We start from the raw sequence: 144,179 nt of genomic DNA on the forward strand, positions 1-144,179 counted from the left end.
CCAGCACGTGGTGCTTGTAATATGTAGTACTCTTGTACTTTGTGCAATATTATGATGGGATGCAAAAGAAAAACTGCTCTCAATAAGGCAAAAGCAATAATGCATATACATAGACTATGAAAATTTTAAAAATTTACGGTATGCTACTACTTATTTTATGTGCTATGAAACCTGTGCCAGTGTGAATATTTAGAAGCAATTTCCATCAGTTTTATTTTTTAAAGATTTTATTTATTTGATAGAGAAAGACAGCAAGAGAAGGCACACAAAAGGGTGGAGTGGAAGGGGGAGAAGCAGACTTCTGGCAGAGCAGGAGCGCACGCAATGGGGGCTCGATTGCAGAACCCTGGGATCATGACCTGACCCCAAGGCAGAGGCTTAAGGACCAAGCCATCCAGGCGCCCCTCCATCACTGTTTTAATATAGAGTTGGCTGTGGACTGTGCCTGAGCCTAACATCACAACCTTCTAATTATTGAGTAAATTATTGAGGACGACATTTTGTTTTCTATGAGGTATAGAATGAACCGTAAGAGATTACCTAGGTCAACAGCTTATTCCAACTGGCTTAGGGGGCATGTACCCTTGAAAAGATATTGCAAAAATACAAAAAGGATTTTAAATATTAGATGAGTGGGCCAGGTCCTCCAAGCTTGAAGTCGATAGAGAAGTCTATATGGAAAAGGGGAAATTCCAGTCCAGTTTTGAAGAATTAGGATTTGAAGCGTTCCTAGAGGAAGCTTTAGTACGTTCCTGGTCGGAGGACCAATGCGAACTTATTTTAGCGCAACCTGCTGCTCAGCACAGCAGAGTTACCCACACCGGCTCCTCATACCTCCGCATTTCAACCAGAAAGTACCTCCCGGCGGGCGTTGCCCCTCCAGGCTCAACGCATCCGCGCGAGGAACCCCGAGACAGCGTCCACCTCGCCCAGCTTCCGCTTCCGGCTCTTCAGGCTCCGCCTCAGCGGAAAAGGCGGTGTGCGGGAGGGGGCAGAGAGGTGGGAAACTGTACGTATCGCGCAGGCGCACCGTGGGCGACAGCAATGGCGATGTCGTGCCCATTGAATAGGTATCTGCTGCTCATGGCGCAAGAGCACCTGGAGTTCCGCTTGCCGGTGAGTCCGCAGCGCCCTCCACAACTTCTTGACGGGAGAGGACGGCACAGTGGGGGTTGGTGTGCGGGCGGCGGAGATCTCAGCTTGAGCAAGCAGGGATCCGGGGGTGTTTGCTTGTCGGAGGTATCACGCGTCCCTGGTCCCTCGGACCCTGGGAAGGATCCTAGCTCGGCGGAGGGTGTGTGAGAGAGAAGTCCAAGACAGACTCTCACAGACTTGCCAAGCATTTTCATTCATTCTTCTGCCCATGCGTCAAGTATTGGAGTTAGGCCGGTGGATATGACCCGTCGTCTCGCTCCAGGAGCTCTTCCCCCAGCAGAGAATAGAGTCAGCTAACGGAAATGCTCAGTGCAGTGTTTTAAGTGGCAAATATGCAGGTCAAAGCCCGTGGAGGAGGGTGGGATTTCTGGAGGTGGTGGTTGGTGGCAGGGGTTAGATGATGGAGAAGTTGGGGAAAGTGTTTCATTCATTCCAGAACATTTTCAGAGTGCTTGTAATTGCATGTGCTGGGCGCTGGGGATATGGAAATGGTAAAGACGGTTTCTGTCTTCAAGGAGCTTACTGTTTAGGCTAAGGTCCGAGCAGATGTATGAACATTTTAAGAAATAACATTTGTAAGTGCAGTGGTAGATATGTAGGGCGATACGAGAGCATAGAAGAGGAATCTGATCCACCTGAAGTGTGGGGCATGTTGGCCTTTAAGAGGGCATGCATGAGGATATGACACTTCAACAATAACTAAAGTATGAGTAGGAGTTAGCCAGGCCAAGGATAAATAAATTAGAATTACAATTCAGTATTGAAATATGAAATATTGTAGCTGAGAGTGACAGAAAAAAAAGAGCAGGAGATGTAGATAGGGGCCAGAAAATGCAAAGCCTTGAGTACGCTGGAAGGGAAGAGAAAATTTATTTGCTTGTAAGGGAAACTTACTGAAGAGTTTTGAGCAAAGAAGATTTTTTAAGAAAAAATCACTTTGGCAGCAATAATGAGGACAGATTTGAGAGGAATAAGTCTGGAAGCAGAGACCAGTTAGGAGCTTGTTGAAATAGTTTTGTTAGTAGAATAAGAGGCCTGAATTAAGGCAGGGGTAAAATCATGGGATAGATGGAACATACTTAGGTGATGAAATCATCATCACTTGATGATTGAATATGGGGGGGACAGGGGCCAGTCAAGGATGACTCCTGGGTTGCATCTCCACTTAAAATGTAGAACACAGGCAGATGGAAGATTTAAATTTTGGTTATGCTGAATTTGATGTGTTTCTGTAATATCAAGTGGAGATGACCAGGGATGGCGGGGGAGGCATTGAATTTAGGACTATGCATGGAGTACAATAGAGTGGTGTGGACTGGTAGTAGATGTTTGGAAGCTTCTGCATATGAACATCGGGGGAGGAAGTGAAATTATTCATAGAAGGCATAATGTTGACAGAGTGGGGGGGGCAAATACAGGAGCTTGGAATTATTGATAGTGGGGGGAAGTGAGAAAAGAGGCGGTAATGAAGAGGTTTGGCAGGTGTCAGAATAGAAAGACTTTGCGGGCACAGAAATCAGGAGGGTAAATTTCTAGGAATTTTGCTAATAACTGTTGTGTAGAGTTTTGGAGTGGGGTGGTGAGCTAGATTGCTTGATTTAATGGTCACTGGAAAATGAGGAAGGGGAGATAGACTGCTCTTAACTAGAGCGTAAGAAGGGAAAGTTGAGATTGGTTAACAGTTTGAGGAAGGCCTAGGGTTAAGCAGAGTTCACAGGCTGAACAGGGGAGAATGGATATAGGGGCACAGTGGGAGGTGTTGGCCTTTCACTAGAAGGGGGGAGTGGGCAAGGAGAGTTAAGCTGGAAATGAGGTAGCTGCCTGAGGGTCTGTTTTCTAGGTTATGAATGAGTCAAGGTTGTTTCTTGAGAGATCAGGGACCAAGCAGTTGAGTGGATACATTGGGGAAAAATAGTTAAATTTGAAATAGTCATTGAGAGTAAAAGAGGGAGTTGACAAGTTAAACATTGAGAACACAGGTATTAGAGCAATGCTGGAAATCCAGCTAGGGCTATGATCATGTCTTTGTAATTGTGCTGAGATTCTCTAGTTTTCTTCAGTTGTGTGCGATTCACTGGCCTTAGGAGCAGTGAAGGAAGACTGTGGCATTGATTCAGGATTAATGTTTTGCTGAGCAGGTACACTGGCAAGATAGTGGCATAAAGGCATAGAATTTCATGGAGGAGGTAATATTTTAATAGATCTTAATTGATGAAGAGCTATTTTGTGGATAAAGAGGATTGGAAAGCACACTTCAGTAAGAAACAAAAACAAGTGGAAGGAGTTGATTATGGTGGTTTGGGGTGTGGGATGTGGGGAGTGAGGATGAAGTAATGGGCAGTGGCGGTAGAGAGGTGGGTAGGATCCAGAGTTTGGAATGTTTTGAAACCATTGCAAGGAATTGGTATTTTATTTTAGATTTAACGGGGGAGCCATTGACTCTTTAAGCCAGGAAGTGACAATTTTTTTTCTTTCTACACCAGTAAGTGACTAGTAATCATTTGTGTTTTAGAAGGAGAATTGTGGAGCACCAGAGAAGGAGTACTGGAGTGGAAAAAGAGGCCAAGGAGGTTGTGTGCCTTAGTCCAGCAATGCAGTGAGAATGGAGTGGTTAGGCTGCAGTCTTCAAAATAGCATCCCTAGTACTTGGACATTTTACCTGTTTCTTTGTCTTAAATTATTCTTAGTGTCTTACCCTGGTGTCAGTTTAATCTCCCAAAAAGCTCATTTCTCTTTTTAAAATTAATTAATGAATTAATTTGGCAGAAATCATAAGTAGGCAGAGAGGGAGGCAGAAGAGGGGTTGGGGAGTGGGGAGCAGACTCCCTGCTGAGCAGAGAGCTAGATGCAGGGCTTGATCCCAGGACTCTGGGATCATGACCTGAGCCGAAGGCAGAGGCCCAACCCACTGAGCCACCCAGATGCCCCTCATTTCTCTTTTCCACCCTCATTGTCCCAAGGCTGAAACTTCCTAGTCTGGCATTAGCCCACTGTTGCATGTTCTTTGTCTCCCCCCACTCCCACCTCAGTGCAGCCAAGAGAGAATCCCCATCATTCCCTGAATGATGCTCTCAGTTTTCATGCTTTGGCCTGTGCTTCCTTTTGTCTAGTTGGGTCTTCCCTATTTCAGTCTTCAATCTATTGATTTTATGTAGTCAATCTTCATTGAGATTTACCCACATATTTATTTTAGGTTTATTTTTTTACTTGATTTCTTTTTCAACTCTGCAGTTTCCTTTTTAATAGATTTTTAGTTTTTGCCTAAATTCTTAATTATGTCTTTTATCCCCTTGAATATAAAAAGCACAGTTATGTTAAGTCTGACAAACTATAGAAAACATGTATTAAATATGATAAAAGTAGTCCTGTGGGCCCCTTGCTTCTGTGTACTGTTTCTCTTGGTTCTTTTTCATATGTGTGCTGGCTTATTTTTTAAATCTGCACTAGATATATTTGGAAAGTTATCTGAAGAAATAACATGAGGCCTAGGGTGATGTAAATCCCCCTGAAGTAGAAGCATTAATGATCTAGGATGCCTTAAACTCATTTCCAGGTATTAAGTTTTGTTTCTATTCTGATTTATACATGTTCCTCTGGTATGTAGCTTTTGGAGATCCCAGTCCAAACTGGGTGGTCTATCAAGCTATCTTTCTTTTATATGGATGGCACAATATTCTTTTTGTTCTTCTGGCTCCATTAAGCTGTCAAAAGGACCATCTAGCCCCACAGGTGCTTTTGGAATTGGTCAATGTCCTGGGAAGCAAGTGGCTGCACCTTGGGATTTCTGGCTTCTCCTGAAGTTTAGTTTGGTAATTCTTGTAATTGCTCCATGCGTCCAAGCAGATGCCAGGTTTTTCTAGTTCTTCTCAGCAGAAGGCTTAATCTGAATTACCTAGTTTGCCATCGCTAGAAGGGGAAGTCCTCTTTCGTCTGTGCAGATTCTCTCTGTATTCCAGGGCTTAAGTCAGTTTCCATGAAAACTTTTCTTCTGAAACTTAAGTGATCTTTTCTCCTTTGAACTCTAATGTAATACCTTTTTGATTTTACTTTTTTAAGAGCACTCACTGTTTTACAGCTCACATTTCAATTAACTAAGTTGAATGTTCTTTTTTTTTTTTTTTTTAAAGATTTTATTTATTTATTTGACAGAGATCACAAGTAGGCAGAGAGGCAGGCAGAGAGAGATAGGAGGAAGCAGGCTCTCCGCCGAGCAGAGAGCCCGATGCGGGGCTCGATCCCAGGACCCTGGGATCATGACCTGAGCCGAAGGCAGAGGCCTTAACCCACTGAGCCACCCAGGCGCCCCTAAGTTGAATGTTCTATTAGACCATAAGCTCCCTGAAGATAAATATGTATTTATCTTTACATAGCTCAGTGCCTTGTACATATTAGTTTCATAGTAAGTATTGAGTGAGAGGATCCCTTTGAGAAAGGCAATCAAGAGGACAGTCTACACTTTTGAGTACATCTGCTGTTTTAGAACTGCTAAGCAGAAAAAGAATGAGTAGCTGCATTTATGATTTAAAATGAGAGATTAGGAATATAATGTGGCCCTGTTTTACCTTTGTAGAGTTAATCAAGGCCCGTTTTAGTTGGCACCTGCCTTTTTGTACTAGAGTTCAGATACCTGGGTTTTATTGCTGGCTCTGAAACAAACTAAATAGATGAAAAAGTGAGTGGCTAAAAGAAATGAAAAGCTCATGTGAATTAATGCATGAGACATGCCCCAGATCATGCTGTATTTTTAGATCCAGTAAATTCTTTTGTTCCTAATATAGGAAGATTCTCAACTAGAAAGTGAATTTGCTGTAAGAGCAAAGATTTTGTGTTTTGCTTTTTCCAGGTAAATTGATGGCATAGTATAATACAAGTTTTTCTCATAAATTTAAAACTTGGGTTATCACATTTATTTTAAATTTTAAAACGTTGCTTAAGTTTGGGGTAGTGGAGCTAATGCTATGCTATAAGACTTCAATAATCCTTCGTGTTTTTTTTTTTTTTTTTAAAAAGCTCATAGAGCCTTTGTGGTTTGTTTTGGCCTGTTACTAATTTTTAACAAGGTATCTCAGGACCAGCAAATTTTGCAGTCAGATGCTCTGCCACTGAGCTTTACCCTTGGAGCAGCAAATGTTGATGTTTTAAATGTGAAGCTATGAATGAACAGTAATATTCTAGGCCAAAGTAACAATCTATAACTTCATTTTTTTTTTGTTTTAAGAATGATAAGTTGGTCAGTCTTGCTTGATTTCTTGAGCCACTGGACTTCAGGTTCATCATCCTCTTGATTCCTTTACTTAACACCCTAGGTTTTGTGCCCTGTTGTCACAGACCTCTTTCCTTCATGAGGTAGCTATGATTCCTGTTTTCCAGATGAGAGAAGTGCCTTGTATAAAACCACATGGCCACTATTAGGAAGAGGTGAAAGTAAAATTGTGATTCATCTAATTCCCAAGTCCCATGATGCCTTCTATTTAAATATATGTCATGTGTGTTTCAAAATGACTTTGGGGTTACCTTCAGTATTTACTGATAGACTATGCAAGTTCTTGCTTTGTTCATATAATTCAACTGAATTTAGCCCCTTGTAAATCCAGGGATTAAAGAAAAAAAATTTGTTGCATAGTCAAAAGGAAAAATAGAAAAAGTATGAATTGCTCAAACCTTCTATTCCTTTTTGTCTTGAGGTAGAGAATGGGGTGGTCTGGGTATACTGTCTCATGGTGGCTGTGGCTCATGATGAGCTTGGTGTTAAAGTCCGCTTCTCCTAGTTGGGATGAAAGGGGACTGTAGGCACCCAGCAGAGAGGATGCATCTCTGATTGAGTTACCTCCTCCGTGAGACCTACAGAGAGGTGTGGGATTCTACCTGCTTTATGGTAGAGCTCTAAGACTAAATTTGTTAGAATGTTATTTGAGGAGACTTTATTTGTTAGTATATATTGTAAAATTTATATAGTCATCTTGTATTTATCAGTGCAAAGTGATTGTTTCACAGAATGTAGTATTATCTGAACATATTTCAACTTTGCATTCCTGATGTTTTTAAAGTAGCTATTGTGTTCTCTTTCTAGTTCTGTAACTTGAGCCAGAAAGAAGAGGCTAACTTACTGTAACTTCTGTTTAATGAATCAACAGTGAGGCTTCCTGGTTAATCACTTATTTCTTGTCTAAATATCCTCAGCTTATCTGTTTAATAATTCATGTATTTTTATTGATCAGTTGTCAGATTTACTTGCCCATAGTTTTATCATCTGTTTTTTTCCAAAATCAGGGCATTTTCTGAGCAAGTCTTTTGGCAGCCTTCTTGTTATGTAAAATTTCTCAGAAATTACTTAACTGTGGTTGTGACTGTAAAATTTTTTCAGAACATAGAGTTGTAATTTGCCTGGTGCTGAAATTTAAATGCCCCAGGTAGGTCACTTAACCACTCTTAAAAAAATCTTACTATACCTATATCTGTTAATAGACTTTGAGTTCCCTGTGTTAAAATGTGTTCTTTCTATAATATTTTCAATGTAGGAAATAAAGTCTTTGCTTTCACTTTTTGGAGGTCAGTTCATCAGTAGTCAGGAAACTTATGGAAAGGTAAGTTGAATTTATATTTTTCATTAGACCATGTGCAGTATATTTATAAGAATCTTGGGTTTGAAGAGAAGAACTGCAAACGTTTATATTTATATAGCTACTTGTTTCTGTTTCTAGGGGCAATTGAATAAAAAGCATATTTTTGGAAAAGTTGTGGTTTTGGAACGTCATTTAAGTTTATTTCCAGTATTCATTTAGTTTACTCGTTTTTAATTTTTAACTCAACACTTGTACTGTACTTGGTATCTTAGTTGAAAAAAAAAGGACAGTTTTCTGTTGATGAGGTATGATTAAAATTAGAATTTAGAATCTAGCGGAATTTCAGATTTAATTTGGAATTATTTAAACATTTGAAATTATGCATGTATAAGATTGTGAATTTATGAGCTTTATATTTTGTATTTGATAGTTTATCAGTGTATTAGAGAAGTTTGGGAAATAAAAAAAGTCATTCCTGGGCACCTGGGTGGCTCAGGGGGTTAAAGCCTCTGCCTTGGGCTCAGGTCATGATCCCAGAGTCCTGGGATTGAGCCCTGCATCAGGCTCTCTGCTTAGCAGGGAGCCTACTGCCTCCCCTCTCTCTCTGCCTGCCTCTCTGCCTACTTGTGATCTCTGTCTGTCAAATAAATAAATAATCTTAAAAAAGAAAAAAAAAGTCATTCCTAATTCTTCTTCCTTCATGTGACTTATAATTTGAGGGCAGGGCCTTCCAGTCTTTTTTCATATGCTTTTTTTCCCCTTTAGTTCAATTTTTTAAAAAAATCATGATTCACCTTTTTTTTTTTTCCCTCCAAAGATTTTCTTTATTTATTTGACAGAGCACAAGTAGGCAGAGTAGCAGGCAGAGGGATAGGGAGAAGCAGGCTCTCCGCTGAGCAGGGAGCCCGATGCGGAGCTCAATCCCAAGACCCCGGGATCATGACCTGAGCAGAAGGCAGCTGCTTAACCATCTGAGCCACCTAGCTGCTCCTTCCCTTTAGTTCTAATACTACTTATGAACTTCTTCAGTCTCTTTTTCACTTGATAGTATTAATATAGGTCCGTGTTGCTACATAGCCTTCATTACTAACAGGGTCATATAATATTTTCTATTGATTAGTTCTGTCATTTATCTAATTACATTCAGATTGCTTTTACGTTTTTCTAATAAAAATAATATTGAGATAACCATCTTTTTTCTGTTTGGATTATTTTGAATTTTTCTGTAGAGTAGTTATAAATATTGGAAGAAGAAAGAATGGCAGGGAGGATTTCTTCCAGAAGATTAGAGAACTTAGTTGAAAGTCTGCTAAAGTTGGACTTCTATTTCTAATTGATTTTCACGTACTGAGGGAGGAGGAAGAAAGGGCGAGTATAGATATAATTGGGTAAGCATGTTGAACTGAAGTCAGGGTTCTGCTTTGTTTTTCTGTATTCTGGCAAGGGGTCATCAGGGTGGAGATGAAAAGTGCCTGTAATCGGGGCTCCTGGATGGCTCAGTTGATTAAGCAACCAACTCTTGATTTCTGCTCAAGTCATAATCTCAGAGTTGGGAGATCAAGCCCCACGTTAAGTTCCAGGCTTAAAGTGGAGCTTGCTTAGGTCTCTCTCTTTCCCCCTCTCCCTTCTACTCCCATGTACACCCATGCATGCTCTATCTCTGAAAATAAGATAAAATAAAATAAATTTTTAAAAAGTGCCTATAATCTTGATGGTTGAGACAGAGGATTGATAAACACTTCTGATGCACCTGACACTTTTCCTTAGATAAAATAATAAGAATTAATGATAATATACCCTATGATTTTCATCATAGTTATTTCTACCCCTCAGGTGGCCACAGCTACTTAAAAGAGGGATCATTCAAAGAAATACATTATGTAGAAGTTAAAAGTAAAATAGCTATATTATCAGGAATGATCGACAATAAAAAATTCTGAGATTTTACTTTGGGGTAAAATATGCATTAATTACTTCGGTCAAAATACATAATACAAAATACATGCAAAATTGATCTTAAGTTTAACCTTATATTTGCTGATATTTGCATTTATGGTCATTTATAAAAGTGTTCTGATGTTGTACTATATTATCCTAACAGGTTACCTATTAAAATAAGTTTACTTTTTTACTATTGGAGTAATTTTTATTTTGGTTAGAGTATTCTTACATAAAAGTAACAAGTAGGAATCTCTCATTGACTTCTTGGCTAGAGAAGCATATGAGGCCATAAAACCAGTTACAAGTTGTATATTGTTATTTTTTTCAGTCTCCTTTTTGGATTCTTAGCATTCCCTCAGAAGATATTGCCAGAAACTTAATGAAACGAACAGTGTGTGCCAAGTAAGAGAAACTTATACTGTTTTCCTGCAGATTGTATAACGTACTTCTCATACTACTCTGTCCTTCTTGCCGCTCTGTTGGCGGAGAATTAGGGGTTTGTTGTGGGGAGCTCTCTTTAGCTTGCAGATACATGAATTTGCCACTGGGTGGTGATGGTAGAACAGGGAGTTTTCTGCTGAAACTGATGGTGAGGGAATGTTAGTGGTGAAATGCATGAACACTTGTTTTTGGGGTAATTTTTTTAAACTTCTGTATTAAGCAGGAATATAGTTTAAGATGTAAAGGCTTATTTCATAGGTTAAATGCCACATTTAATTATAATCAAAGTATTGAAAATCTAAATATTTTTTCTTATATATGGCTTTTAGTTGGGTCAGCAGATAAGTCTGAAATGACAAAAAGTGAGGACTGCTGTGAAATGTTTTGCTGCTTTATTTGTTAGAGAGCGAAGTCCTGATTATCTTATCTTGTGTGGATTACTATAATGATGTTGTTTATAGTTTATCCTATCTGTTTTCTAGATTTTATCTTTGGTGTCTGATCTTTTTTCCCATTTCTTCCTTCCTTCCCTCCCTCCTTCCTTCCCAATCTTTTTTTTTTTTTTTAAAGATTTTATTTATTTATTTGACAGAGAGAGATCACAAGTAGACAGAAAGGCAGGCAGAGAGAGAGAGAGAGAGAGGGAAGCAGGCTCCCTGCCGAGCAGAGAGCCCGATGCGGGACTCAATCCCAGGACCCTGAGATCATGACCTGAGCCGAAGGCAGCGGCTTAACCCACTGAGCCACCCAGGCGCCCCCTTCCCAGTCTTTTAAGTTGAAACTTGCTAATGGGTTTTACTATTCAGTAAAAATGACCAGTAGACAGAAACATAACTAAAAAAAATATCTTCTGAACAATTATTACTTTTGATTAACATATTAAAATTTATGGTTCTAAGAGTTGCTTGATTTCAGTAGATAAGTCTTATTAGGTTTGAAATAGCTGCTTGAGGACCAGGTACTTATATACTTCCTTCAAAGCTTTTATCTTCTCCTGAATTTACTTAATGGTAAAATTAGTAATTATGTAATGATTGTATAATATTATATAATAATTTCCTTGCCTACTTTCTATTCTCTATATATTTTGAATAGCTGAGGTTGGGTATACCTTCAGTGATAGCTAAGTAAGGGTGGTATTACTATAGAGGTCCTCTGTCTATAAATTCAATAGAAAGCAAAGGAGGAGTTCATTTTCAAATGATAAAATTCACAGTCCTAATTGTAGCATTAATTGTTCTGGAAATAAAATAGACTATTATAAGCATGGATTGAAAATTAACTTAAATTTAAGGGTTTTTTTTGTGGTAGACTAGGGATTGAAAGTTAATTTTGTTTTGTTGATTTATTTTTAACATGGAATATTTTGAGCATATTACAAAAAGGATGAAAAATATAATAAACACCCAGGTATCTACCTTGTTAGATCTCAAATTTTGAGATACTTGCCACAGCTTTCTTAAAAAAAAAAAAAAAGTGGTTTACAGAAACTGTTGACTCTGTGCACCTTTCCCAATTCTACTCCCCTCCTTCCCTCAAAGGATAGTTTCTTAAATTTTGTCAGAAAGATTCATTATTACTTCCATAATCACTAAAATATTTGAGATTATTGGGGCACCTGGGTGACTTAATTGTTAAGCGTCTGCCTTCAACTCAGGTCATGATCCCAGGGTCCTAGGATCGAGCCCTGCATTGGGCTCCCTGCTAGGTGAGAGGCCTGCTTCTCCCTCTCCCATTCCCCCTCTCGTGTTCCCTCTCTTGCTGTGTTTCTGTCAAATAAATGAAAACTTTTAAAGGAAAATATACTTGAAATTATTGTATTAGTAAGTTGATATCCATGCTTATTTATATATCACCTATCAGAAGTGTGGCAGCCTATATAAGCTTTGTAATCACTAAAGTATGGATCACAGTAGTTAAATCATATATATATCAAAACTGTTTACTCTGAAAATCTAAATCATTAAAGGTATTATTATAAATTAGTGTTCCAATTATAGCTGAAGCTTTTGGTGTTATGTGCCTAATCTTTATTTTGACTATTTAAAATATAAATTTATTATATATAAATTCTTTCTAAAAAAGAGGATATGGAGTCCTATTTTGTTGATTCTAGGTTATTGTTATAAGCATTAATTTCTACGTTATACGGTATAATAGCTCCTTAGGGGTAATTATAATCCATGAAACTGCCTTTCCCTGAATTGGGTTGGGATTTTTTTTTTTTTTAAAGTTTTTGAGGAGCAGTGTATTATAGTGCATGTAGACATGTGTGTAGTCTAGAGTCTGATGGATTGAAATCCTAGCTTCTTTAATTGCTATATGACCTGAAAGAGTCATCCTTGTCCCTCAGTTTCCTCATGAGTTCAATGGGTGATGATACTGGAAGCTACCTCATAGGCCTCCTATGAGGAACAGTTACAAATCCATATTAAATGGCCTTAGAACAGGCCCTTGTACTTTGAGTTATATTATATGTTAGCTTTTATTATTTTTTATTGTTCTTGTTTTTCAAGGTTTTCCCTTTCCAGAGGTTGAATTACATATGCTTCCCCTCAGTTTATGCTTCCAGAAGTCTTCTCCCTTGGGTTTCATGAAGGCAGTGAGCTTTGTTCTGTTGTGTCTTCATGCACAGAACAATTCCTGGTATATAATAATACTTAATAAATATTTGCTGAATAAATGAATTGATTTAGCTTATTATAATCTCTTAACATTAAGAAAAAATCCTGAATACATGGAATTTGGGGACATCTATTCTGAATAATTGTGTTTGCTGCTTTTTACTCCTTGTATGTTTGTATAGCTGAGGTCACCCCTTTAGTGATGGCTAAGTAAGAGAAGGATTACTGTAGAGGCCCTCTTTCAATAAATTCAATAGAAAGGAAATGAAGTTTATTTTCAAAGGATAATATTCTCCATCCTAATGGCAGCATTAATTACATTTATAAAGTAGTTTGAATCTAAATGCACAAAACTATGCTACTATGTAGATTTGAGTTCCATTACAACGAATTCTTGTTTGTAATGAAATTTGCTTGTAATTGTTTACATGTTCCTTGAAATTGGTGGAAGCATGAAGATTTTTTTTTACAGTAAGAATTTTCTTTTTGTAGTGGTTAGAAAAGTAACTAACAGTTATTAAATATTAGTAAGTAATAGCTAAATATTAATTGTAACATTTTTAACTGGTCATTTTTATTTTATGGAGCAGACACTGCAAAAAATTGGATTTGCTGCAACTTTTCACCTGTTTCACTAAAATAAATGATGTTGCTACATCATTTGTATTCCAATATAAAAATATAGTGATGAAAACTTGGAAAAATCTTGACTTAAGTTTCCTTCTTCTGTGTAGAGTTAAACTTCTTTGTGTGATTTGGACTTAATGTTTATTAACATTAAGTTACATTTATTAACTTAATGTTTATTAACACATTTCTCATTTATAGCTTAGAAAATATAGGCAATATTTGTATTAGTGGAACAAGCATAAAGAACGAGGGAAGTAATTATTCCATATTACTGCATGAACTGATTTTGTTACTGAGGTTAATAGTAATCATTTATTTCCTAGGTCCATATTTGAGCTATGGGGTCATGGAAAATCTCCAGAGGAGCTGTATAGTTCTCTTAAAAACTACCCTGTGGAGAAGATGGTACGTAGTGAAATTTTTATATAGGTGTATCTACAGATACTGTAGAATTATGAAGCTTTAAATAAATTATTTGCTTTTATTTTAGGTTCCGTTTCTACATTCAGATTCTACGTATAAAATAAAAATTCACACATTTAATAAAACATTGACACAAGAAGAAAAAGTCAAACGAATAGATGTAAGTGAATTTAGCAATAATGAAAAAAGCCTATGAGAATAATGTGGTCTGTTGCTGTTGATATGTAATAATTCTCAATTCTGTTAAGTGCTTATTTTGTGGCACACTGTGTGCTGATTCTCATGTTTTGTCTTAATGCTGATACCAAACTTACAAGATCGGTAGGACTATACAAGCACCATTTCTCCTTTAAAATTCTAATAGGACATGAAAATCACTTTTATTTTTTAGGCACTTGAGTTTCTGCCATTTGAAGGGAAAGTGAATTTAAAGAAGCCACAGCATATATTCTCTGTTTTGGAGGATTATGGTTTGGACCCAAACTGCATCCCTGAGAATCCACATAATATCTATTTTGGTAGATGGGTAAGGAGGTGTTCTTTTTACGTATTTGAGGTTGTTTCTTTAAAAGCTTAATGTTTGGGGCGCCTAGGTGGCTCAGTGGGTTAAGCCGCTGCCTTCGGCTCAGGTCATGATCTCAGAGTCCTGGGATCGAGCCCCGCATCGGGCTCTCTGCTCAGCAGGGAGCCTGCTTCCTCCTCTCTCTCTGACTGCCTCTCTGCCTGCTTATGATCTCTGTCTGTCAAACAAATAAATAAAATCTTTAAAAAAAAAAAATAAATAAAAAAATAAAAGCTTAATGTTAGACCTTTGTATAGGATTCTGTATGTAGAATTTTAAAACAACTGAAGACTCAGAATTACTGTATGAATTAAAATGAGTGGAAAATATGTGTTTATGTTGTTTTGTTTGTTTTTCCAGAGATTCCTGGGAAGTGCACGAGGCTTGTTTTATATAGGGCCTAGAGATGGTGTACCAGGAAAAAATAACATGAGACTTGTCAGAAAGTCTGGATTGCTTTTTAAGCAGAGAAAATGTAGTGTGCTGTGGTAACTGAGGGATCTCATTTGTGGAGTTCTCAAATCTAAGCTCAAATTCCGAAAAGAAATAAAATTACTATAGAGCAGTTCTGCTCCCTTCCCTAAGGGTAATGGAAGCTGGGGCTTATGTTACAGATTATTGTTTTTAGGAGAAAAAAGAGGTGGGTAAAATTTACTCACTACCAACCCCTGGAATTAATTACATTCAAATTCAATTCAAATTTAGTTCAGAAAGTCACAGTAAATTGCAACATGCTAAAAAATACAAGGTATTTGTCCATAATTACCTCAACCACATTTTTTAAATGAACAAGTTTAGAGCAATGGTAAGTGGAAAGAAGTTTTTATCATTAAGATACTCTGGTTTTATTGTGAATGGTTAATTTCAATCTGTTTTATACAGTTAAACTAATCTGAAGAATCTCTGATCTAGATTGCAGATGGGCAGAGAGAGCTTATTGAGTCATACAGTGTCAAAAAGAGACACTTTATTGGAAATACAAGCATGGATGCTGGTTTATCATTTATCATGGTCAACCATGGAAAAGTGAAAGAGAACGATATTGTCTTTGATCCATTTGTTGGAACAGGTATTTTTACTTAACTGTTAAACTAGTGCGTAGATATTACTTGTTTATATTAGTCAAGCTCATAGTAATGTTTTGCTAAAACATTAGTAAATTTGTACAAAATAATCTTAACTATCATGAGATGCTGACTAAGAGATGACCACATATTTGTGTAATAGCCCAGTATGCAACATTTGAGCCATCTCAAGAATGATAGGATTTAATTTTGTGGGCTTTTTCCGCAAGTTAACCACTAGGTGGAGGGGCATACCACACATTGCAATACTGTGTACTGTGGAAATGTAAAGCTATAGTTTATCTAAATAGGGAAACTTGAGTGGAAAAAAAAAAACTTGAGTGACAAGATAAAAAAAAAGTGTTCATTATTTAACATTGATAACTATATACTTACATGGAAAAAATGGGTACTGTGTCTGATCTTTGATTTGGTTTGTAGAGGTTTATAAGTAAGTATGAAAATAAGGAAAGTGACTTAATTATTAACGGGCTTGAGTCTGGCTGCTGAGACTGCAGTCTGTGTTCTGTCCTCGTAATTAACTTTGTGTAGAAGTCCTAAAATTCCGCATTAACCTTCTCTGATTCCGTGAGGAAATTTTCCCACTTTGGCCTATTTTTTGCTGGCTCTTACTCATATGTAGGGAGCACTCATATTTAGATCTGTCTGGCTAAATTCATTGTGATTCAGATTGTCTTGGAACAAATTATGTTTGTGGTTGGAGTTCCTCCCTGTAGCTGTCTTTCCCCATCAGAAACTTGGGAAGGAGCTCTGCCACAATAGCTAACATTGTTGAACTAAAAAGAAAAAAAACTTCCTGAGGGGATTATGGCACAGAGAGAGGTTATGTGACTTGGCCAAGGTTATACAGTGTGTAAATTTCATGAGGTTCAAACTCAAGCAGTCTAACTCCAGAGCTCATGCTCTTAACTACTACACCAGAGCTATCTCTTTCGGCATTAAGATCTGTTCACCAGCTATTACACCATAACCCAACTTGAGGAATGTGACCACATGCGATAAGGAAGAAATAGTATCAAAGTCAAGAGATTTCTAACTGTTGGAATGAATTTCTGTGTTTGTTGTTGAATTAATCTCTTGGTGAGTTTCACTTCTCCATTCCACCGGTGTCTCCATATATCCCCCACCTAGCATTAGACCTATTTGTTTCTTTCCTATCTTCATTATCCTTAGTGCCTCCCCCGACTTTTTAAACTCTTATTGGAAATAATGTCAAACTTATAGTAAAGATACAAGAATGAAAATAGAGAACAAACACTTGCACATACTTGATTCAGATTAAACTATTGTTAACATTTGGTCTCATTTGCTTTATCATTTCTTTTTTATGTTTATTTACATAATTTTGTTTTCTTTACAGTTTGAAATTGCATCCATCCAGTCCCTTTACCTCTCAAATACTTAAATATACATATCTTAAGAATGAGAATATTCTCTTACGTAACCATGGTATAGTTTTCAATGTTAGCAAATGTACTGCTGATGCAGTACTTTAATGTTCATATGACATTTTTGCTAATTGACCCACTGATGTTCTATATACTATATTTTTTCCTTTTCAGTCTATCATCAAGTATTGTATTTTGTCACTGATGTCTCTTTGATCCATTTGGTATGGAACAAGTCCATAGTCTTTCTTTTTCTTTTGTGAAATTTGCACTTTTGAAGAACACTGTCCCTCCTCTCTTTGTTTTTTATTTAGAATATACTTCACTTGGGTCATTTATTTCTGCATGAGTTCTGCAAGTTTTACATTCCTGGTCAGACTACTGCAACAGTGATTTTGTGCCCTTCTCAGGGCATCTGCATGATGGTTGTCTGCCCCTCATTGGTAATATTAATTTTGAGCAGCTGGTTAAGGTAGAGGGTGATTTTTCCATTGTATGTTAAGACCCATGTAAGTATCCTTTTCTGCATCTAAATTCCTCCTCACCCCTGTCAAGTGGTCAGGTTTTGCATTCACTGATGATTCTTGCCTGAACCGGTTTTAACTTTGGTCACAAAGTTAACTTGTGGTCACGAAGGGATGATTTTTCCAGTAATGGTACTCCCTCCACAATTACCACTCAACACTCATTCTATTATAACCAAGAGCCCTTTCTTCTTTCCTATGTATTTATTATTATTATTATTTTTTAAGATTTTATTTATTTGTTAGAGAGAGAGAGCATGAGCACAGGCAGACAGAGTGGTAGGCAGAGGCAGAGGGAGAAGCAGGCTCCCCGCTGAGCAAGGAGCCCGATGTGGGACTTGATCCCAGGACGCTGGGATCATGACCTGAGCCGAAGGCAGCTGCCTAACCAACTGAGCCACCCAGGCGTCCCTCCTATGTATTTATTATTAATATAAGCTGTGGATTCCCCTTAGTGGTCTATAATTTGTTAACTTATTTTGTTGCTCAAATTATCCCACGTTTGCCAAGTGGAGCCCTTTTGTACTGTATCTGTCTTTGTGACCTGTACCCTGTCTTTTTTATTTTTGGGTACGTCTTACTTTCTGGCTCACCTTTTACCTGCCCAAACCCTGGAATCAGCCATTTCTCCAAGTAACTGTTGTTTCTTTTAGTGGGGAATGGTATAAGAGACCAAGATCTGGGTGCTAGGTATCTTCATTTCTCCACCCATTCAGCAGATAAGCTAGGACATTTAGGTGTGTATGTGTACAATATGCATATAAATATGTATGCAAATACACATATCCTTGTTTATGTACTGTGTGTGCATGTGGATAGACACATATATTGTAGAAATTGTGAATTTTCTTTCTTTTTTTTTTTTAAGATTTTATTTTTTATTTATTTGACAGACAGCGATCCCAAGTAGGCAGAGAGGCAGGCAGAGAGAGAGGAAGAAGCAGGCCCTTGGCGGAGCAAAGAGCCTGACGTGGGGCTCGATCCCAGAACCCTGGGATCATGACCTGAGCTGAAGGCAGAGGCTTTAACCCACTGAGCCACCTAGGTGCCCCAAAATTGTGAATTTTCTTATATACTACAAATTCTAGTCTATCCCAACAGATTTCTTTCTTGCCTATCCCCATTCCATTTTTACATGTGCCTTCCTCCACAGTGAGAATCCTGTTTTCTTTCACCATTTACACATTTTTTTTTGCTCATTGCTATAATGTATCTAAAGTAGTTTCAAAATTGCTTTACCCTTACCACTAAAAGAAAAGCAAAAAAAAAAAAAAAATACAAAAACCCTATTAAAAGGTTATATGTTTTTAGGCTATGTATTCTGTTCTTTACCACACCTAAAGGGCAGTAAAATCAAATATTGTGCTTTCTTCTTTTCCCCTTCATTTCAAAATCAGTTTGGAGTTCATTTTTTTTTCAGCTTGCCCTCAGTTTTAGATTTTTTTTTACCTCCTTCCAACCTTGTTGATTTATTTTTAAATATGCAGAAAATCAGTTTACTTTCAGAAGTCAACTATGTAAGAGATATACTCAGACAAGTATCACTTCTTTCTGTATCTCTTCATTCTCCTCCCTCATTCCGTGTAGATAACCAACTTCTTTTCTTTTTTAGTTGATTCTTCTTATTTGTGTTTCTTTTTGTAATGATAGGCAGGTATATGTACATTTTATTTCTACTTCTTTCTTACACCACATTGCTTTTCTCACTTAACAGTTTTTCCTGAAAATCACTTTCTGTTAGTTCATAGGAATTGTCTTCATTCTTTTTATACTTGTACTCCATGGGTGTATGTACTGTAATTTATTCAAACAGTCTCCTATATATACTTGGACATGAGTAGTGTCCAGTATTTTAGAGTTACAAATAATGCCTGCAATGAATAATCTTTTGTATATATACTTGCATAATGTTGGAGATATGGCTCTAGGGTAAATTCTTAAAAGTAGAATTGCTGGATGAAGAACGTATGTATATTTTAAACCTTGTTTCACCAGCAGAGTTTATTGTCAAGGTCTTAAAATGTTGCCAGTCTGTTGGATGAAAACATTATCTCAGTTTAGTGTTATTTTGTATTTCTCTTATTATGAGTGAAGTCTAATAACCTTTTATATATATATTTAACATATAATGTATTATTTGTTTCAGGAGTACAGGTCTGTAATTCATGAGTCTTATATAATACCCAGTGCTTGTTACAATAATATCCTCCCCAGTGTCCATCACCCAGTTTCCCTATCCCTCCACCCACTACGCCTGCAGCAACCCTCAGTTTGTTTCCTGTGATTAATAAGAGTCTCATATGGTTGGTTTCCCTCACTGGTTTTGTCTTGTTTTATTTTTTTCTTTCCTCCCCTATGATTCTCTGCCTTGTTTCTTAAATTCTGCATATTGGTGAGATCATATGATAATTATCTTTCTCTGATTGACTTATTTCACTTAGCGTAATACCCTCTAGTTCTGTCCATGTTGTTGCAACCTTTTATGTTTTAAGGGCCATTTTGATAATTTCTTTGGAAATATTTTTCATGTCTTTTGCTCATTTTTATATAGACATTTCTTTATTTTTGAATGTACTTTGTATGTTAGGGAATTAGCCCTCCCTCTTTTTTCCTGTTTTTTTATATGTAAGTAAAGATGTATACATATGGGTATTGCGTGCGTGCGTGTATGTGTGTATACACACAACCAAACATTTTCTCCCAGTTTGCCATTTATTTTTTGACTTTGCAAACAGTTGCCTGTTGCCATGCAAAAGTTTTTCCTATATCTATATTATAGAGGTATCTAGCTATGTTTCTTTTCGTAGTACATTTATAGTTTTAGTTTAATTTCTTTAGGTCTCTGATCTATTTGGAGTTTTTCTTATATGCTGTGAGGAATGGATCTATAAATTTCTTTTTTTTTTCCAAATGCTAAACCTTTTATTAATCTTTAATTTGTTCTTGGACTTTAAAAACTTTCTGGGAAGTGAGAATTCTTTGACATATGTACATGTACATAATGCTTAATGTGTATGCATACATGTAGATAATACTATAAAGTCTAAAAATAGAGCTCCTAGTATAGGTAAAATTTCTTTCCCTTGATGTCTATGAGGTTGGGTATATTATGAAATGCTAATTTCTGCCACAGCAATCAAAATACTGATTATCTTCAATGTGAGTAAGCGGCAAGGAGACCTACCCCTAATTTGCTTTAGAGCAGCTTCTTAGAATGGGTAGTAGATCTTGGTCTGTCACTGTTTACATAGGACAATTAATTGAAAATTACAAAGAGGAAGATTTTTGCAAAGATGCTGCTACAATATATTTTTTAAATTTGTGTTCGTGATTTAAGCATAGCTTTAGAATCTAGTTTTTGGTGCTTTTGTTTTGAAATTGGTGATGTAATTGTGAATAGACACAATTCTTAAGTATAGTTTGTCCTTTTTCTTGGGCCTTTTGTCTCACTGATGGGTAGTACCTTCTGAAGGACTGGGGAAATACTAACCCTGTGCCCTCCTCCATGGCCATAGTTTTTCACAAATATTTTTGATAGTATTTTTCCTTGTTTCCTTTTCTAATATTTAAAAAACAAAGTAAAGTGGATCCAATCCTTTTCCATTTTAAAGGCACAAAATTGAAATATATTCGTTTCCCAAATGTTTTATCCACTGACTTCTCATAACCTGTGATTTTTCTCAAGGTTATAGGATAGAGTAGAAAGCTTCTGGGAAACCAAAAGGAGAGATATAATCTTTTCCTGCCTAAATGCCTTTCCTTTTTCTTTAGACAGTGTGATGTTGTCTAGAATGACATTATAAGTTGTAGAAACATACTTTCCTTTCCATTTTAGTGAGTATGTTGCTTTTCATTTTAATAAGTTTTTTAAAAAAAGTTGCTTATCTCCATCTTTTTCCGAGGGAGAAGATCACTTCTCATTGGGCCAGCTCTTCGTAGTTAGGAAGTCCTTTTGCTCTAATATGAGCAAGGATTGATGAGCATGATATGTTGAATACCTATAATGGTACAGGCCCACCTGTGATATACGAGAGTTGTGAATGGTATACAACTCTTACTAATTGAGTATGCAGCTTTACTTAATAACAGACTTTACTTTTATCTAATTGGTATGCTAAGTGTATATTTGTTTTAATTGGTGCTGACCCCAAAGGAGAGAAAATGGTATAGAGAAAAGAGCAAATAGAGTGAGTTTTAAATCCTTAATCTATTAGTTATTATATCACTTAGGGCAATATTCTCAACTTGTCTGGGCCTCAGTTCCAGCATTAATAAAATGGTAATATTAATATATTGTGAGGATTAAGTGAGGTAATACATGTATATGAAATTCTTAAGAAGTTGCCTGACACATGGTAGGCTTTCAGTCGACTATAATGGTTATCATTATTATTTTTAAATTATTATTTTGTTAGGAACTTAGATGCCTTTCTGGTAAAAGATGTTAGATATAGCCAGTATTGAATGGTGATGATGAACATTTTGGCCATGAATTCATTTTCTAGTCCCTTCTTTGGCTGATTTCCAAGGTACTCATAATTTGCAACTGTTGGCAAATTGTGACAGCAGGCAAGGAAATTGAGGGCTAAAATTGTAAACATCTAATTCATTGGTTATAATGAAAATAACTGGTACAGGTAGACACACAGCCAGTTGCTATGATTTTATGACAGAGGTCCCTAGATATTTCTTTTCTCCTTCCCCTCTCTCAAGTGATTCAGCTATTTTACTAATTGAGAGTATACCCAGGAGACCATTGGGCACTCCTTGGCTGCTTCTACCTTCAGATGAGCCATAGTGTAAGGAGTGGAGTACAACTCCTTTTGAATTTTATCATTGCAGAATGATAGATGCATATGACAGGTGTTGGGAAACTGACAGCCCTGGTAAAAGGGAGTAAAAGGGACAATTAGGAGAGAGGTAATTGATCTCTGTAGGTCTGTGGATTAGTCTCTGTGTCATTCCCATTTTTGTCCACAACTCTTTATAGTCTCCTTTTCCTGAGTTTCATAGTTTATCTGGTAAAGTTTCTATTTTCTAGCAATATCCTTTACTCAGGCTGCTAGTGTAACTTACCTGAGTTCATTTTGAAAAAGGATAAAGTAGATACAGTAGTATTCCATTTTTCCTTCTTTTCTCCTTTCCTTTCAGCAAAACTAAAGCCCAGTCTCTCAATTCTGCACTTTTGTAAGGCTTTTCACTTAAATCTCTAATGATAAAAATTGTAAAATAGTTTCTGTATTATAAATAAATTTCTCTTATTATGTCCTTTTGCCAATAAGATATTGCCCTAACCTTAAAGTGGTTACTATTTAAGTAAGGAGAAATTAGAAGACTGAGTTTGTGGTATTTGTATACTTGGTAGCATAAGAAATTGGGTGAGTCACATTACCTCCCCCCTCATCACTTCACCCCTCCTTTATTACCCCTTCTTCCACCAGAAGGTTCAGGGAAACTCCAACTAAGGTATAACTAAATGTAAAAAGTGCTTCAATTTAATTGAGAAAACAACAAGATGATTAACAGCGATTACATGGTGACCAGTTCAGAGAAGCTAATTTATAATAACTTTATTTAAAACTTTGAAAGCTTAAAGAGCACAAAGTTAACTAACAGATTCAGTCTAACAGATTATTCATCTCCTTTCAGCAGTGTACTCTAAATTGGGTCTTCTCAAAACTCACTCTAACCAAATGGATAAGGTTCTGTTTAAGGAAGCACAGGAAAGCTTTTCTGTTCCCCTTGACAACTAGTTCTTCTAGGTGAGTATCTGCCTTAATTGGCAGAATTGTAGTAATTCCTCATAATTTGGGTGAAGTGATTTTGTGAGTATTCCAGGTCATCACAATACAGTATCTTTCCTAAATATGGATGGTTCCATTTATAGAACAAGACTAATGAGGTCTTACTTAACTTCCCTCTCACACAAATGCTTCTTGTATTTAGTATGAGGGAACTTAGGTTTTGGTTTCTGCTCTACTTTTTTTAGTTCTCCATTCTCTTCTTCTTGGGCTCTCGTAGTAGTAGTTACAGCATTTTTCACAAGCAAAGTCTATTTATTGAAGTGCACGTTCCCGGACTGTGTTTTAAATGGCTATGGAAGGAACACCATTACTTTATAGATCTTGACCCTCTGGAGGCACTACCCATCTTAATTTTAGAAATTACCTTTGAAAAGGATATAAGGGAAAATAGGTAATTATTTTTCCCCTGTCTGAGTCTGTGCATAGTTTAGGAATATATTTCTGATGTCCATTTGACAGACCTTTCTACGGTGCGGTATAGCTATTAGGAATTTTTTTTTTTTTTTAAGATTTTATTTATTTATTTGACAGAGAGAAATCACAAGTAGGCAGAGAGGCAGGCAGAGAGAGAGGAGGAAGCAGGCTCCCTGCTGAGCAGAAAGCCCGATGCGGGGCTTGAACCCAGGACCTGGGATCATGACCTGAGCCGAAGGCAGAGGCTTAACCCACTGAGCCACCCAGGCGCCCCGCTATTAGGAATTTTTAATTTAGATGATGAAAAAAAGTAAAATTCAATGGAAAGCACAGTTATTAAAATAACTGATTTTTTCCCCCTTAAACAATTTAAAAATATTCCCTTTTATTTTAAAAGGTTTCATTAATAAAGAAAAATCTTTATTAGGATTTTTCTTTGTATGTGAGCTAGGCACAGCTACCAAGTTCTTTAGTCCAGTCAGATTGTATTGGAACTTTTGTTCTTACTTTGATCACAGCACTAAGTAAACAGAGAAGTCATTGTATTGTTATTTTTGTTGTTATTTTTGTGTATGCTTGATGATAATTATTCAGAAATTCATATTTACAGTTTAAAATGAGGTAATTGCTTCACTGGTTACAGAAATAACTTTATTGTACTGATATTTTAATTTTTATGGGGATTAACATCTTAAATATTAATTATGCCCCCTTAGGTTGTTTGAAACTCAGGCTTCCATGGGAATTGAGCCTAGTTGTCAGAATTTAGAATTTATTTATTGCTAACTCTTTTATATAGGAGTTTTATATTCTCGTTTGTAAGTAAGGAGCAAGATGCTTTGTATAGACCTCTCAAAATCAGATGGAAATGTCTAAATGTACATTATTTTATTTATTTTTTAAACTTTTTTTTTTAAAGATTTTATTTATTTATTTGACAGACAGATAGATCACAAGTAGGCAGAGAGGAAGGCAGAGAGAGAGAGAGAGGAGGAAGCAGGCTCCCTGCTGAGCAGACAGCCCCATGCGGGGCTCGATCCCAGGATGCTGAGATCATGACCTGAGCCGAAGGCAGAGGCTTAACCCACTGAGCCACCCAAGCACCCCTAAACTATTTTTTAAAAGATTTTATTTATTTATTTGAGGGGGGGAGGGACAGACAGAGAAGCAGACTCCCTGCTGAGCAGGGAGCCCGATATGGGACTTGATCCCAGGACCCTGGGATCATGACCTGAGCTGAAGGCAGTCGCTTAACCAACTGAGCCACCCAGGTGCCCCTAAATATACATTATTTTAATTAAAAAAAAAAAAAATTTTCCCTAAGCAGTATGTTCAAAGTAATGATGACAGTACATACATTAATTCCCTACATGGTGACCAGTATAGTGAGCACAATTTAGCGTTTAATTCTGAGGCTTGTAAAATGTGGTCAGGACCAGTGTTATTCTCCGGTACTCTGCCTACAGCTATTTTTTAAGACTCTGGATCAGACTAAATAGGGGAAGAAATAAGAGTCTAGGACTTTCTGGTTAACAGACTATAACTGTGTGATTTTTCAGGTGGCCTTCTGATAGCATCTGCTCATTTTGGTGCTTATGTATATGGGACAGACATAGACTACAATACAGTTCATGGCTTAGGTGAGTAGAGGTTCTGGACTGTTACAGGCTTTGTTCTTGTATCAGATGTGCTTTCAAAGTAATTAAATGGGTTTATATGGCATTATGCATCTATCTCTTGTGTTAAGATACAGAGTTGTGGTATAATGTAGTTTTACTTATTCTTACAAATGATAAGATTTTGTTGGATATCTGCTTTTTATGAAGTGATTCAGTATGTGCAAAGCGATCTTGTGGGGGATAACAAAGGTGAAAAAGAAAAAGCTCTCTGCACTGTCTTAGTAAGAGATTTTTAAAAAGTTGGCAAACTCTAAGGTTGTGAACTTTAGGCTTGGGAAGGAGGTAGGAGAGAGACTAGCCATCTTCTAATTAGCATGTCCATGTTAATAACACATACAGTTTCTATTTAAAGATTATCACTATTTTTTATTCATAATCATACTCTTGCATGAGTACTGGATTAATTGCTAGTCCTTGAGTACTGAATTGGTTTTAATTCCATAACCAACCAAAATATCTTTGAAGTGGTTAAAATTACAGTAACTTAGAAGATTCTGCATTGGACTCAGGTTAACTCAAGACAAACATTTGCTTGCTTTTGAGGCAATTTTGGAAACTATTTTAAAATCTAGACGCTTTGCTAATGATACATGGTTGGTTGGAACTGAATTATACTGAAGAAAGTATTCTCATATACCTGAATGGTACTAAAAATGTCAAGTTTCATTGATGTTTTTGAAATTCTGTTTATGGTGGTATTCCATTATTTTAACTAGAATCAGCCCTTTGAACATCCTTTTTCTTTTTACTGCCCAGTTTTTCTCAAGTAACTGTATTGGTGAGAATTTATTATACTCTTTTTTTTTTTTTCCTGAAACAATTTGACATATTGTGCTTGATGACCCTCTTTTTTCCTACCTTGACTCTAAGGAATTTAGTAATATTTATCATAATAAGGAGAATTGGTTATATTTTATCAAGTTCACCTAAATGGGCTTACCAGAAAAGATATTCTTGGTGATATGTTAGGGCAAAGTGCTAAGAAGAATTATTCCAGTTTGCTTTTAGTAGAAGTCATATGTTTGCTTTAAGGAGATTGTCCTATATAATTTATTAGAATTCTTATTTATAAAAGTTACATTATAACCTTTCAGTCTACTTGAGCAGAATTCTCATTGAGGTAGAATTTTCTCAGAGCTTACCCAAGATGTTCTTAAATATGCACTGTGTTTCCTATGCTTGTAATTTCTTTCTGTACTCTCAAATATTCTCAAAATTTCCTATTTTAAAAATATAAAACCTTTCCTATCAGTCCTGTCGGGGCCCTTTAATTGCCACTTTTTTTTCCTCTTCCTTTTGCCAAAGTACATCTCGAAAACTAGTATTTACTTGCTGTCTCCTCTTCATCTCTCACTGTCTTCTGTCCATTATTTTCTAGCTTTCACGCCTACTGAAAACTCTCACTAGTGCTACAGATCTTAGCATTTGGCAGTGTTGACTTTCATAAAGCCTCCCTTGGTTTCCTGGATCCCACGTGGCCTCATTGGGTGGTACTTCTACTTCTTTGGTTATTCCACCTCTGTCTTCTTAAGGCCCTGTGGATTTCTTTGACCTGTGCTAACATGTTGCTTTCTCTGGGCTTCTCTCTTTGACCACTTTTCCTCTCACAACGCATACTATGCAGAGTCATGCCATTCTTCTCCTTTTGATTTTTTAAGTTTTGTTTTTATTGTAAAGTAGATCAAGATACAGAAGAGTGCATAAAAATAGAATAATTATAGAACAAACACATAACTGCCACCTAGGTTAATAAAAAATGTCATTCATCCTTACGGTTTTAAGTTAAGTGCATATACTGATAATCTCCTCAGTGTATTTATTCTGGCTTCCAACTACCCACTGAATAGTTCTTTCTGAATGTTTTGTGGGTAGCTGACAAGCATGATCAGTACATCTCAAATCTCATTTTTTCCCCTAAGCTTGTTTTTCCTCTTTCTTTGATTTTTTTTTTTTTTTTTGAGAGGAAGCAGGTGGGACAAGGGGAGAGGGAGAGGGAGAATCTTAAGCAGGCTCCATGCCAAGCATGGAGACCAGTGGTGGGCTCAGTTTCATGTCCCTGAGATCATGACTTGAGCTGAAATCAAGAGTTAGATGCTAGAGGCACCTGGCTGACTCAGTTGGTTACATGGCTGCCTTTGGCTCAGGTCATGATCCCAGAGTCCTGGGATCAAGCCCCGCATCAGGCTCCCAGCTCAATGGGGAACCTGCCTCTCCGCCTGATTCTGCTTGCTGCTCTGTCTGCTTGTGTTCTCTCTGTATCTCTCTGTCAAATAAATAAAATCTTAAAAAAAAAAAAAAGAGTTGGATGCTTAACCAACTGAACCACCCAGCCACCCTGGTTTCTCCGATCTTAATCAATCCACGGTATGATCATCCATTGTGTCTCCTAATACTAGAACTTTTGAATTTCTTCCTTCAACCTCCACTTTAACTTTTCATCTGTAATGTCTCTGCAAGGGCTCCATGGTCATAGCATTCCTTCATTTCCCAAGTTAGCTCTCTTCATTTCTGTTTCATTTATAAGGGACCATGCTCTATAGAGCTTTGTATCTTAACTTGTATATGCTTTCAATTCAGTAAGTATTTAATGAGTGTTTAAGGCAGTTTTACTTGAAAGGTGATAGAAAAAGATCAGTTAGACAGTACATTTTACTGGTCAAAATACATTTTTGTAGTAAGTTGAAATAAAAATAACTATGTAAATAAAGTTAAGATTTTAAGTGAAAGCAAGTTTTATTTGAATAAACGTAGGTTTAGATGAGTTAAACATTATTTTAGCTGAACGATAAAGAGGAATGCTCTATTTGATTTAGTAGTTTCTGTATTCCTTTTTCTTTCCCTTTAGGAAAGGCTAGTAGGAAAAACCAAAAGTGGAGAGGACCAGATGAAAACATTAGGGCAAATCTTCGTCAGTATGGTTTAGAGAAGTATTACCTTGATGTCCTGGTTTCAGATGCGTCTAAACCTTCCTGGAGGAAGGGCACATATTTTGATGCAATCATCACTGATCGTAAGTTTATTTTTATACAAAAGTAGGAGTAGGATTAGTTTCCTAAAGTCATTTACACTTGAAGTAGAAAATGTATCAACACACAGAAAAATATCAGCTTGTACTAGTATTCTCCCCCTTCTGCCCCCTGACTTCTTCACATAGTGAGAAGGAAAAAACTGTGAATATAAGGCAGTATACCAATTTAACTAAGTAGTTAAGAGTTTACTGTTTTGGTTTTTTAAATTATATGTGTTGACTTGTCTTTCCTTTTTTCTCTTAAGTTTATTTTTTGGAGCATATATTTATTTTAAATTTTTGACTGTAATTGATTATTAGTATAACAACTGGAGCCAAAATGTCATTTGCAATTAGAGTGTTAGGTGTCAAAGAAGAGAGTTTTATTTTTTGATTTTTTTTTTTTTAAAGATTTGTTTATTTGAGAGAGAGAGATCATGTGCCCCACCCCCGCTCCTCTTGAGTTGGGGGAGGGGCAGAGGGAGAGAATCTTAAGGCAGATTACTCGCTGAACCTGGAGCCCAGTGTGGGGCTCAGTCCCACAACCATGAGATCATGACCTGAGCCGAAACCAGGAGTCAGATGCCCCAAAGAAAAGAGTTCTTTTCCCCCCAAAGAAAAGAGTTTTAGATAACACGTAATTCTCCATGTGTAAGCTTTGGTGTTTTGTTTTGTTTTGTTTTGTTTTTGTAGCACATGTTTTGACTGACTTCTCTTTTCTAGAGTTACAAGAAATTTGGAATTTTGTGAGCCAATAGGCTTGTGAACCCACTGAGCTTCAGGAATGTGAATAAGAACTTGTTTTCCTGTGCCTCATGAGTTCTGGGCTTTGCAGACATACTATCTAAGAATAGGCTGGCCTTTTCTACCATATTTTGCAATAAATAAATCTGTAAATAGTAGCAAGGGTATCTCTACCCTTCTGTCTCAGCTCCCTTCAATTCTTTGGTAACTTAGGTGCTCCTAGATCTAACAAGAGAAAAATTACCAAGGCATTATTACACTGTTAGTATGAATCGGCTTTATAAAAATTGGGTGACTTTTTACTTAGAATCTAACTTATTGGGTGACTTTTTACTTAGAATCTAACTTATTGTTTGTTCTCATTCTGTTTGTGTATTTATATAAAGTATGTAACTTTTTTTAATCCGTTGAAAGTGAGTTGGCTACACTGTAGGCTTTTACCTCTAATACTTCATTGTGTATTTCCCAAGAGTAGGGATAGTCTCTTAGGTAGCCAGAGTATAGTTATCAGTTTCAATAAGTCAGTGCAATTATTGAATTTTATTTTGTCACCTACTTTTGTTGTCACCCAGTAATATCCCTTTATTTATTTCTTTGCTTTCCTGTCTGGGACAGTATCCAACCTGGTATCAGGTATTGCATTTGGTAATATCTCTTTTAGGCCTCTTTTAGTTGTCACACTGTCATAGCCTTTCTCTTTTTTTAAGACATTGACATTTTTTAAGAAGGCAGTGGCCTGCTGTCCCTCCCAGTGTTTTAAATAGAACGTTCTTGTGTTATGTGTTCTTGCTTGGAATATTTCATAGGTGGTGATGTGTTCCTCTCTGAGTGTCCCATCTGGAGGCCCATGATATCCATTTATGCCTAACTGGTGATTAGGTGACTTTTGACTATCCATATTATTTGTGTTTTCTGTCTAGCTCCATATGGTATCAGAGAATCTACGAGAAAAACAGGTTCTCAGAAGGAAATACCAAAGGGGATGGAAAAATGGTAAGTAAAAGTTAAATATAATATGATACTATTTTGAGAAGAAGCATGTTACTCTTTTTAATTAGCTAAGTTTAACAGTCTTAAGGTTTTTCATTGATTTTGAAATTCTGTTTTCTTTTTCTAGTCCAGAAAGCCATGTTCCTGTTTCCTTGAGTTATCATCTGAGTGATATGTTTTTTGACCTGTTAAACTTCGCAGCTGAGACCCTTGTATTAGGTGGAAGACTAGTCTATTGGTTACCAGTGTATACACCAGAGTATGTAATGCTAAATAATTTTATTTTTAATTTCATTTTTGTTATGGTATTTGTATAACATTTTCCCCATATTTTTAATTGGATTTAGAGTAAATATCTTTGTGTTTAATGTTTATAATCATCTTTGTTTACCTACATATGTGTATAAAACAGTACCCTTCCTCTTATTGATTGAATTGCTTTGACCTTTTCATTTTACATCAGGAGTTGGCAAACTATAGCCTGTGGGCCAGATATGGTCCTCACCTGTTTTTATAAGGCATTCGAATTAAGATGGGTTGGACTAAGATGGGTTTTTACATTTTTAAAGAGTAGTTAAAAAAGAAAAAAAGCAAAGAACATGTGACAGAAATATATGTGGCCCACTAAGGCTAAAATATTTACTGTCTGGTCCTTTAGAGGGAAAGTTTGCCAAATCTAGTTGTGTGCCATCATTAGTTCGGGGTCTGATATATCATAGCTGCTGGTAACTGTTTTGTTAGGCCACAAACATAGGTAATTTTTAACAACTTATTTGAGGGATTCATCTGCCACAAGCTAGCTTTAATATATATTGGCTATTATGATTGCCTTAAATGCAGTAAATCCTTTTTAAAAGCTAACACTGAAATAAAAACTGTGCTTATATTTAAAGCTTTGATTATGTTCCACATGATTGGTTTGGGCTTTATTATTCAGTAATTATTATCTATAAACAGAGCTGTGTACATCAACAATGGAGCAAATGATGTCTTGAATAAGACAGAATCTTTAAATTTGAAAGATAATTTAATATCAAGCTCAAAATTTAGCTGTTTCTCTAATCTGCCATAGTAATCTTTTTTTTTTTAAGATTTTATTTATTTATTTGACAGACAGAGATCACAAGTAGGCAGAGCAGCAGGCAGAGAGAGCGGGGGAAGCAGGCTCCCTGCCGAGCAGAGAGCCCGATGCGGGGCTCGATCCCAGGACCCCGAGACCATGCCATAGTAATCTTTTGAAAAAATTGTTTTAGTTCTTATGTTTACTATACGTAATTTTACAGAAAGCATTTTAGAACAGTGTTAACTTGTCTGTCTTTTCAGTATGGCAGATGGTCCTCAGCAGTTGGAAGCTGTGCTGTTTTTTGTTTTAAAAATGTTGTATTGGAAGTTACTGTGGACTGACTTTAGTCACATTTTTATTTATCAGCTGATAAGACTGTACACTGTACACGTTCATGTCCATGGCCATTAATGATGGCCTTATGTTTTGCTGCCAGTGATAATCTCATGTAATATTTTCACTTTAGAAATAAGGAAAATTAATTCCAAGGAGTGAAGTGACTAGTCTATAGTTAGTAGCTAGCTAAGCTATTTGGTTCCCTTATTCCTGTGGCTATGTTTGCTTAATTCAACAGACTACCAGATCTCATGTACCTGATATGGGAAGCAATAGATGGAGTTTTACTAGTATTTTTGGAGAAAATCACTTTTGTTTGTTTCTATACAGAATGGTTCCTGCCTTAGACAAGCTGAATTCTAGCAGCAGTTTTTTAAAAGATTTATTTATCTGGGAGAGAAAGCCTGCATGTGTACTGGCGCATGCAGAGTCAGGGAGGGGTGAGGGGAGGGAGGGTGAGAATCCCAAGCAGACTCCCCACTGAGCTTGGAGCATGATGCAGGGCTGGACCCCATGACCCCAGGATCACAGAGCTAAAACCAAGAGTCGGACACTCAACTAACTGAGCCACCCATTGGCCCCCCACTTTTTTTTTTTATAGATTTATTTATTTATTATCGAGAGAAAAGCTTCCTGTTTTAATTTAAGTTTCAGGACGAAATTTTTAAAAACTTTATTTTGAGATAATCTCAGACTTACATAAAAGTTTCAAATGTAACACAAAAAACTCTCCTCATCCAGATTTTTCCAACTATTAATGTACACCTATTGTATCTTCTTTCCTCACCCGTTACATTAGTCACATATTCATTATCATTCTTCTTTTTTGGAATGATTTACAAAGTTGCAGATAATGATGTCCTCTAACCCCTACATAATTCATTGTATTTCTCTGAAATAAGAACATTCTTGTGAAACCACAGTCAGCCCTCCAAGTTTGGAAATCAGCATTGATAACACTGGTCCATTTTATGGACCCTATTCAAATTTTACCAGTTGCAGTCCATCTGAAAAAATGGGCTCTGTTAAGCCATCAAGTCATTCTCCTCCAGTCTAGAATATGTCCCCATTCTTTCTTATTTTTTGTGTCCTTGACAGTTTTGTAGAGTATATAGCTTATATTAAAGGTCGGCCCTCAACGAGGGTCCAACTGGTGGTGTTTTGTTTTGTTTTTTTTTTTAGAGAGAAAGAGGTGGCAGGGTGGGGCAGAGGGAGAATTGATGTTTCTTTTCTGACCAGATTCAGGTAGTGCCCTTGGTAGGAACACCACAAAAATTATACTGTGTTTTGTGTGTTGCATTGGGGGGCATATGGAGTTAATCCCTACTAGAGCTCTTTGATTTGATCATCTGATTATTTTGTTCTCTCAGGGTTCTCCACTGTGAGCCATCATTTTCTCCTCTGATTAGTATTTCATGGGGGGAGATATCCCAAGATTATATCAATATCTTGTTCTTCATCAAATCCCTCTTCACAATGACAACTCCATTGTTGACAACCACTACAATGATGACTTTTCTGTTCCATCATTCCTTCTGCATTTATAAGTTGGCATCCAACTGTAAGGAAGAGTTTTCCCTTCGTCCCCCATTTGTTTACAAATTTATTAATTTATTTTGCTATGGAATCATGGGTGCTTATGTTATTCATTGGGTTATAATTCATTACTGTCCCTATTTTGTTGCTCAGATTGTCTCAGATTTGATCAGTGGGAGTCACTTTGAGGTGGTTCCTCTGTCATTTTGAAATGTCCCCATTAGTTTTTGTATACTTCTTATTTTTTTGGCATTTCTGACTGTCCACTATTTTGTACTTTATTATTCAGTTATAATTGGAGTTGAATGTACTTTAGAATATCTTTTGTAGTTCTTTTGTCTTTTCCTTTCTCTTTATACAAAATTAAATTGGAGGTACTTTTAAGTATTTTTAATATTTCTAAAGATCTTACAAAATGGACACTGGATATTTTTTCAGTGACTTCTTGATTTTAATAATTTGCAACAAGGGAAAATTTCCACATGCATATTATCAGAGGAATATTTTAGGAGTAGAAAAGGGATACATATTTTTATCACTTTTTTTTTTACCTTAGCTGTTTATCAAGGGGAAGATTTCGTTCAGGTATGTGGCTGATGCACACATGGGAAGACTATGTTCTTTACTTCCCTAACTTCATCCCTGAAGAAAGTTATGTCCACATCCTTTGATGTTCATTACTAGACTTCTGTTTATCCTTCTTCCTTTTTTAAAAATAACTTTATTTCCATTTATTTTATGCAGAATATACTCCTAGTAATAAGTTTGTTTCTCCAGTTTCCTCTGGGATATCTTTATCTTCTGTACAACCTCCTCTTCTGGTTTAGAAACAGTCTACTTTTTTTCATTAAGATCATCTTACTGAGGCAGGAGAGCTCACATACAGGTTAATCCAAGCATGAGCCCTGTAAGTTGTATGTCGTCACATCTTGGGGGCTTTGTTCACCTGGATGTGCTTAATAACCAGAAAGTCTACATCCAAACCCATAAATTCGGCATTATTGTTTGCATTTGTAAGCATGTGCAATAAAAATTCAGCACTCTTTTGGGCCACCAGCTGTTTGACCTGGGCACACTTAACCACCTCTGCCATTGCAGCAACAGAATGGCACACATGGCTTCTGCAGTGTGACATCCTTCAGATAGTTGGTGGCTTTTCAGATCTGCATACCCCTGATGGCCTGGATAGTTTTATGTGTGTTCTTAAAGTGAACATGAAGATTTGAACCTCTTGATTTGCATGAATTTGGGGGTTTTCTGGGTCAAGTGAGTAGCAAACCATTTTCAGAGGTCACCTCAGGCTGATTATGGGAAGATCATCTCCTTCCCTTTAACCTAAGGTGATCTTACTAATGAATTATTATTACTACTGTTAACTTATTAATGAGCTTAGTTTGTCTTATGTTTGTCAGGAAATGAATTATTATTATTATTATTTTTTTAAAGATTTTATTTATTTATTTGACAGAGAGAGATCACAAGCAGGCAGAGAGGCAGGTAGAGAGAGGAGGAAGCAGGCTCCCCGCTGAGCAGAGAGCCCGATGCGGGGCTCGATCCCAGGACCCTGAGATCATGACCTGAGCCGAAAGCAGCGGCTTAACCCACTGAGCCACCCAGGCGCCCCAGGAAATGAATTATTTTTACTTCTGTATTGTATGCCATACAAAATCTTTGTTCTTTTAAAATAGCACAATATTATTAGGAATTTAAGACCAAAATCATCTGCAGAAGTTTGGAATAATTTTCTTGCTTCCGAATTAAACAATTTAGAATTAGTTTGATTATATTGTATTAAAAATATGGCTTTTTATTGAACTAAGAATAAAGATTTCATTTTAAAATTATATATTAGCACAGTTATAATTTTTTTTTTAAAGATTTTATTTATTTATCTGACAGAGAGAGATCACAAGCAGGCAGAGAGGCAGACAGAGAGAGAGGAGGAAGCAGGCTCCCTGCTGAGCAGAGAGCCCGATGCGGGGCTCGATCCCAGGACCCTGAGATCATGACCTGAGCCGAAGGCAGCGGCTCAACCCACTGAGCCACCCAGGCGCCCCTAGCACAGTTATAATTTTAAAACTTTTTTTTACTTTTGGTGTAGTGAATATAGGCTTTTAGTCCTAATACTGAATTCATTTATTCAACCAAATTCTGTTACGTGATTCAAGTTTAAAAATAAGAATTACAGGGGCGGGGCACCTGGGTGGCTCAGTGGGTTAAAGCCTCTGCCTTTCGGCTCCGGTCATGATCCCAGGGTCCTGGGATTGAGCCCCACGTTGGGCTCTCTGCTCAGCAGGGAGTCTGCTTCCTCCTCTCTCTCTGCCTGCCTCTCTGCCTACTTGTGATTTCTGTCAAATAAATAAATAAAATTAAAAAAAAAAAAAGAATTACAGGGGCTCGGGGCGCCTGGGTGGCTCAGTGGGTTAGGCCTCTGCCTTCGGCCCAGGTCATGATCTCAGGGTCCTGGGCTCTCTGCTCAGCGGGGAGCCTGCTTCCTCTTCTCTCTGCCTACCTCTCTGCCTACTTGTGATCTCTCTCTTTCTGTGTCAAATAAATAAATAAAATCTTTAAAAAAAAAAAAAAGAATTACAGGGGCTCCTGGGTGGCTCAGTTAAGTGTTTGCCTTCGGCTCAGGTCATTATCCCAGAGTTCCTGAATTGAGCCCTGCATTGGGCTCCCTGCTCAACAGGGAGCTTCTGTTATTCCCTCTCCCTCTGCCCCGCCCAACCCCCAACTGTGTGCTTGTGCTCTCGCTCTCTCCCCTTCCCTCCCTCCCTCCCTCTCAAATAAATAAAATCTTAAAAATAAATAAGAATCACATATTACAATCAAGTTCAGGTATTATTCTTTAAACCCAGGGCACTTTGAAAAGTATAAGACATAATACAAGTAAAGTACTACCTAAAAGCTTAAGTTATTTGTGAAGAATCATTGGAGCTGATCATTGAAAAAGGATTTTCTTTTTGGCAATTTTAAATTGCAGTGAAGAAATTGCTACTCAACAAACTTGCTGTATTTCCTCAAATATAGATTTTCTCCACTTTAGTGTAGTAGATTTTTTTTACCAGCATCAAGATAATCTATACACTTTGTATCTTTTCACCTTTATTTATTCTGTCCCTATCTTTGATAAACCATTTCTTCTTTTCTCAGCTGATAAAATTCTGGTCATCTTTCAAGGCTTGGCTTAATTGTCGCCACCTCTGTGATACTTTTCCAACCCTCCTCAGCAGAATTAATCTTTAATCTGTGCTCTCATAGTTGTTTATTCTTATCACTCCTAGAGACTGACCACATAAAATTGCTGTAAACTGCTGGTATTTATGGGTTTGTTATCCACAGTTTCAGCTACTTGCAAGTCACCCTGAAGATCTGTGTGCTATTCATTTGGGTAGCATAAATTCAAGTCCTTTGTGTTTGATGTCACAGGAATTGCTATGCTACTTCATGCACTTGTCTGCTCAGGCTTTAAGTATCCATATAGTGTTCTTTTCTGATTGGCATTAGAGACAGATTACTCTCTTGAGGTGATTAGAAACTTCATTTCTTTGTGAAAGATGTTTTGTAATAGAAATCCCATTGCTACTGCTTGTGTTAAAAACATTGACAAAGTAAAGAAGCTTAATAAAGTATGCCCCAGCGCAGGATATGGGGGGGGTGTATTTTTTTCCCCAATTTTATTGAGAAATAATTGACATACCTTACTGTATAAGTTTAAGGAGTATATGCTATGATGGTTTGATTTACATAGGGGATAAACTTTAGTAAAATGAATTTTGGAGTGGCTCAGAGCAGTGAAGGGAACATGGTTTTTTTGGTGTTGTTATGTTCAGTTAGCCACCATATAGTACATCATTAGTTTTTGATGTAGTGTTCAGTGATTCATTAGTTGCATATAATACCCGGTGCTCATTTTTTCTTTTAGCTAGGAAACAAGAAAAAGCAATCCCTTGACCTGTTTTCAGTGAGTGCTCTAATCAGTGCAAAATCTTTTCTCAAATGGGAGGTGAAATTCTAGTGTCATTTGGAAATAGCTTGAGGCATGAAGATTCATAGGAAAATGAGTATCAAAATTGATTCATGGAAAAGCTAGAGGGCTATGCGCATAGTTAGTTTTGCTTTTTAAAAAATAATGTAATATAATTTGTTTATCATGAACGTCATTTTTTTAAGTTTAAAACTCCATGGTTTTTAGTATATCCACAGAGTTGTGCAACTATTACCACTTTCTAATTCTGGAACATTGTTGTCACCCCTAAAGAAACCCCATATACATAAGCAGTCACCACCACTTCTGCCCCTGGCAGCCACTTATCTATCTCTGTGGACTTTCCTGTTGTGCCTGATTTAGGTTTTAAATAGATGTTTGGATTGTAGGGCTGTAGTAATAAAACCGAAGTGAAGATAGCATACTGTACTGTCATAATGACCCAGGCGTAGAACAGATTTATGGCTTCTATTTAACAGTTTGTAAACAATTCATTGCAGTATGCTGGTATGAAATATATTAGGACATATATTGTTAACTGATACTTTTAAATTCTTAGCATGGTGTTTTGGGAGTATGGTATACTGCTAAATTGATTGGTTCTAGTATAATAGGGTAATGGTTAAAAACTAGCTTGTTAATGGTAACGATGACCCAAATGATGTTCTTTCATGCTTAACCTCAAAGATCAAGCTGAAAAGGTAATTAAAATCAGAAATGTTTTTCTGCTCTTAAGTCAAATGCCTGGTGAGTCAGTTTCAGCAGCTTAGCATCATTTGGGTCATCAGTATCAAGTAAAGTTGCATTGGGTTTGTACTTTTAGATTTGATTTGTAAATTTGTTTTGGTTTTATAGTTATATAAGCATATGGACTTTATATCTCACTTATATATCTTTACGTTACCTTTTAGTACAAATCTTTAAGTCCACTCTGTCAGGAAATAAGAATTTTTTCCCTTTAAAAAAAGGGTACATAACTAAGTTTAAACAATACTATTTCAGAAACCTACAAACCATGCTTTTTCTAGCTTAAAGTCAAGGCTATATCTTCTTTCTGTTAACCATGGTGTAGAATGTATTCCTTCATATCATAAATGCTTTGTGTAAAGATTCCAGATTTGATGTCAGTTAATGTTATGAGAAATACAACTTTTCTGATTGTATAGTGAATATTAGAGAATTGTTAGATCAGGCGAAAACTGAAATGGTCATTACGTACTGGAAAGCCCTAAGAAAGGATGCAGAGGATGACTTCAAGAGAATTCTTTCCGGGGCGCCTGGGTGGCTCAGTGGGTTAAGCCGCTGCCTTCGGCTCAGGTCATGATCTCAGGGTCCTGGGATCGAGCCCCGCATCGGGCTCTCTGCTCAGCAGGGAGCCTGCTTCCTCCTCTCTCTCTGTCTGCCTCTCTGCCTGCTTGTGATCTCTCTGTCAAATAAATAAATAAAACCTTTAAAAAAAAAAAAAAGAGAATTCTTTCCACTGATAAAACAGTGAAGTGCATTATGAATGTTGCTTGGTAAGTGGGTGTTGAAGGTTTTGAGCATGTGGTTGAGGTAATGAGGGAGACCTCATTGAAGGTCAGAGGGGCTAGAGAATTCAGTAAAAGAGTGGTAGTGAAGACCACGTTGATGTATTGGAATAGGCTAGCTGAAATGGTAGTAGTCCTTTACAGGAGTGCTATTTGGCACCTTTCCCAGTTTGGACCAGAGTTTTAAAATTTCCCGTGTGATAAATGTTTGTGGAGGCAATCTAGAAAGGTATCAACATTTGCAAAGGAGAAATAAAAAAGGGCAATCTGTAGTGTTCTTCACCTATACCTGGTGAGCCCCCTCCGATGCTGTTCTTCAGCATTCTGCTCCATAGCTATTTCCCCCTCATCTGTCACCTGTGTCTTTTGGCAAGATTGATGCCAACAACCTAGCAGATGTCAGGTGCTGAGCTACTGCAGCCTGACTGTCCTGCTTTCCAGGTGTCCTCTCCATTCACATAGTATGTGTGCTGGATAGCAGCAGTCACCACTGCTCATGATTGTGGCTTTGATTTTATTTCATGATTAAGGTGACCATGGAGTATTTATTTTATTGGTAGTTTATTTGAATAATCTTATAAATAACTTTAGTCCTGTATTTACAAAGTAATAGAGGTCTTAAGATGCCATTGAAATTTTGCAGGGACACTTCATATTATGGGGAAAGTATATGCTGAGTGGACATTATTCTTTGGGAATTTATAAAAATTTCCACATGAATCAGTCCCTCATGAATGTCAAGGGGTTGTTGTAGAATATATTTCTGTCTAATGTGCTCTTGTGAGATGCTTTAGGGTGGAGTCATTGTCTTGTATTTTTGTGGTTTAAATACTTGGTATTCTTTCATAAAACATACTTGCATTCTCTCTTAGTCTACAGGTAAAAGAATTTAAACTCCCTTTTTTTGGATGTGGTAATATTCAAATACTTTGCTTTTTAAAAATACAGATTGTTTATGGATTATCTGGACAGTTAGCCTGTGTGGAATAAAATGGAACAGCATGTAGTGGGAGGATGTCCATACCACATTGGACAATTCTGTGATGATCCTGTGTGGTATGTGCATGTGAGCCTAAAGGTCAGCTGTTCTTTCTTCAGATACACTGAAGAGATGGTACCCTGGCACCCTTGCCTGAGGCTTATTAGCAACTGTGAGCAGAAGCTTTCCAGCCACACATCAAGGCGCTTGATAACAATGGAAAAGGTGAAGAAATTTGAGGTAAATTATCCTAGTATTTTTTGGCTAAATTCTGGAAGAATCCATTTTTTGTTTAGTTTTCTTGTAATGGAGTTTGAAATTGTTAGTCCTTGATCTTTAAAAAGTTACCAAATTCAGGAAGGGGTAGAAGTTCAAGAGGTTTGCGGTATTTGGTGGAATTTAGAGGGTAGGAGTTGGTTATAAAAGTTGAATAGCAGTGGGGCGCCTGGGTGGCTCAGTGGGTTGGGCCTCTGCCTTCGGCTCAGGTCATGATCTCGGGGTCCTGGGATCGAGCCCCGCATCGGGCTCTCTGCTCAGCAGGGAGCCTGCTTTCTCCTCTCTCTCTGCCTACTTGTGATCTCTGACTGTCAAATAAATAAATAAAATCTTTAAAAAAAAAAAAAGTTGAATAGCAGAATGGAAATAGAAGTTGACCTTAAATTAACTTCTCATCTTTGCCACTAATGCAGTTTAAAACAAACAAACAAATAAACAAACAACACAATTAAACAACTCTTGTCTAATTAGCAATCTACTAGTTACCCATTTTTCTCCAAAAGCAAGACCTACTTGATTACAGACTATTCTGAAGAGAAAATGTCACTTTATATAATGGAAAAAGTAATTTGCTGTTAACTGTTAGGGCCCAACACATGTTCTCACCCCACTTTCTCTGATACACACACACAAACACACACACATTATTCTTCGGAAGAACAAAACATCTGTTATTTCATATCCAGATCAGAATTTATACGAATAATGCCTCATAATGGAACTTAATTAAATCTACAGAATGCTCCTTGGGCTGTACTTGTCTGGATTGACAACCACAGCTTTCCCAAAGTAAACTTCAGTGAGCTCCATCTTTGTTTTTGATCTCTAGGGTAAGCAGAAGTTTTGTCAGATTCATCTCCACATTTGATGTTTTTCATCTAATTCACAGCTCATGGATTGTTTCACAGTAATGAAGCCTAATATTTATTTAGTACTTTTTGAATATATTATTGTGTATTTCTTGTTTTTGTCCTTTTAATTTCATTTGCTACCTGTCTCTAACTTAGATCTTATCACCATATACCTGGTTTGTGCTAACATCTCCTAAATTCTCTCTTCCATTTTTCACACCTCTAGTTCTTAATTAAGTGACTCTTCCTAAAACACTGTATTCATTATGTTACTTCTTTTTTTTTTTTTAAAGATTTTTTATTTATTTATCTGACAGAGAGAAATCACAAGTAGGCAGAGAGGCAGGCAGAGAGAGAGGAGGAAGCAGGCTCCCTACTGAGCAAAGAGCCCGACGTGGGGCTCGATCCCAGGACCCTGAGATCATGACCTGAGCCGAAGGCAGCGGCTTAACCCACTGAGCCACCCAGGCGCCCCTCATTATGTTACTTCTTTATGCGAAAAGTTTAGTGACTCCTTTTCATTACCGAATGAGATTCAATGTAATATAAATGCTCTTCAGTAATCCAGCTCCAATATCAGGGCATTTCCAAAAGTTTAACCTATTTATTATGTATATAAATAGTTGGTTCATGCTCAATTAGGGGTGGTTGTGTAGGTGTTTATGTATTTATATACAGGTATATGTGATATAATTAACATAAGTGTCTGTCATTTTTAAAACAAGTTTATATTCAAATGATAGATATGCTTGGGCTGGCATCTTGTACTCATATCATAATTATTTTGTATATCCTTGAAATTTTAGATTTACATTTAAAGAAATATATTAATATTGAGCAGTTATTTTGCTGAATAGTAACACCTTGCTTTTCTTCAAATTGTGTTACTGGACTTTGGTGCTCACATTTTATAGCAGACATGTCATTTAATTGTTGTTTTTTGGAAATAAGAACCTATCCTGAGGATGATGAACTACTTAAATGTTGAAAACATTAAGAAGATCCAGAAATTCTAAAAGAGGGCTTCCCAAGTTGTTTGACACAATGACAGCCTTCTGCAGTGACAATTTTGAATGGACAACATTTATTTGTATATACAATAGAAGTCCTGTTAACTAATCTGCATTTCAAACTCAGTTGACTTACTAGTACTGACCATTTTTCTTCTAAAACACCAATACTAATGCCTATAACATGTTAGATACTTCCAGCTGGTGACTTGCTTGATCTCTACTATATCTGTACACTCTACCAACTGAATTGTCTGTTTGCCATGAATCAGTTGTGTTTGTTTTGTGAACTGTTATATTTGTTATGGTAATTAGGTAGTCTAACTAAATGCTAGTTAGACCAGGGAAATGTGAGTGTGAGAATAAAGTTGTCATTTCTAGAAAAGCTAAGTGGACTACTTCAGAAAGATAGGATCAAGTGAGTTGCAAAGAAAGACTCTTGGGCTGGGAATGGATGAGATGACAATAAAAGGTTGAAAAAAAGTTAGCCCAATCTAGGTTTCTCTACCCAGATTACTTTGTAAGAGTCTTTATGTTCTTGCATCATTTTACAGAAGCCAAAACCGAAAATCTTTGTAGGTCCTGATTCTATATCACAAGATTGATAAATGAGTATACAATTTTTTAAGTTAAGATGTTCAGTATATTTACAAAATGTTTTTATTTTTTCCTACTTTTACTGAGTTTTTCAGTTAACTAACTGTAGTATTAGTCTGTTTGGGCTGCTATTGCAGAATACCACAGGCTGAATGGCTTAAATAACAAGTTTATTTTCTTACAGTTGTGGAGAATGGAAGTCCAAGGTCAAGGTGCTAGCAAGTTTGGTTTCTGATGATACCTATCTTGCTGAATTGCAGACAGCCACCTTCTTGCTATGTCCTCTGTCAGTCCTGTTGGATTAGAGCCCCACCCTTATGATTTCATTTAACTTTAATCATCTCCTTTAAGGCTCAGTCTCCAAATATAGTCATGTTGGGGGTTAAGGCTTCAGTATATGAATTTGGGGGGGGGGACACAATTAAGTCCATACCAGTAACAATTACCAACATCTATCACAGTGAATAAGAGGCCTCTATTGCATGTTAAAGTATGCTTTTTTTCATGCTCTTCCAGTTAGTTACTTCTCATGTATATGTTTGTTTTTTAATATTTTGAGGGAAGTAAGGCATTTGATAATTTAAATTAGTAACACTGCAGCTCTTAGAAATCACAGCACTTAATGTAATCGTTTGAGTTAGTAATAACATTTATGTGCTGGGCATATGAGTAATACATGTAAAAAATAGAAATAGTACCTATAGATTTTATAGTTCTAAATATTGATATTAGAAAGTAAAATGAATGACATCAGCATTCTTTATTTTGTGGCCTTTATAAATAGTACCAGCACCAGCATATGATGTTTATGATGGCTTTGAAACACTGTTCCGAAGAAAATATAGAGAAAAGACTCTAATAATTGATGGGGCCACATAATGAACCAGTCATTTTTTTTTTTTTAAAGATTTTATTTATTTATTTGACAGAGAGAAATCACAAGTAGGCAGAGAGGCAGGCAGAGAGAGAGGAGGAAGCAGGCTCCCTGCCGAGCAGAAAGCCCGATGCGGGGCTTGAACCCAGGACCTGGGATCATGACCTGAGCCGAAGGCAGTGGCTTAACCCACTGAGCCACCCAGGTGCCCCTGAACCAGTCATTTCTTATTGGCAAAGTAGAGACCTGTTGTCATTTCTCCTTTTCTTTCCTTTAAGTTAATTTATGTAGGAAAATCTTTTTTTTTTCTAGTACTCTTTCCAGATTTATAATATTTCTATAGGCAGTCTATTTGATACTTGGAAGAAGAAATAAAGAATGATCTAAGGATGTTTCTGACAACTTTTCTTCTACATAAAAATGCTAACTAAGGACACTCACCTTAGTTTTTTTTTTTCTGTAATGAAAATCGGATTTTTTAAAAAATTAACATATAACGTATTATTAGCGCCAGGGGTACGGGTCTGTGAATCGTCAGGCTTACACACGTCACAGCACTCACCATAGCACATACCCTCCCCAATGTCCAAAACCCAAAAACCCTCTCCCTACCCCCCTCTCCCTGGCAACTTTCTGTTTTGTGAGATTAAGAGTCTCTAATGGTTTGTCTCCCTCTCAATCCGGTCTTGTTTCTTTTTTTCCTTCCCTACACCCCAAGCCCCCCACTTTGCCTCTCAAATTCCTCATATCAGGGAGATCATATGATAATTATCTTTCTTATTGACTTATTTCGCTCAGTATAATACTGTCTCGTTCCATCCATGTCGTTGGAAATGGCAAGATTTCATTTCTTTTGATGGCTGCATAGTATTCCATTAATATATATACCACATCTTCTTTATCCATTCATCTGTTGATGGACATCTAGGTTCTTTCCATAGTTTGGCTATTGGGGACATTGTTGCTATAAACATTCGGGTGCCCATGCCCCTTCGGATCACTACCTTTGTATCTTTAGGGTAAATACCTAATAGTGTGATTGCTGTCATAGGGTAGCTCTATTTTCAACTTTTTGAGGAATCTCCATGCTGTTTTCTAGAGTGGCTGCACCAGCTTGCATTCCCACCAACAGTGTAGGAGGGTTTCCCTTTATCCGCATCCTCACCAGCATCTGTCATTTCCTGACTTGTTAATTTTAGCCATTCTGATTGATATGAGGTGGTATCTCACTGTGGTTTTGATTGGTATTTACCTGATGCTGAGTGATGTGGAGCACTTTTTCGTGTGTCGTTTGGCCATCTGGATGTCTTCTTTGCAGAAATGTATGTTCATGTCCTGTGCCCATTTCTTGATTGGATTATCTGTTCTTTGGGTGTTGAGTTTGATAAATTCTTTATAGGTTTTGGATACTAGCCCTTTATCTGATATGTCATTTGCAAATATCTTCTCCCATTCTGTCAGTTGTCTTTGGTTTTGTTGACTGTTTCCTTTGCTGTGCAAAAGCTTTTGATCTTGATGAAGTCCCAATCGTTCATTCTTGCCCTTGTTTCCCTTGCCTTTGGAGATGTTCTTGGGAAGAAGTTGCTGCGGCCAAGGTCAAAGAGGTTGCTGCCTGTGTTCTCCTCAAGGATTTTGATGGATTCCTTTCTCATATTGAGGTCCTTCATCCATTTTGAGTCTGTTTTCGTGTGTGGTGTAAGGAAATGATCCAGTTTCATTCTTCTGCATGTGGCTGTCCAACTTTCCCAACACCATTTGTTGAAGACACTATCTTTTTTCCATTGGACATTCTTTCCTGCTTTGTCAAAGATTAGTTGACCATAGAGTTGAGGGTCTATTTCTGGGCTTTCTGTTCTGTTCCATTGGTCTATGTGTCTGTTTTTGTGCCAGTATCATACCGTCTTGATGATGACAGCTTTGTAATAGAGCTCAAAGTCTGAATTGTGATGCCACCAACTTTGGCTTTCTTTTTCAACATTCCTCTGGCTATTCGAGGTCTTTTTTGGTTCCATATAAATTTTAGGATTATTTGTTCCATTTCTTTGAGAAAAGTTGCTGGTATTTTGATAGCAATTGCATTAAATGTGCAGATTGCTTTAGGTAGCAAAGACATTTTTACAATATTTGTTCTTCCAATCCATGAGCATGAAACATTTTTCCATTTCTTTGTGTCTTCCTCTATTTCTTTCATGAGTACTTTATAGTTTTCTGAGTACAAATTCTTTGCCTCTTTGGTTAGGTTTATTCCTAGGTATCTTATGGTTTTGGGTGCAATTGTAAATGGGATCAACTCCCTAATTTCTCTTTATTCTGTCTTATTGGTGTATAGAAATGCATCTGATTCTCTGCATTGATTTTATATCCTGACACTTTACTGAATTCCTGTACAAGTTCTAGCAGATTTGGAGTTGGTGTCTTTTGGGTTTTCCACGTAAAGTATCATATCATCTGCAAAGAGTGATAGTTTGAACTCTTCTTTGCCAATTTGGATGCCTTAATTTCTTTTTGTTGTCTAATTGCTGAGGCTAGAACTTCTAGTACTATGTTGAATAGCAGTGGTGATAGTGGACAGCCCTGCCATGTTCCTGACCTTAGTGCTAAAGCTCTCAGTTTTTCTCCATTGAGAATGATATTTGCTGTGGGTTTTTCATAGATGGCTTTGATGATATTGATATTATGTACCTTCTATCCCTACACTGTGAAGAGTTTTGATCAGGAAGGGATGCTGTACTTTGTCAAATGCTTTTTCAGCATCTATGGAGAGTATCATATGATTCTTGTTCTTTCTTTTATTAATGTGTTGTATCACATTGATTGATTTGCGGATGTTGAACTAACCTTGCAGCCCTGGAATAAATCCCACTTGGTCGTGGTGAATAATCCTTTTAATGTACTTTTGGATCCTATTGGCTAGTATTTTGGTGAGAATTTTCGCATCTGTGTTCATCAAAGATATTGGTCTGTAATTCTCTTTTTTGATGGGGTCTTTGTCCAGTTTTGGGATCAAGGTAATGCTGGCCTCATAAAACGAGTTTGGAAATTTTCCTTCCATTTCTATCTTTTGGAACAGTTTCAGGAGAAAAGGAATTAATTCTTCTTTAAATGCTTGGTAGAATTCCCCTGGGAAGCCGTCTGGCCCTGGACTTTTGTTTGTTTGGAGATTTTTGATGACTGTTTCAATCTTCTTACTGGTTATGGGTCTGTTCAGGTTTTCTGTTTCTTCCTGGTTCAGTTGTCATAGTTTATATGTCTCTTGGAATGCATCCATTTCTTTCAGATTGTCAAATTTCTTGGCGTAGTGTTGCTCATGGTATGTTCTTATAATTGTGTGTATTTCTTTGGTGTTGGTTGTGATCTCTCCTCTTTCATTCATGATTTTATTTATTTGGGTCCTTTCTCTTTTCTTTTTGATAAGTCTGGCCAAGGGCTTATCAATCTTATTAATTCTTTCAAAGAACCAACTCCTAGTTTCATTGATTTGTTCTATTGTTTTTTTGGTTTCTATTTCATTGATTTCTGCTCTGATCTTTTTTTTTTTTTAAAGATTTTATTTATTTATTTGACAGAGAGAGATCACAAGTAGACAGAGAGGCAGGCAGAGAGAGAGAGAGAGAGGGAAGCAGGCTCCCTGCTGAGCAGAGAGCCCGATGCGGGACTAAATCCCAGGACCCTGAAATCATGACCTGAGCCGAAGGCAGCGGCTTAACCCACTGAGCCACCCAGGCACCCCTCTGCTCTGATCTTTATGATTTCTCTTCTCCTGCTGGGTTTAGGCTTTCTTTGTTGTTCTTTCTCCAGCTCCTTTAGGTGTAGGGTTAGGTTGTGTATTTGAGACCTTTCTTGCTTCTTAAAAAAGGCTTGTATCGCTATATATTTTCCTCTCATGACTGCCTTTGCTGTGTCCCACAGATTTTGAACCGTTGTGTTTTCATTATCATTTTTTTTTCCATGAATTTTTTCAATTCTTTAATTTCCTGGTTGACCCATTCATTCTTTAGTAGGATGCTGTTTAGCCTCCATGTATTTGGGTTTTTTCCAACTTTCCTCTTGTGATTGAGTTCTAGCTTCAGAGCATTGTGGTCTGAAAATATGCAGGGCATGATCCCAGTCTTTTGATAGTGGTTGATACCTGATTTGTGACCCAGGATGTGATCTATCCTGGAGAATGTTCCAAGTGCAGTAGAGAAGAATATGTATTCTGTTGCTTTGGGATGGAATGTTCTGAATATATATGTGATGTCATTCTGGTCCAGTGTGTCATTTAAGGCCTTTATTTCCTTGTTGATCTTTTGCTTGGATGACCTATCCATTTCAATGAGTGGAGTGTTAAGTTCCCCTACTATTGTATTATTGTCGATGTGTTTCTTTGATTTTGTTACTTTGTTTATATAATTGGCTGCTCCCATGTTAGGGGCATAGATATTTAAAATTGTTAGATCTTCTTGTTGGACAGACCCTATGAGTATGATAGAGTGTCCTTCCTCATCTCTTATTATAGTCTTTGGCTTAAAGTCTAATTGACCTGATGTAAGGATTGCCACTCCAGTTTTCTTTTGATGTCCACTAGCATGGTAAATTGTTTTCCACCCCCTCACTTTAAATCTGGACGTGTCTTTGGGTCTAAAATGAGTTTCTTGTAGACAGCATATTGATGGGTTTTGTTTTTTTATCCATTCTGATACCCTGTGTCTTTTGATTGGGGCATTTAGCCCATTTACATTCAGGGTAACTATTGAAAGATATGAATTTAGTGCCATTGTATTGCCTTTAAGGTGACTGTTACTGTATATTATCTCTGTTCCTTTCTGGTCTTCTACTTTTAGATTCTCTTTTTGCATAGAGAATCTCTTTCAATATTTCTATAGGGCTGGTTTGGTGTTTACAAATTCTTTTAGTTTTTGTTTGTCCTGAAAGCTTTTTTTTTTTTAAATTTTTAAATTTTTTTATTTTTTAAATTTCTTTTCAGTGTACGAGAATTCATTGTTTATGTACCACACCCAGTGTTCCATGCAATACGTGCCCTCTCGATACCCACCACCAGGCTCACCCAACCTCGCACCCCCCGCCCCTCCAAAACCCTCAGATTGTTTTTCAGAGTCCATAGTCTCTCATGGTTTGTCTCCCCCTCCAACTTCCCCCAACTCCCTTCTCCTCTCCATCTCCCCACGTCCTCTGTGTTATTTCTTATGCTCCACAAATAATTGAAACCATATGATAAATGACTCTCTCTGCTTGACTTATTTCACTCAGCATAATCTCTTCCAGTCCTGTCCTGTTGAAAGAAAAGTTGGGTATTCATCCTTTCTGATGGAGGCATAATACTCCATAATATATATGGACCACATCTTCCTTATCCATTCGTCTGTTGAAGGGCATCTTGGTTCTTTCCACAGTTTGGCGACCGTGGCCATTGTTGCTATGAACATTAGGGTACATATCGCCCTTCTTTTCACTACATCTGTATCTCTGGGTTAAATACCCAGCAGTACAATTGCAGGGTCCTAGCGAAGCTCTATTTTTAATTTCTTAAGGAATCTTCACACTGTTTTCCAAAGTGGCTATACCAACTTGCATTCCCACCAACAGTATAAGAGGGTTCTCCTTTCTCCACATCCTCTCCAACACACATTATTTACTGTCTTGTTAATTTTGGCCATTCTAACTAGTGTAAGGTGGTATCTCAATGTGGTTTTGATTTGAATCTCCCTGATGGCTAATGATGATGAACATTTTTTCATGTGTCTGTTAGCCATTTGTATGTTTTCATTGGAGAAGTGTCTGTTCATGTGTTCTGCCCATTTTTTGCCATGATTATCTGTTTTGTGTGTGTTGAGTTTGAGGAGTTCTTTATAGATCCTGGATATCAGCCTTTTGTCTGTACTGTCATTTGCGAATATCTTCTTCCAGTCCGTGGGTTGCCTCTTTGTTTTGTTGACTGTTTCCGTTGCTGTGCAGAAGCTTTTGATCTTGATGAAGTCCCAAAAATTCATTTCGCTTTTGTTTCTTTTGCCTTTGGTGTCCTGGAAGCTTTTTATTTCTCCTTCTACTTTCAGTGATAGCGTAGCTGGATATAGTATTCTTGGCTGCATGTTTTTCTTGTTTAGTGCTCTGAATATATCATGCCAGTTCTTTCTGGCCTGCCAGGGCTCTGTGGATAAGTCTGCTGCCAGTCTAATATTTTTACCATTGTATAGACTTCTTGTCCCGAGCTGCTTTAGGGATTTTCTCTTTGTCACTAAGACTTGTAACTTTTACTATTAGGTGACGGGGTGTGGACCCGTTTTTATTGATTTTGAGGGGGGTTCTTTGTGCCTCCTGGATTTTGATGCTTGTCCCCTTTGCCATATTAGGGAAATTCTCTATTATAATTTGTTCCAATTTACCTTTTGCTCTCCTCTCTTTTTCTTCTTTTTCTGGAATCCCAATTATTCTAATATTGTTTCATCTTATGGTATCACTTATCTGTTGAATTCTCCCCTTGTGGTCCAGTAGTTGTTTATCTCTCTTTTGCTCAGCCTCTTTATTCCCCGTCAGTTGGTCTTCTGTATCATGAATTTTCTCTTCTGCCTCATTTATCCTAGCAGTAAGAGCCTCCGTTTTTGATTGCACCTCATTAACAGCTTTTTTTATTTCAGCTTGGTTAGATTTTAGTTTTTTTATTTCTCCAGGAAGGGTTTTTATTTCTCTAGGCAGGGTTTCTTCATGCCTTTTTCGAGCCCAGCTAGCACCTTGAGAATCGTCATTCTGAGCTCTAGATCTGACATATTACCAGTATCCGTATTATTAGATCCCTTGCCTTTGGTACTACCTCTTGTTCTTTTTTTTTTTGTGGTGAGTTTTTCCGTCTTGTCATTTTATCCAGATACGAATATATGAACGAGAGAATAAAATACTAAAAGGGCTGCAAAAGGCTCCAGAAAAGTAAAAGTAAAAGGCCCCAGAAAAATGCACACTAACCAAATCAGAAGAGATCCCAAATCAGGGGGAGAAGAAAGTGGGTAAAAGAAGTATAACATATATATATATATATATATATATATAGTCTATATATTAGTATGGTGAATAGAACAGAACCATCCACTTGATTTTGTGTGTATTTTGGTCTCTTAGAAGAAAATACCTCCCAAATTTTTAAAGAAAGAAAAACATATATATATATAAATAAGGGTAAACCTGATGAAAGGATGGAATATGACTGTAAAGATGAAAATTTAAAAAAAATTCTAAAAAAGGAATTAATATAAGTTGGAAAAAGAAAGTGGAGAGAATTTACTTAGGCTGGAGACTAGAACAAAGCCTTTTGCTAGATTTAGGGTATATTTTGATCTATTAGAAGAAATTTTATCCCAAATATTTTCTAGAAGAAAAAACCCTGTATGTTTACAAAAAGTAAAGTTAGATACAATGAAGGATAAAATACGACTATAATAATGATGGTTTAGAAAGTTTTTTTTAGAAAGGTATTGTTAAGATAAACTAGTTAAAAAACATTAAAAGAGGAAAGAGAAAAAGTTAAAAAAATTAGAATAAGAAAAAAAATTTTTAAATTTAACTTTGCAAGACTAAAAAATCACGGGGAGAAAGCCGTGAATTCCATGCTTTGCTTTCCTTTCCTCTGGAATTCCGCTCTTCTCCTTGATCAGTGAGCTTGGTCTTGGCTGGATGTTCTTGTTGATCTTCTGGGAGAGGGGCCTGTTGCAGTGATTCTCAGATGTCTTTGCCCAAGGCAGAATTGTGTCGCCCTAGCCAGGGGCCGGGCTAAGTAATCTGCTTTGTTCGCTCTAGGAAGCTTTTGTTCCCTGAACACTCTCTGAGAGCTCTGGAGGATGGAAATGAAAATGGCGGCCTCCCAGTCTCTCGCCTGGAGGAGCCGAGAGCTGGGGGCCCCACTCCTCAGTGCACTCTTGGAAAAAGCGTTCAATCATTCCCGTCTCCCTGGTCTCCAGCTGCGCTCTGAGCTCACCCAGCCTGTGACCAACTGAGCATTTTTGTCTGTGGCGCACAGCCCCGTTTGGAGTCTCCAAACCCAGCAGATTCCTCCACTCTGCTCTTCCAGCAGATGAAGGTGGGTCTCCCCGGATCTGCCACTGGTGGGGTCCCTGCTCAAAGATTAGTGGTCTCACTGCGCTGCGGATCACAGTTTAAGGTAACACCAAGGTGAGAGCTCACTCCTTGGCTCCATCTCTGTAGCCGGCTTCCCTACTCTGATACCTGCGAGCTCTGCTATACTCAGACACCCCTGATCCTTCTGTGACCCTGTACGACCTGGGACCACACTGTCCCCACGAGGGCTTCACCCCCACTTAGCCTCTGGGGTGATGTCATTCAGTGGAGCAGACTTCTAAAAGTTCTGATTTTGTGCTCCACTGCTCTGCTGCTTGCCAGGAGCTGGCCCCTCCCGTTGTGGTCTGTCTTCCTATTGCTTCGGATTCACTTCTCCACAGGTCCTACCTTTCAGAAATTGGTCAGTTTTCTGTTTTTAGAATTGCTGTTCTTCTCTTCTATCTCCTGTTGGGTTTGTAGGTGTTCATAATGGTTTGATAACTGTCTAGCTGAACTTCTGCGAACTGATATCATCTCAGTCTGCTACTTCTCTGCCATCTTGACTCCTCCCTCACCTTAGATGTTCTTAAACCTAGAAAGGCAGTCTTAATTTTTATTTGTTTTTATTATTTTACTTTTGTCCTCTCAAATTGATTTAAAAAAGAAGGAAAAAGCCTAGTGCTCAAATAAGTTTTTTGTAACAACCTTCACTTTATAAGATCAAATTTCATCAGTGAGTTTTAAGTAGTATGCAGTGTACTATTACTGAAAATACTGTCATGTTAAATTAATCATGTTTGGTTTTGAATTAATTGTTCCATTTCTATCTTCTGTTTGTATGGAAAGGACTGTATGTAATTGCAGCAAGATCCTAGTCCTTTATAATTCAAGTGATGACATAAAATTGTCAAACAGTTCTGCTACATGTCTAACAAATTATTCTCAGCCTTGTTCAGCGTTGTTGACTTTGGCAGTGGGAAACTATTAATTGTAGATTTTTACACTCTTGTGTACTGTCTTTCTGCATTTTGGGTTTGTCACTTGCTAGGTTTAACTTCAGTATAACTTTTGGCCCACTTGATACATTGTTATAAAGTGTTCTCCCTCTCCCCTTTTAGAATATAAACTTACATGATAAATGAGAAAACTATCTAAAGAATGTAGGCATTTTATAAAATTTTGCATCTTTTCATTATTACCATAGTATTTAGACTTGCTTGTTGAACATAATTTTTGCTACCCATATTAAAGAAAACACCTGATCAGAGAAGCCATTATTCCCTGTTGATACAGTCTGAAAGAGAAGGGAATGCTTAATGCTACTTAATGTTTACAGAGCTTTCAGACCCATCTGATGATGTTATTTTGCTAATTTTAGAGACTAAGAAGTAGCTGAGTTGAGACTAAAACTCTTCTTTGTACTTGAAATTCTTTGACCTTTTTTAATGCATCATTAAAAAAGTTTCTGTTTTGGAATATGCCAAGGTTAAAAGGCAAATATTCTTGAGTGGCGTATTTCTAGTGTCTTTTAAAGATCATTTTTTTCTCATTATTAATGGCTCCATGGTAGAATGGGATTTGTTTTACCAGAATCCATTTTTCCTGTTGATATATGTAGTTGATGCTGCTGTATATAGTTGTGGTCACAGTGCATACTCCTATAAAACATTTTCCTCATATAAATTTCGTTGGAAAAAAAAATGCCAATTTCCAGAGTTGTCCAGATGGGCCAGATTATTACATTGTCAGTGAAAATCACCTAAAACAGTACTCTGTCTGCCTTTTCCAACAGTATTCTTGGACAGATAAAAGAGTATCCAAAGTAGCCATTTTTGAGACTTTCTTACATTAATATAGCTTTTAAAGTCTATTCTGTAGTATGTTTAAGTGTAAAAAAAGTATCTTAAGTTGCCATTGCACTAAATGGGCCGTCATGTGCCCTGTTTGTTTTGTGGCTTGTTTTCCTGATATGCTGTGATTTGAGAAGTACTGAAGTATAGGTAAGTTGAATTTTAGGTATTATATGGACACTAATGTAGACTACAGTTATATTATGTGAGCTAGTCAGTATAGTTCAGATGATTTAAATAATAGGGAGTATTGGGCAGTCATAGTGGCAGGTAATGAGAATTAATGTTAATTTTTAAAATTTTGGATTGAATGAAGAGTCCACTAACATGAAGCTGATGAATGCTTCATTAATCAGAATGTCCAAAACTGAGGGATTTGACTTATGGACCAGAAGATTTTAAAGCTCTGGAGAGAGAAAGAACCATTAACATGTTTTAAATGAGGAAGGGAGAGAAGAGACTCTAAGGTCTCTTTTTTAAGAAAATGACTTATGGATGACTTGAAGTAGAAGAAATTAGTCTTTGTGAAAAGAAGTTTACATGTTAGAATGACAGTAGTGCTGCTAGTCATGAACTGATGATTTGCTGACATAATGCTTGTGTCTATTTCGTTATGATTTATCTGTTCTCAGAATTAACGGTCACTTGTTTTGGCAGCTATCTGAATTAAAGGTGGTTCTCTCTGGCTGACCTTTCATTCTGAAATATTTTGTTTTTTGCCTATCTCATGCCAGGACAGTGAATATTTTCCTTTCGATTAGAGGTATGAAAGATTAGTGATTAAGTGCGAAGTATTTCAATCCTAGTGTGCCCAGTGGGAAGGAGACGCTGACTCATTTATCAGTGAGAAAAATAAGACCAGGTGATACTAAGTAAGAACATGATAATTAGATGTGAACTTTAATGGAGGTTGTAACATAGTACAGTATTCATTACCATCCAAATATGTATGTATGAGAGAGAGAAAGGCCAAGAAAGACTCTTTTAAAAAATTATTTCTAGGGGCGCCTGGGTGGCTCAGTGGGTTAAAGCCTCTGCCTTCGGCTCGGGTCATGGTCCCAGGGTCCTGGGATCGAGCCCCACGTCGGGCTCTCTGCTCAGCGGGGAGCCTGCTTCCTCCTCTCTCTCTCTGCCTGCCTCTCTGCCTACTTGTGATCTCTGTCTGTAAAATGAATAAATAAAATCTTAAAAAAAAATTATTTTTAATAGTAAGTCAGAAAGAAACTATTTGTGTTATCTATAAATTATGTTTTGGCTTGAGATCTTTGAAAAAGGCTTTTAAGAGTAGATAGAAGCCTGGGGATGCTGCATATCATGTTGAATGAGGTTTAAAGGATCACGTCATCTACTTGTCTCATGTTATCTTGTTCTGAATGGCTTGCTTTAGCTGTAATGTAATTGGTACTTCTCCTTGAATTTGAATCTTAAAGGATCATATTTTGACATTTTCTTTTATATATCTTCAACTAAATGATTTTTGCCAAACAAACTGGGTATTTTGTTCATACTGTCATGATGGTTTTAAATTATTGTTTCTGATGAACCAAGAAAAAGCAAATGTTCATCCCCTTCCTATTCTAGGAAGGTAGTCATTTAAGATACCCGGATTCTAGTATATATCTCTTATTTGCAGGAAAAATGCAGTTTTCTGAAGGTAGAGAGCATCTGTCATTATGCTCCAGCTGTAATGATCATATTTTGAAGCTATGATAGTAAAACAGTCTTTAATATACTCATGTCCTATTATAGAATCTTAAGAAGTCAGTTGCAAAATACAAGTTTGATCTGGGAGTCCCAAGGTATGAATGGTTTAGGGAAATAAGAAGTTTATTTATTTATATGGAGTCTCCATGATCCTCTGGAACTTCTTTTAAAATTCTTGAATGACAGATTTTCTACTTACTAATTTTTTTTTGTATTTTTATTTGTGATATGTTTAACTTAGAATTATCTTTCTAGTGTTTTTCAAATTCAAACATGAACATCGGTCTTCTTCTGCCTCGATGACCCACCAGGAATACAACCATGAGATTTTTAAACATACTGTTTTATGTTTGTTTGTTTGTTTTTGCCTAAAACAAATGTACAGGCTAATGAATAATTATAAAGTGAACATCTCTGTAGCTACCACCAAGGTTAGGATTATAGCACCCCAGAAGCACCCCTTTTGGTGGCTATTTCTGATCATAAACACCTCTTCCTTCAGGTGTAACCATTAATCTGATTGTTATAGGAATCACTTTCTTGCTTTCCTTTGTAGTGTTATTGCTATTGAATTGATCTGTAAGCAAATTAATTTTGCTTGTTTTGGTCTTTATATAAGTGCATGTGTATTTTTGTTAATTTTTCTTTTAATGGATGGTGACAGTTTAAAAAAGTCACCTAGGAGAGTAGTCTCAAAGCAAAAAAACATGTATGTGCTTGCTAGTATATATTTTGGTCTAGTACTCATCCTTTGCTACATACTTAGTTTTAATTAAATATTTGGATATAGGAACTAAGAAGTTGTTTCATTTTTATCTGGTATGTCAGTTCTGTATTCTTTTAATATTTGAGGTTAAGTTCTGAATTTTATAAAGTTAATGTATCTTTCCATGGAGACCATGTAGAAAGTACTTATAGTTCTCTGTTGCCATGATAGCATAAATATCCATGATGATCTTTTTACAGTTAGGAAGAAATTATGTGCTGAGTGCCTGATGTCAAAGTTGAATCATGAAATGTTACTCATTTTCAGAACTTAATGACAATTTTAATGTATTAAACTATTTTAATAGACTATAGGCAACTTAATATCTTGTAGAAAAATGAAATTTTTAAAGTACAGATTATATATGAATACCTAATTTAGGGATAAAGATTTCCACTCTTACCTTGGTCCCACTAAGAATAATGCTAGAGGTTTCTCTTAGTAGTATTAGATGTCAGACTTTTGACCTACTTGTCCTTGGTTTGCAAATGGCCTAGTGCTGTTTATAGTTGTATAACTTTAGCACAAGTGGTTTCTATAGCTACTGTCCAGTACCAGATGTAGAACAGTGGGAAGCTTTGATAAAGGGAGCAGGATTTTTAAACAAAAGCCGGACATGGGTCATTACCCTGACGCTGAACTGAGGCCCCTTATATTCAGCACTGTCATTTACCTTTCATTTCACTCTCTACTGATTACAAGAAAGAGAATGTACTCACTGTTTTTCTCTTCCATCTCTTTGCCTTCTTCCTCTTACCTTATGTAAGAATGTATATCATAGCTTTAATCCGTTTTAGAATAAGGAGTGAGTCTTTCTTGACAAAGTTAGATGAGCGTTGTTAGTTTGGTGGCTTTCACTATGATGACAGCATCATTGGTTTTTACTTATCATAGAATAAGTTTCATAAGCCATTTGTACTCAGTTGTTTGCAATGAAACTGCTGTTTTATGTAAACTACTGTCACTCTGAGAATATAAATGACTTAAGATTAATACTAGTGAGGTAGTAGAAATCATTATCTCACTATCAGGAACTGTCAGTAAGTAAAAAAGGACAACTTAAACCTGACCCATAATTATAACAGAAACCATTTGGATTTCTTATGAATGGCTCTGGTCTTCTACAGCTTAATTCCCAAAATGACACTTTTCTAGGGGATATGTCTTGTTTTTAAATGGTAATTTTATACATTGATGATTATCCTCAGGTATTTTCATCAAAGTCTGGGGGATTCTATAAAAGTAACTTCTTTTGGCAGTAAAAGGACACAGTAAGGGAGAACTTGGCATTAGTCAGAATGTGGATGGGGGTGATGTGAGAGTTGAAACAGAGAGTTGTTTATAGTATAGGATGAGGTTGAGGGAATCCAGTCTGTAGTAGAGGATAGGGTGAGGGGCAAGGAAGTTGAGGAAACTCATACATGATGACTTCCTTTTTCTCTGTAAAACAGGTTGTAAGTTTTTGCTGGGGGTGAATAAACATATTAATGTAAGGTCTTGAGGACAGATGAAATTTTATAAAAGGTGCTGTGAGAAAGAGAAACAAAACTATATTTTTTAATGATTTTTACATTCACGTACTTCTCGTATTTTTGTATGTTTTCTTTCCCTGACTTAATTACATGTTCCCTGAGGGGAAAGCCCTGTTTTTCATCACTCATCATGTGTTTATTGGACTATTTGTGTAAGGTGGTGACGCTAAACTGAGTTAAGTCATAGTCCTTATCCTTAGAGAGCCTTGCACGTAAGAGAAATGGTCACTTGACTCGTTCCAGCCTCATGTGTTTGGTTTTGTAGTGATCTGTGCAAGGTGCTATGTGAACACCATAGAGCATCTACTTGAGAAAATGGTGCTCAAGCCAAGAGAGGAAGCCAGTATTTTGAGCAAAGGTACAGAGGCATGAGAGGGATTGTGGAACATTCAGTAATCCCTAGACATTTTAGCATGACTGAAATACTAAGTATTCAGGGTGGGGGGAATGGTTGGTTGGAAGCAAAGTTGAATTCCAAAGAATGCCTGCTCCTGAAGGTCTTGACGTACCAAAGAACTTCAAATTTATCTTTTTGGTGATGGCAAGCCATGAGGGTTATTAGGTAGAAGAGTGGCAGAAGTTGGTGTTTCTGCAGGCAAGTTTGAGTTGTGGAAAGATACCTGCGGTACCAGTGTGGAGGCTCCTGACGTCATGCAAAGATGATGAAGCTATAAACTAAAAAAGGTAGAATTGGAGATTGTAGAGGAGTTAATAGAATGCAGAGTTTTTGGGCAGGTAGACACGATAGGACTTGACTGATTGGATAATTGGGCGGAGGGTGACAGGTGTTAAGATAACTTCCAGAAATCTGGGTTGAGATAATTGAGTGGATGATAGTTTTTTTTGCCTATGTTTTTCTCCTTTCCCCCTCCTCCTGAAGCATGTGGGGGCTTTTTTGCAGTCTCCCAGCTGCCTTCCCTGGTTCTGCGCTTTCTCCTGCCATTGTATTTCCTACACAGTAGCCAGAGTATCTTTAAGAATGTACATAGGTAAGCTCTGTGATCTCATGGCACATTGGTAGTGCATCTGACTCCAGAATGTAAATAGGTATTGAAACTCCCCTGCCTAAAAGTCATCAAGGACTTTCTGTGGAATTTAGAATGAAATGCAGAATCCTTCCCATAAGCTTCAAGGCCAGTGTGGTCTATTTCTGGCCTGTCTCTCCCATTTCATTGTGTGTCACCTTTGCTTTTGTTGCCTGAGTCTTAGCCACACTGGCCTGTCTTCAGTTCCCATAGTGTATTCTCTCTTTCTAGTCTCGGAGTCTTCTCACGTTGAGTTTCCTCTCTTGTTGTATTCCCTACAGTGTTTTCTTCCCCTCTCTTTCTATAAGTTTAGTTTCTTTTTTAGTTCTCAGGTAGATACTAGTTCTTAGGGAAGTCTTTTTTGTCCATACTCTTTACACCATCTAGCTAGCTGTCTCATATTCTTATGGTAACCCTTTCTTTCCAGTGTTTAGTCACAGTTAGTAATGCTAAGTATATGTTTAGGTATATATTCTTAAATGTCTGTCTTCCACTTGCATATAAGCCCTGTGAATTCACAGATCTTGACAGTTTTACTCAGTTCAACAAATACTAACGGAATGACTAGTAACTGTTTAGGGATTATTTGAGGTCCTCTGGAATTAAAACCAGCCAAATTCAATAATATTTAAATAATCTATTTGAAGGCAGAGTAGGAATAGATAGTTAGCGCTCAAAGTTTTCTTTTTGAAAGTACACAGAATTTTGTCATTACCCTGACATCGCTCTTCAAAAATCAATGTTACAAAATGTTTGAGTCCCTCAATACCTAGGCCTCATTTCTAATGAGAAGCAAACCAAAAAAGTAGTCGAATTCACCATATTGTGGAAAATCATAACACCTTCCCTCTGTTTAAGGAGGAGATGATAGCAAAGAGTGGCAGGTTTCTGGGAGAAAGCAGTAATCAGAAGGATAGTTTTACCTAAGTGGATTTCTCAATGAAGAATCTTCAGTTCCTTTAAAGTCTGAGTGATTTATGATGCCCAGTTTGAGAAACACTCTTTCATGTGTCTATTCTCACAGTGTAATTCAGGGTATCATTATTTCCATTTAAAGTATCTGCCTCAAATGTTACTGCAAAACATACAATATTGTTTCTTTTTTTGAGAATTTATTCCCATTGAGATTAAAAATTATTAAATTATAAGTGGCTGAAGTACTTTCCTTTTAATGTCTTTTTTGTTCCTTACTCTTTTATGTAGAGTTGTAAAAATAATTAACTTGAATAAGGATTAACTTGAACAAGGTCAGTTTATGTACTTTTTCTTTCTTTGATTAGAGGATAATTTGCAGTTCTAGGTTGGACATGGAGGACAATGATATACTTTAGAGCCACCAAGGTGGATTTGTATTTGTGTATTTCCACATTATCCTTTAAAAAATAAAATGGTGTGAATAAATGCTAATGTTTCCTTACGAAAGATGGCCATCGTGGTCATGTTGGTGCTCTGCGACTCTAGATGTTTACAACAGGTAGGACTCAAAAACAGGGAGGGACTGACGGTCAGAGATGTACAGTCAACTGTCCTTTAATGATCATCAGGAAATACCTTAAGGAATGATTTATCTACTTCAGCCAGCAGAGGGCAGTATACACATAAAAGTACATTCAATTGTAAGGTTTCTTTGGCAACTGTGTTAAAATTCCTCGAGTGGTTTATGTTCAGAATTAGCAGGACTGATAGGACAGGAAATTGGCTGGGTGGGACAGTGGTTACAGGGGTTTTGTCTAAAAGCTTAGATCAGAAATACATGCTACCATAATGTTGCTGTACCGTGAGAAATGTCCTCTGTCAAACTCCACTTCGAATGACCCACTAATCTATCATGTGGGAAGTTAACTCTTTAACTATTGTTTTGATATAATTTCTACTAAAAAAAGAAGTTTGATGGAAAAAGCATGGGTTTCAAAGTCTGATCTAGGCCACAATTCTGCAAATGCTATCTACTGACTGTGTGATCTGTGACAGACAACTTAGACTGGTTCAGTTTCCATTTCCTTATCTGCAAAATTCACATAATGATCTTCTAGGAAAAGATGCAGTAAATAATTGACTTTTGTAAAATAGTTGTAAATATAAGTTGCTTTCTTGAATCTGAACTTGTTATTTCTTGTCAAATTTATGCTGTTTATCTTGCAAGATTGATAGGTTTGAAAGCAATATAATTCCATTATATAGCCATCTGAGGCTAGTACAGGTTTTCCTCCAGAAAGTGTTATAAAAAAACAATATGTTTGGTAAGGTGTTGATATCTCAAATAGATAAAGAATTTATAAAGGTGAACACCAGAAAAAAAGCAACCTGATTAAAAAATGGACAGAGGACCTGAATAGACATTTTTCCAAAGACATGCAGATGCCCAGCAGACATATGGAAAGATGCTCAATATCATTCATCATCGGGGAACTACAAATCAAAATCACAATGAGATGTCACCTCACACCAGTCAGAATGACTAGTATCAAAATGACAAGAAATAGCAAATGTTGGCAAGGATGTGGAGAAACAGGAACCATCACGCACTGATGGTGGTAATGTAAATTGGTGCAACTACTATGGAAAACAGTGATTTTCCTCACATACCATATGATCCAGTAATTCCACTACTGGGTATTTACCCAAAGAGATTAAAGACATGAATTCAAAAAGATATACACACCCCTCTGTTCACTGCAGCATTATTTACAATAGCCAAGGCACAGAAGCAACCCAGGAATTCATCAATTGATGAATGAATAAAGAAGATCTAGTGTATATGTACAATGAAATACTATGTAGCCATAAAAATATGGGATTTTGCCATTTATGACAGTATGGATGGACCTAGAGGGTATTATGCTAAGTGAAATCAGACAGAGAAAGGCAAACACTATATGATTTCACTTAGCTGTGGAATCTAAAAAGCAAATGAATACATGGACTCTTTTTTTTAAGATTTTTATTTATTTACTTGACAGAGAGATAAAGAGAGAGGGAACATAAGCAGGGGGAGTGGGAGAAGGGGAAGCAGGCTCCCCGCTGAGCAAGAAGCCCAATGTGGGGCTCAGTCTCAAGACCCTGGGGTCATGACCCAAGCCAAAGGCAGACACTTAGTGACTGAGCCACCTAAGTGCCCCCAAACTGACTCTTAAATACAGAGAACAAACTGGTGGTTACCAGAAGGAAAGTGGGTATGGGGGGATGAGCAAAATAGGTGAAGGGGATTAAGAGATACAGACTTCCAACTATAAAACAGGTGATGGAAATGAATACATGTGCAGTATGGGGAGTATACTCAATAATATTGTCATGTGTGGTGACTGATGGTGATAAACACTGTGGTGAGCATTGAGTAATGTATAAAATTGTTGAATCACTATGTTGTTCACCTGAAACTAATATAACACTGTGTATCCACTATACCTTAGCAATAAAATTTTTTAGATGGTAAGTGTCTAAGAAATAGTGTAATCGATAATCTTAATATTTTAATCATAACTCCTTAACTACTAACATGCTCCAAAATTTAACTGGTAGTTATGAAATTTGGGAAGGATAGTCTGTAATCATTTACTGCCATAGTTTTCTCTGAGCATTTCCTAAGTCTTTGTGTGTTTTTATTTTCCATGAAGTATTTTCTTGCTTACTAATAACTGGCAGAACTCAGGTCTTAGGATACATAGATGATATAAAGAATGATAGTGTTAGAGAGATTTGGAAGTGTTAGGGAAACCAGCAGTCAAATACTGGGGCAAGCTTGAGCTTGACGTATGAGGGACATCAAGGGTTGTGTTGCTTGAGGATACTCTTCTCCTTTTAGTTAGCACTTTGGTCTTCAAGATACGGAGTTGAAAAAAAAATCTGCAGACATTCTTGGTTGAGATGGGCTGGGAATGTGAATAGAGAGGAGTCATGGAAAGGTGATGAAAAATATGTAGAGTTGAATATCATCATCTCAAGTGTGAGCCCTGATAAACTGAAGATAGAATCAAAGAAAAAAGAAAAAAAACAATCAAGTTTGCCATTTTCTTCAGCATCAAGGTAGCCTAAATTCTGAATAGTTGCAAATAGTAGATTTCATATGGAAAGGATATATTTTAAATGTGTATTGTTCACAGGTGTATGGTATTTACATGTATGACATGTACGTGATAATATGTGATAGACTATAGGTGATACTGAATGTTTCATGTGGGACACTTTATGAACTATGATGTTTCCACTTAGATGAAAGTGGTAGCTGACATTCCTGGGGTCTCTCGCTCACCTTGGAGCAAGACTTAATGCTACTCGGTAATGGAGCAGCTCTTGCCAGATCTCTGACTGCACAAGAGATTTGGAACTATTGGGTTTTCAGGAGTTTTTGTTAGGAATATCTTATTTCACGATCAGCCTTTCAGAAGAAGGCATTCCAGCATAGGACCCAAACACATACCTCACACTGATTATTCTGTACTCCCGGGGAGATAAAATAGGAATTTTTTTTTTTTTCCCCTCCCAGAGGTTGCATCTCTAAGGTCTATCTAAGGCCTTTCCTAACTTTTTCCAGGAGCATGTATTTCTCTGCCTCTAGGTCCCTGTACCACTGAATATATGGTCTGGTAGGGGCTCATTTTGCTTTTACTCTATTCTGAGGAAGTCTTGAGATCTAAACTACTCAGATAAATATGCCATACATAGTAAAATGTTTTCTTTTTCTTTTGTTGAAAGATTTTATTTTTTTGAAGAAGTGATAGAGCTTGAGCAGGGTTGAAGGGCAGAGGGAGCGGGAGAAGCAGACTCCCCACTGAGCAGGGAGCCTGGCACAGGGCTTGATCCCAGGATCCCAGGATCATGATCTGAGCGGAAGGCAGACACTTAACCAGCTGAGCCACCCAGGTGCCCCGGTAGTACGTTTTCATGATAACCATTAATTAGCATAGGTAGTAATTACTCCTTTTGGGTTTTCCAGGCTTCTGCTGTTCATTTCTGTTCTCTTACTCTGATCGTCCATATTCTCTGCTTTTTATCACCAGTTTGTCCTGTTTATGTCCTTTAGGTCAAAGACAAGCTATTTTGTTAAGCTGTGTCTTTGGTCTGTGGAAGCCTATCTCCCATTGTGTTTCAGCTTTTGTCTTGTACTTTTGCTTCCCTGGGCGAGCTGTGTAATTGGCAGCGTAGGTGTCTAGACCCACTAGCAACTGAGCCTCAGTCAGTCTCCAGCCCATCCTCAGATGTCTTACGGTAAGCCTGCATGTTGGAATCTATCTTCTCGTCTTCACCACTGCAGCTCCAGAACATTCCCTGAAGTAATCTCCAATGCATTTCAGCAGAGAGGTGATCGTGTGTGGCTTGGAGGCGTCACAGGGAGGAGAGAAGACAGAAGGCAGACCTGGGAAGGACCTCACTGCCTGATTCCTCTGGTGTGGCAGAGGAAACGGAGAGGATATTCAGCAAACTGATGGTGCAGTTGACTCTCATCCCAGACAGTGAGGGGAAAGCCTCAGAATTGGGGAGAGTTTGAACCCATTTGGATTTTAGCCAGAAATACTGACATATTAGATTTGTGTTTGAACAAGTTGAGTTTGGTCTCAGTAAGGAAAATAGACTGGAGAGGGAGCCGCTGAAGGCATGGCAGCTGGCCGTTTAGGGGGAAAAGGCTCCAGAAGATACAATGAAGCTGAAACTCATTACCGACATTGTGGGCGAGAGAAGTGGATTTGAGACATTTAGGATGCAGAATGGAAGATTCGAGGTCTGACTCAATGTGAGAGGAAAAGGAAGAGGCATTTGATCCAGGCTTCTGATTTCAGTGCCCAAGTGGAGAATGACGCACGGAGCTGTGAGGAGAAGTCAAGCAGCTGGAGAGATGTCGGCATCTGGATGGAGCTCTGAAGTGTAACCAAGTGACATTTCTGCCAGGATGACGCTAGCATAGGTCAGGAAGTGGACACGTTTTCTGGAGATCTTATTTGATACAGGGATGGAATTTAGAATACTTGGAGGAGCGAATGATGGCATATCCCTTCCTTTCAGCTGACTCTTTTGAGTCAGACTTTTGATGAAAGTTGAAACGTGCAAGCCAAGGTTAAATGCTGGATTGTTCTGTATTGCTGCTGTCCTTAAACAGTCCTGAGATGTGGACCAGACTAGAATCTTCCTCTGAAATCGATGACACTCATAGGATTATGGTATCCCTCAGGCATCCTTGTGGCTCCCTAGATGTTCTCTTCATATAAAAATTTTGTTTTGAAATTATCCTCTTGTTTCACTGAAATGATCCTCTTAGTTGCTAGCAGTACATTAGTAAGACTTCTGATCCATTTCTGTTGCTTTGTGGGTAGGCAGCTCAGCTTTCAAAGCCTTAGTTTAAATCTGGATCCCCAGAGATACTCCTTGAGTTGAGGAAAAAGTTAGCTCTTTTGGAGAAATCCTCATTTGTTGCAGTTAAGAGTATGGTATCAGGGGTCAAGTAGGCATATGTTTAAATCCTTACCACTTACCAGCTGTGCTCTCTTCGGCCTGTACTCTTTACTTCCTCATCTGTGGGGGATGCTAGTAGTAGTGTACTTCTCTCTGAGAGCTGATGGGTTTATATAAAACATTGGCATTGTTTTGGCCCATAATAAATACCTAGTAAATACCACGTTTCATTTGGTATTCCTTAATCGTATACCTACAGGTTGATCAGATAAGATTTATCTTTTATCTTTTGGAAATTATATAGCCTGAAGTTAGTAACCATTGGCATGTTTTCATGTGCTTGCAGGAGTTTATAGTTAGTGTATAAAGTATATATAAGTATATTAGTGGCACTACTATACTTCGTGTCATAAAATTTAAGTAGTATTTTATTTATTATTATTTTTTAATTTTTATTTATTTATTTTTAAAGATTTTATTTATTTATTTGACAGACAGAAATCACAAGTAGGCAGAGAGGCAGGCAGAGAGAGAGAGGGGGAAGCAGGCTCCCCGCTGAGCAGAGAGCCCGATGCGGGGCTCGATCCCAGGACCCTGGGATCATGACCTGAGCTGAAGGCAGAGGCTTTAACCTACTGAGCCACCCAGGTACCCCTTAAGTAGTATTTTAAAAATTTGATACTTTACCTTTATTCTCATGGTTTACTTTTTTAATGGTGTGATTGTTAGAAGCAATACAGCATGCAGGTTAAGAGCTCAGTCTCTGGAGATGTATTTATACCTTGGCTTTTTAACTCAAGAGCTGTGTGACTGTGGGCAAGCTAGTTAACCTTTCTGTGCCTCAAGTTTCCTCATCTGTAAAGTGGAGACAACTGTAGGCTGTTCTTACACTGTCATTGTAAGGATTGAGTGAGTCAGTGTATATAAAGTGCTTGGAACAATGCCTGGTACAAAAGTAGCCCTATACCTGCTTTTGGGTCATAAGTGCCTCAGGCCTGGTAGTTTTTTTTCCTTGTGCAGAGAAAATGGATGGTGTTACTTCTTACAGTCCCTAGGGTAGTATTTTTCTTTTCACTAATTCCTGTACTGAGCGGCTGAGGTACTGATCAAATGGGGAGCTACTAGGCACAGCAGGAGTATGGGAAAGGGGTTCCAGTCCAAGGTGGTGGGGGTGACACGCAGGTTGTCCTGTATTCTTCCTGAGACCACGAAAAAGATAATAAGGAAACTCACAAGAGAATGAAGCCTTCATAGCAGAGAGAGCAAGAGAGATGAACCAACATAATTCTTAGGAGAGGAAAGTAGAATCCTATGGATAAGTGAAATGGAACACAGGCTGCAACACGGAATGGCAGAACGGTGCCACAGGGAAGGCCTTTTTTTTCTTTTTTTGTAATGAATCCGGAAATCTGGGTAGGTTTAATAATTTAGGGTTTTGTGTGATTTTTTGTTTGTTTGTTTTTTTAATATCTGTGGCAAAATCATTTCTGAAAAAAGAAATCAGCCGATGTAATTTTACTACATCTGGGCTTTTTTATTGAGTGTTAGATATGAGGAAAAAGATAAAGATACTCATCTCATATGGGAATAAGGAAAAATGTAAAAATATTTTGAAGATTGTTGTATTCCAGATATATTTATAGGTACCATTTTGATACTGAAACGTAGATAAAAAATTAGGCTTTGTATTTTCTAATTGTGTCTTTACATTTGTTCTCAAAATCACATCAATTTACATGCAGTAGAATCTGAATTTACAGAAGTACATAGGAAGTGAGATTTGAGATTTTATTTCCGATTAGATTTTTTCACAGTTTGAGATGGCTTAGTGAAATCGGACGAAGCTCATTAGCCCTCAGTTTCCTAGGATGAAGTAGAGCATTCTAACCCAGGTTTGTATTTCCAGTGCCTAAACATCAGTCTGAGCCCCAGTGCTTCCCCGTCTCTTGATGACTTAGAGTATGGAAATCACTTGCTTAGCCTCTTCATCTACTGTGGTTAAAGTTGCCAGGACTAGTTTATTTTGTGGACTAAATATGGATATATCTCCAGATAGTTTTATTTCTCTGTGTGACATCATACAAAATTATTGTTAAATATCTTTGGAGTAGAAGCTTCCTGGTGTGATGATTCTTATAGTCACAGTTGATTTCAATTTGTGCTAAACTGTGAATCTGAAGATGCTCGTGGTTGTCTCGACTTGTGTTGCCTGGGGTGATTCTCTTTGGCCCTCTCTGGATCTCTGTTTTTCCAGCAAAAAGTATGTGGTCTCTCTGTGCAGAGAATTGTTGTGTGGATCACACGAGATGAAGCAGATGAAAACACTTTTGGATATGCAAGCTCGATACAGATAGAGAGCGGTGGTGTATTTCTAATTCAGATAATAAAGAAAAACAAACATGCCCCAGAGTGGGGGAGATTTTGCTTAAAGTAATTTTGCATTGGTTTCCAGCTAAGCAAAGAAATAACTCAAACATCTTTGTTTTCTATATTTTCTAACCAACCAGAACCGGGACGAGTATTCACATCTGTTAAGCGATCACTTTCTCCTATACCAAGGTCATAATTCCTTCCGTGAGAAATATTTCAGTGGCGTTACAAAAAGAATTGCCAAGGAAGAGAAATCTAGCCAAGAGTGAAAAGTAAGATTTTGACAACGGGAAGAGTAAGGATTTAACAGGAAAGACATCTGAATGTGAACGTCCATGTATGATACAGATAACATATACTCTTTTAAATAATTTTATATAACAAAATAAAAGCTACAAAGTAAATTGGACAATTCTTTTACAATTAGCTTTGTTTTATAGATTATTTTGTTGTATGTGGTCTTTGGAACCTTATTTAATTTATATTTGTACTTTCAAGTATTATGGAAATTGAAAACAGTTATATTTTTGATAATTAATTTGCAAGGAGAACTGATTTTGTTGACTTTTTAAACAGATACCTGCCGAATATGTTATAAGCAGTTAACTAACCATGGTTAAGAATTTATTCGTTCAGTGGGTTTGTTTATTTGGTTTCTGATTGTAATTGATTTACAGTGCCACTAATAAAGCTTATTGAGGATTCCTAAAACTGTGTTGTATTCACTGTTTTTTAGGGGGGAGGTGATAAAGGAAATGATTTTTTTTTTTTTTTTTAATGAATTCCAGGCTAGTATGTAATGACAGTGATAATGGTAAGGAGGAAAAAGGCTAGGACCTGGCGACCTGAAAAGCTCCCCACCTCCTTGAAGCCTGTCCACATCTGAAGCTCGTCTATACCTTGGACTTGCTCCTGCATTCCTAGACCTTGACTGTCGGTCAAATTAACTACCCACAATTTTTGGTTTAGAGAGTAACCGATAGTTAAAGAGCAGAAACAACAACACAAGTCCTTGATGGTTCCCTAATGGTATTAGGCCTAATCAGGGCTCTTTGAAATAGAAGCTATATTTTTCTTGAAGGAGAAACTTTGCTGAGTCTACATTGTGTCCATCATGAAAATATCTTGTTTGAAAACCACTCTACCCATTAAATCAGGATGCTAATAGCTTTCCTGTTCTTGGTGGTCAAATGTATCTCAGCAGGGTAGCAGTAAACGGATCTCTCCTTCTAACCATAGCCTATTTTTATTTATGCTATTATTATTATTTTAGTGTAACTGCTGGCTTTTATGGACTCCCAATTTGAATCTGCATGGCTTAGGACCTCCAAAAGACCTGCCCAAGCAGAGAGAGGGAGAGGAGGCCATCTGCGTAGTTCTTTTCTTCTTGTCCTGCAACCCTGCATGTCAGCAGCAGATCTCAAACATTTCAGTGACTGTTTTGTTTAGGATTCTGGGTGATTTTTTGGTATACTGGGGAGAATCTAAAAGTATTCAAGGATAATTTATTTTCAGTATTTCTGTTTATAAACCATCTTACTTAAAATTTTTTGAGGTTATATGGAGGGTGAGTTTGCAACTCTGTAGCTGACTGAATTTGGAATATGAGATTTTATAGCCTTGCCCCATTTTTGTTTTTGTTTTTGCTTATCACAAAAATTAGTCCAAATAGTTCTGGAGAAGTTATATTACTTTAGCCACTTTGTCCTTAAAAATGATCTAATATTAAAAAAAATATATTTCAAATTATTTCTTCTTCCTACCAAACTGAGGTCTTCTGAGTTTCAATTCTTCCTCATCTTTATCATCAAGTTCAGTCTCCTGTTCTCGAAATATCAGTAGGTAGACTCAGAGTGTGAATGTGTGTTAGTATTTTGAAATTGGTACTTAGAAGTGAAAAAGAAACCTGATCACTTTCAACCAATTTTTATTTTAAAGCAGAGGTCTCAACTCTTATTCTAAAAAAGAGACTATTTTCTGGCATCAGGATCTTATGACTTTCTTTGTAAGTTGTAGCAGATCATATCCAGGAGTGTTTTGGTTGTATGCATGCTCCTCGTGCACTTACTAGGAGAATATCCCCTAGCAAAGTGCCTACATTTTGGATAGTCCTGGAGTATGAATTTATAGTGGAATCTGTTTGTGAACACTAGGTGGTCTGTTGGCTGGTCTATTTCATGTATATAATATGACAAAATCTATCATTTTGTTTCTGGCACATATTAAATATCCATAAAATCCAGATGGGTACCTTGGTGGTGTTTCATCAGAAGTAACATTTTTCCTATCCATTCTGGTGGGGATTTGTTTTTGCTGGGATAGCTGGGAGGAAATGGTGGAGTGGATGGTCTTTGGTGTGTTTAGCCAGAGTGGCCAGCAGATTAAAAAAAGAGAAAAAAAACTAAAATCTGCTACAAGTTTCTCAGCCACTTCCCACCCATGGTGACCCGGGTTTTGGCCAGCTCACCACTAACTTCCTTATGACTAATTCTTTAAATACAAAGATTGAGCAATAAAACATTTCAAACTCTTTAAATTCTGGGAGGTAAGTCAGTATTACCACTATTTCCTTATGGACAAAACTCACTCAAAATTTGATTCCCTTCATATTTAAGAAAAGTGGTGATTACAAGTAGAAAGAAGTTTGTTGGGACAGTCGAGTATGAGTTAACATACCAGATGCATTGTAGTGAATGTGTTTATATTATTGGATGAAAAATGTGCTTTAGAAGTTTGAGACTTAGAAATAGCTTTTGAGGTAATATGTTTTATACTCTTGTAATTAAATTAAAGAAGCAGGGGCTTGACTTTTTTTTCTGGCATCAGGAAATTAGATATTAAGGTTGTATTATCTAGATGCCAATATAAGCAAATCTGGCTCTTGAATCAAAGGCCTCAGTTGTTTTGAGTTAGGAGAACTGCTGACATCCTATGCTGGAAGTATTATCAGGTATTGATAATCCAAAGAAATACGGAATTAAATAAAATGTTTGTATGTTGGAAATTGAATATAACTTTTTGGGGGGAATGATCTTTCTATACCATTTTAGTCTCCCTAAAAAAGCACAGTGGAAATAAGCTGATGTTAATGGTTCTATTAGGAAAAAAATTCTTTGTAGCTAAAGCAGGGCATAAGTAAATAAATTCATTAATGGAGTATAGGGGTGGAAATGGAGGTGGGTGTTGCTGAGAAAATTGATGACCTCATTGTTGATTTTCCTGTTTGACCAAAAGGGGATAAATTATACCAGAGTAAGGACTTTGGCTCTTTTTACAAGAGCATGGTTTTGCTCCATTATAAAGTTATTTAGAAAACTAAACACTTGTTAAGAATCTTTTTTCTTAGAAGGATTGTATTCATAGAATAAGTGAAGTCTACTTTCATTTCCAACTCACCCACTCCCATTTTTCTCAGATATTTATCAAGTAATGTGGTTTGTAATCCAAACAAAAAAAAGTGCCTTAATCCAGAACATACACACGGACACAATAACACTAGACTGATGATGTTTGTACTTTACTAAAACACTGAGATCGTCTCTAAAACAGAGTGGTTTGAGAACATAAGGTCTAGAGTGTAAAGAATTGTAATGGAATGATAAACATATCTGTGATTCTATCTAGCCATAGAATCATAGAGACAGCACATTCCTGTCTATCCTTTGGGGTGAAAAAGCTTACTAGGGAACCTGACCCTATTTCCTTAACGGAGGCCTGCCTCAGGATGTTCATATGTTTCCCTGTGTGGGATAAGCAAATTGACGTTTAGACATAACTGAGACCAACCTGGAATTTGGCTCTTATCCCTTCCTTCATAAGCCATCGAAGACAGGCTCTTAGGGGGATGGAGGCTAAATTGTCATGGCAGTTTCTTAAGAAGCCTGGGTCATGGAACAAAATGGAGCTTAATAGATGAATGTTAAGATAAGCCAGTCTTGCTTTCTGTAGCTGCTAGCCTTATTTCTCGGGATATTAGGATGTATTCAGTATATTTTTGTCTTAGAATTTGAATGTTCTTACTAAGATAATATTGCAGTGATGCCAAACTGAACTGCCTAAAAAGGAATCTGCTTTGACCTCTATGCCTTTAAAATCTCTCCTTTAATCAAGCCTTCCTGACTCTCTCCTGAGGCTTATTGGAAGAACTCTATTTTGTCTAACATCCAGCAGTGAAGATTAGCTGGGCTTATGTGTGAAATTAGTCAAATTAAAAAAAAAAAAAAAAGGCTGTGGAGAAAATCTAAATGGCACTTGAGCTGAGTTTTGATGGACTGTACAAATATTTTATCTAGTGTGTTGTGAGTTTGTGAAGTGGATCAAGACGGTCAAAACCAGTATTGGTAAGCTATAGAAATCTGTGGAAGCTCCTTAAGTGTGTATTTATTTATTTGTAAATTATGGCTGGAATATGGCTGGCACCAGTCTGAGTGCTGCCAGCACAAACATCAAAACTTTCTTTTTTTGCATTATTTTATTTTGCTACAACTTGCACCTATGGGGAAACCGTTCTCCATAGCTATCTTGCATTTCTGTATATCCAAGGAGGTACTGACACACTGTACCCTAGACTGCCTTTCTGAGGATGTAGGAGCACCATTGAAAGACAGTGTCTCCACCTCCTCTGCCCATCCCCTCTTCTCTAAAAACTGTTAGCAAACTACTGTGCTTTTGCCAGAATTGAACACCGGAGCCATCTGACCTCGTGTTTCCATTGCGGCGGAGATGAAATGGACTCATAACTATCAAGGTGAGAAGGGCCCAACGAGCCTCGTTTGTCAGATGGAACTGGCCTATTCAAAAGTGCAGCAGGCTTTGCCCCATTGGCAGCCTGGATTAACATGAAAAGGTGACAGCTCTTTGGAGAAAACTTCATCTCTCATACCATTGCCCAAGACAAAGGCACTGACTCCGTGGCATCCTTGATTCATAAAGGTTACATTTCGGGGGTTTAAAAATACATTTAGGTTGTTGCATTTAGGAGATTGCTTCACATCTGCCTCTTTAACTATTGGATTGACCCAGTGATCTTCCGAGGGCTGCTATGGCTGTCTCATCTCAGTGCCTCATATCAGAAATGGAGATGGAGATGGTTGGCGGGGTCAGTGGGCAGAACACAAAGCTATTCTCATAGCTCCAGCTGGTACCCTCCTTGCTGAGCCTTGGTATATTTTTATTGACTACTAATGACCTCTCGTTTGGTCTGTCACTTGGAAAACTAGAGATTTGCAGATTCAAGGCACCTTTAGGGGCTACAACTAGTGGACACAGATTGTGGCTGCTGAGAGAACGGTCTGGGTCATTCTCTGATGAGACCAACCAGAATAAAACAATTGAGCTGGCATTAACCAAATCGCTCTCCCTGTTGCCTAGACCCGTCATTGTCTCAAATACCACAACACATCCGCCATTGTAGATAGGACAAACCAAGCACTGTATTTCTGAGGCAGAGCTACCATTTGTTGCCACACTTGTGACTCCTGCCAAAAGTCCACCTGGTTGCCTTGTGGCTGAGGAGACCACACGGCATGGGGTGTTGTCCAGCACGCTCCTGGCAGACTGATTCCTTCAGGTCTCTGCCCTACTCAGAGAGCTATTGGTTGTGCGTCACTGCTATTGACACTTTCTCAGGTTACATGTTGCTGTTCCAGTCCAATTAGGTGACTCGAGCCACACTACTTCAGCCCTTGAAAGTAATCTGTGTCAAGTGTTTGGCTTTTTGGACCATTTGGTATGACAATGGTATTATACCTTTTATTGCAAAAGCCACTCAACCATGGGCTGATAGTCAAGGTATTTGATAGACTTTCCATGCTCCCTACCATCCACAGGCATCTGGAATTTTTGAGCTTCGGAAATTTGCTCTATTTGTTCTGTGTTTTCTCTGGCAGTCCTTACCAAGCCTTCTCAGAAAGGCTCAGTACATTGCTCCAAAGTTAGCTCAGAGTAGTGCAGTGTTTCATCCTTTGTCAGACACCAACGTCTTAACTGGTAGGTTTCAAACTCAGAGACAACTGCTGATCACTAACTGGAGTCTCAGGCAGTGAAAACTTTGCACAACCAACACCAAAGAGGGAGCTGTGGCGATCTAGTCCAAAAGGACTCTTCCTGGTCAAAGCAAGAAAATAAAAATTCCAGCTGATTCATTACCCTTACTCTTCTTCTTTACATTTTCCTCTGGATCCCAGAAAATGTTTTTTATTTTATTTTATTTTTTTTTATTTTTTATTTTTTTTTAAAGATTTTATTTTTTATTTATTATCTTGACAGAGAGAGAGAGATCACAAGCAGGCAGAGAGGCAGGCAGAGAGAGAGAGAGGAGGAAGCAGGCTTCATGCTGAGCAGAGAGCCCGATGCGGGGCTCGATCCCAGGACCCTGGGATCATGACCTGAGCCGAAGGCAGAGGCTTAACCCACTGAGCCACCCAGGCGCCCCCAGAAAATGTTTTTTAAAAACTCCAAATTTTCTATTTTATTTTAGTGGTAACCTCTGTTCCCTGTGCAAGTTTTGTGCCTTACTCTACTTCTCCTGTTGTCTGTGTTGTAAGGCCCGCCTGCTGATCGGTTGATGCCAAGGCATAGAAAGAGCATCGTGTCTAGGGGAGCTTCATGAAGTTCAGAATCACAGAAGTGTGAACTGGGAACCAGCCAGGCAAGGCTGGAGAATGCGGCAGGAGGATGTCTGATTTCTCTCTCCCTCCCGCCACGCTGGGGGAGGACAGGGAATTACCTCAGTATTTTCAGTGAGAACGTGCAGTAGGATCAGGTTTGGTCTGACTCTCACTCAGGTGGTAGTGGTTTGGAATGGTGGGAGATAGACTTAGAAGCTGGAATGCTAGTCAGGATGCCGATGTGGACATCTACGTTAGAGATGGGAAGATCACAGCTAGAGCAATGGTAGTAAGGGTTGGTTGGAGAACATTTAGAAGGTGAAATGAGCAGGTCCCAGTAATTGATTGGGTACAGGGATGAGGAGTAAGGGATGATGTCCAGGGTTCCAGCTGGATGACTCAGTGGACAGCATGATACACACTGGGACAGAAGATGATGGAAAGAGGATGTGTTTAGGTTTGGCCATCCTAAACGTGAAGAGCCTATTGAACAGGCCTGTAGAGCTGCCAGCCACACTCTTGAGGATGCAAGACCAAAGCCGGACGGTGATGGCACATGTGAGGAGCAGCGGATCCCTGCATGGGACAAAAAAAGCACTTGAGTTAAGATCCACTGCAAAGCTCCAAAGTTCATTATGTTGCATTTCCTCCCTCGGCATGGTATGTGTGGCTAGCAAAGAGAATTGGCAGGACCCAATGCTCATGAGACTGGATCAGGCAATTCCAAGTTTATTACAAGAAATTTCTACTCAAATTACTAATGAGATGAAGTTACTCTGTTGCGTTACTTGAAACTCTAGAGGACAGGACTGGCTTGGGGGAGATGTACTTCTGCCCAAACTGGAGGACTGGATGTACTCCATTCTTGTGTAAGTTAGCGTGTTACGTCATAAAGTTAGGACTTAAAGAAACTGACAAGCTATTGTTAGTTGCCGCTAAGAAAAACCTGCTAAAGAAATAGCCAGGCTACTACCGTTTGGACTCAGGATATGGAAAAAGAAAAACTCAAGAGTTTTTTCTTATCCTTATCCTTTAAAATTAAAAATACTTCCCTTTCCTTTCTCTTATTTAAGTAACTACATAATAACTTTTGGGCAGCGATATAAAAATTACAGGGTAGGCCAGAATATGGGAAAATTTTAATTAAATTGGGAGTTTTGTTTGTTTTTTCATTTATTAAAAAATGTTGAGCCAAAAATCCCAATTTCCCCCTGCCCCTTTTTATATGTCCTTATGCATTTGGCAGAGTTCATGACAAAACCTCTTTCCAGCTGTGGACCCACCAAAAGCCTTTTCTGAAGCTCCTACTAATTTGGAATAAACTGGTTGAAAGCTTCACACAGAAATCCTGCCGGGAAATGCCATAAGGTCCCTTGACATTTAATTCTACAAACAGTCTTATCTGTTGGAGCAAAATAAATAAAAATGAATGAAAATTTATTTTTTGCTTTTGCCTTTGTTAGCTTGTTTTCACTTAGTTTCAGAGAAACAGAACCTGAAAACAACAGAACTTAATTTTGCCTTCAGTCTGGCATTTTTGAACCCAAAGAGAAGAACTTTCATGACACTAAGTGGGTTCCTAAGGAAAGAAGAAGACAAAGTACTATGTAATGAATAAATAAGGTTTCTGGGGGGAAGACATGTCACCTTTCCATCAGCTGAGTGGTCCCAGAGACTTCTGCGGCAGGTGATCTCACCTAGTGCCTCAGAGCGAAGCGCTGGACTCTGGAACCTGCCAGATTGATCTCTGTGTACTTCATTGCCTTTCTCAACAATGAAAACGACACTGCCCTTGTCCTCAGCTTGTAAGTCCAGGGGCTGGGGCTGCTGGCAAACAAAGAGGTAAGGAGTTAATTAAAATAGAGGCCAGTCTTTTCAGAAGGGAAGCCTAGGGTGGCTATAAGAGGAACTTAATCACTTCTAACAGTGGAGGGTATACGAATCATGTGTTTCTGATATTTTGAGTTTGGGGGCCTTGCTGACCCTGGATGGTTGGCTCCTCCTGGGGCCAGCCACTGCTTAGAGGTAGTAAGGGACTCCCTGCCTGGGTATCATTCATATGCAAATCAGACAGTCCAGATACTCTCTCCTCCTTCCTGCCCTTCTACTCTGGGCCACAGTTTCCCTGTCCTAATCACCCCAGAGACAGGTACAAGGCATCTAGAGACTAGGGCCTGTCTCTACACCCCAGAGCCCACTGAAACTATTCAAACTAGCCAACTTACCCAGCCTTGCCCATCCTTTCCTTAAGAATCCAGTAAAGGCTCCTGCCCACCTTTTCTCTCCACTCCCCTTTGTCTTCTGACTAACCCCGTGTGGTCCTGCCTGCATGGCAGGGCATGCCTTCTACTTCTGTGAACTTCAAGGACCAAACTATCTTCTTGGTGACAATCGTCTTCAGACCATGGGTCTCATCATACCTGAATAACCATAAAATCTACATTTAAAACAGGGGTGGGAGAGAATTGGGTGAAGGAAGACTTCTGACAGAGGATGACACATAAGTCCACTCCTGAGGAAGGAGTGGAAGTTGCCGGATGAGGTCAGATGGGGAGGGAAGGAGGGTGTTCCAGGCACAGGGATTAGCATCTGGAAAAGCACATTTAGATACAGTTCAAGTAGTTTACTTGCCTACAGCTCAGGGTATTGGATGAGGAAAAGAAACGAAGCTGAAGAGGAAATGAGGGCCAGATCACAAAGGACTTCTGTGCCTTGCTGTAGAGTCTGGACTTGAACATAGGAAAGTCTCCCTCCCCATGGTGTCCATCCCTTAGGAGGACATCAGGACTCCTCAGGAAGTTTTAGCTTCTGACAAAATGGCGCTTGTGGCTGAAGTGCTTGACTTGCTTGAGAAAGGGGGCCTATAGTGATGAGGTTTGTAGCTTTGCTGCCGTTCTAGGGTGTGTTTTTCCCGCTTGGTTCTGGGTCTCAGTTAATGACTGAGTTGGGTGAGCCACATCCTTAGTGCTGCCTGAGTGTTAGTTTTCTCATCTCAAAGCCTTTTGAGTTTGCTGTTACACTGTGTAAGAGATTTCCCGGATGAATGCAACAGAAACCTCCCTGACCCTGACTGACAGATACTTGTTCCAGAGCCAGGAAACAGTCTCCAGTTGGCCTCCTGCAATGAGAGATATGTTTTTTATTGATTTCCCTCCTCACACAGTGCTGATGGTATAGGCCTGCAGAAGAGCAAGCTGACGAAAATACAGAGTGTGGGTTGCCAACTTGTGTTTGTCCTTGTTTCCAAGGACAAACACAAGCCCTGTCTCCAGGAGCTGCTTCTCTACTACAAGACAAATGAGCTGCTGAAGTGTCATGATTTTGAAATCCGAGCAATATACATAAAGGATATTCTACTGATCAACCTCAAAGAATCTGTCATATATTAAAAAAAACGATTCAAATCCTGTTGCTTGTTTCAGAATTTTGCACTGGGGTCCATTGTTCTTCTGAGACCCAGAATGTTCCCTGAAGGAGAGTTGCTCAGACCGCCTGTACCTCCCTTTCACATGTCCTTGAAGTACCAAGAGCATCAGCTTTTTTTTTTTTTTAAGATTTTATTTATTATTTGAGAGAGAGAGAGAGAGCATGCCCCCCTGAGGGAGTAGCAGGAAGAGACTGTCAACCAGACTCCCTGCTGAGCTCAGAGCCCAACATGGGGTTTGATGTCAGGACACTGAGATCAGATGTGAGCATAAACCAGGAGTTGGAGGCTTAACCGACTGAGCCACACAGGCAACCTTGATTCACAGTATTCTGATGACCTTTTAAAAACCCATCAGTAATGAGAATGAGAGGGAGGGAAGGAAGGAACACCTACAGGCTTTGTTTGTCTTCTCTCCTCTCTGACACTCTGCCTCTATCATTCCCTGCTTGTCTATCCTTTAACATTTCCTGCATATCTGAAACAGACCCACTACTGTGGACTCCAAGATGATACAAGGTGTGTTTCTTACGTTGAAAAGCTACACACAGTCTTTGGTTAAGCTAATTTTTGTTGAATTATGCAAAAATCATACTTATTTTGAGTCCCCATCTCTGATACTTTAAAAAAAAACAATCAAAATTGTCAAACAAAAGCAAGACTATACCGCTTCAATATATTGTTCTCTGGGAGACACACTAGTGAGGTGGAAAATGGTGGGGAGGTAGGGCAAGAGGATGTAATCAATTTTAAAGGAACTGAAAAGTTTTCTCCTTTAGTGCGCATTGTTTCTTTTCATGTCTTAACCATTTTCTTTAAGTGTTCATGTTTCCGCCCATAAAGTTCTACAGCCATCTTTTTCATGCTTCCTCTATAAAGTTCTACAGTCCTTTTTAAAAATTTTAATTTAAATTTTGTGAATAGGCAATAAATTTGCATGGTTTAAAATTCAAAGCAGTTCAAAAGGGTATATACCCAGTGAAAAGTTTCCTTCTCCCCCCGCCTTTCCCTCCCAGTGGGTCCCTCAGCTGCCCAGATCCCTGCCCCGGAGACAACCACTGTCACAGATGGCTTAGCTCAATGTCAAATAACGTAGGATAGTCCAAATGTGAGGCCATAATTGCAACACCCATGTGGAGCAATGGTGAGAAGAAAGGGCTAGGAGTTAGAGAGTGCATCCCAGTCCTATCCAGACAGCTCTTAATTCATTTGTGTCTATTTCTCACTATTAACATACAAATAATAGTAATGTGCCTTAGTTATCTCCCTTACAATGAGACTTCATTAAGATGATGTATATGAATGCATTTTGAAAAACTGTTCCCTAGGGGAAGAGAAAACCTAGAACCTAAAGCTAAACCTATCAGGCATGTTTGTCATGGGAGGGACTTGAATGGTTCACAATATTGCACGAGAAACTTTCATTTGATTTCAAAGCTTCCAATGAAGAGACGCATGTGGGCAGTCTACTGGGCCCAGTAGGGAAGGATAAGGATTTATTTCCTGTCAGTTTTGAAATGCTCTCTTTAATTCGCCTATCACCTAGCAGAAGGGGTGGCCTCTCTTAGATGTGTAGCTTAGCAAAGAATGTGACTCACAATTGTAGCTGCTGATCTGCCACCTTTGGGGCCATCGGAGGCTTATTTCCTGGGCTGCTTGACTCCTTTCTGGTTCTTGGAGTGGTTTCCAATCAAGGAAAGATGTGGTCTAGGCTACTTTGAAAAATGTGTGAGCTGGGGGAAAACACAGACTGCCCGAGGACTGTGACCTCAGGATTGCTGTCAACATTCTCCCTGAGTCGAAGTTTGCCATTGACTTTAGAGGAAGTTGTACTTAGGGAAGGAATGCAGACTCCCTGCACAGTTAAATGTGCATGTGTGAAGGGGAACTGGCCTGATAGCCTGGGGCCGGAGCCCTTATTTATCCACAGAAGATAGGAAGCAAGGAGTAGAGATAAGGCTGGCTTTCCCCGCGGTGTGTGTGTGTGTGTGTGTGTGTGTGTGTCTGTACCTGGCCCCGGAAAGGCTGTGTCTGGTGCAGATAGGAACTCTGGGTCATGGGCTGAGTCACCTGTGGGGCCAAATAGAGAAACCCAGCAGTAATGTGGAAGGGACCGGTGTCCTCTGGTCAGAGAACTCTTCTGCAATTTATCAAAGGAATCCTAAGTTTATGCCTTTTGTAGGCCCTCCTTTTTTAAGAGACAATTATTAATTTTCAGAGACTCAATAAATGATAAACTTGTGAGTATTGTTTTTCCATTATAAAGCAGCTTAAGCAAAGCCCCAGGGTGCCTGGGAGAGTATCCAAATTGGCAAGCCTTTGCTGCCTCCTTGCTCCCTTTTCCCTCTTCTTCATTCCTCTGGGACAAGAAGTAAAGGTTACTCCACAGGTAACAACCTAATGATCTAATGGTGTCTATGGTCATCTTGACCTTTGGATGCTGGGAATTGAAGTTGTCTCTCTTAGGTTATCTTTGAAGTTACTTATCTTCCATGGATCAGGGAAACATCGGGTACTTTTCAGAGTGTGTTTTAGTGAATTAAGGTGGGATGTCTGGGTGGAGACACTGATTCTATTTGTTGTTCCATCAGGGGATCTTTGGAGACGTTTGTAGTCCTCCACTGACTGGAAGGGATTGGTGGCTTTTGGTTAGGGTTGAATATAAATCAGAGCTCTGAACCCTGCATTTCTTCTTCTTCTTTTTTTTTTTTTTTAAATTTCTTTTCAGCGTAACAGTATTCATTGTTTTTGCACCGCACCCAGTGCTCCATGCAGTCCGTGCCCTCTCTAATACCCACCACCTGGTCCCCCCAACCTCCCACCCCCCGCCGCTTCAAACCCCTCAGATTGTTTTTCAGAGTCCAGAGTCTCTTGCATTTCTATGAGGAATTATGGTGACTGATGAACCAAACAGGCTTGGTTAAACAAGTTGCTTAAAATCCGCAAGACATCAGGAGCTTTGTAATAGGTTTGGTAACAGTCAAAATGCTTCTGTCTGGGCAGCAATTAGTTTTCACGACAGACACAGAAAATGTGTCATTGATGCCATTGCCTTCAGTCAGTCAAACCCATGATCTGTATGTGAGATGGTTTTAGCTTTTTGACAGCAGCGGAACTCAAGGAACCTGGGTCAAGACCTGGCGGCCTAAGAGATTACCTCCTTATTGCCATGGTTGTCTTCAAAGTCTTTCTACAAGAACATCTTTGCTACAGGGAGGGCAGCTGAGGATTGAGAGGCTTAGCTGGGCCGCTCCATCTCCCCAGTGGTATTTCAGAAGGATAGGGCTAATGCCGGTGGCTGGCTGGCTGCATTCTGTGACTCGAGGAGCCTGCCTTGGATCTTTAGGTTATTCCCTTATACTTTCCTGGATGTCTGAGCTCTTTGCACCCACACCTCTGCTCTCTGTTGGTACTATTCTTGTCTCCCCATCCATGGCCAAAGATGGGGGCAGAGAATAGGTATACTCCAAACTGAGTTACTAACTAGATTTCTAAGTTTCTGATTACTTCTAAGACCCTGGGCCCAGAAGGATCCCAGAGTGGATGTAAGCCTAGAGTATATCACACTATTCAGGGTGCTCATCCTTATTCTCTTAATAAATTTTGGACCAGGCATCATGTGGCTGAAGTTAGTATCTATGACAGCTCTTATAAATGCTAGGAAAAGCAGTTAATGGATAGAAGTCAGAGGTTGGGAGTAAGGGGATTCAACGAGCTACACTACTGATGATAACAATTACGAGTATGTACTAAATATTTAATAGGCTGACATTGTGATAAATGTTTTTTATGTAATACCTAATCTTCATAACCATTCTACGCCCTAGGAATTATATCCATTTTACAGATAAGGAAACTAAAATTCACAGAGATAAGCAAGTTGAGCAGTTCATTGGTGAGTAATGTTAGATGTTGGGTTTGAGCCTACCTCTGACTGATGAGATCTGCTTTTCTGAATGTAACTCTACTGCCATGGCCATTAGTCTTGTAGGTTTCTTCTGGGTTTCTCCAGAATAAGGCCTCTGGGCCATTCCTCTTGGTGTTCTCAGTGCCTAATCATCGTGTCTGGTTGTCTGGCATTAAATCCTCTTCTCATGAAGCTATAGGCTTCCACTGACACAGAACTGCCCATTGTCATGTCCAAAGACAGCTCTTCACAATATTTAGAAAATTTAATGGGAGGAAAGGAAGGGAAAACAAAACAAAACACAACAATACAAAACACAACGATGGTCAATAGATAGGTAGGCGGCAATGATTTGTGCCGACAGGAATGTTTTCATGAGCCCTCCCCTCACCAGCATTCTAGTGAAATGAAGGGACAAGGACCACCAGGAACCAGAGGAAGATTATGCAAACCCTATGGATTTATTTCAAATGCATCAAAAACTCTTACTTTTCCTGAGTAAGTTTTGTTTTCTTCTTCCTTTCTTAATCCTGTAGACCCAACCTAGACCTGGTTGCAGGATCTTTATTTTATTTGCTGGGTCAAGAACTCAAGTTTAAAAATTGAAGAATTTTTTGCCACTGAGGGTTGGCTACTCTATTACCTAGGTTCTAAAAATAATGCTTTGCCTCAGAACGTGACATCTGCTGTTTTCTGTTTTACTTTTATCTTATCACTGGCTCTCCAGTTCAAAGTGTTCACCAAGGGCAGTGACATGCCGGAGGGGGGCTGTTCAGTGCCTCCACATCTCCTTTAGGCAAGGAAGGCCAAGTACGCTCTGAGAACAGGTCGACTCTATGTCTCTGAAGAGCCATTCACTTCCTGGTCCATCACTCAGTGCATCTGTGACAAGGGGCAGATACCAGCACCTTGGAGCACCCAGAGGCTCTGAGTTGGCCCTACTTACAGGATGTGACCAGTCACTGCTGGGGGTGAGGACAAGCCCTGGGCTCTGTCCAGAAGGCATACAATAGTTTCATTTCAAAGTTTTTCCTGTTTTCTTTTGGTTGGGAAATAAATCCCCCAACTCTGATGACAGACAATGACCCTCTCTAAGAGCTGAGGGTAAGTCAGTGTATTAGATTTCTGAGGAGAGCAGTGTTTTGAGAATGCCACACAGACTGCTTGTCTGCTTTCAGATCAGAGGACTGAGGCATTGTTTATGTAGTTCGTGCACTCAGGGAAATGGGTCACTTGGTGTCTTAGTCAGTTTGGGATCCTACAACAGAATATCATAGACTGGGTAGCTTATAAACAACAGACATTTATTTTTTATAGTTCTAGAGTCCAAGAAGTTCAAGATCAAGGTGATGGCAGATTTGGCGCCTGGTGAGAGCCTGCTTCCTGATTTACTGATGGTTGTCTTGTTGCCGTATTCTTACATGGCAGAAGGGGCAAAGTCACTTTCTGTGACCTCTTTTATAAGGGCAGGAATCCCATTTGTGAGGCTCCAACTTCACGACCTAATTACCTCCCTAAGGCCCCACCTCCTAATACCATGGTTGGGGGAATATTAGGATTTCAACATATGAATTTTAGGGGCACACAAACATTCAGTCCACGGCATGTATATAAAGTCCACAAGGCTCGTTTTAGTGGGCAGTTTTAATCTTCTTCCTCATCAGATCTTTCTAAAGATGGTTCAGAGAGTCCCCTTGTGTTACTGGCAGAGCTGGTGACAAGCACAGTGTCTGAATGGGGGACTGCGCGATGAGAGGAGAATGTACAAGGGCGATCCACAAGGTAGGGGGAGGCTCAGTCCTTTGCTAGTTTTCTGTTCCTCAGCACTGCCCCAGAACCTGTTAGAAATGCCCAGCCTCAGGCCCCACACCAGACTTGCTGAATCAGAATCTGCATCTTAACACGGTCTCCAAGTGATTAATACGGACGTTAACATTTTGATAAGCACTGCTCCAAACTCAAAACACATTTCCATTAATATCACACATGTTGCAACTGTTGTCTGCTAGCAGGGAAGCAAGATTACTCAAGTCATTAACATAGTTCTTCAACTTTTGTTATCAAGGGTAATCATTTGTTTATTTGAACGGAAATGGCTTGCTTTCTCTGAATCCAGTTGTTGTGTATCAGTAAATCACAGGCTGGTTTTTTCTCTTCTATGTACTTCATAGCTCTCAGAATGAGCTAAAGGTCAGTCCGTTCTTTCAGGCCCTGGTGCCTATTACCAGTTCAGTCTGACATTTGGATATGTCGGCGTCCTTCTTTGTGCCAGTAACCGGTGTGTAGCCACGACATGGTCGGAAGGCAGTGGCCAGAGCCTGTTGTGGACACCTGTTGGTTTTGCTTGACCCAACCCCTATTTCCTTCTCATTTTGTAACAGCATCTTTCTTGTTGGAGGTGTGCAGGCGGGTGGGATTCTCAGTCAAGGTCCTTTCCCTTTGATGACCAGGGGTTGGGATGTGACTACAGCAGGCCCAACGGGATGCTCTCTGACTGTGAGGCCAGGGTTCATTGACTATATCGTAGCAGCTGTAAGGACCATTGCTGCTGAGATCCTAGAGCTTCTGGATTGCTGTACTGCCCGAGGCCTATTCATATTCTTATAGAATCTGTTTTTATTTGTCCAGGGTAGCCAGGTTTCTTTCTGTTGATTCAAGCCAAAGAACCCTAGCTGAGCAGAGGAATCTAAATATGGTTCATGTTGTGGAAAACCAATTTGGATCTTTTTTTTAAAATTTTTTTTAAAGATTTTATTTATTTGAGATAGAGAAAGCACTCATGTGCATGACTGGGGCAGGGATTGAGGGAGAGGGAGAAGCAGGCACCCTGCTGAGTGGGGAACCCAGTGCAGGCTCAATGCCAGGACTCTGAGATCATGACCTGAGCCAAAGCAGATACTTAACCAACTGGGCCACGTAGGCACCCCCCAATTTTGGTCTTAATGAGGAGAGCAGGCACTTAAGAATCTCCACAGTCTTCTACAGCCTTCTACTCTGTTTCATTGGCTGGATTGTGTCTATAGCCAAGTAAAACATTTTAAGGTTTTCAAATGTATTTGGAATTTCTCTTCCTTACCTTGCTGTACTTTAATATATATGTATATGTCTATGAAAAGGCTAATATTGATCAATTACCAGGGTACAGGTAGTCAATACTTTTGTGGCAACTACAACATTAACCTCAGTGTGTTTTTTAGTTTTTTAAAGTTATGACTTTGGTCTTCAGATAATCTTAATACATCCTAAGCAAGTTAAAATTTAGCCCCAGGAAAAGAAAGAACACATGTATAGCTTATCAATTTATCATATGGAAAGCAGTAGTATTAGTCCAGACTGGTCCACTTAGTGACCATCAGAAGATATTACTTACTTGGCAGCTTTCAGAGACTGTGTAAAAATTCACATACCTTTTACACAAATGAATTTCTTAATTTTATTAGTAATCACAAAGGACTGAAGGTGATAGAGACTGATCAAATGAATAAATAATACTGCCTTATAAAAAAATCAATTGAGTCAAACCCAGGGCATAATTAACAATATAGCTCCTAGTTTTAAAATGATGTTGGAAAAAAAAAAATGGAAGTGGGTTCTGGCACGACACTGGTTGATTTAATATCGTAAATAAATAATCAGTAACTTTCAGCCATTAAAAAATATTGTAGATTAATATTTAATGGACATGTATTCATAATAGAGAAAGAAAGGGTATGTACCATGTGACTGCATTTTATCTGTTATTTATGGTAATATTACTTATACATGCAAATATTCTAATGTCTTACAATAGTCATCTCTGGGTAGTTTTATTTTTCCTTACTTTATTGATTTGTTTTATTTTCATTCCAGTTATGTGTTTTTTTAAAAATTTTCTATTAAAACATGTTTTGCTTTTATAACATTAAAAAGAAAAGGTTATTTTCAGTTAAAAATAAATTAGAGTCTCAGTGGACTTTGTGTGTAAATTAATACGGGAAAATTTGTCAAGGATTAGATATCTAGACTAAACCTTGTTATACCATGTAGAAATACTAAATTTCCCTGACAATGCAGGAAAAGTCTTGTTAGCTTTTATTTTTTATTAACCAAACTCAATGGAACTTAAATTAAGAAAATATTTCTTTAACAGTTCAGTTTAATTTTGTAAAAATATCCTGCAGTCAGGGATTTTTAAAAAAAGAGAATAAATTGAACTTGTGTTGTAATAGACATTGCTGTTTTCTAGACCAAAGCTTCTCAAATTTTAATGTGCAGATGAGTCCCCTGGGGAATCTTGCGAAAATGCAGATGGGTCTGGGGTGAGGCCTGAGATTCTGTATTTCCATCATGCTTCCAGGTGGAGCTGGAGCTGCTGGTCTGTGGACAATGCTTGGAGTGGCAAGGGTCTCTAGACAGAAATTGTTCTTATGGACATCAGAAATCACTCTGAGCCAAGGAAAAAGTAAACAATTTCTCAGCAAAAGCTTTTATAGCCCAGGGTAGAAAGTTGGGAAGACTGGAGCCTTCTGGGTCTGAAACTTGAATGTTGCATCAGAGTGGGACTGAGGTCAGAGGTGCAGGCAATAGGAATGAGGGCTGCCATGTCGGACCAGAACATAGGCAAGTAAGCTGAGGAGGAACCATCGTAGGAGGGAGGCCATCTTACCGACATGGCTGTTCCTCAGCATATTATTTTCTACAATCTTCCTGAAGGTGCCACTGCTGGTCTCCTTCACCCAGTGGATTAGAAAGAGATAAATATTGGCAGCCTCTGGAGAGGATACTTTGGGAGACATTGTAGCCTGTGAGCGTGAAGGGAGGGAAAAGGCGGGGTGAGGTCTGAATGTTGGTGCTGGCTCCTGAGCCAAGTGGTCACATGGTGGAGAGAGAAAGGGACCTCGCAATAACTTGGGATCCTTGGTCTCTAGTGGGTCTGAAAATCTACTTGTACGCCAACTGACAGGGTTAAACCAGAGTCTGTGGACCCCTTTTAAGAACGTGTGCACAGTTACAGAAGGATTAGTACTTTCTCTTTTCAAGTGGAAATTAGAATACCTTTAATGCACTGCTGCGAGAGTAGCCTAAAGCCATAGGCTTCTGGATTGATGTTGGGTAGGGAAATTGAGGCAGAAACTATTAGATTTCATTTCCCAATTGACTTGCATTCTGCAGGTGGAAAGGCAAGAATTAATTTGCCTCCAAGATACAATAAAAGTTGCAATTGAAGATTAAAAGTAATCTTTTGAACTGTATTTAACAAACTGTGACAATTTCTGACAAGAGAATAGTACTCAAAAAACCATAAATTGTGCTGTTTTGAGAGCAAGCACTAGGTCAGAAACATGGTTTCTGCAGGCCAAAAGTCATGTCAGTTAGGAGGTCCAGTGGTTTAGGTTCCATCCTTTTTTTTAAGGGGCTGGGGCTGAGGGACAGAGAATCTTAGCAGGCTCCACCCCCAGCACAGAGCTGGAGCACAACCCTGAGATCATGACCTGAGTTGAAATCAAGCACTGGACACTTAACTGACTGGGCCAGTAAGGTGCCCCTCAAGTCCCATCTCTTAATCTTTTGCTTAACAGCCTTGTTTTCTGTTTGGTGCAGAGCATGGGTAGTTAGAAAGGATAATTAGCTGTAATTACTTGATACTAGAACAGAACATGCTTTTAGGTTGGACGTGGAGGCTGATCCTGTAGGCAGCCATGGGGCCCCTGCTTTGAGTCTAGGAGCATCTAGACACATGCTGAGAGCCTCGTCAACAGAAATGTGCAGAGTCACCACTTAGACTAGAGGATGAAGATGATACAGAAGGAGAAAGCAAAAGGCTAGGGAGGGTAGTTCCCAAAGCCAGAAACCAGTCACAACATTCCACCCACAAGAACATGAACAATTTGCTTATGAAAAGAGCTCTAAAATACTGAACTGAACCAGGCGCTTCCTGTTTTTTAATCGTTAAATAAATAACTCAACAAGATGACCTATTATAAAGGGACACTGTTAGCCAGGCTAGCATAAAGGACCTGGGGAAGTGCCATGGCTCCTCGGAGGTGGAGGCAGGCAGGGATGGAGTTGCCTGCAGGCCGGGTCCAGGTCCAGTGTGCAGAGGTGGGGAGGTGGGGAGGGTGTCACGACCGACTTCCAGTTAGTACTGCTTCATTTGCTGACACCTTCTCTTGATACATTTGAAGATTCCAAAAGGGAACAGTTCATAGCTCACCCTTTAATTCTGGGCAACTGCTGGCTAAACTGTGGTTAGGGCAAGCTTGGTTTAATTCCTGATGCCTCACTAATTGTAACACCTTGAGAAATTGCTTGGTCCCATCTGGGCCTTGATATTTGTAACTGTGAAGTAGAATTAAGAAAAGTACCTGTCTCCTAGAGTTGCTGTGAGGATTATAAAATCAACACATGTAAAGTGCTTAGAACATTCCCCGACATACTGTAAGTACTCAATAGGTACTAATGGAAATTGTATTATTATTATTATTGTATTACATTATTATTTGCATTATTATATTACAAATTGTTGTATATACTATTATTATATTACAATTATATTAAATTACAATTAAAGTATTATAAATAATTAAATTACAATTATAATTATATTAAATTATATATGGTAATAATTATAAATAAAACATAATTATTATAATAGTACATTATATTAAATTATTATTATTATTATTATTATTACTTAGCTGTGCAGTTGTGGGCAAATTGCATTATTTCCCTGAAACTATTCCTTTTATGTACAATGAAAGTAATAGTGCCTATTTCACGAGCCCCTCAGGGGTATAAAGGGATAGATGAGGGCACCTGGGAGGCTTAGTTGGTTAATTTTCTGCATTCCAATTAGGTCATGATGCCGGGATGCTGGGATCGAGACCCTCATCAGGAGCCTGCTTCTCCCTCTGCGTCTCTTTCTCAATCTCTCTCATGAATAAATAACTAAAATCTTAAAAAAAAAAAAAAAGGGGATGGATGTTGAGATAGGTGCTTGGCTGGAGCTGGGTAGAGTTTGGCTGCTGCTGGACAGAGCTGGGAGATCCCTTGTGCTTGCCAGTCATTTGCGTTTACATGGGAGTGGGGACTTATTAGGGAAGTGGACTAATTAGGGAAGTGTGCACTCCAGGGAACCATGATCAAGGCCAGATTGTGAGAGTAGCTGATCAAGGAAGACCTCTGGGAGAAGTGCACTTTGCAGGCCAAGATCAAGGCTAGCCTATGCCAGGCTGAGGAAGGGGTCCTTTGGGGCCAGAACTCGATCTACCCTGTCTTGCTATGAGGGAATCTTAGGTCTGGGCTTGAACCTCTGTGGACTAAGTATAATCCTGCTGTCAAGATCCTCCATACTCTGCCTAGAGATGCTGGAAGTCCTAGGTCAATTGGCAGACCGGCCTTGAGGGCAGGCAGGGGGTGAGGCACGTGGCACAACCTGGGTAAGGCTTGAAGGAGTGCCCTCCCCTTGGACAGCCCATTTGTTGGCCACACTAGCCTGGGAAAATCAAAGGCGCATTGCCTAATGGCAGGAATGTTGGGGTGCCTGAGCCACTCCCTTCAAACTGCATTTTTTAAATGAAAGAAGATATGTTTTGTAAAATATATCATGTAGTATAAAATACACAAAACATAAGTACATTGATCAATAAATTATTACAAAGCAAACACATAACCATCACTTGCATCAAGACATAGAATCTTTTCCGAACAGGAAGCTTTCCATGTACCACTTTCCCAACACAGGTCCCTCAGTGCCTGGGATATCTAATCAATACCCTGACTTTTAGGAACCACTTCCTTCTTACTGTATAGTTTTATCACCTAAGAGTTTATCTTTATTATTATTATTATTATTATTTTTAAATTTATTTGACAGACAGATCACAAGTAGGCAGAGAGGCAGGCAGAGACAGAGAGAGAGGAAGGGAAGCAGGCTCCCTGCTGAGCAGAGAGCCCGATGCGGGACTCGATCCCAGGACCCTGAGATCATGACCTGAGCCGAAGGCAGAGGCTTTAACCACTGAGCCACCCAGGCGCCCCAAGAGTTTATCTTTAAACATGAGGGTTTAGTAGCTTCTTTTGTTCAAACTTTTGGTGAGATTTCAGCTATATTGTTGCATCTAGCTGAGGTTTGTTCATGTTCTTTGCTGTATGCATAAAACTATAGTTTACAGTATTTATCAATCCTACTGAGGATGGACATTTAGGTTATTTACAGTTCGGGAGGGCTCTGGAATAACGCTGCCATGAATGTTCTTTTATAGGTCTCCAGGTGATCATTGACATGCATTTGGTTAGGTTTATACCTTGGAGTTGACTTGCTCAATCATAAGGCATGTGTATTTTTTTACCTTAATAGATTATGTTAGGTTATTTTCCCAAGTGGTGGTACCAATTTATATTCCCACCAGGCATGATTAAGAATTTTAATTGCTCCACATTCTCACCAACATAGTAATCTTTAAATTTTAGTCATTTTGGTAGGTATGTACTAATTTTGTCACGTTAAAAAAAATTTAATAGCAGTTTTATTGCTCTATAATCCACATACCATACAGGTCACTCATTTAGAATGTATATAATTCAGTGGTTTTTCGTGTATCCATGGAATTGTGTGGCCACCACATATTGTAATTGTTACTTTCCTGATTCCTAATAGATGACCAAAACTTCGCGTTTTTGCAGATCATTTGTCTTCTTTTGTGACGTATCTTTTTAAGCTTCTGTCTCATTTTTCTATCGGGTTGTCCATCTTTCTTTTACTGTTTCATAGGGGTCCTCTGATCTTGAGCCCTTCTTCAATTTGTGGCTCTTGTTTAATATTGCTATCTGATAAATAGAAGTTTTCATTTTTTGGGTGCCTGGGTGGCTCAGTTGGTTAGGCGACAGCCTTCAGCTCAGGTCATGATCCTGGAGTCCTGGCATCAAGTCCCGCATTGGGCACCCAGCTCCATGGGGAGTCTGCTTCTCCCTCTGACCTTCTCCCCTCTCACGCTCTCTCTCTCTCTCAAATAAATAAATAAAAATTTTTTAAAAAAGTTTTCATTTAAAAGAAAAGATTTATGAGAAAGAAAGAGAAAGAGAGAGCATGAACAGGAGGAGGGGCAAAGGGAAAGGGAGATACTGAGCAGGGAGTGGGCTGAGTAGGGAGACTGATGTGGGGCTTGATCCCAGGACTTGAGCTGAAATCAAGACTTGGGTGCTTGACTGACTGAGCCACCCAGGCACCCTAGAAGTTTTCATTTTTGTTGTAACTTAAACATTGTTTTCCTTTTTGGTGAGAACTTTATGTGTCCTATTTAAGGAATGCTGTATTTTCCTGCCTCAGGTCATGAAGTTAGTCTCCTATACGGTTTTCTAGAAAGTTTATTATTTTGCCCTTTACATTTAGATCTCTGATCCACTAAGAAGTGATTTTAGTGTATGGTGTGAGTTAGGGAGTTCAAATTTTATGTTTATTCCATTGGAATATTCAGTTTTCCTAGCACTATTCATTAAAACATCATCTATTCCCTCCTGTTCTGCAGTGCCCCTGTTGGCCTAAATCAAGTATCCATTTATGGATGTGTCTATGTTAGGGTTTTCTTTTCTATTCTGTTGATATAATTGTATATGTTTGGGCCAATACCACACTGTCTTAATCACTGTAACTTTTAGAATGTGATTTGCTATTTGATATCTAGAAAAGCAAGTCATTCTGTCTTCTTTTTCTTTTTTCTTTTATTCAAAAGCATCTTGCTATCCTTAACTCTTGCATTTCCATATAAATTTTAAAATCACCCTTGTCAAGTCCCACAAAAAGATCTGCTAGAGGGATGCCTGGGTGGCTCAGTCAGTTAAGCATCTGCCTTTAGCTCAGGTCATGATTCCAGGGTCCTGGGATGGATCCCACATTGGACTCTGCTCGGCGAGGAGCCTGCTTCTCTTGCTCCCTCTGCCTGTTGTTCCCCCTGCTTGTGCACACCTGTTCTTACTCAAATAAATGAATCTTTGGGAAAATGAAAATAAAAAGGTCTGCTAGCATTTGACTGGAAGAGTTTCTTCATTCTCTTTCCCTCCCACCCCCACTTTTTTATAACATGAATCCCAGAAGAATTTTTCTCATTTTGTGAGAGGTCTTATTCCAGGTGCACCCAATTCATGTACCCTACAGCTGGGATGGCCATGACAGTGGTCCATATTGGCTTCTGTAGGACCAGCCTCTGGACCCACAGTTGTAGAATTGTCCAGGCTTGAGAGCCATCTGAGTTCCTGACCTAAGGGAATGACCAGGACTACTTGGGGATATCTGGGGATCCTTGGAAAAGGCAAAGGTCTGCTCATTTGGGGAGGGGGAATCTGGAGTCATTGCAAATTAAGGTCCCAAGGTATGTTTCCAGAAGCTGGAGAAATCCAGTCATTCTGGTTCCATGATGACTGAAAAAGTGAAGGATTTCTATTAGTTCAAAGAGGCCAAGTCACAGAAGTTGCTCGTGAGTTACCTTTCTCCCTTCCCTTGCTTTGCCCTATCTGTAAGGTGGACACACAGTGGAACTAGGCTATGAACATAAGGCAGGATGCTAGAGTAGCAGTAGACCAATGAGTTTGTAGTTTGTGATCAGAGAGAGGGAATTCCTTTTGAGCAGACCAATCCTGTCCGTGATGCCAGAGACATAAAGCTGTTAGCACCAACTAAAATACCAAATATGTATTGACTGTGCCTTGCTTTACCTTTACTGTTTGTGGGAGAATTCTGAAAATATCCCCCAAAATAAAAGCAATAATCATTTGGTTTCTCTGGTTCCTACTTAGTTTTCTTTTTCTTAAATGAAGTGAACTTCTGAAATAAAACAACAAAACTCCAACGTTGAATTTTTCCTAGGTGTTCTTCTTGAGGTTAGTTGCTTTGGACCCTTGTCCAAGACCTGCAGTTGGAGACAGCCATCAGCAGCAAAGCTGCGTGTTGTCTTACTCCCCTTTGTTAACAGCTTTATGCTGGGAACTCTCCATCCGCTGTTGCCAGCAGGGTGTCCCTGTTCCAGAACCTGTCATCCATGACCTGCCAGCATTCAGATGCATCATCTTCTCTGGTTATCAGAGATTTCTAAGGAACAGTTTTTCTTTTGTTTTATGGAGGCAGTAACTGTGTACATGAGGAGAGAGATGGATAATAGTGATACCTTTGGTTTCTGTAGTTGAAGGATGTTTCTTTCTAGTTTCACTGAAACAAAATGGTCTGTCAGAATGGTCTGTTAAAATTACCTTGATTTGGGGGCACGTGGGAGGCTTAGTTGGTTAAACATCCAAATCTTGATTTCAGCTAGGTCGTGATTTGAGGGTCATGAGATCAAGCCCCACGTCGAGCTCCGTGCTCAGTATGGAGCCTGCTTAAGATTCTCTTGCTCCCTCTCCCACTGCCCCCAGCATGTGCTCTCTCTCTTTAATAAATAAATAAAATGCTTTTAAAAAATTACCTTGATTTTAAAAAATCAAATAGAGGAGTTAAAATCCAGCTACTTCCCAGTTGGTCCCTCTGGGACGGTTTGGGGCAATTAGAGAATCCTACAAAGCAGAACCACGTGAATCAAAATAAAATCGAACACACAGATGACATACTAAGTAGTAGCCATGGGCTTCCTTTCCTTTTCTGAGTTCACTGGATAGAAGCTTAATCAGGAAAGAGAGACTGATCTCTGGTGACAGTGATGGAGATGTTTCCCATCAGAGAATGAAGGAAATTTCACTTCTTTTGCTTTCCTCTAGGATTCCCATCTCAGAATTAAGAGAATGTTGGTTTTCAGTTTTCTGCCAGTAGTTGGAGGCCAGAGAACTTTGGAAGCATTCAAGGCTTGGCCTTGTTGCACAGACATTCTCTTCTCTTGTTTTTTGCTCCCTCTCATGTACCTGTCACACTCCCCTCTTCTCTTTTTCCAAAATTTGAATAGAAAGTGACTCTCAGATCTTGGATTCATCCAAAGGGACAGATTGTGCAAAACCAGATGGATTTATGAGGTCAGAAACTTAAAATAAAGGAATAAAACCCTAAAGGTACAATTCCAGGAATCAGCCAATTGGTGGGAGATTTTGAATGGTGTTCTTTTCTTTCCTCCCTTTCCCCTTTCCTCTCTTCCTTCCTATAGAAGTGGCAGACTCAGTGTTTGTCTTCCAGGAACTTATATTCTGGTTGGTGACACCATCACAAATAAATCAGATTTGAACAACAATGACAAGAGAATACCACCATTCCTTCAGCATTTACTTGGACGATATGCTAAACATCTTATATGTTTATCACATATCATCCTTAAAACAGTTCTGTAATATCAGTGGTATTGTTCACCACATTTTTACAGATAGTGAAGTCAAGGCTTAGATTAAAATTGCACCCAACACCACACATCTATTAAGTGGAAGGGTAAAGTGGTCTGACCACTTTGATAATTTAGCCCTATACCGTGTCTCACAGGCCACAATAATTTGGAATAGAAGAGAGGGAAATAAAATGCCAGTAAAGGAAGCTCTGTGGAGTTGATAGGACTTGAAATGGTAAATGAAACAGGTAAATAAATGTCATTTATGGCCTTAATATGTCCTCAACTCTGCTCAGTTCTTTGCCTCAGAAGCTATAGTTGTTCTAATAGCCACACATGAGTGTTTGGAGTGTAGTAGTTTTCCACTCTAAGTAGAAACTGGTTATCGTTAATCACTGCGTGCAGCCCTGTTTCCTCTGGCCTCTTTTGGTTGATGATAAATTTTTCTAATTAGCTGTAAAAATAATGAAAGTACACATCATGTTTTAATCATAAGCCACTTGGGCCAGTGGCGTTTGTGTGATAGCTTAAATTCTTATTTTCCTGTACCAAATTGCTTTGAGTTTATGACATTTTTAGTAGACCTCTTATAAGTCCACAGAGCTCAGGACTGCAAAAGCTATGAATTGTTTTCAGTAACAAAATCACAGAAAAGAAAAGTAAAAAAAAAACAAAAAAGCATTGACACATTGTCAGTGGTTTATTTTCCCATATGTTGGTGGGATATTAAAGATCTTTGAGATCTTTATGAATAATTTGATGCAGGCCTGGTTCTAAGAATAAAAGCTGGCATACTGATCAGTGAGGGAGATTTTTTTTTTTTTTTTCCCCTCAGAAGCCTAAGTGAACTCTTCTGAGAGTTGGGGGAAAATATATGGGCTTAGAAGTCATATTCTAACTGGCCTTCAGTATTAAGCTTATGGCATCCCTACAGGTTCAGTACACAATGGCTGCAGCTGGGAAAATCACCTCCTAGTAGAAGTTCTCTGTGCCACGGCATATCAGTGCTGCTCAAACCTCAGTGTTTATCACCTCAGATTGCCGGGCACCAGGCCACATTTCCTGACTTGGTAGGTCTTGGAAGGGGCCTTAATTTCTGCTGCTGATAAGTTCTCAGGTGGGGATGCTTCCGCTGGGGCACATACCAAATTCCGAGTCTGACTTCTGGACCCAGCTCAGTGCTAATTAGCTCTGTGACCTGCACACTTTTTAAATGTGTTTTTTTTTTTTTTTGAATCACCTGCACCTAGTTTGCTGAAGGTTTAGGAGTCCCTTTAAGAACCCAAGAATTAGGTATTATCACTGTGATATATCTAATAGCATCTGCTGGCATCACAGCTGGTAAAAATATTCCTTCCAGTCTGTCTGGGATCTGCTTTGCCTGAGGCGTTGGTGGGGCTTTTCTGTTTCTGGGGAGCTCTGAAGAAGAACTAATGCTCTTTTTCAGAATGCAATGCATGTCTCTGAGTCTGATCCTCGTATGGATGTAGTAGTCACAACATAGCACACTAGAGCCTGATAATTACATTCCACACTAATTTTGAAAAGAAAACACTTTTATTTCTTATGTTCTTGACTATATATTCCACAATATGTAACGGAATGTCTTGAGCTTCGTAGGTGTTCAATAAATGTTTGTTGAGTTGAAACATTTAATTTTATTATTTTTACAAATATTAAATATGTAAATATTAAACAACACGCTACTGCACAAACAATGGGCCAAGTAAGAAAACAAACGACAAGTCAAAATATGCAACATTTAATTTTAATTTGCATTTGGTGCCAAGAGTTCATCAGTATCCTTTGAGTAAATAGAAATAATCACAATTCTATACACTTAAGTGTGCTTTGGAATTTATACAGAATTGGAGGACAAATTATTTGTCCTCATCAATCTTTGTAAAAGTTGAATGTATGGATAAAGCATTTGGTGCTCAGATCATGGGAGAGCCTACATGCGAAGTGTTAGGGTTCCTATGACTAGGATTTTTAGGAGTGACTTTTGGCCCCATGTCTTCTGGAAGGATTTTCCCTGTAACCATTGATGGTTGGGTCTGAATATAGGTGAAATGGCAGTTTTGTATCATCACAGAAATGTTGTAACCCCCATTGAGAACTAATTCAGAAGGAGCTTTGCACAGCACGAGCACTCTCCCTGAGCACTCATGTTCCATTCTCTTCCTGAAGACTACAATGAGAGATGGAAGCTATTCTTTCTTAAAATACAATCTGAATGCCTAGATTCAGCACACCAAATACATGGTGATAATTTCATCATCTATTTTAAAAGTCAGGGCAAGTTAGTTTATTTCTTTATTTAATAGATGAAATCCTCTAATGGGACCTTGTGAGTGACCTACTCTTGTTAATCTATTTCAAATGGGTACATGAATCATGAAGTCATAACATAAACCACTTTGGAAATATAACTTGCCTGGTACTCATTTCATGAAGCTTTTCCTCTTTCTCTAGGCTCCTACCGCACATGCTCTCATGCTTTCTCAGGCTTACATGGCACTTAGTCTATATTCTGTCAGAATTGTCCATTAGCCTGTGCTCCATTGGACTGCATACTCCTTAAACACAGACCGTAAGCTTCATTCTGTATTATAGGAGTGTACTGTTTATTGAATCAATAAGTCATAGCTAGATTTTCCTCATCAAAGTAGACTTCTGGTTTGGGTATGGGAATATATATGCTAAAATATTTTGAATACTGCCTATAGCTAAAAGAAATGATCAGAGGGGCCATTACAATGGAGGAAAAAGATACTAGAGCCTAGGAGTTATCACTTCATTTTTTGGTTATTAGTCCCTGGGGGCAATGTCTGTTTTTGTACAATTAGCATAAAATATCTTTCATTGATTTCAGAATTAAATTTTTTACATGTTCTTTTCCTCAGTCATAGAGAAGATTCATCCAAAATGACAACTTCTCAACTTCATATTACAATGAAACATAGATAAATAGGAACTGTATTAGGTATAACCTTTAATTAACTGGATCCCATCTGAACCAGACTTTGGAGAAAAAAGCAAATGCAAAGAGCAAATAAGTAAAGAAAAAACCCCATAAGTCAGTATTTATTCAATCCATTTCTTCATTTGAGTATATAAAAATAATTGTTTTCATGGTAATGCTCCATCATCAAAAACATTTTTTAAGAGTTTATTTATTTGAGAGAGAGAAAATGAGAGAGAGCATGAGAGGGGAGAGGTCAGAGGGAGAAGCAGACTCCCCGCCCAGCAGAGAGTCCGATGATGTGGGGCTCAATCCTGGGACTCCAGGATCATGACCTGAGCCAAAGGCAGTTGCTTAACCAATTGAGCCATCCAGGTGCCCCCATCAAAATTTTTTTAATTAAAAAAAATAATGACTGATAACAGAAATGGTACATTTTAGAAAGGCTCTCAATAAAAATTCCAGAAAATCATTTTAATGTAAATAGAACATCCTATTTAGGCAATCAAGGTTCTTTAAATCTTAAATGTCACTTTTGTGCTCTGTATAAAGAAAACACTGTCAACAATCATACAACTCCTTTTCAGTCTCTAACTAAAGGAACTTGCAAATTCCCATGCAAAGGAAGTCAGAGTAAATGACTATGTGAGATCCATCAGTAAGGCTTTATTTAACTGCTATTTCTGGTGCTGAGAAGTAAGTAGTGTATTTGCAGGCTAATTACCTCTAGCAGCTCCATCAGGTAACGCCCCAAGTCTCAGCAACTTGATGTAAGAAAGCTTGTTTCTTGCTCCCATGGAGTCCACTTTGGGCTGGAGCGTCCTCCTCCTTCCTGTAGCCGGTCATCTCACTCCAACCATAGAGTCTCCAGGGCCACTGTTGCAAAGGATGAAGAAGATGAAGAAAGCATATGGCCCTTAATGGTCTTGGTCTAGAAGTGAGACACGTCACTGTGGTTCAGTCCGTAGGCCAAATCCAGTCCCAGGGTCCAAGATATCTGCAGGGGAGGCTGAGACATGCACGTGAACATGCGGGAGGTTTGCATGCATTAACTGCTCCTGCCAGTCTCCTGGGAAATGACATTTCACTCACCCCCTTTTCCTGCCTGCCAGTGTGCTACTGAAGTTGATGGGGTGGGGAGAAACTGAGGACAAGAGGACATATGTATCAGATATGTACTATCTCTTCTGGTGGCAGAACGCACATTTCCTTATGAGAACAATCTGTCTCCCACTTTTGGTTCATATAGTTCTGGCCTGACCTTTCCTTTTCCTCCATAGTTGAGCATGTGCTTGAGACTGACAAAGCAGAGACAGCCGTGAGACCGGAGAGCCCTTCCTTCGGGACTCCCTCGCTTCAAGGGCTATGGATGCCTCAAATGTCCGTAGCTGGGCCAGTCTGGTGCCACTAGTGGATCTGTCTGCTTGAAAATGAAGCCAAAAAGAGAGACTTTAGGTCCAAGAGAAAACAGGATTTGTATGCCATTGATAGGACCCTGGGAACAAACGGCCAGTTCCTGCCTTGATTTCCCTGGTGATGTAAGCCACATGTTCTCTGAGTCTGAACTAGGATGAATTGTGCTTCTGTAACTCGCAACTCAAAGGGAAGAGCTGGCATCCTTATACCCCTTTGCCTTTAAACTCAAATAATGATAAAACTTCAAAATGGCGTTCTTATACCCTTTGGTATTTTAACCCGAATAACTAGTGGTTACCTAAGAACGTGGTGGTGATTGTCATCTCTCCATATACATCACAAGATTGTTACTTTTGTAATATAATACCATATAAAGGAGGAGTGACTAATTGTCCTGTATGCATTTCTTCTAATCCTAGTTCAACTCCTAGTAGTTTTTTTTTTTTAAATCTTTTTTTAAAGATTTTATTTATTTATCTGACAGGCAGAGATCACAAGCAGACAGAGAGGCAGGCAGAGAGAGAGAGGGAAGCAGGCTCCCTGCTGAGCAGAGAGCCCGATGTGGGACTCGATCCCAGGACCCTGAGATCATAACCTGAGCCGAAGGCAGCGGCTTACCCCACTGAGCCACCCAGGCGCCCCAACTCCTAGTAGTTTTTATAATTACCAGTTGGCTGACCAATTACCATCTGAAGCAGAATGGATTTAATTTTGCCTGTTAATCATTAACACTTGTGAGAAGTCAGATGTTTAAATCAGCTTCAAGAATATTAAAGGAGAAACACCTCTTCATCTCTGTCACTGCCACAAAAATCAGATTGTTTGTCCATTGAATGTTTTGCAAGTATCTCAAGTAAATCTGAATTATGTTTTTGGAGGCCCTGGAACCGCAGGGATACGGATCCCACAGCCAGACCCCGGCTTTGCCGAGTGTGTGGAGGGATTTGGTTCAATTGCCCTATTTAACCCAACACTTTTTGAAAAGAAGATACACAGCAACGTTCTGGTGATTCAAACTAGTGTAACCTCAGTGTCTAAATCACATATTTGCTTACTTTCTTTCCAATAGGCTGATTAATTATGTGTTTTTATTTAGTGTTCTATATCAGAAGCCAAAAGAAATTGAGCAGCTGGGGCCAATTTTTAAATTTAAAACCAACAGAGCATTTGGCTCTCTGACATGGTACTGAAGGATCCTTCTTTAACATCGTCATCACCACAGTGTCCAACCTGCTCTGTTCCAGATGTGCAACATCTGGGCTTTGAGGAGCGTGATTAGGAAATGACACACGTGGACATCCAAAATGAGAGAAGGAGCTCCAGCAGATCACTTTCCCTTCCTATGTTGTTTCTTTTATCTGATTCAAAGTTTGCTAGAAACCTCTATCTGGAAAGCAGAGTTCCTCCTCTTTTACAAGCAAGGCAACAAATGTAAGGAAAGTTTTATTGTCCATGATAATTAAATGAACTGAATCAGAATCTACATGAAAAATCCTCTAAATCCCTCTCCATAGAATATCTTCAGGTTAATAAGGTGAACTGAACTGAAATCCTCTTAGAGTAGAGAGAAAATGTTACTGGTCCCAGAGGGTTGGGTGGGAGGCATCAAGTTTCCTCTTAGAAGATATTTCCTTTCTTCCCAGATTGGGGCCATTTTTCCCTCCACATATATAAACAGTTTTCTTCTCTACACTAGACAGAAGATGTAACAATTGAGTTGACAATTTCAAATGACAGTGATTGATACATAGCAGCTTTGGCTGGGAAGGGCTACTGTTGAGTTTTAAGTAGGATTCCAGGGATAGAAAGAGGTTGCTCATTTGACTGTTAGCTTGTCCTTCATTGAGACCCTCCTTGTGTGGTTAACACAATCACCTTGTGTCTAAAAAATCCTGGAGTTAACACAAACCAAGTCTGGGTTGAAACGAGTTGTCTCAGTTGAATATTAGTGTAGTCCTCACGATGGAGTAAACATCCTTTTTTGAATCTTCAGTGAGTATTTGTTGAAGATACTCTTCATGCTCACATGGTATCAAGAGTCCCTACCTTGTTCACAAAGTAGCTGGTAAGATAATACCAGTGTAGATTAAATGTGGTTACCAGTAAAAGGCAGCATACCGTGAATACTATGTTGTGTGGTATAGACTAAAACTCTCTAGGAGCTCAGGAGACAGACTCTGATTCCACAGCGAGACTGAGGGATTGTTCTGGGATTTAAGAAAGGTTTAATCATAGATGTACACCTCACCCCCTATGTGTGCCTGAAAAACACACATCCTTAGTCCCAAGACAGACTGGTTTGGGAATACGGGTAGCTCCATGCTAATGCATTGTCCCCACCGAGGAAACAGCATTCGTATCCTACTTACTGTCTCTTTGTTGAATAGATGTTTTGCTCATTGGAAAGAATGTTTATCTATAATGTATCCCATCCTTCCTTATTCTTACAAAAGAGATCTCAGAAAAGTAAGATAGTCACTTTCCTGAGGGAAGTGTAGGACTCAGTGATGGAGGGAGCACTTTGGGATTATGAAAATTGCCTATGAAATCAAATTTAGGTAAAAAGATAGCCCAGCAGCCATATGTAAATTGTTCCCTCATGTAGAAACAATAGTGTGCACTGGATAATTCAATAGAAAACATTAGTCATTTATCATCCTTAATTATCAGTCATCTCTAACTGCATCTGGTTTGCATTTTTTATTAGAAATTTTTTGGTGTGTTTTGTGTGTGTGTGTGGGGGGTTGGGTTGTTTTTTTTTGTTTGTTTTTTGGTTTTTGGTTTTTTTTAGTTGGACCCGGGCATTTTTTTTCTTCTGTTCCTGATTTCATTTTGTTCTTTTTAAAATTCCATCACTAATTCCCATGATGTGAGGAGGTTTCTATTTCATAAGGCACAATAAATCAAGCAGCTCCTCTGTGGTAACGTCGTCCTTCCTGTGCATTTGTCAGAGGCCCTCGATGGCTGAGTTTACTGAAGGTTAGCGAGTCACGCTGCTTTGAAGACAAGCTCGGGCAGCAGCAAGGGCATGCACACAGCTTCGGCCGACGTGAGGGAGAGCAGCTGCTTCAAGGAAGCCAAGAGGCAGAAACTGACCTTGGGACATCTTGAAGTTTGTGTGCTCTTGACCTGCTACTCTGGACAGTGTGGTGGCCGAGGTACACTTTCGTCCATAGAACGGTTGCATGGTAGTATTCTTATATAGAATACTAGTAACAGCTAATAGTCACCAAGAATGTTCTACATGCTCTGCATTATGCAATGGGCCTTTATGCATTGTCACCACAACCCTTTGAGGGAGTTTAATGTTATTATTTATTTCTTTCAGGTGAGCAAATTAAGACCTTAGAGAGGTGTAGTTGCTTGTTAATTTCTTAACTGGGGAGTCCCTGGACCATAAAGGTGGAATTAATCAGAACCTCAAATCTGTGTGAGGTAGCCCTATGTCACAGTTTCTCCAGGGACAATCATTTTTACCATGAAAATCCCAGGACAAGATGGGTAAATTCCTTGTTTTTGTTTTTGTTTTGTTTCTCCCCCATGATATCGTGTGTGTGTGTGTGTGTGTGTGTGTGTGTTGTTGTTGTTGTTGTTGTTGTTGGTTCTTTTTTTTTTTTTCCACTGAGGTAATAAGTTTATGTTGAGGGCAGCAGGACATGGAAATCATCAGAGTGTGTTGTGCCGCAGAGATCTTTGGTGGTGGCTGTTGATCACGGTGTCCCTAGGAATGAAACAGATGGGCAGCCTACTAGAGTACTGCTTTATGTATAACATAGGAAAACTCTAGTTCTGGTGGCCCAAAACCTGACTTGAGTTGCTACGATGGAGAGTAAGGGACATTTATCAAATCTCCTGACCCAAGGTAAGTCACAGATTCAGAACCTCTTGACTGAAGGAAAGGCCAGATCCCCTTGAGGAGGAACCCCATTTATTACCTCAAGCAAATACCATAAATCGTTCTGCTTGTCTTTTTTAAAAGGAACCTGCTGCCATATGATAGAATGTGCACTTGGAAAAAGAGATACCTAGATCTTTTGGGAATTGCTAGACACTGCTTCTCATTTATGTTAATTCCTATGACCTAAACTATCCACCATAGCCCATCAGCTAAAATGGGAGTTGCTAGTGATGGGGAGACAGATGAAGGTTGAGCCCAAGTTTCATTCACAGTGAGCCCATTTGGTCAATTGAACTATCCTATGACGATTTCCCCAGTTCCTGAATGTATAATAGGCAACAGTCAGACTTTCCACATTGACTCTCTAACCCATGGAGTATGGGCCATTGTGGTAGGAGGGGCAAAGTGGAAGCTCTTGGAATGTCCCATTCCTACAAATATGGTAAACTAAAAGCAATATCACACCTGTGGGGGAAATTGCAGAGGCTAGTGTACTATCAAAGACATGAAAAGTGCAGAATGATACCTATCACAGGCCCACTGAACTCCCCTGTTTGGTCTGTGAAGACATTGGCTGGGTCTTGGAGAATAAGCAGGTGGTAACTCCGATTGCAGCTGCTCTCACAAATATGCTATCTTTTCGACCAAATAAACACAGGCCCTGGAACTTGAAATCCACCTGTCAACCTGAGTAATACCTTTTATTCCAGACCAGTTTGCAAGGACCAACAGAAGCAGTTTGCTTTTGTTTGAAATAGCCAACAGTTATTCACACATAGACAGTAAGACCTTCACACTCTTGAGTCAGGGCTATGCCAATTCTGTTCTCTGGAATGTAGTTTGCAGAGAAATTGACTGTTGTGACCTTGTATGAAACATCACACTGGTCCTCTACATAATATTTTGTTGATTGGATCCAGTGAGCAGAAATCTGGGTTTCTTAGTTGGTTAAGCCTCTGCATTTGGCTCAGGTCATGATCCCAGAGTCTTGGAATTGAGCCCTGTGTCTGGCTCTGCGCTCAGCAGCGAGTCTGTTTTTCCCTCTCTCTTTGCCCCTCCCCCAACTCGTGCTCAAATAAATAAATAAAATCTTTTTGAAAAACCATATTTAATATAAGAAAGTCTGCTCCCTGTGACCCTCAGTACACTTCAGTGTTTCCTGTACTCATGAAGGCCTACAGCATCAGTGTGTTACAATAGGCCACTCCTTGGCACAGTGGAATAATTCAGTCAACTGACATCGTGGTTGTGTTCAAGGTGATGCCTTCCTGTTGTCTCTGTTCTAGACTCAGAGGTTGAGCAAATGGATGAGAAGTGATATCAGAGGTCTGTGGTCTTTTTTTTTTTTTTTAAGATTTTATTTATTTATTTGACAGAGATCGCAAGTAGGCAGAGAGGCAGGCAGAGAGAGAGAGAGAGGAGGAAGCAGGCTCCCTGCAGAGCAGAGAGCCTGATGTGGGGCTCGATCCCAGGATACTGGGATCATGACCCGAGCCGAAGGCAGAGGCTTTAACCCACTGAGCTACCCAGGTGCCCCCAGAGGTCTGTGGTCTTATTAACTGTGGGAAAATATCCTTAAATCACTCACCTTGAAAGCGTACATTATCTAGTCCCTAATGTCTGTGCTGATTGACTTAAAAGTAACAGATTTAAATTCAGAAGTGCTTTTATCCACTTCGAGTTTATCTTTGTGTATGGTGTAAGAGAATGGTCGAGTTTCATTCTTCTACACATAGCTGTCCAATTTTCCCAGCATCATTTATTGAAGAGACTTTTTTGCACTATATATTTTTTCATGCTTTGTTGAAGATTATTTGACCGTAGAGTTGCGGGTCCATATCTGGGCTCTCTATGCTGTTCCACTGGTCTGTGTGTCTGTTTTTATGCCCGTACCATGCTGTCTTGGTGATCACAGCTTTGTAGTAAAGCTTGAAGTCAGGCAACGTGACCCAGTTTTGTTTTTCTTCTTCAACATTTCCTTAGCAATTTGGGGTCTCTTCTGATTCCATACAAATTTTAGGATTGTTTGTTCTAGTTCTTTAAGAAATGCTGGTGGAAAAAAAAAAATCTTAAAAAAAAAGTATAGATTGCTCTAGGCAGTATAGACATTTTGACAATGTTTATTCTTCCGATCCATGAGCATGGAATGGTCTTCCATCTTTTTGTGTCTTCTTCAGTTTCTTTCATGAGTGTTCTGTAGTTCCTCGAGTTCAGATCCTTTACCTCTTTGGTTAGGTTTATTCCCAGGTATCTTATTGTTCTTGGTGCTATAGTAAATGGAATTGATTCTCTAATTTCCCTTTCTGTATTTTCATTGTTAGTGTATAAGAAAGCAACTGATTTCTGTACATTGATTCTGTATCCTGCCACATTACTGAATTGCTATATGAGTTCTGGTAGTTAGGGGGTGGAGTCTTTTGGGTTTTCCATATAAAGTATCATGCCATCTGTGAAGGGAGGGTTTGACTTCTTCATTGCCAATTTGAATACCTTTTATTTCTCTTTGTTGTCTGATTGCTGTTGCTAGGACTTCTAATACTATGTTGGACAAGAGTGGTGAGAGTGGGCATCAGAATCATAGAGGAGAACATAGGCAGTAACCTCTTCGACATCAGCCATAGCAACTTCTTTCAAGATATGTCTCTATAGGCAAAGGAAACAAAAGCGAAAATGAATTTTGGGGACTTCATCCAGATCAAAAGCTTCTGCACAGCAAAGGAAATGGTCAACAAAACAAAGAGGCAACCCACATAATGGGAGAAGATATTCGCAAATGACAATTCAGAGAAAGGGCTGATATCCAGGATCTATAAAGAACTCCTCAAACTCAACACACACAAAACAGATAATCATGTCAAAAAATGGGCAGAACACATGAACAGACACTTCTCCAATGAAGACATACAAATGGCTAACAGACACATGAAAAAATTCATCATCACTAGCCATCAGGGAGATTCAAATCAAAACCACATTGAGATACCACCTTACACCTGTTAGAATGGCCAAAATTAACAAGATAGTAAATAATGTGTATTGGAGAGGATGTGGAGAAAGGAGAACCCTCTTACACTGTTGTTGGGAATGCACGTTGGTATAGCCACTTTGCAAAACAGTGTGGAGATTCCTTAAGAAATTAAAAATAGAGCTTCCCTAGGACCCTGCAATTGCACTACTGGGTATTTACCCCAGAGATACAGATGTAGTGAAAAGAAGGGCCATCTGTACCCCAATGTTCATAGCAGCAATGGCCACAGTCGCCAAACTGTGGAAAGAAACAAGATGCCCTTCAATGGACGAATGGATAAGGAAGATGTGGTCCATATATTTTATGGAGTATTATGCCTCCATCAGAAAGGATGAATACCCAACTTTTGTATCAACATGGAGGGGACTGGAAGAGATTATGCCAAATAAGTTAAGCAGAGAGAGTCAATTATCATATGGTTTTGCTTATTTGTGGAGCATAAGGATTAACATAGAGGACATGGGGAGCTGGAGAGGAGAAGGGAGTTGGGGGATATTGGAGGGGGAGATGAACCATGGAGACTGTGGACTCTGAAAAACAATCTGAGGGTTTTGGAGGGGAGGGGGTGGGAGGTTGGGTGAACCTGGTGGTGAGTATTATGGAGGGCACATATTGCATGGAGCACTGGGTGTGGTGCATAAACAATGAATTCTGAAAGATTGAAAAGAAATTTAAAAAAATTCAGAAGTGCTCAATCCAGACATCATACACATATAACCACAAATGAAATTTTGCCCACTTTATTCTTGAATTGTGAATGAATTGCTTAAACTTCCCATTATCACTTAAGCATATTTATTTAACTTGGTTCTGGACAAAAATGATTTAAGCCACAAATGAGTGTAAGAGAAGAATGGTTGGTGGCATCGCATCCATGTAGTTGCTAAAGCCAGAAACCCAGACACCATCCTTGACTGCCTTTCTCCATTCCCATATCCGTCCTCATCAAAGCATTCCATGTATCCTGTCAGTACTATTGCCAGCAGGCTCTCCAGTGCACCCCTTTGTTAACATATGAATTTCTACCACCGTGGTCCATAGTCTTATTTCTTACTCAGATGACTGCATCTGCTTCGTCTGTTCTCCTTGTCCTCACTGTTTTCCAAGTCACAGCCCTGTTAAGCCAGATCATACGTCTCTTACTTAAAGTGCTCCAGTCATTCCTCATTGTTTTCTATATGGTTAGGTTCCTCCTTCTTGTCACCACATTCTAAATCTTCCACACTTAGCCTTCAGTCTTACTGTGTTACTGTGTTACTCACATCTTCCATACCCTATCTTCATGGTAGCTCTTGACTTCATGATAGCTCTGCCTTCTCTACTTGCAGTGACCTCTCTCTCTTCTTTGTGCAGCTAAAATCCTTTGCTTTTATTATAGTAGAGGCACCACTTGGGGTTGGGGCTGCTCTTCCTCTGAGGTTTACCCATGCTTACCTTTGTCATGGCATTATTCACATTGTGTTTTAGCTCTCTTTATTTTTCTTTCTCCTCTGCACTCACCAGAGAATTATAAGTTACTGGAGACAGGAGCTGAGACTTACCTGTGCCTAGCCTGGTGCCTGGCACAGAGGATGTTTCTGTAAACATTCGTCAAATGAATAAATTAATGAATAAAAGGAAAACAGTAACCGTCCAAAAGTTTCCTGCTCTTTATTAGTTCACAACCTAGTCAAGTTAGTAGTTTACCAATTATAAAACTGTCCCAAGTTCTGTGCAGGAACTCACTTTTGTTCTAACTGAACACACTGTTCTTCAAAGACACAAATGACATTAAATGTTTTGTAAATGAACCCACTGGGGTACAAGAAGGAATATTATACTGGAAAACATTAAACAACCTGAAACAAAAAGCAGATCATTTCCCAACCACAAATTAAAGAAGAAAAATACTCAACCAATATTAAAATCTACTTTAAATACTGCCAACATTTTGAAGAGAGGACACAACCAAACCCAGAGACCAAGACTGTAGAATGAAGACAAATGATAAACTAAAGGACATTAGCCAAGAAAATAGAGTATCAGGAAACCCATTTGGGCAATGAATGAAAATGAAATAAATTTAAGAGTTTAAAAATGTCTCACTTCTATGGGTGTGCTTCATAGTTTTTGGTTTTGTTTTTTCCCTGTAAGCTGATCTCAGAGACTTTCCTTTGTAGAAAGAGGCTGTGGCTGTCATTTTATCGTGGCCCGTGTTCACATACTACACAAGCACCAAATTATGAAGCAGAGTCCCCTGGGAGGCCAAGGGCAGGCTGGACATGCTTTTAAACTAGATAATGATAAATAGGCCCAGCTAGAAAGATGAATTGAAAACTGGATTCTTCCCAGCATACATCCCCCCAAAGAAGTGAAATTCCTTCTTCCCTGTTTTTACAAATCTTACCACTTTGAGACCTGTCTCAGTTTCTCCCAGCTTCATCGAAGCACTCCCCAGATATTCAGCCACTGTACCCATTTCTGATGACCTCTGCAAGATCTTTGGATTCAGACTATTCAATTGTTGATATTATTGAATTATAGTTATCACTGATTATGTTTTTGTGTGTAAACATTGGCTCCCTAATCAGATTATTCCCTCTGCCAACAATTGTCTCTGACTTTCAAAACACATTCCTGACAGTTATTAGCACAATGTACAGTGCACATAGCAAGCTCTGTGTCCACTCTGTGAATGTGACAGTTACATCGAATTAAATTGAGCAAAAGATACTTTATGACAGAGATGGTTTTCCCCTTGCAAAATTATTGGCAGAAACAAAAATCAGAATGTGATCATTTTAAGTGTTCCTGTACATACCAAGTATTTTCTTTTCTCTCTCGTTTTCCAGATTATAAGTGGGCCTGATGCCACTCCAGTGGTTTTCAATCCTGTATGCACAGGTGAATCAGGTGAGGAATTTAAAAAATACAGATGCCAGGGCTGCTACTGAGACCAATTTAGACAGAAAACACAAGGGAGAGTAAAAGGATTACCCCAGGTGATTTTAATAGCCACAGTTGGAGAACACTGTGCTATCCTGTCAATGGTTGAGTCAGTCAACCCATAGTGCTACTCCATCTGGGAGTCCCTGGAAGCTGCTTCGGGGGGATTCTTCTAAGTAGCAAGTGTGCCTTGTTGTTCATGAGGTTTTCAGCTTCCCAAATATACTAATATCCCTTTCTTTGGGTACTTTTAGTTCACTCATCTATTTAATAAACAGTGTGGCAGCTTTTTTTTTTTTTTAAGATTTTATTTATTTATTTGTCATAGAGAGAGAAGCGAGAGTGAGCACAGGCAGACAGAGTGGCAGGCAGAGGCAGAGGGAGAAGCAGGCTCCCTGCCAAGCAAGGAGCCCGATGTGGGACTCGATCCCAGGACGCTGGGATCATGACCTGAGCCGAAGGCAGCTGCTTAACCAACTGAGCGACCCAGTTTGGCAACTGAGTCCAACTGAGTCCCAGTATGGCAGCTTTTAACCAGAGAATACAATGGGATAATCCAAGTCTAAGAAGTATAGTTGCTTCTATACATTTAGAGGAAAAAAGAGAATTGGCTTACTTTGCTAGAAAAATCAAACCCCAAACTATTTTCATCTGAAACCCACATATTTTTCATATCAAAAATAGCTGTTTTCTTTCCTGCAAGAATGAGAATTCCTATTTGGACAATTGCATAAACTACTAGTTTGCTTGCATTTATGAAGATTTTATTTATTTACTAATTTGAGAGAGAGAGAGAGTGAGAGAGCATGAGAGGAGAAAAGGTCAGAAGGAGAAGCAGATTCCCTGCGGAGCTGGGAGCCCAGGGCAGGACTCGATCTGGTGACTCTGGGATCATGACCTGAGCCGAAGATAGTCGCTTAACCAAATGAGCCACACAGGCACTCTGTTTTGGTTGCATTTACAGACCAGTATTGTATTGTTTTGTTCTTATTTTTAAATTATTTATTGAGATCTCGTACAAGCCAGACTCTCTGCAAAGCTCTTTACATGATGGAGTGCGTGTGTGTGCATGTGTACTTGAGTTGTTAAGATGGGATGGTGATAGACAAAGAGAGGTGGGAAAAAATCATGATGATATATTATCCATTTGAAACATGTGCTTATATAACACCTGTTTTATACATAAGGAAATTCAGGCTCAAGGAGATGAAAAAGTATCCCAGAGTCACATAGCTACTGAGAAATAAAGGTGGGATTCAAACTCAGATCCTTGCAGGCCAAAGATCTTAACCTTCGCACGAACTCCAGGAATAACTTCTACCACCTGGTGCTGCTGGGTAAAATCCTAAGTGAAATGCTTAACCTGAAATCCAAGGGTGATGGAAAAGACATAAAAGACATAAATTGTGGTGGGTTTCCTCTTCATTTAAGTTCAACTGTAAGTCACTTATGAATTTATGTCTACTGTCTACTGAAGCTGTGTTTGTAACTTTCCATGAGACTGTGTTTTGTAGGATCTTGTAAAATTTCAAAGAAAATTCATGGGATCTTTTTTTCTTTTTTCCATATTAAAAGATGGGGAAGGGCAGCAATGTGGCTTTAATGCATGTCTTCTTTGTTATAAGGAAATTATAGAATATATTCACACAACTGTTCTGTGTTGAACTCTAATGATGGTTCAACTCCCAGTTCTATGGCAGTTCTGTGCTGTGCTCTCTCCGCCCCTGTGAATGCATGTGCTCTCAGCTCTACCTACATGTCCCGCCACCCCACTGCAGTCATATCTACCGGCCACGTTCCAGCCAAGCTTTTAAGATGCTCCAACATTTTTCCTCTTGTTGAACAGTTTTCACTACCCCTGTCTCCTTCCCACGCTGAGGCCTCAATAACTTTTTTCCTTTGTCTCTCCACTCAGGCTGTTCCTTTATGGTGTGTTCTTTTTTTTTTTTTTTAAAGTTTATTTTTAAATTTTTTTTTTATTTGTTTATTTGACAGAGAGCTAGAGAGAGAGCACAAGTAAGCAGAGCGGCAGGGAGAGGGGGAGAGAGAGAAGCAGGCTCTCCGCTGAGCAGGGAGCCCAATGCGGGGCTCCATCCCAGGACCCTGGAATCATGACCCGAGCCGAAGGCAGTCGCTTAACCAACTGAGCCACTCGGGCGCCCCCTTATGGTGTGTTCTATGACAGTTCTGTAGCTCTTGTGTAGATCCTTTCTCACCTGTCCCTCCTCTGAGGGACAAGATCTTTGGGACAAGATTCTTTATTGATCCTGTATCCCCAGTGCTTAGAATATAGCATGTGCTCAATAGAGAGCTGGTTGAATTTTTGAATGAATTATTAAACAAATTGGAATTTACCTGACAGACCATGCTGTGAACGTTGAGCAAAACTTTCATCCGGATCTGATTAGATCTCTATTCCACTTGAAAACCTATCACCCTCAGAATTTTTTTTTTTTTAAGATTTTATTTATTTGTGAGAGAGAGAAAGAGCCCTAGGGAGTGCACAAGCCGGGGAAGCAGCAGGCAGAGGGAGAGGCAGACTCCCTGCTGAGCAGGGACCCAATGCAGGACTTAGTCCCAGGACTCAGTCCCAGGACTCTGGGATCATGACCTGAGCTGAAGGCAGACGCTTAACCAGTAAACGTACTGAGCCACCCAAGTGTCTCTCCCTGAGTTTTTTTTTAAGATGTTAAATGTTTTAGGGGCACCTGGGTGGCTCAGTGAGTTAAGCCTCTGCCTTCAGATCAGGTCATGATCTCAGGTCCCGGTATCGAGCCCTGAGTTGGGTTCTCTGCTCAGTGGGGAACCTGCTTCCCCTTCTCTCTCTGCCTACTTCTATGCCTATTTGTGATCTCTCTGTCAAATAAATAAATAAAATCTTTAAAAAAAAAGACGTTAAATGTTTTATTTATTTATTTATTTGTTAAATTAACATATAATGTATTATTTGTTTCACGGGTACAGGTCTGTGAATCATCAGTTTTACACAATTCACAGCACTCACCATAGCACATACCCTCTCCAGTGTCCATCACCCAGGCACCCTACTCCTCTCACCCCCCTCCCCACCAGCAACCCTCAGTTTGTTTCCTGAGATTAAGAGTCTCTTAGGGCTTGTCTCCCTCCCCAATCCCATCTTGTTTCATTTTTCCCTCCCTTCCCCTATGATCCTCTGTCTTGTTTCTCAAATTCCTCATATCAGGGAGATCATATGATAATTGTCCTTCTTTGCTGACTTATTTTGCTTAGCATAATATTCTCTAGTTCTATCTGCATCATTGCAAATGGCAAGATTTTGGTTTTTTTGATGGCTGCATGGTATTTATATCTTTATCTGTATCTATCTTTATCCATTCATCTGTTAATGAACATCTAGGTTCTTTCTATAGTCTGGCTATTGTGGACATTGATGCTATAAACATTCAGGGCCATGTGCCCCTTCAGATCACTACATTTGTATCTTTAGGTTATATACCCAGTAGTGCGATTGCTGGGTTGTAGGGTAGCTCTATTTTCAACTTTTTTGAGGAACCTCCATACTGTTTTCCAGAGTGGCTGCACCAGCTTGCATTCCCACTAACAGTGTAGGAGGGTTTCACTTTCTCTGCATCCTCGCCAACACCTGTCATTTCCTGACTGGTTGATTTTAGCCATTTTGCTTTGGCCATAAAGTGAGGTGGAATGTCATTGAGGTTTTGATTTGTATTTCCCTGATGCCAAGTGATGCTGAACACTTTTTCATGTGTCTTTTGGCCATTTGGATGTCTTCTTTGCAGAAATGTCTGTTCATGTTGTCTACCCATTTCTTTGGGTGTTGAGTTTGCTAAGTTCTTTATAGATTTTGGACACTAGCCCTTTATCTGATATGTCATTTGCAAATATCTTCTCCCATTCTGTCAGTTGTCTTTTGGTTTTGTTGACTGTTTCCTTTTCTGTGTGAAAGCCTTTGACTCAATGAAGTCCCAACAGTTCATTTTTGCCCTTGCTTCCCTTGCCTTTGGTGATGTTTCTAGGAAGAAGTTGCTGCAGCTGAGGTAAAAGAGTTCCTGCCTGTGTTTTCCTCAAGGATTTTGATCGATTCCTGTCTCATATTGAGGTCTTTCATCCATTTTGAGTCTATTTTTGTGTGTGGTGTAAGGAAATGGTCGTTTCATTCTTCTGAGAGTGGATGTCCAATTTTCCCAACACCACTTCTTGAAGAGACTTTTTTCCATTGGACATTCTTTCCTGTTTTGTCGAAGATTAGTTGGCCATAAAGTTGAGGGTCTATTTCTGGCTCTCTATTCTGTTCCATTGATCTATGTGTCTGTTTTTGTGCCTGTACCATACTGTCTTGAGGATGACAGCTTTGTAATAGAGCTCAAAGTCTGGAATTAGGATGCTGTCAACTTTGGTTTTCTTTTTCAACATTCCTCTGGTTATTCGGGGTCTTTTCTGGTTCTATATAAATCTTAGGGTTATTTGTTCCATGTTTTTGAAAAAAGTTGCTGGTATTTTGATAGGGATTGCATTAAATGTGTAGATTGCTCTAGGTAGCATAGACATTTTCAGAATATTTGTTCTTCCAATCCATGAGCATGGAATGTTTTTCCATTTCTTTGTGTCTTCCTCAACTTCTTTCATGAGTATTCTATAATTTTCTGAGTACAAATTCTTTGCCTCTTTGGTTAGGTTTATTCCTAGGTATCTTATGGTTTTGGGTGCAGTTGCAAATGGGATTGACTCCTTAATTTCTCTTTCTTCTGTCTTGCTGTTGGTGTATAGAAATGCAACTGATTTCTGTACATTGATTTTATATCCTGACACTTCAGTGAATTCCTGTATGAGTTGTAGCAGCTTTGGAGTGGAGTCTTATGGGTTTTCCACATAAAGTATCATATCATCTGCAAAGAGTGATAGTTTGACTTCTTCTTTGCCTATTTGGATGCCTTTAATTTCTTTTTGTTGTCTGATTGCTGAGGCTAGGACTTCTAGTACTATGTTGAATAGCAGCGGTAATAGTGGACAGCCCTGCTGTGTCCCTGACCTTAGGGGAAAAGCCCTCAGTTTTCCCCCACTCAGAATGATATTTGCTGTGGGTTTTTCATAGATGGCTTTGATGATATTGAGGTATGTACCCTCTATCCCTACACTGTGAAGAGTTTTGATCAAGAAAGGATGCTGTACTTTTTCAAATACTTTTTCATTATCTTTTGAGAGTATCATATAGTTCTTGTTCTTTCTTTTATTAATGTGTTGTATCACATTGATTGATTTGCAGATGCTGAACCAACCTTGCAGCCCTGGAATGAATCCTACTTGGTCATGGTGAATAATCCTTTTAATGTACTGTTGGATCCTACTGGCTAGTATTTTGGTGCAAATATTTGCATCCATGTCAATCAGGGATATTGGTTTGTAATTCTCCTTTTGACAGGGTCTTTGTCAGGTTTTGGGAACAAGGTAATGCTGGCCTCATAAAATGAGTTTGGAAGTTTTCCTTCCATTTCTATTTTTTGGAACAGTTTCAGGAGAATAGTTATTAATTCTTTAAATGTTTGGTAGATATTGTCTGGGAAGCCGTCTGGCCCTGGGCTCTTTTTGGGAGATTTTTGATGATTGCTTCAATCTCCTTACTGGTTATGGGTCTGTTCAGGTTTTCTATTTCTTCCTGGTTCAGTTGTGGTAGTTTATAGGTCTCTAAGAATGCATCCATTTCTTCCAGATTTTCAAATTTGCTGGCATAGTGTTGCTCATAATATGTTCTTATAATTGTTTGTATTTCTTTGGTGTTGGTTGTGATCTCTCCGCTTTCATTCATGATTTTATTAATTTGGGTCCTTTCTCTTTTCTTTTTGGTAAGTCTGTTCAGGGGTTTATCAATCTTATTAACTATTTCAAAGAACCAACTCATAGTTTCATTTATCTGTTCTACCTTTCTTTTGGTTTCTATTTCATTGATTTCTGCTCTAATCTTTATTATTTCTCTTCTCCTGCTGGGTTTAGGCTATATTTCTTATTCTTTCTCCAGCTCCTTTAGGTATAGGGTTAGACTGTATACTTGAGACTTTTCTTGTTTCTTGAGAAAGGCTTCTATTCCTATATGCTTTCTCTCAGGACTGCCTTTGCTGCATCCCGAAGATTTTGAACAGTTGTGTTTTCATTTTCATTTGTTTCCATGAATTTTTAAAATTCTTCTTTAATTTTCTGGTTGACCCATTCATTCTTGAGTAGGATGCCCTTTAGCCTCCATGTATTTGAGTTCTTTCCAACTTTCCTCTTGTGGTTGAGTTTTAGTTTCAAAACATTGTGGTCCAAAAATATGCAGGGAACAATCCCAGTCTTGGTACCAGCTGAAATCTGATTTGTGACCCAGGATGTGATCTATTCTGGAGAATATTCCATGTGTACCAGAGAAGAGTGTGTGTTCTATTGCTTTGGGATGGAATGTTCTAATATATCTGTGATGTCCATCTGGTTCAGTGTGTCATTTAAAGCCTTTATTTCCTTGTTGATCTTTTGCTTCAATGATATGTGCATTTCAGTAAGGAGGGTGTTAACGTCCCCTACTATTATTGTATTATTGTGAATGTGTTTCTTTGATTTTGTTATTAATTGATTTATATAATTGGCTGCTCTCATGTTAGGGACATAGGTATTTAAAATTGTTAGATCTTCTTGTTGGACAGACCCTTTAAGTATGATATAGTGTCCTTCTCCATCTCTTACTATAGTCTTTAGCTTAAAATCTAATTTGTCTGATATATAGATTGTCACCCAGCTTTCTTTTGATGTCTATTAGCATGATAAATTGTTTTCTGCCCCCTCGTTTGAAATCTGGAGGTATCTTTGGGTATAAAGTGAGTTTCTTGCAGACAGCATATTGATGGGTCTCTTTTTTTTTTTAAACCCATTCTGATGCCCTGTGTCTTTTGATTGGGCCAGTTAGCCCATTTACTTTCAGGGTAACTACTGAAAAATATGAATTTAGTGCTATTGTATTGCCTATAAGGTGACTGTTACTGTATATTATCTTTGTTCCTTTCTGGTCTATGTTACTTTTAGGCTCTCTCTTTGTTTACAGGACCCCTTTCAATATTTCCTGTAGGGCTTGTTTGGTATTTGCAGAATCTTTTAGTGTTTGTTTGTTGTCCTGGAAGCTTTTTATTTCTCCTTCTATTTCCAGTGACAGATAGCTGGATATAGTATTCTTGGCTGCATATTTTTCTCTTTTAGTGCTCAGAATATATCATGTCAGTTCTTTCTGGCCCAACAGGTCTCTGTGGATAAGTCTGCTGCCAATCTAATATTTTTACCATTGTATGTTATAGACCTCTTGTTCTGAGCTGCTTTCAGGGTTTTCTCTTTGTGTCTGAGACTTGTAAGTTTTATTATTAGATGATATGGTTTTAGCCTATTTTTATTTTTATTTATTTAATTATTTTTTTGAGGGAGGTTCTCTGTGCCTCCTGGATTTTGATGCTTGTTCCCTTTGCCAAATTAGGGAAATGCTTTGCTATAATTTGCTCTAATATACCGTCTGTCCTTCTCTCTCTTTCTTCTTCTTCTGGGATCCCAATTATTCTAAGCTTGTTTCGTCTTATGGTAATACCTATCTCATGAATTCTCCCCTCGTGGTCCAGTAGTTCTTTATCTCTCTTTTTCTCAGCTTCTTTATTGTCCAGCATTTAGTCTTCTATATTGCTAATTCTCTCTTCTGCCTCATTTATCCTAGCAGTAAGAGCCATCATTTTTTATTGAAACTCGTTAATAGCTTTTTTGTTTTCAACTTGGTTAGATTTTAGTTCTTTTTCTCCAGGAAGGGATTTTATTTCTCCAGATAGGGATTCTCTAGTATCTTCTATGTTTTTTTTTCAAGCCTGGCAGCATCTTTATAATCGTCATTCTGACCTCTGGTTCTGACATCTTCCTAATGTCCGTATTGATTAGGTCCCTAGCTGTTGGTACAGCCTCTTGTTCTTTTTTATTTTTTGAGGTCTGTTTTCGGCCTTGTCATTTTGTCCAGAGAAGAATAGATGAATGAGAGAACAAAATGCTAAAAGGGTAACAACGACTCCAGAATAATATACACTGACTAAATCAGAAGAGACCTGAAAGGGGGGGGGGTGGGAGAGAAGAAAGGGAAAAAAAGTATGATCAGGCTGGTGAATAGAACAGAGCCACATTTGATTCTGGGTGTATTTTGTCTGTTAGAAGAAACTGCCTCCCAAAATTTTAAAGAAAGAAAGAAATTATATATATATATATATATATATATATATATATATGGCACAATATATATATATATATATATATAACACACACTATATATATATGAAAACACAATGAAGGGATGGAATATATAGATATAGATATAAACATGATGAAGGAATGGAATATGACTGTAAAGATGAAAATTAAAAAAGATTTTAAAAAGGAATTGATAAGTTGGTTGAAAAAAAAAGGAGCAAATGTGATCAGGCTTGAGATTAGAACAAAGCTATATGCTAGATTTAGGGTATATTTTGGTCTGTTAGAAGAAACTGTATCCCAAAGTTTTAAAGAAAGAGAAACTTATATGTATAAAGAAAATTAAGGTTAAATACAATGAAAGGATAGAATATGACTATAAAAATGAAAATTAAAAAGGATTTTTAAAAAGGTATTATAAGATAAAAGGATAGAATATGACTATAAAAATGAAAATTAAAAAGGATTTTTAAAAAGGTATTGTAAGATAAAATAGTCAAAATAGGTTAAAATTAGTAAAGAGGAAGCATTCAAAAAATAGAGAAAGAAAAAATAATGAAAATTTAAAAAATTTAACTTTGAAAGACTAAAGAATCATGGGAATAAAACCATGAATTCTGTGTGCTATATTCCCCTAGCACTGGTATTTCACAGTTCTCATTGATTGGTGAACATGGTCTTGCCTGGATTTTCTTATTGTTCTTCGGGGGGAGAGGCCTGTTGCTGTGATTCTCAACTGTCTTTGCCCGATGCAGAATTGTACCACCCTTGCCAGGGGCCAGGCTAGGTAATCTGCTCGGGTCCACTCTCAGTAGCTTTTGTTCCCTGAATATTTTCTGTAGAGCTTTGGAGGACAGGAATGGAGATGGCGGCCTCCCAATCTCCAGCCCTGTAGGATCTGAGAGCTTGGGGCCCCACTCCTTAGTGCACCCTCAGAGAAATACAGTCAATCACTCTTGTCTCCCTGGTCTCCGGCCGCACTCTGAGCTCACTTGGCTTGTGAGCAAGCGTTTCTGTCTCTGGTGCATGGCTCTGTTTGGAGTCTCCAAACCCAGCAGATTCCTGCTTCATGCTCCAGCGCAGTTTCTCCCGGAGGAGGAAGGTGAGTCTCCTGGATCTGCTGCTTGTGGGGTCCCTGCTCGAAGAGCAGTGGCCCAACTATGCCTTGGATCATGGTTTAAGGTAACCCTGAGCTGAGAGCCCTCTCTTCGGCTCCATCTCTGCAGCTGGCTTCCCCACTCTGATACCTGGGAGCTCTGATGCTGAGGCACCCCTGGTCTTCCTGTGACCCCTCGGGTCCTGAGATCACACTTGACCCTGTGAGTGCTATGCCTCCCACTTATCCTCTGGAGTGATGTCCCTCAGTGGAGCAGACTTCTAAAAGTTCCAATTTTGTGCTCCACTGCTCTACCACTTGCTGGGAGCTGGCTCCTCCCCCTGCGGTCTGTCTTCCTGTATATTGCCTCGGATTCACTTCTCTGCATGTTCTACCTTCCAGAAAGTGGTTGCTTTTCTGTTTGTATAATGGCTGCTATTCTTTTCTTCACTCTCCTGTTGAGTGTATAGGTGTTCAGGATGGTTTGATAACTATCTAGGTGGATTCCTGGGACCAAATGAACTTTAGGTCTCCTACTCCTCTGCCATCTTGCACTTTTCTAGGTAAGCCCATTTACTGTTAAACAAAGATAAAGCCTTCTGTGAAGGCAGTTAGTTGATTTACAGCACCATTGATAACATGTTTATGAATGTGTGTGTATGAATGTAAGTCTCATGTAGACAGTTTCTCTCTCTTGAAATTCTGATATTCTATGTAATATTAAAATTAAATATACCAAGACATTGCAATATCACTGTTTACTCTAGTACATAAGATTGATTAATCCAGACATTTATCTGTGGGGTGTCTGTGACTAAAACAACACTTTCAGAAAGAACTAATCCATACATGTGGGGTATAGGTGTTAGTCTGTTAATATGTGTTGGGGTTCATGTACAGCATGAAATCGTCCATAAAACCTGGATTTCTAAAATGTAACACAGAGGCTGCTGGAGGAGAGGGAAGGTTTTGGAGAAGGGCGTGGACCTTTGGAATGCTGAAGCCTGCATGACCACTCTGCTGTAGGAATGTGGGAAGTTGCCTTCCTGAAGCTTTCTTAGCCCAAACAGCCCCCCTGTGATCTAAGAGATGTATGCATTGTCCCTTAGGCTATATTTAGCAGACCTCATAGAACATGCAGATCAGCATATCATATCATTCCCCGAAAACAAATCCTGCTAGTTCCAGTAAGACCCCTTGGCACACATCATGTGCTTGAGAAACAATAATAAAGATTTACGTTATCTGGAAGGACAAATGAAGGCAGGAGCAAAGAAGAGTAAGGGTCTTCATCTCTGAGCTTTGACCCCCTTGCCTTCTCTTCTTCACAGCAAAGTCTGGAGTAATGTTTCATCTGTCTGCGCAGGGATTGCTGGCCTTTGCTGGCCTTTACTGGCAAATATGGGAAACAACATCTCAATGTAGCCTCATTTCTGAATGCTTTTCTTTGAAACAGATTCGTTCTCTCATACTGAAGAGAGATATTTTGGGGCAACGTCTGTTGGGTGCATGGGGTCAGGTTCCATTTGCCTGGCACTGTGTAGTTCAACCCTGAAGAGCATGGTGACGTAGAGTGTCAACTTGTTTATATAAAAGCCTAAGGGGAACTAGTTATTGTCTCTTGTGGAAATGGTGACATTCAAACAGTTATCTCTCAGTCTAAAGAATGTTGTGCATCTTGATAACACACTGATTGCTTTCCTTCAGTATTTTCTGGCCTTAAAATGACCATATGGAAATTCATTCAATTTCTTGAGAACTTTTCAATTTTCTCAGATTCTAACTTCTTACCTTGTTAATACATATCCCATGTGTTTAAATTACCCAGAAGAGAGGAGTTAAAAATAATTCATCACCTACCTTTATGAGTCTTAAGAAACATTTATATGCAATTGTGTGATTTCAAAATTTTAGAAGCTATGCAAGAAATATGAAATGGCCAGTTAAAGTAGTTATTCAGGTTTAGTCTAGTAAAAACTTTATTTGGTATGATTAATCATAATTACTTGCTCATAGTGGTTGAGTTCTCTGTGTAGATTTTGTTTTAGTTTTAATTTTAACTCAAGTACCACACCTGGTTTTCTAACTTTGTTAGAAGGGAGAGCTGGGGAGTACAGCGAATACAATTTGGAGCTTTTTGCTCTTCTCAGTGGTTGGTCCATATGTTTGTTTATTTTTGTTCTGATATTTGGAGTCATGGCAACTGTGAATGCCAGCATTTGTCTTGGTGATTTCTGGAAGTTTCTGAATCATTGACCAATCCAATGGTCCTGCTTCTAAAGATTTATTTGCTAGCTAATCAACTGGATGGGAATTCTTACAAATAAGTAAAAATGACACTCTTAAGTTGTGACTCAGAAAGTATGTGAGCTCTGCCAATCTTGTTGGAGCCAAATGACACAGTTCTAGCAACCATGCAGAATTTCCAAGTTTATCTTGAAGTACTCTGGGCCCTTCCCTCAAATCTCTTACGTGTTAGGGTTTGTGTGAAAAGGAATCTTAATTTTAACCTGCCCCACGAACTGTTTCTTGCTTATGAAATATTTTCCACATTGCTTATTTAATGGAGGTGGAAAGAAGGAGATATTTTCCTAGGAAGGTATTAAATTATTTCCTTACAAGTCCAAGTATAATTTTGAGAGTTTTATAAGTTATCTTCACATTTAGTCGATCATAAATCTGAGTTATGTGGGTAAAACAAAAACACACTGCAAATTAGCAATTTCTCCTAACATATTCTCCTAATGTAACTATCACATTGGTTAGTTTGAACTTCAGACACCTAAGAAGCAGAAGAATACACTTGACTCGTCCTGATTTCTATACTGGCTTTTGTACTTCATCTCTCCATGCTCTCTGCTTACTATGTATTTGGAATGTTAAGATAAATTGACTGTAAAGATAACTGCAATGTAAGTATGTAGGACTGGTAGAGGGGACTTGTAATTTCTTCTTCTTATGAATATAATAGGGTTCCAGACAGACTAGGGTGATGCTGCTTCAGTCTTCAGTATACTGACCAAAATTGTTTCATTTGGTACATTAGTGCATATAATAGGACATATTTTTGTTCAGGTACTGGCTGATTACTTGGATGCTGGAACTTGCTCAAGAACTTAGAAACAGAAAATAGAGTTAACTCTCTTAGAGAATTAATTATGGAATTAACACTTGTTAATGGAGAATACATTCAATCAGGCACTTGAATAGTGTTAAGCCCTACATGACATATATATCTCCTAAAACTAGAAAGTCAATTTAGTACAATTTAGTTAATGATAGTACACATAGGACATCAGCAAACAAAACAGTAGAGCTGGCTTATTAAACTTGGCCCTGACTACTTTTTTTTGGTGACATATACCTTGGGGGTGACTATTTTCATATCCATAGTCATTTAATTTTGTTTGTGCTTCTTAGAGTAATAAAATCTCATGTGTAATTTTGAACATGGTAGTGTCCTTAAATCCTATGTGGAGTTAGGAACTTTGTCAAAGAAAAGCCTATGTCCAGTAGGGTGGAGAGGAATGTTCCTTGAGAAGGGAAAATTTCTCCTTTAAAATTATATTCTCCATATAAAATGTTATATGGGACTATTTTATGTATGGCAAATTTATGTGTCAGTGTTGACATAGTCTCAAGGATCTTTAGAACTACTGCTCTGGTTACTTGGATTTGATTCTTGTGACTCTGCCATTGAGAAACAGAAAGCTTCTCATCTGTGTGTCTTCCAAAGGCTCTTGTGCCCAAATCTGGGGACATAATAGACATGTCAGAGGAGACATTATTCCCTGGTTGGCAGGCATGGAGAATGCCAGGGATCTCATCTAGGCCTGGCCTGGGTTTAAATGTAGAATGAAAAAGACAATGGCCCCTTTTTTGTAGTTTTTCATTAGTATGTGGAGTGAATGTTCAAGAACATTCTTAGGGTGAACACTGCAGGTCACATGAACTGTGGTCTATTTTCTACTTAGTTAATAACAAGTATATTACATGGAGTCTTTTCAAAGAAGTCTCACATGTGTCTACTCTGCCAATACTTTCTGCCTTATTTTACCTTCACAGTGATTTTGTGAGGCAGGTAGGGATCTGCCTTTAATGAAAGAAGCCTGGATGAAGAATCAGATATAGATACTAATAACTACTTTATTGGCCTCCATTTTCTCATGTTTAAAAATAAGATGATTCTGGGATTGCGGTAGGGTGACCAGTATGAGATAGAGGTGGGTGCAGCTGTGGAAGATGGTCGGGCCAGTCCCCGGGGAGCACCTGGGCTTGGGTGAAGCTGGGAGGCGGCAGCAGCATGACCACGAAGTGGGGTCTCAATCCAGGGCCAATGGGTTTTCAAAAACATTCCTACCGGTTGGATCTCTGGCTCTTCATCCTCTGACATGGTGTTGTTTATCTTCATATATTTTTTTACCATGAAGGGGTTGCCTGATGTCTAGATTAACAAGTTGGCTCCTGGAGTGGATTCTGAAAATGACTACAGACTTCTTGAACAAAGAAGACAGGATTGTGCAACAGAATTTCAAACTCTGAGGGACTTTTCTTTCATTTTACATACTCTTGTTACTCCTTTTGGGAACTATATTAAATGGGTGATGATCTCACCCATTCATAGCTCAGTTCTTAAGAGTAGACTCTTTGATTCATGTTTAAAAACTTTTCAAACATCTGATGGCTTTACAGAGGCTGAGTATTAAAGCATTTATACATAAAGGTTTAGTGAATTCTTTAAGAAATATGGTAATGTCTTGCATTCAACATTTTAAGGGCTAGCTAGGGTTTAGTATTTTGTAAAATTGTTGTGAAATATTTAAGGTGAAGTATTTAAAAATAAATTACTCAAGAGCAAGGGAAGGATTTTGAGAAAAAAGAGTTAAGAGCTATACAGAAAATGTAGGCCCACAATGTATTGGCTATAAGTATCAGTTTAATTTTTAGATTAAGTGGGTGTCTGTTATGGTTGCTGGATTGACACAATCTTAGAAAAAGCATGTAATATCCAGCATTGGAAATTTAGCATGCATGTCCTCTTACCTGTATCCTTCCCTCACTTCGTTTTAAGTTCTTGAACTCCCCTAAAATAAGACTGTGTTTGAAACCTATTTTTTATTATTGCGGTTGCATTAAGAATGCTTATGGCCAGAAACATGTTAGCTTCTTTGTTTTTTAATAATGTCTGTACCTTAAATACTTCAGCAGAATCATTTCAACAAATATTTGAGCACTTATTCTGGGCCAGGTACAGTAGTTAGCAAAAAAGACAAAAGTCCTTGCCTTCATGGAGCTTACATTCTTTTATTTATTTAAATGTTAGTAAGAATTTACATTCTGTAAGTGATCAGCTAGTGTTTAATCAGAAAGGCCACACTCCCAAAGCAGTTACTAGAAGCCCTTCCGAAGCTAATCCTATTGTATAACAGATATTCCTTTATGTAACAGATGTTAGAAATGGGCGCTTATTGAAATTGGTGACATTTGATACATGTGAATTGCCTAAATATTTTGAGGATATTCCCCTCCCTTAGAAACAGGGTATAGATCTGGTGAACTCTACACCCTCTCCCTTTAGAATGGCATTTAGAATGAAATCCGGGAATGATTTTGGAAGATTTTAATTGCCTATTGTAGACTACAGGTAAAAATTACGCCTCCAGGGTATTGTGGCAACTGCCTGGAGAGAGCCTTTGATGTAAAAGTTGGTGCATCTAAAGAAACACAAAACTGGAATTTCACTGAGTGAAACTTTTTTTCTGTTGCTTGCTAGTAATTTTGTCCAATAATTGTTTATTGTATAGCTTAAAAAAAAAAAAAGGAAAGGAAAGGGAAAAAAATGATTCTGGGGCTCCTGGGTGGCCCAGTTGGTTAAGGTCTGCCTTTAGCTCAGGTCATGTTCTCAGAGTCCTGAGATAGAGCCCCACATCAAGATCCCTGCTCAGCAGGAGTCTGCTTCTCCCTCTCCCTCTGCCCACCGCTCCTGGCTTGTGTTTTCTGCTCTCTCTCATGTTCTGTCTCTGAAATAAATAAATAAAATCTTTTAAAAGATCAGATTATTCTAAAACTCATTATTCTCACTCTACATAAATTCATAAAAACACAGAGAGGTAAATTATTTCTTCAAGATCACACTTTTCCAGGTAGTTAGGGCTGGCTCTAAGCTTATAGAATTCACCTCTAGATTTTAGGGATGACTTGCTTAGAATGTCACATACTAGTAATATTTGGAAATGGATGCTGATAATAATCAGCATGTGGTGGATGAGACTGGCCCTCCAGTGTGATCATTCAAACATCAAGTCTTTGCTGAGGAGTACAGACCTGGAAACTAATCTCTTCAGTTACATTGTCTACTCAAGATTGATGAAGAGTTGAATTATTTGCAGGAACTTGTCAAAGCTTCAAACCTAGTCTAAGGGAGAGGCAGCTGTGGCCACACTAGTTGTGGGAGGTAATGTCCTAGAATGGAGTTGACTGCATCATGCTAGAACTTCTGGATGACCATGTTCATTAGAAATATTTGATTCCCTTGTTTTTTTTTTTCCTCTTTGTTTGCCATGTAACCTTCTGACACCAACTTAGCTTTCAGTGTAGACTCACTTTATTCAGTCAGCAAACATTTTTTGAGGATGTCAAGTGCTAGATCTATACATTCAGAGTTGAGAAATGTGGTCTCTATTCTTGTCATTGTGGGGCTCATGATCCAGTGGGGATAGGAGAAGTGGAGAGAAACCAAATATCAAAAATCATTTGAGTGGGATACCTGCTATAACAGAGATACGAGCATATTGTAATGGGAACAACTAAGTCTCCTGGGCCCAGGTTTAAGTGGGAAAGAGGAAGGAGTCAGAAAACATTTCACATGGAAGAAGACACTCAATCCAAGTCTTACAGTACAAGGAGATAAGGAGAGAACTTTCTAATTGGTCTCAGCCACTAGTCAAGGCATGGAGGCATATGAAAGCATGGCTTATTGAGGAAAGAATTGCAGATTTTGTGTGATTGGAGATTGGTTTGGGGAGGGGATTATGGGCGGGCATGTGAGAGAGAAGAGATAAAACTGGAGGCAAGCTGACATCAAACATCCAGTGACTTTGATGATCAGACCAAGTTTTTTCTATGCAAAATCATGAGCCAGCAAAGAGAGAAGAGTTTGCCATTTGTAACCAGTAAAAGAATTCTGGTTCTCTTTGGAATTAACTCTTGCCTGCAGAATAGAGTATTGTGTCTTTTGATGTAGTCTTTCTTTGGGGCCAGTAGACCTATAGAATTCTAAGTTCATTGGCAACTAACCTGATTTGTCAGTGCAAATTGGTAAAGTGATGTTCTAGCTTGCCATTCTGTCCATTTTAAGTCTTAATAGTTTCAGGGGGCCTGATCAGTTCTGTAGCATTCCAGAAAACTGTATTTTCTATATTCACACAATAGAATACCATTCTGTGGATCCCTTTATGATGTTATCTACATCTGTAATCAGCTCCTCTCCAACTCTAAGCTGGAGATTGAGGCTAGACTCCAGATCTTCTCAGTCCTAGCCAATTGGTTACATCACTGGATATCTCCCTGATTTCAAATGCCTGGATAAATTAGATTTTAATTTCATTCTTATGAGAATCAAATACATGGTAGCATGATGATAATAGGCATTAGGGCACTAGTGCTGTTTTTGTGGCTTTGTCTTTAAACCTCTATAAATTGGAATGGGTTTTCTTCATTTTTATATTCTCCCATCATGCCTAGAATGGTCTTATGCATGCGGTAGGAGCTTAGTACCTATTCAGTGAATGATGACTTCACAATCATATTTCTCCTATAAAGAATTTTTGTATTGTATCTGGAATCTATCTTTTGCTATCTTGCATTAGCCATTAATATGAAATTGATTTAAGTTGATCCAACTTTCTTGGAGAATTTCCTTAAGAACAGGCTTGTTGTATCAGAGCTATGAAAGGCTAAATTTTGGAGAACAGAATTCAAGGCTGTGAGTCACTGTTGCAGATATAAGCTTGGGGTTTACAACCACAGTCAATGGCTAGAAACATTTGTAATTACAGGGAATGTTACTTATTTCGTCAGACTTCTCCAACTTGCAGACGATTTTCCCCCTCTCAAACAATATAAAATTTTTCTTTGGTGTTAATGCATCAAAACTAAAGGTGACTAGATACAGAAATGAATGGGTTTATATTTCCCCAAAAATGTGTGATTTGAGGGTGATGACTGTTAAACAGGAGAATGTTCTCATGATGTTGTTAGAGGAGAGGTTATTAACCTCAGGGTTCTAATAGAATACCTGGTATGGAAAATGACTTTCCTTCTTGGGAAGATAACCTCCCGGCCTCAGCCTCTGTTGTTGTTAGCACTATTGGTGTCCCACTAGCTACTAAGCTATAAATAATGCTTACATCAGAGGATCTACATTATATATCAAGAAGGCCGTGTAGTAATAAATGCTAATTATTTTAAATAATATTCATGGGAAACCAAACTTCTAGAGAATACAGTGTGCCAAGTGATGAATAAAAGAGGCACTTTATATAATTTTAGCTTTCCTTACCTTAGGACAATAGTATATTAGGGTGCTTGTTGGAAAAATATAACATAATTTTTATTTGATTGCATGCATGTTGAGTGTGAAACTTTCCTTTATTTTTAATGGTTTATGAAGCATGATTCAGGAAACTAGCTTGCTTGCTTTCTCTCTACATCGTGGGTGTTCTCCAACTTTTTAATCAATTGAAATTAAAAAAAAAATCTGAACTTGAAAACCAAGATTTCTTCATCTCATTTTTACTTCTTTTGCCTCAGGAGATTTAGTTGCCTTATGAAGACTAAAATTTGTTTAAGCTCCTTATTTCTGAACTTTTCCTTTTCTTTGCATTTCAGTATGTGTGTGTTCTTGAGGCAAAGGCTTGTGTGTGGAGGGTGTGGGCAGTAAGGAGAGGAAGTGGAGAAAAGCACTTAAAAATGCCTCTTACCCTCTTAAAGAAACATCTCCAAACTCTTTGTTTATTCTTATGGTAAGTGGTTTTACAAAGTGCTGGGCAGGATAATTTCCCTGAAATTTTCCCTGGATTTTAATGACCTGAAGAATTATTCAAAATTTCTTTCAGAACACTAAATGGAAGGGCATGTGGTCTAATCTGGAGTTTCTGCACTGCTTTTCTGGATGGTTCATGCCTCTAGACTCAACTGGCCACCCCAGAGAAGACATCCTTATTTCCTCTCCTTGAGGAGCCACATAGCTCTCTTCTCTCCACTGCCTCTCCTGCCCTCGAACCTATAATTTGAGGTAACTGGCTATTGAATTTGGTATCCACTCTCTCCCTCCATCTGTTGCCCTCCCTGTCTTTGCTGCTGCCTTATTTCCTCAGTCAGGTGCCACAGAGCCATCAGACAAGCATTCCTTCCAGCCCTTTGGTGAGCACTCTCTATAAAGCCTCCTGATCCCACCCATGTCAGACTTTCTCACCCTCACTGCAGTTTGTGTTCTCCTTGTCTGTATGTGTGTCTCCTTGTGCTATTTACATTCAGAACAATTATTTAGTGTGAATCATGTATATTTCTCTTAGTCATATTTGCCTTTTAATTAAGTGTATGCTTCAGACGCATGATGGTAATGCGAATAAGTGAATGGTGGTTACCTCAGTCCTACAATGGTCTGAGCTTCTTAAAAATGTGCCTTCTATCACACCATGGAGGCCACAGCTGCTGTCTAACTCTTTTACAGTCCTACCCAACCTACTTCTCTTCCCAGTAGCAATTCTCTGTCTTTTCTCCCTGACATGGTTACAGTGACCTCATGCCTTTGTCCTTGCTAGAAGTCTTCAAAACAAGGTTGGAGGGGTTAGGGCATCACAGCTTGGAAAATGGTTAGTAGTTAATAGAAGCCTGCTAAAGAATATTAATATCTGTCAGTCCTTCAGTCTAGTGATCACTTGAGGATCAGTTTCTCTGTCTCATGGACCCAGACAAACAGAAGCCAATAGCATTTTGCTTTCATGTGCCAGTAGTTTAAGAAGTTTCCAAATGTGTGTGCATTTTAAGAATGAGTAAGAAAGGGGCACCTGGGTGGCTCAGTGGGTTAAAGCCTCTGCCTTGGGCTCAGGTCATGATCCCAGGGTTGTGGGATCGAGCCCTGCATTGGGCTCTCCGCTTGGTGGGGAGTCTGCTTCCTCCTCTCTCTCTGCCTGTGTCTCTGCCTACTTGTGATCTCTGTCTGTCAAAAACAAAAACAAAAACAAAAACTTAAAAAAAAAAGAATGAGTAAGAAATCATGGGTTTAAAAATACCAACTGACTTAGAAAATGTAGGCGTTCAATATTCATTAATTCCACAAACATGTACTGAGTACCAGCTATGTGTCAGATATGGTTGGTATGGAAAGAAATTAGGCAGCTGCTCACTTAGGATTAAATCCACAGAGGAGTGGTTTTCCAGTCTCCCTCATTTGGGAGTCACTTCTCATTGTTAAACCTGGGTGGCATCCTTAAGTTGTTGATAGTTAGCTTCTACCATTTGATTACCCTTCAGGGATATATTGTTTTTGTGTATACTGCTTCAAATGTGTTATGTTTTGAGTTTGGGAGGGAAAATTTCCCCCAACTGTAATAAATCCATACTCTTTAATGCAGTGTTAAGCTCACACATGCACATTTTCTATATCCAATCACATCACCTGTTCAGCAAAACTCTGTCTAGATATCTTGCTCTGAATATCCCCTGTTAAGATGAAAACAACTTTTATGCAGTACTCAAAATTTGTCCACATATTATGTTTTGATATGAGAGCTAACAGATACAGATAATTGACTTTTCTGTGTATTGACTTAATGCTGAGATCTTCCAGATAATTTTGATTAACTTCATGAATGGCAAAATAGATCTGTGTACTTTCCTGATAATAATAGCAGTTGGAATGTACAGAAGTCAAATGGGCAGGTCTTATATGTAGTGTCTCATTTAATCCTATGCCATCCCTATGAGGATGGTTCCATTTATTTCTCATAATTTGCATTTGAGCAAGTAGAAACTTAGATTAAGCAATAGTGATAAGTGAAACTTAGCAGATATATTTGGAAGTCTTAGCAAAATTAGATTCTTCTTTGGCACGTGAGACATAATTAAGGTACAATAAGAGATTTGTTGGGGGGGATAAATTTTGAGAAGAAAGAAGAAAATGAAACACTTAGGATTATGAAATCCTCCCCCACATCCTTGCAACACTGAGTGAAAAGTGAAGGGGGTGGGGACTAGACCTTAGTAAAACAGATATAGATATTATTAAATATTTCTTCACTTTGTTATATTCTGCTTATCTGAATATAAAGTAACCCCCAGTATGAGGCCATTTCCCATTTTTCCAATGAGAGGATAATAAAAGTTTTGTGGCCAATTTGGTTACATCAACCCTTTTAGGGATAGATGAAACAGGTAATTGGTACTTATAATGTGATTGATTAGTTTTTTATGCACATTTGAAATACAATAATATATTGATCTTAGCATCAGTATATTCATATAAAGTAAGATGTTCTGTATGGTGACTGACATAACATAATAAAAAAATAAAATCATATATTGATTAAGAAGTACCTCTTTTTTCCACCCTTACATTTCATGAAACAATTTCACTTAAATGTGTCACAGAAATCTTCAACCTTTGTGTCTTTTTTATCACTAGAAGAGTTTTTTAATCACCTATTAAATTTCCCTACACAATAGAATCTTTACCTCTGCCTTACTGCTTGAGTTATAACATTGTTTGATTTGGTGTATGATGCTGACACTGAAACTGATATTCTATTTGTGATTTTTGCATTATGTCCAATTACACTAAACTTATTTGCATAAAGCCTGCTTATAATGCTAAATCTGTATCAAGTTCCTTTGCCTCCTATCTAATTAAAAAAAAACAACAACAGTTCTCTCAGGTGACCTCTAGAAACATCCTCTGATGTAATTTCAGTCAATATTACTTTGTTGTCCAAACTGAAAAATCAAGGAAGAGCCCTGTAATTAAGAGACTTTGTAAAGACTTTAGTATGCAGTGATTCTTTCATTTCTGAAGAATGGTTTCAGAGGAAAAACAAAACTTTTGTTTATATTTATGTGTATATTAAAGTTTTTAGAATTTTCGCTTCTTAAGCATAACCACAGCGACTTATAGATACAAAATAATGTGGAAACTTTGTATCAGGTCCAAGGGATCCGATAAAGTCCATATGATGCAATATTTTATCTTAAGCTCTTTGCTTGCAGTGAAGACACCAAGGCCAACGATAAGATAATAGAGTTGGCTTGGGTTAAAGTAGTGGATGAAATAGGTCCATGGAACATAGAGCCTGAATGCAAAATATGTTGTCAAAAAGGAGGCACAGAAGTTGTCCTTTCTAATTCTACTTGAAAATCCTGATGTGGATAGACATTGCTCTTCACATGAGCCCACCATACTATTTCATATTTCTTTGTTTGCACATGATGCCAAAAACAAAAATGCAAGGGGAGGCAGTGTACTTCACCTCTCTGAGGTCAACAAGAGGTCTGACCTCTGCCTGGATAGACTGCGCCCCACTGTGGCATAATGTGGGAGATAGCAAGGGAAGTGTCAGAGCCAAGTAGACTCTCTTCTTTGGTAAAGATTTCTCAGCTTCGAATTTGACACTTTGAAGAGCTAAATGTGTTGGATGCTGGTGGTGGTGAGTTTGGTTTGACACACAAAAAATAAAAATGCTCCTTTTCAAGGAGCTTATGTCCTGGAAAGGGAATACATCTCAAGATCCGAGCTATGATAACGTTTCCTACTCTTGGTCTCCAGGAAGAGAGTAGGGTGGATAATTAGGCTTAAGACTTCAAGTGGAGGCACTTCAAGGAGGGAAGACAGACCAGGTAGCTACTCTGGGAAAGAGGTAGGCTGAGGGAGGGTAGTGCATGGGGAGCTCCAGAATCAAGGAAAGAAGTGGAATAGGGTTTTTGTTTTTTTGGTTTTTTTTTTTTTTTTTTTTTTTTGTTTTGGTTGTTGTAGTTTTCTTTGTTTTTGTTTTGTTTTAGTTTTTAATTCCAGAGATTGAAAAGGAAAGCAATCAGACTTCTGAGGTGATCTTTGGGATTGGAAAGAAAGATGTGGTTGTGGGCCCTGGAAGGGCTGGACATCTGCACCAGTCTGGGCGTGGAGCCTACGGGGCACTAAGGATTGGAAGGGACTTCCTAGGAATGTGCCTGGCAGGTTTGGGCAGTCTGTGTGGAGTGGAGTGCTCAGGGAACAGTGCTGCTGGCAGTAGTCCCCACTTTCCAGGGGCCAAGCCACATGGCACCTTTTGTATACTTCGGATTCAAGTGAGGTGACCTCCATCTTTGGTTTGCTTAAGCCTCTTGGGTCTTCTGAGATGGCACTGGAGAAGAAAAGTGGAAGACCAAGCCAGTATAAGATTCTTGAGTTAGTTTTATTTAATATTTGGTGAAATAAGAGACAGGATCATATTTGTACCCCATGTGTTATAAACATTTCAAATCAATTCCATTTTATGGATTAGGGGTAAGAATGTGAATTGCTCCATGTCACATGACTAGTAAGTCACAATGCTGAGATTTCCATGCTGTACCTGGATCTCTTAGGCAGTCTCATTTCTTCTTATCCGTTACTTTTCTTTCTTTGTGATATTATTTTCTGCATGTCTTTGTACCCTAAGTCATTAATGCCTCCCTTTTGATTTTGGAAAGCTTTCTTCTGGCAGGTGACAGAAACCAATTTGAACAAGCTTGAGGGGGAAAAATAATAATATATATATATGTATATACATACATATATTTAAAAATATGTATGGAATTTGCTATATAAGGGTGGAGTCATATGTGGGGTACTTCACATTTTATGAGGGCAGGAAGGTGGCTAAACCTCGGGAACATTGTCCCAGTTGTCCCAATCATCTGTTGACCAGACTGAACTAATACTATATAACATGGTGGCTCCCATAATACTAGTGAAGTCTGGGCTGGGGGAGTGGGAGAGGGAAAGTGAGGTGATAGTTTCCAGAAGGTGTGCTCTTTGGTAGACCAAAAAAAAAGGGAAAAAAGTTTACTACCGTTAATAATGATTTTGAAATTAACTATAATGAATGCTCAACTTATTTACAAAATGGTTCAATGAAGCTAATAATAAAAATTTTTCTAAGACTATATACATTACATGACTTTATTTTAAATCATAACTACTTGCCGTCAAGCAGCAGGTATGCCTCTTCCCGTTCTATAGGTATGGAAACTGATGTACAGAGAGGTTACACAGTTTGCCCAAGGACACACAGCTGGTAAGTTATGGGGATGGAACTCAAGCCTTTTCTATGACATCTTCCCCCTAGCGACTTCATTTTTTAAAATAAATCAACTCTGGATGCGCCTGAGTGGCTAACTGGTTAAGCCTCTGGCTCTTGGTTTTGGCTCAGGTCATGATCTCATGGGTCCTGGGATCAAGCCCTACCTCTAGCACCATGCTTAGTGGAGAGTCTGCTTGAGGTTCTTTGTCTCTGCCCTTCCTTCCATTTGTGCCCCTTCTTTCTTTCTCAAATAAATGAATAAATAAAATCTTTAAAGTAAATCCAATTCTGTTGTTTAGGTCTCTTTCATTTATTTGAAGGAAACAACATTCTGGATTAATTTTAAGTAAAAGCAGCCTGAAGTCATGCTGAATTTTCAGACTTGAAGAGCTGATCATCTGATGGAGATGGTAGTGTTTCCATTTCTCTTTTGGTTAGGAGAAAAGCCATTCTCCATGCTCCTCTTTTCCTTTGATTTTCTATTGGCATCTCTGCTTCCCTCCATACTTTTCAGCATTCAAGCCAGATGCCAATTGTCTGTCTGTAGACACACTGCTTCTCAAATATACCAAGATGCCAGATGTATGTGTAATATTTGACCATATGTGAATATTCCAATAAACTCCTGGGAACTTATGTTCCAGTGTCAGTGCTGAACAGCAGGAAGACTATAAATTCCATCAGCTAACCACAAGACTCACATATGTCTCATTTATAAATATCCAATAGATGTAATATATTCTAAATTTGACTTTTTAGTATGATAGAGGTGTTGTATGCTCTCCCCATTGAGGCAGTGACAAATTGCAAAAATACAAATTGATGGAATCGTCTCAGCTTATTGCTGTTATTATTGTTCACAGCAGTTGTTTATTGTGAAGAAATCTGCAAACAAGAACCATTTCTCAAGATGGATCCTGAAAGAAAAGATGTATGTATAAATAGTAGGTAATGGATATGTTTAAAAAAAAAAAAGTTGAACCATCTATACCAACTGATCTAGGAAAATTCCTTGAGGGAATTAAATTCTAGAACCTCGAGCAAAACATTTCAAGGGTATCAGAGAATGGCTAGAGTTTTGAGATACATTTCCACATACTCTCTCTGTCTGCCCCCCAGCCTCCTGAGATGCTGGCCTAGTCCTCATTAAAAAAGCCAAAACACAAACCAAAACCACTTCAGGAGGATTTATTATATGCCAAGTTTTGTTTTGGGCCTGGTGACAGTCAAGAAGATGAAACAGACAGGCCTTTGTCCTCAGGTCACTCATGGGTTAGTACAGGGAATCTCCATGGTTATCAATATACTTAAGAAAGAAAGCAAGAAAGCAGGAGTGGAAGGCAAAATTTCTTTGGAATGGCCCAGTGTTGGGAGAGAGGTTAAGACTCTTAGCTTGCCTCTGAGCTGGCCAAAGGATCTGGCAAACAGGGAGCTCTCTGTAGAACCACCCTCTTCTAGCAAGAATTAACAGTCGCACTGGTAATAATAAGAACTGACATTTATCAGGTGTTTTCAGGAGCCAAACACTTTAATTATTTTTCTCATTTGACTTTCAAAACCTCCTAATGAGGAACAATAACCATTTTAAAAAGATATTTTTTAATTTATTTGACAGAGAGAGAGAGATCACAAGTAGGCAGAGAGGCAGACAGAGAAAGAGGGTAAGTAGGCTCCCTGCCAAGCAGACAGCCCCGATGTGGGGCTTAATCCCAGGACCCCGAGATCATGACCTGAGTTGAAGGCAGAGGCTTTAACCCACTGAGCCAACCAGGCACCTGAAAGATAACCATTTTTATTCCTATATTACAGTAGAGGGAACTGAGGTTTAGAAAATAACATAACTTGCCAAGATCATATAATTGTAGGGTCATAAAATGTTTGATCCTGCAGAGAATTGCATTTTAATTTACAGAGACTGGGGTATGTGAATTGTTTTCTAATGGAGGTGTACTTGTGTGATAAGTGCCAAAGCAAGCCCTATCCATGCTGCAGGAACTGTGAGACTGTCTCTATTTCCATCACAAACTCTTCCTGGGACCCTTTCAACTCTCTTCCTACAGTGCACCTGGAGCACTTAGGTGCGCCTCATTTACTTGGCAGTTGATCATGAACTGCTCTAGCTAACTCTTGCTTATCACATTATATTGTTTAATCTTCCTATACATAATGTAATTCTTCATGTTGGTAGATTTGTCTTAGAGAGTAAAAGTAAGTCTTCTATAGCATCCATGGCAGTGCACATTATGATCAATTTTTTTGTACTTATTTGAATTAAAGTGGTACTGGTTATCTATTGCTACTTAAAACAAAACACATGTTATATTATCATTTCTGTGGATTAGGAGTTGGGCAGGTCTTAACTGGATCATCTGCAAAGTTGTAATTGAGGTGTCAGCTGAGGTTCTGTTCTCATCCGGCGGCCCAAGTGGTGATGGATATGCTTCCAAGCTCACTCAGGTCACTGGCAGAAGTCGTTTTCTTGTTATTATAAAAGCGAGGGCTCCAGCTTCTTGTCAGCTCTCAGAGGGAGCCTGCTTTAGCTCCTAGAGGCTGCCCCTAGTTCTGTGCTATATAGTTCTATCTCACAGGCCCTCTTCCAAAATCGCAGCTTCCTTCCTTAAAGTTAACCACAGAGGATGTCTAGAATGAGTCTGTTAGTAACGTGGAATCACTTTGCCATAGTCTGTTAGTTAAAAACAAGGTATACATTCTGCTTACTTTCAAGGAGACAGAACTCTGCAAGGGCTTGAAGCATAAGAGTCAGGATCATGAGAAGACCTCCTTAGAGTCTATCCGCCAAGACGAGAAAAGCAGGAAATGCCCCAATATTTGACACTTTACCAAGTTCATTTAGCAAATCCATAATAGTACTTGAAATAGAATTCAGAAATCTGATTCTGATCCTTTTGTCCTAATTTCTAAATCATCACCATCAATAGTGAGATGGCCTTGGCTACACAGCGGTTCTTGCCAGTGGAGACGGAGCCCAGGGATGTATCAGCTAGGGTATGTGTTGAGGGAGATAACTTGCTATGAATAGTCACTGTTCAAAGTGGTGTGGTCAACTCAGAAGCTGAGTTGAGATGCAAGGCCGTCTAGCCAAGAGTGGTTGGCAAAGACCTGGGTATATTAGATTTGGGTTCTTCAGGTCCTCAGAGAGAGAAGTTGGAAAGGTCCAGGTAGTTTGTCAGGACCCCAGCCTGGAAAGGCAGAGATAGAGCTCAGCGGGGGATTCAGTCTCTAGCGGGAAACTGAGATGGAGCCACAGCAACGAAAAATGGACCCGCAACATGCAGGTGCAGTTGAGGTCAGATTCCGACTCAGCGTGCCTGCCCCTAGTTCGCTGGAATAGCATTTGGTTACATGTGTGGGCAGAGGAAAGGTTCCTAATGTTCTCCCTGAGGAAGGCCTCACTGAAGAAAGGGACTAAAAATTATCTCAAGAAATCTAGGCTCTGATTCCATGGTGATCAAATTTATGAGAAGCAATACATATTTCCATTTTGTTCTTTCCTGAATGAAAGGCACATTTCCTTAATTATTTTTAGTAAGACTTTCCTTTTTCTATCTTCTTTCCTCTTCTCCCCCTGTTCTTGAAATACTTTAGCTTTCATTAGAATCCTTAGATTTCTTTCCTTATTCTTTTCTCTTTGAAACCTTATGATAAAGATATAACTCTATCAATTGAACAAATTGGATCAAATATGCATTTTTTGCGTATTGCTTATTTATTATACAACTTCCTATGCCTTTTAAAATAACACAGGTTTTATGGGGTCTTTCTCCCATGACTCATTTTTGGAGCTGATCCGAGAAGGAGTTATTCTCCAGACGTGGTACCATTGACCCTCATTTTGAATTACATTATTTATTTATTTTTAAAAAGATATTTCATTCACAGAATCCCCACTGAGCTTTTTATTGTGGAAAATTAGGGCTCGTAAATCATCCTCCTCAGAAAACTATAAATTTTATACAATTGAAACATTCCATGGACTGAGCTTGGCACTTTGATGAAATCACTCCTTTGCTTCTCATAATTTATGAGCATCCCCCATTCTCCTCCCTCCTGCTCCATCATCACCTTGCCCTCCCAGCAAGGAGGGGGGGCAGTGGAGGTATCGTGCCTTTAAATTGCTCACTGGGGTTTATTGAGTATAATTTGTGAGTGAATTTATATGAATCCACAATATTGCAACTTATCCCAAATTGGGAACAATAAAACTTCTCATTTTCTTCTGACAGGCAAAGGGACATGGGTTGATTACGCAGGAGGTGGCTCAGCGTGATGCACTGGGCAAGAACAATGTCCTTGGAGCCAGATAACATGGGTTACAGCCTCGGATCTGCCAGTGGTTTCCTGTGGGAGCTAGGCCTCCGTTCCCTCACTTATAGGGTCAGATGGATAATCTCAAAGGTTCCTTTTAGCTCTCGCACATTCTGATTCTATGAATTGAAGATGGTTCTTAGCATGTTGCTTCTTTTAAAGGGTAATTAGGAAACCGACAGGATATATCTCAAAAGTTTAATGTGCTATTTTGGACATAGACAGTTAATTTTCATTTTTAGGGGAAAGAGAGAAAGCACAAAAGTAGTAAAGAAACAAAGCAGTCCTGATTTTTTTCTGCTAGGTTTGTGCTGGACTGTGAGGTCTTGGAAATCAGGGACTATATCTTATTTAACTTGGAAACCCTGATTCCTAGTACCGAACCTAGTACCTGGGTTTCTCATAAAAGCATTGAATGAATCCAGAGAATCCAGAGCTGTGTTATCCCATAATTTCAAGTGCCCCAAACAGTTGCTACACACACACACAGTAGGTGCTTAATTCATATTTGTTGAATTTCTAAGAAATGGTTTGCTTGCTATCATTGAGATATTGGAATTTCCCCGTGTACATTCCCTCTCCAGCTGACATCTTTATTTTTGTATCCCAGTATTTTCTCCTCACTAGGACTCCAGAAATTGCTAGCTTTATGACATCACTAGTACTCAGTCTTAGAAAAAGTTTTGCTGCTGGAGGAACAGGCCAGAATTAGAAGATGGGGTACTACGGCAAAGTGGCTTAGCTTGAGCTCTGGAATGAGACCTGGGCTGTACATCTTAAAAGCACTTAAAAGACCTTGGATGGAATATTTCCCTCCCCCAAAGCTCCACTCTCTTTATCTGAGCAATGAGGGGGTCATACTTTCCTTATCTCCTAGGGAAGAAGTGAGGATTCAAAGAGGTCATCTGTGTCAACTGCTTAGCCCAGTGCTGGCATAGAGTAAATAGTCAAATAATGGTAGCTATGACTTATTTTAATTATTCTTAGTCAGACTGGTGTATACATCAGTAATTGCAGCGGTTTTTACTTTTGTGTTAAAATTCAGATTCTGCTGTGGCAATGTAACTATTATCCTATGTAAAATTTATTATAGTTTTATTCTAACTGTTTCTTTAGCTCTTCAGGGCATATTTTGAGTTCCTTGCACTAAAAGAAAAGTGTGTCACTGATACTTAGTAAGGAACCTCACCACATTGTTTATCTTTTTACTCTGAAATACAGTTTTTGCGATTACGAATGAGAATATAGTGCTGTAAAAGAAGGGCCTGGTATCTCCTTTTTTCCACAAGATGGAAAATTTCCTTCCTGGCAGTTGTCAGTTATGACTTTGCCTTCATGCGATGGTAATATAACACAGTTCCATTTCACCAAGACTATCACCTGGGTCAAAATGCAAAACAGTCTGAAAGACTTGAAAATCAAGTTGAAGTCAGTTTCCTTTTCTTTGACCTGTCTGCGGGATACCCTGGCAAGGGATGAACTGGACCATATGGTTTGGAACTATTTACCCCCAAACTTTAAAAAATGTAAATAAAAAATGAAGTTTGGGGTGACAGAGGCTCTAAAGTGATGGCCACCCAGCCCTTGCTGGTAAAATATAGCTCACTTAATGACATTTCAGTCCTAAATCACTTCATTGCAGGCGAGTTTGCGGCTGGCGGGGGTCGGGGTGTGTTGCACAAAAACATTCCTTCAGGACCATTTAAAAAGCCTGAATAAGCAAAGTATCCTGTGTGACAAGACCCTGAATATCAAAGGGGCGATTCAGGTACACATAGTCTTGCCTGTGGCTCCAGGCCCAATAACCTTTCCCTCATAGAGATAGATTCCATGGACAGAAAACAAATCTCTTTCCAAGTTAGAGAACTTTATCAGATTTATCTCTGATTGTCAGATCAGCATGCAGGAAACAAACGAGGTCTGCAGCATGATTCAAATTAGAAGGAGAGCAATTTACAGTGCTCGCTGGCTTCTTGTGAACCTTATTAATGTTTGGCATAGGGTGCCAAGGAGCCATAAAATATTGTCCTGTTGAACATTCATATCTGCTTTGTCTCTTATTATATGTCCTCAACACAGCAGTTTAAATAAAGGCAGCCAGAGCATCTTGTGAGCAGGAAATGAGAAAGGTACACATGTTTTTGTCTCATGAGCAAATATTCTCCCCTGTCTTTTTAATGTCTCCCACTGGGAGGCAAAGTACCATTTTTTGGGTTTCATTTTTCCTTAAGCTGTTGCCTGTAATTCCCACTTTGTTTTAAATTTGTCACAGTCCTAAAATGGAATTAAGTTGCTTATTTTTGCTCATGTCTTCCATTATTTTGAATTTGGGGCATTTCTTAATTCAGTCATGGCTATACAGTTGCTTGAATTCACATTTACTTTTGAATTCTAGCTCACGGCATCCTAATGATGTGAACACATGCATGGATAGTGCCAATTTATTTATATATTAGATTTCAATTTTCTTGTTTCTTGAAGGTTCTCAATATATTCGTCCTAATAAGACCAATAGCTGACATTTGCTGAGTGCTTCCTGGGTGCCAGGCATCTTACATTTGTATTTTATTCTATCATCATAATAACACCATGTGGTAAGCACTATTATCACCTTTATCTTGGAGATGAAAAGAAGATCTGCCCTGGGACTCACTGCTAATTGAACAGAAGAGCTGGGAACCGCATCCCAGCCACCGGCTTTAACCACTGTACTGCTGTCTCTCCAACACTGACTTACAGTTCATTGAATGCGCTGCCTTCGACAGCATGAGTGTAACAGAAGAGACGGGAAGAGGATGGGAAGAAAGAAGGGTCTGTGTAGAAAGAGGCGTAACGTGGAGTTGTTACCAACAGTGGAGCAGAGATCTTAGTCACACAATTGGCTCTTGTTGAATTTAATTGAATTGGCTTCTTAGGTACCTTGTTAATAGGAAGTGATGCAGGGTGGGCCACCCAGCCATTCTGAGAACTGGGAAAGGAGGATCTTTCACTACAGATTACAGATTTTTTTTTTTTGTAATTTTTTGTTTTGAAATAATTTATACCCTGAAAGAAGTTACAGAGAAGTACAGAGAACTCCCATATGCCTTCACCTGGACTTTTCCTACTCATTAACATTTTACCACATTTTTGAGGGGTCATTTTTCTCTCTCAATAGATACTTATCATTTTCTGGGCCCTTTGGTGTTCATTTTCTAAGAATAAGTAAATTCCCTTACATAACCACATAATTACCTTCAGAAATCCTTACCTTCAGGAAATTAACACTGATTCAGTGCTGATATGTTATCTGCAGATCTTATTTTTATTTCACCAATCACTCCAATAAAAATATTTTGGAAGATGTATTCAGGGACCCATCTGGGGTCGCATGTAGCATTGAGTTGTTGCTTCTCTATATTTTCTTAGACTGCAACTGTTTCTGTCTTTGTCTTTTTTTTGCTTTGACATTTTTTAAAGGGTCCGGCCAGCTGTTTCGTACACTTTCCATTTGTGTTTGTTTGATGTTTCCTCCTGATGGGATTGAAGTTAGATACTCTGGGCAGGAATAACACCAAAGCAATGTTATGCTCTTCTCAGCAAATCATGTCAGGAGGCACATGATGCTAATTTGTTGCATTGCCCCTAATAGTAACAAGTTTTTCTACTATAAAGTTATAATGTTTCAGTAGATTAAACTTGAAATTTGATTTAGATGCCAGGCGCCTGGGAATTTGGTTCAAAGCAGGCCCATCACCCCCGCAACTTTGAGTATTCTGGAAGAGCTAGCTTCCTGACCTATAAACCCCAGGACCAGAGCAGTGGAAAGTGATGATAACCTAGGTCTTATCTCTATCACCAGAATCTCCAAGTAGTGTTCTTAGGAAAATGTTTGTACTTAGGAAAATGTCTTGATATTTGCTGAAACTTTAATGAGATAAGTGGAATATCAAAATATTTCTATGACAAAACAAAATAATGATTTTTATTATTGATTCAGCTTATGGGTGAACAGAGCCATTTCTAGAGCAATTGCTCTTGGGGAGAAAATGGAGGGTGTGGTCAAATTAGCTTTGTGCTGTTGTTGGAGAAGGAGGTAGATGGACTGAGCCAAGTTGGAAATGCTGGAACCTGAAGTTGCATCTTTTCCCTCGAGTGGAGGGGTACTGTTATTTGTGAACATTTGGTGATTACATTAAGTGATGGAGGAGGCATGTGTCCAGGTAGCAGGAAGTTGGATTCACCCTCAGTCTACCTGTGTGTGTGTGTGTGTGTGTGTGCATGCATGCGCACGCACTTGGGTTTTCTCTGTTATGGGAAGGTGTGTAAGTGGGGATAGTACAGATAGAGAAGAAATTTAGAAGAGGAAATACAGGTGAGGACCCAGTCATAAAAGGGTTGGGCATTAAGCAGGTGCACAGACTGGTACTCTAACCCAGGGGAGCAAATCAGAAGATTACAGAGTTGCAGTATAAGACCAAGTCTGGGCTGGTACCAAGTGTGACTTGAAGGAGGCTCTTGTGAGTGAGGCCAGAGAATTAGTGAAATTTTTAGTCTAAAATCTGGACTAATCTTAGAGTTTAAGGAAGAGAATCAAAGAACTCCACTTGAGGGAGAAGCAGGGCACAGGATCTGTGGACCAAGCATGACCAGCTTATGCTGTTAAAGATCTGAGGTCCGTTCATAATCAACAATGATGCAATCAGCATGGGAAGCTATACTTACCTCATCCAAGCCACACCCACCATAGGGTTGCAATATTATTGGGGAAGTGAAAATTTCTCTCTTCCAAAGTTGTTCTTCAGTCATGTATCACTTGTGCTGCACTGTTGGGGCTGAGAACTACATAGCATGATTTAGTCTGAGCTCCATACTCTTCTAAGAAATAACTTAAGACTGAGAAATATGGTTTCCTTTCCATATTGGGTGGGTGAGTTGGGTGGGTGTGAAAAGAGAAAATCAGAATGTTCAATAAAATAGGTATTGTTGGGTGCCTGGGTGGCTCAGTCAGTTAAGCATTTGCCTTTGGCTTGGGTAATGATCTCAGACACCTGGGATTGAGCCCCATATCAGGCTCCCTGCTCAGCGGGGAGCCTGCTTCTCCCTCTCCTCCCTGCTCGTGTTCTTTGTTGCTGTCTTTGTCTCTTTCTCTCAAATAAATAAACTCTTTTAAAAAATAGGTATTATTAAAGAACTATGCCAGAATAGGACTTTTTGCCAAAAATCGCCTTTAAAAATCATCACCTACTCTTACTGTCTGTAATTCTCTTCCTTTTCAGTTTCCTATTGTAATCCCTTTCTTTCCCCATGACATTTCCTATTTGTTTAATTTAAGCAATGTTCCTATAGATCATGGCAATGAGGTGTTGTATAAACATACAATGGGGCAGAATAGAAACCCTTCCTATAGTAACAGAAACCATACAAATTGTGTGTGTGTGTGTGTGTGTGTGTGTGTGTTTGTATAAAGCTGTTTTAAGGTCAAAGCTTTGCAGAGCTCGTGCAATTGGGAAAATGGAGTGTTTCATTGTGATCACATTGCTATTTGAGTCTGTTGTTTTTGTCATCATGATTTAACATTTACTATAATTCTGTGGTCCCCCAGACAGACCCTGGCATTAGAAGTCAACACTGCTTGGTGGCTTTATGCTTGAAATTAGATAGCAAAGCCACAAAATGGAAAAAGATAATACTTCCAAAACAGAAATATTGACTAATGCATTCCCAGAAAAAATAGGTAAGGAGAAAAGGAGTTTGACCCAGGTGGTGATAAATGAGGAAAGTGTGAGAAGACTTATGAGTCTAGCTTAAGGATGGTTTGCAGCCATTTCCAAGAACCCTGGGAGGGACCATGGAGGCTGCATGATCTAACCCTTTAATCCTCCTCTGCCACAGCGCAGACCCCATGGGGAGGAATCTTGATGAGGAGACTCCCAGTTCTGGATAATAATAACAAGAGACCCTCTGTGTAGGCAAATTTTCAGGGGGAAGTTTTACTCTACCACTTGCATAACCAATGCAACAAATAATCAAATCCTCGAGCTCTGAAGGAAACCCTGAGGGGATTTTTCTTTTAAAGATGTAAAGGTCATTCAAAAATAAAGATGTAATTTCTTAGACTAAGTTTTTCCCCTCCCCTTGACATGTGTCCCAGATCATCCCTTTTTTTTTTTCCTACTTCAAATACCCCCTACACTTTTTAATATTGAATGTCTCAATAACAAAAGTAAGCTGCAGGTTATTTATGGAAACTGCACAATATTAACTTTGCTAATTACATGGTTGCTCACTTTCCCAGGACCAGATCACCTCCCATTTGTTTCCAACTGCTGTGGCCACCATATGCTTAAGAGTAAGACAGAAATAATTAACGGCAGGTTTCCAAAGGAATCACATGTTATTGCTGCAGCTCACACAGGGAGTTTGCCATCTGGGTTGAAGGACACATTATCCCAAGAGAGTGTGGAGGGAGTTGGGCTTTCCCTATCACCTGACCATGTGACCACTTGGGAAGTTTTGAATGGAGTTTTGAGGCCAAAATGACCCAAGTTCAGACTGACACGGGACACAGCAAATTCCTGAGTGTACGGGATTTTCTGCAAGTAACTTCTCTGTGTCTTGGTTCTCTGTATGTGAATTAGGGATAATGAGTCCTAATTTCTAGCGTGGCTCTGAATCTTCACTGAGGTGATAACGAGATGGTACTTGGCATGGGGTCAGTTGCTACTGAATGATGGTTCTTAGTTTCTTTCTACTCCATTTCATGTTCTTCTAAACTCTTAAATACTAAAGTAAGAAGGCATAAAAGATGGCATTCATACCAGGCTTGCTGTAAATCCAGGATAAGAAACTCCAGCTAGGCCTCTTCTGCTAGGGGATTTGCTGTATTATGGGAGCTTCATTTTGCCCAATGTTAACCTATCCTCTGGTCTCCCCTTGGTTGGTGAGCTGGTGCCACCACCTGCTTATTGGAGAACTGGGCTCTCTGCTGGATCCCTACACTGGGTTTGAATAAACTTGTGTCATTCAGCAACCCTTTTTTGGTATTTATTAGGAATGGCAGGAGTGATCAGTCCCTCTATGTGAAATAATTCCTGTGGTTACATCAACTACTCAGGTCCCTGGATCTATAAATTCTTCCTGTCCCTTCTTCTTCTTCTTTTTTTTTTCAAGGGTTTTCTACTTGGATGATGTTTCACCTCAAACAGCCAGTCCTGTTCTGACGTAGTGAAGATATAGAGCTTCCCTCAACTGACGTGGCTTGGCCAGATGCCAGCCAAGAGTTCCTCCAAGATATTTTGGCTATGGGATAAATTATAGATAGTCTGGCCTTGCTATCTTCAGTGATCATTTGTTGTAGTAATAATAACAATCACGGGGTACATAATTGGTTGTCTAAAAACATGAACTTTATTAATTATCCTGCTTGGCTGTTGGCAACTCCATCTAGACTCTATCTCTTCGTATGCCTTCATCTGTCATTTCTACCACAAATCCTTGACTAATCTCTAGCTGCCCACTTACCTCTGTATCACAGTGTTTCTCCAAGCCCCTGGCTTTTGCTCTGATTTTTCACTGAACTAGAGACATAATGCCCTTCTCACTGGTAAGGAAGAGAAACTGAATCATGAGTGTCTTTCCACGTCTTCTGTGTTTTGATGTCTGCTAGTCCAGAGAGCCTATTACAGAGATAGGTTTTGTGTTTCTAGACTACCAAATCAATTCCATACATCCTTGTTGAACTTAGGACCCGATGGACTGGTTGGGCTGCAGGCTGGTGACTGGAGACACAAGGGAAACCCTGTCCCTGCCCTCTGGGAGCTCACATTCCAGCTGGGAAGCTGGACATCTAAATAAACAACCATGGTACAGCGTCCTCAGTGCTAGAACTAAAGGATAAACACAGTGACTTTTGGGGTGCAATGGTGTCTTATTTGTACCTGAAGCAAGCTGTAGTAGCTTGACTTCTTCTAGAGTAACAGTTTATCTCTGCTGGACAGTGCCGGTTTATCACTAGGGCCTTCTTTCACTCTTGGTGTTTCCGTTAGATGGTAAATTGCATAGTTCCTTTTTACAAGTCAAGAACCAACATATGAAGTTGGTTTGATCTGGGAACAATTACATTTCAATTTATCAAGAAGTTTTGTGTTGCTGGCTTTACATGAGTGGTTGAGGCAGGAGAATAGGTTCCTGATCTTGTTCCCCCCCTCCTTTTTTTAAAGATTTTATTTATTTATTTGACAGAGAGAGAGAGAGAGAGAGAGATCACAAGTAGGCAGAGAGGAAGGCAGAGAGAGAGGAGGAAGCAGGCTCCCTGCTGAGCAGAAAGCCCGATATGGGGCTTGATCCCAGGACCCTGAGATCATGACCTGGGCCGAAGGCAGAGACTTAACCCACTGAGCCACCCAGGCGCCCCTTTGTTCCCCTTTTTTATCAGCAGTAGTGCTTATAGTTTTTCAGATCACATCAAATGTAGGGTGACAGTCCTTTGCTCTAGCCCATTTGTATTTTTTAGTAAATAAGCTCAACGGTAGTATGAGTTATTAAAAGCATTTCTCCTCAATCATTTAAATTTTAAAATAACTCCCCAAAGGAGTTGACTAAGTATCTGAAAAAAAAAAAAAAAGATCCAAATCCAGATTTGATTATTCTAAGTCTCCTGTACCACTTTTCTTGGTGGATGGTAGTGAGAATTGCTGGCAGTTGTTCCTCATAGTTTAACTTCAGTGTGAAGGTAGAAGCAGATGCTGAGCATGAAGAAATCTAGATCTGAATTCCATGTGATTCTAAAGAACATAAGTTCAGGTTAGCATATGCATGAGAGATTGTATTGGTTTTATAGCCAAACTAGAATTCATTCATTCATTCATTCATTCACTAATGAATAAAATCCGCACCTATTGGGTGTTACATGCTAGACAATCTATGAGGCACACAGGATACAATGATGATTTATGCAGACATAGCTCTGCTCCCAAGGAACTTGCAGAGGTTGAGCTTCTAAAAGTGATTTGAATTTCATCCCCCTGATATTCAGTAGGACCCAGATCTATTCCTTAACTTAAAAAGGAATATGAATAGCCACCTGTAACCCTACCATCTGTTTG

General features: G+C 38.8%; 1 protein-coding gene across 8 annotated transcripts; it reads left to right on the top strand.

The window, feature by feature from the left end:
* Positions 1-973: 973 nt before the first annotated feature.
* Positions 974-67,398, top strand: TRMT11 (tRNA methyltransferase 11 homolog). Of its 8 annotated transcripts, none has more exons than XM_047733242.1 (13): positions 974-1,116; positions 7,674-7,739; positions 9,988-10,061; positions 13,678-13,759; positions 13,845-13,937; positions 14,169-14,303; positions 15,252-15,408; positions 25,114-25,194; positions 28,079-28,243; positions 29,905-29,977; positions 30,102-30,233; positions 39,525-39,645; positions 66,825-67,398. In XM_047733242.1, exons 1-13 carry the CDS (start codon positions 1,045-1,047, stop codon positions 66,954-66,956), a joined length of 1,383 nt encoding a protein of 460 aa, XP_047589198.1. In that variant the 5' UTR covers positions 974-1,044; the 3' UTR covers positions 66,957-67,398. The 8 variants fall into 8 exon arrangements, with proteins under 8 accessions (XP_047589198.1, XP_047589202.1, XP_047589203.1 ...); XM_047733246.1 differs by lacking the exon at positions 66,825-67,398 and adding an exon at positions 63,708-64,724; XM_047733247.1 differs by lacking the exon at positions 66,825-67,398 and adding an exon at positions 63,185-63,678.
* The last annotated feature ends 76,781 nt before the right edge of the window (positions 67,399-144,179 follow it).

Source organism: Lutra lutra, chromosome 6, assembly GCF_902655055.1.
Source record: "Lutra lutra chromosome 6, mLutLut1.2, whole genome shotgun sequence".
Lineage (NCBI taxonomy): Eukaryota > Metazoa > Chordata > Mammalia > Carnivora > Mustelidae > Lutra > Lutra lutra.

Bases quoted from the DNA above. Each gene is read 5' to 3' on its own strand.
- TRMT11 (XM_047733242.1), top strand. From the start codon at position 1,045: ATGGCGATGTCGTGCCCATTGAATAGGTATCTGCTGCTCATGGCGCAA. The intron at 1,117-7,673 runs GTGAGTCCGCAG...TTTTCAATGTAG, and splicing joins ACCTGGAGTTCCGCTTGCCG to GAAATAAAGTCTTTGCTTTC. The intron at 14,304-15,251 runs GTAAGGAGGTGT...TCTCTGATCTAG, and splicing joins ATATCTATTTTGGTAGATGG to ATTGCAGATGGGCAGAGAGA.